At 50.7% G+C, this 125151-nt stretch overlaps 4 protein-coding genes across 21 annotated transcripts; 1 reads left to right on the forward strand and 3 right to left on the reverse strand.

Moving 5' to 3' along the window:
- Positions 1 to 2884: 2884 nt before the first annotated feature.
- TPI1 (triosephosphate isomerase 1) lies at positions 2885 to 9232 on the reverse strand. The gene is made up of 7 exons (XM_075612627.1): positions 9029 to 9232; positions 6983 to 7106; positions 6793 to 6877; positions 4917 to 5049; positions 4301 to 4386; positions 3862 to 3949; positions 2885 to 3183 (listed from the first exon to the last, which is right to left on the reverse strand). Exons 1-7 carry the CDS (start codon positions 9141 to 9143, stop codon positions 3065 to 3067), a joined length of 750 nt encoding a protein of 249 aa, XP_075468742.1. The 5' UTR covers positions 9144 to 9232; the 3' UTR covers positions 2885 to 3064.
- A 9591-nt stretch (positions 9233 to 18823) lies between these two features.
- USP5 (ubiquitin specific peptidase 5) lies at positions 18824 to 38664 on the reverse strand. 6 transcript variants are annotated; one of them, XM_075612624.1, is made up of 20 exons: positions 38415 to 38664; positions 29323 to 29448; positions 27872 to 27935; positions 27414 to 27547; positions 26978 to 27123; positions 26518 to 26702; positions 26207 to 26301; positions 25746 to 25939; positions 25331 to 25402; positions 25162 to 25249; positions 24300 to 24425; positions 23268 to 23421; positions 23016 to 23190; positions 22692 to 22780; positions 21830 to 22018; positions 20716 to 20859; positions 20256 to 20401; positions 19814 to 19967; positions 19560 to 19644; positions 18824 to 19299 (listed from the first exon to the last, which is right to left on the reverse strand). In XM_075612624.1, the coding sequence occupies exons 1-20, from the start codon at positions 38520 to 38522 to the stop codon at positions 19206 to 19208; spliced, it is 2568 nt and encodes an 855-aa protein (XP_075468739.1). In that variant the 5' UTR covers positions 38523 to 38664; the 3' UTR covers positions 18824 to 19205. The 6 variants fall into 6 exon arrangements, with proteins under 6 accessions (XP_075468739.1, XP_075468736.1, XP_075468735.1 ...); XM_075612621.1 differs by having other exon boundaries at positions 29284 to 29448; XM_075612620.1 differs by having other exon boundaries at positions 27872 to 27938; positions 29284 to 29448.
- An 8961-nt stretch (positions 38665 to 47625) lies between these two features.
- On the forward strand, positions 47626 to 52600 carry CDCA3 (cell division cycle associated 3). 7 transcript variants are annotated; one of them, XM_075612637.1, is made up of 6 exons: positions 47626 to 47776; positions 49073 to 49215; positions 50438 to 50564; positions 51438 to 51713; positions 51878 to 51996; positions 52122 to 52600. In XM_075612637.1, exons 2-6 carry the CDS (start codon positions 49096 to 49098, stop codon positions 52254 to 52256), a joined length of 777 nt encoding a protein of 258 aa, XP_075468752.1. In that variant the 5' UTR covers positions 47626 to 47776; positions 49073 to 49095; the 3' UTR covers positions 52257 to 52600. The 7 variants fall into 7 exon arrangements, with proteins under 7 accessions (XP_075468752.1, XP_075468753.1, XP_075468755.1 ...); XM_075612638.1 differs by having other exon boundaries at positions 47636 to 47776; positions 49076 to 49215; XM_075612640.1 differs by having other exon boundaries at positions 47652 to 47725.
- A 1750-nt stretch (positions 52601 to 54350) lies between these two features.
- On the reverse strand, positions 54351 to 112509 carry GNB3 (G protein subunit beta 3). Of its 7 annotated transcripts, none has more exons than XM_075612633.1 (11): positions 100863 to 100929; positions 100217 to 100770; positions 88340 to 88406; positions 87528 to 87566; positions 80021 to 80127; positions 79790 to 79853; positions 78105 to 78267; positions 73534 to 73600; positions 69001 to 69202; positions 55491 to 55707; positions 54351 to 55381 (listed from the first exon to the last, which is right to left on the reverse strand). In XM_075612633.1, the coding sequence occupies exons 3-11, from the start codon at positions 88394 to 88396 to the stop codon at positions 55275 to 55277; spliced, it is 1023 nt and encodes a 340-aa protein (XP_075468748.1). In that variant the 5' UTR covers positions 88397 to 88406; positions 100217 to 100770; positions 100863 to 100929; the 3' UTR covers positions 54351 to 55274. The 7 variants fall into 7 exon arrangements, with proteins under 7 accessions (XP_075468748.1, XP_075468745.1, XP_075468743.1 ...); XM_075612630.1 differs by having other exon boundaries at positions 100838 to 100920; XM_075612628.1 differs by lacking the exons at positions 100217 to 100770; positions 100863 to 100929 and adding an exon at positions 112475 to 112509.
- Positions 112510 to 125151: the final 12642 nt, after the last annotated feature.

The following is a 125151-nucleotide window of genomic DNA, read 5'->3' on the forward strand; positions in this document are numbered from 1 at the left end:
GACACATACATGTCCAGTATTACCTCTAATTTGTTTACTTAACAGTGTCCAAATACAGGACAGTCCAGTTCAATAATGGACATCTGGCCACCCTATCCACAAGCTGCCCATACCGGTGCCTCTTACAGGATCTGCAATCCCAAATATTATCTTCATCTGGGAACCAAAAAAAACCTCCCTGCGTGATTAAAACAATCCTATGCCAACCCCACGCAGCCGGTGGCCTAGCTCTACCATGCCTAATCTGGTATTATAGGGCAGCTCAATTTAGTCAAATCCTGTTTGGGCACTCCGACACCACTTCCAAAAGATAGGTGGAATTTGAGGCAGTTTGCTGGCCCCATTAGATATTGGCACACTACTATGGCAGCCAAGACCGGTCCGAAATGGGGTTCGGTCTCGCCTGCCCCCGATTTGTTACGCTTGGAATCTATGGGAACTGAATAAGTGGAGGTTTAACGTGTAAGATAGGCATTCCTCCATCACCGCTATATACTCAAACCCAGACTTCGCCCCAGGTCTGTCACTTTGGCTTTGGGGAGGAGCAGTCAAGAGGTATCCGTTGGGTAGGAGACACTGAAACATGCTAAACCTGTCTTTTGCATCATTAATGGACTCAAGATCTAAGATTGAGATATTTCAATATCTTCTGATTAAGGACTTTCTTCAACATATCTGCCCACCCCCATTCCAGTGAACCTGCATCTACGCTCCCGTTTAAAAAAAAAAAAAGGTATAATCTTATATCTTTACAGATTCCCAGAAAAAGCCCCTTTCATGTCACAATGGGAGGACTTCAACCAGACGTGGAAGATTGGGAGCCTATTTTCGAAGCAGTGACTACCACAAGCAGCTCCATATGATCCAAACCCCCTCCAAAAAAAACGCATATAAAAAGGTTCTATACAGGTGGTACCAGTACGACCATCAAGAATGTTCCCAGGGAGTTCTCCCCTCTGCCCCAAGGGACGTGGTCAGCACATTACCTTATAATCCAGCCCCCGGCTGGCTGCATTTCCCCCCAGAGTGTTCTGGATTTCTCCTGCATGCGTGGTCACGTCTCCTGAACAGGCCTTTGTGTGGCATTAACGAACATCGACAATCACGAACATCGACGCATACGAGACGCTTTTTAGCTGCTCTCTGGATGTGCCAGACCTCCCATTTCACTTAGAAATTAAAAAGGACCTGGAACGCCCTTTAAAATGGAGAAACCGTCAAGAATACGCCATGAACATGGTCAGTCTGTGGGATAACATCTAGTGGCCAAAGTAGTGTTAGCCAACAGTGACATCATAGCGCAGGTGCAAATTACCAGTTTGCAAAACGCAAAAACAAGAATCAAAATTAGGAGTTGGCCAGATGCAGACGCACGAGACCGGTTACGTGTGGTGGGGTGTCAGACCTCAGCCGGCAGAGGTGATCCTGTTCCTAATTTATTTAAAGTTACATTAACATGGGGGTATACACATTAAACAGCACTTATCTTGTTTTAGCATCCAATAAGCGTTGGATTAGTAGCTGTGGTTAATTTAAGACCCCTTAATTATGTGTCTATCAGGATCAGACCCTGGTAAAGCCTATACTATAAGAACTCGGCATTTACAACACACTGCCACAGCTCCACAGAAAGTAATTGCCACTCAGTGTGTAGCTGCTACCTGGCAATGCTCGAAATATAGGACTAGACCAAGAAATCATTTATAGGGTTAGAGCCAATGAGTTTGTAATGCCTGACAGTACTTCAGATGTACTGCCTAATACGACATGGACGTTGGCATTTTGAGGCTGATAAGAGAGCTTAAAATACACCTTAGAAAAGCTATCCATCCAGTGACCAGGCTACTGGCTGCACAGCTTCCTTCTGCCAGGCTCAGATGTTGCAGACTTGGGTTAGTGCCCTAAAAGTCACATTTAAAGGCAGGTGCAGATTCAATTAAGTGTGGACGTATTACAGACATGATTGCAAGAGATTTTAAAATGCATAGACAATCCAAGACCTCATTATATTTTCAGAGCAGCTGCCAACCACTGTAGCACCCAATGCTAAAAGTCAGATCACTTCCATAAACCTCAGCAATAAAATTAACTCCACAGAGATTTTTGCCTTTACAAAAAAACTCTAAAATAGGCCCCATGTATCATAATCTGTTGTAAGAGCATAGATCCGTATCTCAGTTCTGACCTGGATTTCTCCTGACCATCTGTTGTCGTGTGGGAATATTTGGCAATGGATGTATTGCTTCTGTTAAGGGATTCAGTGTATTCATAGTCTGTCTTCAGCTAAATGTACTAGGTATGGAGTCTGTCCCTCCCATCACTGACAGAAGGTATCTATGACCCATGACAGACCTGGAGTCTTCCTCCCACCAGTGACATCAAAATACAGACCGTGGTCCATGTTCTAGCAGTGCTTTGTATTACTGTCTATAACATGTCATCCTAGCTTGGGAGCCATGTGTCAAGAACAAATGTGTCTCCTGGTGTGTTTAGGGCAGAGGCTCAAACAGGGAGATCACTTTAGGTTTGGAGATCCCCATAAAATACCAGCCCATGCAGCAGCCAGAAACAGACAGAGCCTCTAACCTGCCCCCTTCCAGCAACATCCGAGCGGCCACTGCTCCATGGTAAGGAGACTCCACGGCGTGTTCAGGTTACACAAGTGTGAGGGCCTAAGAAAAGAAATCCCACCCTGTACATAAGAACTAGTTACAGCAAGGCAGGGAAGGCGGGAATGTGGCTTCCAGTCAGTTGAATGAGCATTTCCTTATCTGGCAATGAGAAATATGGAGGCAACCATTCTCATCAGATAGAGGTACCCTCACTATACCTGAGCAGCCTAAAGTATGAGGTGTGGACATCACTTACATTGAGACAAGCAACATTGTTTCAGGTTCATTTATTTGTTGTTTCTCCAGTGGATTCTGCCCAGAGTGCACAGGAGGTACCGGGCTCTGGCTACTTTACAGTATTGGGGTTACAACACTGGGAACCTGAGGGGAGCATCTCAGCCATCTTGTCCTAAACCGTTAGTGAAAGGAAGGGAGTTTGCGAGGGGGTGCAGTTAATGCTTGGCGTTGATGATGTCGATGAACTCTGCCTTCAGCGAAGCACCTCCCACCAGGAAACCGTCGATGTCTGCCTGTGACGCCAGCTCTTTACAGGTGCCGCCTGTGACTGAACCTACAAGGCGACGGGGAAGGGTCACTGGACAGTGATGGACCAGGCGAGTGTTACATCGTCTTACTCCTAATACGCACTTAAATTAGGCCGCAAAACAGATCCTCATTGTGAGCATACAGCAGCAACGTCACACAACCCTCATAGTACAGAACAGCTATATACGCACAGCAGCATCCAGCAAAGGAATACCTGCAGAACACGTGTACTCTGGGAAAAGCAGATGTTTGTTGCTTCATCTTTTTATTGCCAGAGGGGACAGCAAAGAATGCAGAGTAATACAATATGCTCTAATAAAAGGTGTTGTGTGACCCAGCCAGAGTATCGGACCGGTCTGATTCAGGGAGCCGACTTCAATTAGAGATGTAAAATCATGAGTCGTATCTGGACAGAGGGCACGGGGGGGGGGGGGGGGGGGGTGTTTACCCCTTTTAAACACTTGCAGGAGTACATATTCCCGCTTCTACGTTATTTAAAAAGGTTTACTTTGTAGGGAGAGCAGAAATCTTGCTGAGAGACTACACAGCCAGCGGCTCAGTGAAGATCACCCAGTGGGTGTATGGTGCTGGTATGCCTGTACTGCCAGTTTATAGATACAGGGCGCGGACACGCTCAGGGGGTGAACTCTGCCTGCCGCGTCAGTAAGCTACAGGATGGGGGAAGGGCAGGGTCAGACTTTACCTCCGTAGATGATGCGAGTTGATTTGGCAACTTCCTCAGACACGTGAGATTTGAGCCAGTCACGGAGTTTCACGTGCACCTCCTGAGCCTGAGCGAGAGGGGGAGACAGCGTGACAGAGTCAAGATACTGCATGAGGCCCTACAGCGGTGGTGCTCAACTCCGACCCTCGTCAGGCTGAATTATCCCAGCTTCAGCACAGGTGCCTCAATCTTCAACTGAGCCACCTGTGCTGGGATATCCTTAAAGCCGGTCCTGCTGGGGGCCTTGAGGACTGGAGATTAGTACCACTGCACAGGATGAGACAGCACAGGAGCATGCAAGGGGGAATAACAAAAGGGAGGCAATGTACAAGAGATGCAGAGGAGGAGGTGCTACCCGTGAGCCCGACCCGCTACCCGGCTCCCAGTACCGACCCGCTACCCGGCTCCCAGTACCAACCTGCAGGGGTGTGGCAGTTTTGCCAGTTCCAATGGCCCAAACAGGCTCATACGCCAAGACCACCTTGCTCCAATCCTTCACGTTATCTGTAGGGGGATAAGTGTTACGAGATATGGCTGCACTGTCAAGCACGGCCCAGAGTCTGGGAGAGCGGACTATGGTGTTTCACTGCGACCAAAATCACCACCAATTCTCCGCTGCAGGGACATTGACGTGGGACACTCCGCTGCAGGGACATTGACGTGGGACACTCCGCTGCAGGGACATTGACGTGGGACACTCCGCTGCGATGTCCACTCTGGCGTCCGAGCAGCAGGTCTGCCACGCCCAACAACTGCATGTTTAAATGTCCCACACGGGACCACTACACTGCCTTGATGGGCTGCTCCAACAGGCCATGAGTGGCTTGTCTGGGCAGTGTAGCAGTGCCGCGCAGGACATTTAAGCATGCAGCTGTTGGGCGCGTGACAAACCTGGCTTGGCAGGTGTACGACAGACCTGACATCACAGCGAAGTGTCCCGACAGCGGTGTTTGGCGCGGTGAGACACCGCATTCTGCCGAGGGGGCTTTTAGGGAACTGGGAGGGCACGGAGTCAGGGGAGAGACCATACCCACCTGCAATGGCCTTTGTCTGCTCAAATACAACTTTCTCTGTGATCCCAGCCTCGCGCTGGTCCAGCTTCTCCCCAATACAAGCGATGACCCCCAGCCCCTCGGACAGCGCGTGCGCCACCTTCTGACCAGTCAACTGAGGGGGAAAGGTGGAGTGAGTCACTCGGCAGTACAGGGTGGCTAATAGATTCTCATTAAAACCCCTGCTCTCGTTAAAGGATCTGAAGTCAGATTTCTTATCAGAGTCCCAAATTGTTACAAGGAATTTGCAAGTGAATTTACATGCCGACCATGTTTAAAGGGGGGGGATTGTGTAGGGGAAAGGGAAGTGGTAAAATAGGCTTTTAAACCCTCCAAGTGAGACAGGAGTTTTAGAAGCAACAGTCATGAAGCACCAATAATGCTGCAGGGCCCTTTAAACATGGTCAGCATGTGAATTCACTTGCAAATTCCTTGTAACAGTTTGGGATGGTCGAGCAGAACACAATCTCAGAAACAAAGGAGCACAGAGCCAGCAGTCAGACAAGATCTCGCCATTACAAGTAGTAAAGGAACATGCTCATCATTATATAGCGACTCTGCTCTGTCCGCTTCTACTAAACCCTGCAAGTGAGACAGGAGTTTTAGAAACGACAGTCAGGAAGCCTCTTCATTGGGAAGTCGTCGAGCAGAACACAATCTCAGAAACGAGGAGCGCAGAGCCAGAGCAGAGCGTCACAGGTCAGTTCTAATCAGAAGAGATCTCGCCCTCACTAGTGGTAAAGGAACATGCTCATTATTATATAGCGACTCTGCTCTGTCCGCTTCTACTAAACCCTACAGTCTCCCTGCCACGTTCCCCAGGGCCCAGCCACTCCAGCGCATCTTCTATTTTATTATACTATTGAACTAAAATGAATGTCATCACTTTACTATGAACCAATAAAGAGTCTCGAAACAGCGCTGGAAATCAGAGAGGCGCATGTCACAGGCGTCATGTCCCAGACAGTTGGTGAAAGGTCCATCTTGTGAGGGAGAGCACCCAACGCTTGGCGCTCAGGTCAATGAACTCCCAATGATCTTCCAGGTACAGAGATTGCCGTATGTATACACTGTCCAGTACCAGTCAAGGAGGAACAAGATTTTTTACTTCTTGTAAGGGCACGATCGGAGTAAAATGAATCCAGTGTAACCCTATAGGGCTCTGCGCACCGCCATTGTCACACGCACGGTGGGACATCAGTCTAACACCTTGATCATGAAATTTTAATTTGTGCCCAATAGTGAATTTATAGCGCCCAATAGTTTGAGACGAGCATTACACAGATTGGATTAGCCATTTCGTTCACTTGGGTTTTCAGTACTCATCTAGATGTCACGTTAACGTCATTTTTCAAGAGCCTAGTATGTTCAAAGAACCCAGTCTGTATACAGCGCCCACCCTGTACACCCAGTCTGTATACAGCGCCCACCCTGTACGCAGCACCCACCCTGTACACCCAGTCTGTATACAGCACACCCGCTGTACACCCAGTCTGTATACAGCGCACACCCTGTACACCCAGTCTGAATATAGCGCACACCCAGTCTGTATACAGCGCACACCCTGTACACGGATACATCACACCCACCACACAACAGTTTAGTAAAAACAAATGACCAATAGGACAGTTGTATATTCCATGTATACAATAGGACTCTTGTAGTCACCATGGTAAGTACCATGTATATATACACAACAGGGTTCCTGGGCATTAGTACAGAAGGTGGCGATTATATGAGGTATATAGGGTTGAATAGGAGTATTAGATGGGATGGTCCAGTGGATGTATGAAACTGCCTTTGCAGATAGGCTGGTGTGTAGTGTCATACACAGTATGGCTGCCCCGCTGCGCCTCACCTCATCCGACTCCCCGAAGACGTGACGTCTTTCAGAGTGTCCGAGAACAACCCAGGTGACTCCACAATCTTTAATCATGGCCGGGCTGAGAAAAGAAAAATATGGGAGGTGATTAGTATACACAGACGAGGGGGTAAGTATACACAGACGAGGGGGTAAGTGTACGCACGGGGGAGTGTTAGAAATGCACCTGATCTCTCCAGTAAAAGCTCCCTTTGCAACTTTGTAACAATTCTGAGCAGCGACTGCAAACTTGGCATCCAGCTTCTGTCGTGCAAAGTCCAGGTATATAGCGGGGGCAGCGCAGACCACATCTGGAAGGGGGAGCAGGGGGGGGGGGGGGAGAAGAGAAGGAAAGGGTTATATACGCACACACCACACGTCTCAGTGTAATACACAAGATACAAAACAGGAGATGCTCTGCAGAACGCCCTCCTTGCTCCATATCTGGAGCACTGCTATTTTCAGAGTAATGTTCCATCTATTCTGGGCCCATTTAAAAGGTCAGAGGTTTTGACCTTCACACACCAAGTACACAGAGCTGACGGAAAAGGTCATGCTATTTTTAGGATATCTGCAGGGGGTGGCTGTCAGCTGTGAAATAGTCAGGGTTAAAGGTCACCTCAAAGTCACTTCGCTCCATCCTTCCCCCTCCCCCCCCCCCCCCCCCGTGTGACCCAGTCAGACCCCAAATTGTATGTGATCCCACCCACCCCTTGGATGACCGGGACAAGGCACTGCAGGGTATGCCACCATTTGAGAGCCCCCCCGGCTTCAGGCCATTCCAGCACGTCATTTAGCAACTGCAACAGTGTTCTGGCATTAAGTCCCCTCTGCACATCCTCCCCGGGACCTACATGTGGTACCTATCCCTGCGAGGGGTCCACCCACGCGGTCCTAACAAATGTTAGGCCCCCACCTTGTATAATCTTTGCCTGGGTGGGCTCCCTCCGTTGTGCAAGTACAGGCTCCACTGGAAAGGCCCAGGGGCTTTTTTTTTACGTGCACCAGGGATTGTGGTGACTAGTTCAGCCCCTTCGTCAGTATTTAACGTGACATCCAGCAATTGCTATATTGTGCACAACCATCTGTCTCTTTAAGGCAATGGCACTGCAGTCTGTACGTGCGCCCAAGCACAGAGAGACAGCCAGAGACACGCCCTCCAAGAGGCAGAGACGCAGCAGAGAATGCCACCCTTATCCTTGTAGTATTGAGCTCTGGTTCTGCAATTGCAATGCATTCTGGGCCCTGTGGTTTTGATTGCAGGACTTCACCCCACAGCAGAAAGACAAATCATGGCGTGTTTAAGAGATAAAAAAAGTCAGCAAAGTACCAAAAAACAGGTTATTTTTATATACAGGGAGTCCTCGCTATCCAACGTTTCACTTTACAATGAATGGCATATCCAACGCTTTACAATGCAACCCTATTGGCCATTTTTCAACACTGGAATGCATTATCCGACGCCTGAATGCGTTTTCCAACGCTCACCGCCACCGATTAACATGGGACTCACTTTACAGCGGTTTCACTATCCAACGCTACTCCCAGAACGGATTCCGTTGGATAGCCTGTACATATAGAGATGGTGTGTGGAACCATCAGACTACATCATACACACAATAACCGCATTTAATAGCAGACAGGAAACGTAACCTCCCAGCAGTGATAGTGTTACAGGAAGAACCGACCCGACACTTGCGCCAATTAAGATTTACAGTAACGGTTTAATGTCACAAGATAATGTGATCCTCTATTAACCCCTCCCCTGCCAGAACTAGTGTCACTCCATTTACCCATCACCTGCCAGTGGCATGCAGTGTGTTAATCCCTCTTCTGCAGAAAGAAATATATATTTTCATACAGCCCTCCCTCCCCCCCATTGAAACAGTTATGAGATTTAGACTAATCTCTGTAGGGCAGGAAACATCCAAGTATCATTAACTTCCTGTTTAATGCACTGGACACCTGGTATATTATCTCCTGGGATCGTTTTGCCAATTCTGTCAAGCGCCGAGTACACTGGTGGGGTTAAAATAATCTCCACATATACACCTCTTCCCCATCACAGACATCTCCGCAGTGATCTCATCAATATATTGATCACCTCCCAACCCGTCTCTGCACGACCTGATCAGTTTATTGATCACCTCACTACCCGGCCCCGATCAGTTTATTGATCACCTCCCTACCCATCTCTACACGTCCCGGATCAGTTTATTGATCACCTCCCTACCTGTGTCTGAATGGACCTTGGCGCTGTTCATGGTATCGATCAGTTCCCCCAGACTCTTCTTGTCTCCATTCATCTTCCAGTTCCCCCCCACGAAGAATTTCCTGCTTGGAGACATGGCTGCGGATGGCTGCGGGCGGGTGACGGGCAGGGACAGTGTATAAGTGACTCCTCAGCACAGGCAGCGCGCACACTGACAAAGGCAGCGCTGCTCTGAGAGGCCCTTAAATACCCGCCGAGGACACGCCCACCGGCGCAGGCCAACGTTCCACTGTCTCCTCCCCTATGATGTCACGACCCACCTGACCAGCCCCAGTCTCTTTCCCTCCTCCCGACGCCATCTTTAGTGTGGGAATCAGCGATTAAGCCCCGGGGTGCAGAAGGGAAGTAAAGGGCAGTCTCGTCGGTGCCAGTGTCGGTATTATTCTTATTAGTAACTATATTAAGGGTGAGTCCGGTGACAGTGACAGCTCTGACACATGTGACATTATTAATGGCTTTTTTCTTTCAGACGTTTAATCACAGAGTCATTTGGGTATAAGGCTGCGTCCCTGCTGGTGCTGAGCGCGCGGTGCTTGCCACTTTTACTTACATAAATCTATATGTGTTAGGCTGCGGTCCCAGTAACTGCCTGTGCGCGCGGCGTGCGCTGTGCGTGTAAGCACCGCCCCTCAATGGGGCGGGGCCCAGTAGACACCGTCACGCTGAAGGTGCAGCCGCGCCGCGCTGCAGGGTTTTGTACAACTCAATCAAATTGAGTTCAAACCTTGCGACGGAGGCGTGGCCACGCCCCCACCGGCGGTTCACCCAATGAGGGCGAACCAGCCGCGTGACGTAATGGCCACGCCCCCACAAATCCCCGACCACGCCCCCTCCCGTCGCAAGCTTCCCTCTCTCCTGGAGATCGCGGTTAGCGCTGTGCACGCGCCGCCCCCCCCCGCCGGGCGCGCGTGTCACAGAACGCACTGGGGACTCAGCCTAATTCACCGCTCACGCGGTGTGCGCGTGCGGGTAAGCACGCTCAACCAAGCTTGGCGCTTGAGTAAACAAAAAAATGTAACTCGCAAGCGCGCTCAACTTGCCCGCAACGCCCCCTCCCCCCCCTGTTTGCGCACTTGCGAAATAGCCAGGACACCCGGCTTGGAGAGCTGGTGACGTCACCGCTCTCAAGCATGAGCACGGTGTCCTGAAAAGCTGATTATTAATATTTTTTGGGGGGGGGGGAGGGGGGGCGCTTGAGGATGGGTTGAGCAGCCCTGATCTATACTGCTAAAAAGGCAAAAGTCACTCACATGGAAGTTATCACGCGTATCCTTATACATCTGCCTTTATCATTACAGCATGTGATTGACGATCATTGATGTGCGAGATATTAATGCTTGAGTGACAATAAAAAAATATATATTTTTTAACTAGCTGAGAGACCCGGCGTTGCCCGTGAGTTACATTTCCTGCTCCCTCCTGTCCCCCCTATTTGTGTGCTCCCCCTCTCCCACCCCCCAGAGGGAGGGAGGGACAGTGGACAGGAGGGGGGGGGGGACAGTGGACAGGAGGGAGGGGGGACAGGAGGGAGGGGGGGGGACAGGAGGGAGGGGGGGGGACAGGAGGGAGGGGGGAGGACAGTGGACAGGAGGGGGGGGGGACAGTGGACAGGAGGGGGGGGGACAGTGGGAGGTGAGGTGAGTGAGCGCTGGGGAGTGAGGTGAGGCCTTTTTTATAAGGGGCTGGTAGCCATGAATGTTTATTATAGACAGAGGGTGGCCCTCACCCCACACAAAGCATGTCCGCCCACTCTGTCTGACATTGACACACCGACTGGCTTTGTCTGGATTGTGACTGACCCCGCAGCGCGGGTAAATCCTGTAGCCTCTCTGATAGAGGGAGCAACCGTCACGCGCCAAGGGCGGGAGGGGGGAGGGGGCCAGGGGGTGAGCGCGCGGACAGTGACGGGTCTTTGGGCGGGAAAACACGCACCTGACAGGAGCTGGGCGGGAACAGACCGCCTCAGTATTGGCAACGCCGCCATCTTGTGTGACATTACGCGAGTGCCCAGCAGAGGGAGTGAGCGTGCGGACAGTGGCGGGTCTTTGGGCGGGAAAACACGCACCTGACAGGAGCCGGGCGGGAACAGACCGCCTCAGTATTGCCAACGCCGCCATAGCCTGAGGAAAGAGAGAGCGACATCTGGTGGGAGCAGCTGCAGGAGGAAGGGGGTCCTTCCGGAGGCTGCCTGGCCACTGCCTGTCCCCCCGCCGGGAGGGAGGGAGTGCCGGGAGGGAGGGAAGTGAGCGCCGGGGAGGGAGGTGTGTGTGTATGTATGTGTGTGTGTGTGTGTGTGCGTGTGTGCGGCCATATTAATATGTAGGAAGGGGAATTTGAAAGTGGGCATATTAATATGTAAAGTGTGTGTGTGAAACAGGACATAGTGTGTGTGTGTGTGTGTGTGTGTGTGTGTGTGTGTGTGTGTGTGTGTGTGTGTGTGTGTGTGTGTGTGTGTGTGTGTGTGTGTGTGTGTGTGTGTGTGTGTACACACAGGGGTGAGAGTGTGAGATGAACTTACCAAGGACTCTGCAGGGGTCCTGTGGGGGTATGCTGTCAGTGCAAGTGTGTGACAGTGAAGTAGGTGTGTGTCAGTGATGTCAGTGTAAGTTTTGGCCAATGACAGTCGTGTGGGCGGTGTGTGTCACAGTGGGGCGTACAGTACCTCTTGGGCAATGACAGTCGGGCTGGCCACGGACCAATCACATTCACCGCAGCTAGTACCAACCTTTGATTTTATATAAGAATATATAAGATATAAGATGAATAACTTTTTTGCCTGAAAATGTTCAACCGACAAATGTCCTGTGATGTTTCTGATCTGCTGCTTAGCACCTTTCTGTGCTGCTCCGCTCATCCCATCCGCCTCCTGTTATCTCAGAACAGTCTCAGCTTTATTTGGTAAGAAAATAAGACACATTAAGGTCATGGTGGGTAAACCCAGACACCCCCCTCCCCACTCAACAGGGTCTCGGCACCTCTACCCCCTCTCACCCCAGTCTCTCCTAGGCCCTGGGAATGCAGGGGCTGGGCCTAAAGGAGAGGCAGAAGAGTGTATAGCCTTGAAAGAAAGGAGTTTTGTAAAATTAAGCCAAGAGAGGGGTCTCTGCAGGAGAGAGGCCGAGACATGTTTAGAAGAGGGTGAAGTGATTCTAGCTGCAGCGTTTAGGAGAGATTGTAGGGGGGAAAAGTGGGAGGCGGGAAGTCCAGAGTAGAAAGCTGCAGTAGTCTAGACAGGAGAGAGTGAGGGCATAGGTTAGGGCTTTAGCAGTAGAGCGACAGAGGAAAGGGTGTATCCTAGCAATGCTATGGAGGAAAAAACATCAGGTTTTAGCGACAGTGTGAATGTGAGAGGAAACTGCGAGGGAGGAGTCAAGCGTGACACCTAGGCAGCGTGCCTGAGTTACTGGGTGTATGATAATGCTATTGACAGTAATGGGGGGGGGGGCAAGGGCCAGACGTGGGATTTTTTTTATTTCAAATAGTTTTATTAGTTTTCCGCATAGTACAAATCACAGACATCGGAGCTCCAGCAATACTCCCGAGCGAACGTTCTTCTACAATGAGTATTAGAAATAATATCTATGAAGTACTGTAGAATAATCATACAAACACTCGTAGGTATGTACTTATATTCTTGTTATGCTTAAATTGCAGATGATTAGACACTAAGTCCACTTTAAATATGGTTACTGTTGGAGCCTCGGTTCTAACAAGGTGATTTATATACTATGTGTGGGGTAATAAGAACAAAGAGGAAGAATACAGAGAGAAAGAGGAGAGAGGACAACCAACAAGGACGGGGAGGAGGTGGAGGGAGAGGTGGGGGGGGAGAGGAGACCTCCTCCCCACAACCTTTTCAATTTTCTATTTGACTGCTTTATATTACATTTGGTATTACATTTAGCGCCCCAGTCAAGGATCCCATGTTTTATAAAATTCGTCTGTAGAATGTTTTAGGAACGCTGTAATTGTTTCCATCCGCATCACCTCGGTTATTCTATTTTCTACAGTCCGCCTAGAGGGGGCGATCTCCTTCCAGGAAGCTGCCACGGCACATCTAGCCGCCGTCAGTATAAATGATACCAGCCTCCTCATAGGCCGGCTTATATCTTCAACTGGTTTCGCCAGGAGAAAAGTCAATGGGTCTATGGGAAACGAAAGATCTACTGTATTACATCTTTAATAATAGTTTGGATAGTGGACCAGTACTTCTGAATCGCTGGACACGACCACCAAATGGGGTTGCCAGGTGGCTTCTCCAAAAATACTGGACTCAATGGTGAAAGGTGCGTCAGGTCACTATGTCCAGGGAGGTAATACCGGACACATACATGCCCAGTATTACAGAACCTCTCATTTTTCACTGGACAGAGTATCCAAATACAGGACAGTCCAGTTCAATACCGGACACCTGGCAACCCTACCACCAAATGTGAACCATATCACCTTTGTCCACCCCCCCTCCAGCACAGGTCTGATGTTGCCGGGTAGATCTGCTTCGGACGACTTGGGGCGAGATACCAGTGATATAGAATTTTGTAAATATTTTCTTTGATAGTTGTACAAATAGAGGTCTTTGCGGCAAACTCCCAGATATCTTCCCAGTCGTCTCCATCAATTTCCAGATTTAGATCGGCCGCCCATTTGAGCAAATAATTGTGATCAGGGGGGCCCCGCGGCCTCCATGCCCGCATATATTTTTGTGATCAGGCCTTTTTTGCAAGTGCCTCTTCTACATAATACTTCAAAATTAGAGAGGGGGGAATTTTAATTTTGGGGATTTTTTTGCAGAAAGTGCCGAATCTATAAATATTTAAACAGAGGTCTGGGGTCTCATTTCTGGTTCGTAGCTGCTGAAAACGAAGGAATTTACCGTTATGCAAGAAGTCGGCAATTGTCCTAATATTTGTAGCTTTGAATTGAACAAATTGTTTGGTACCACATCCTAGGGGGAAATTTGGATTGTTAAAAAGTGGAATAAGTTTTGAGGTGGTTGATATAAATTTACTGTTAGACTTGGTCCATACCTCCCATGTACATCTCATCGGTCCCAGCTGAAACTTTCACCTGTAGCTCCCTTTTTTCCAGGGCCCATAAGGACATCGGCAGAGAAGACGTTCTGGCGTACTGACATTCAATGGCTAACCAACATTATTGGGCTGGGTCGGCATTCAAGACCACCACATGCCTTAATTGGGCTGCCTGGTAGTACTTTGAGACATCCGGGAAGGCCATGCCCCCTCTTATTTTTGACATGAGCATAGCTGATCTGCCTGTCCTGGGCCTTTTGCCCTGCTAAATATAGTGGAAAATGTTATTATGTAGGTGTTTAAATTCAGATCCAGGTATGGGGAGGGTCTGAAAGTGATATAATAACCGTGGAAGTATATTCATTTTGACTGATATTATTCTCCTGATCCTCGACACCTGGAAACCTTCCCAGCTTCCTAAATCTTTTTTTGATCTTATTAAATAGGGGTGGGTAGTTGCTTTGATATAGAGTGTGGTAGTACCTAGTCATATCTACTCCCAAATATTTAATACGAGAGGAGCTCCATCTGTAATTGAAATTCATTTTTAACAGTTTAACCTCAGGTTCTGGGGAATTCAAGTTTAGGGCCTCTGACTTATTATTGATTTTATACCCTGAGATTTTCCCAAAATCCGACAAGACTTTTTAGAGATTGGGTAGAAAAGTCTTGGGGCTCATTAGTTTTACAATATCATCTACAAATAGAGAAACTTTGTCATTTGTATTTCCAATTACTATACCCCGTATATTTTCATTTGCTCGTATATTCGCAGCTAAGGGTTCAATCGTTAGGGCGAATAGGAGAGGGGACAATGGACATCCCTATCTTGTGCCATTCTTAATTTTTATTGGGTCCAAGCCATTCCATGGTAGCTTAACTAAAGCTGTTGTGTTTTGGTATAATGCTTGTATTCCTTCTAGGAACAGACGTGGGATTTTTAAGGAGTTCCGTCTTCAACATATTATGTTTGAGTCGACAGAGGCATCAAGGAAGATATTGCAGGGAGACATTCATAGACTGGTTTGGGCAGCAGGTGTAAAATCTGGGGTTAAAAAGTAAATGTGGGTGTCGTCAGCATAGTAGTGATATTTGAAATCAAAATATGGTAAGGTCACCAGGGAGAATGTGTAGATAGCAAAGAGTCCCAGTACAGACCCCTGGTGTATACCAACACAGGAAGGAGTGTTGGTAAAAGAGACATTGAAAGCACGATGGGAGGTAGGAATCCAAAAGCGCTCTGTTACTGATACCAAGAGTATGGAGATTGTGAAGAAGAGGATGGTCCACAGTGTCAAATACAACAGAGGTCAAGTAATATACGAAGTAATGACCTTGGTCTTTGGCAGTACGAAGGTCATTAGCTACTTTGGTGCACAGGTGAGCAGTACGAAAACCAGATTATAGAGGGTCTAGGAGACTGTCGGAGTTAAGAAAATCGAGGAAGCAAGATAATACAAGGCGATCAAGGCATTTGGAAGCAAAAGGCAGGACATAGCAATAGAGAAGCAGGGAGGGTCAATGGTGTTGTTTTGAGAAATGTAACTATTGCCTATTTAAAAGTAGGTGTGAAAGATACCAGACATAGTCTTAGCAAGCTCAAAACCCAGTGACACATACACACTTTGTGTCAACTAGAGTGCTACTGGAATAGAGACCATATGTATACAATAGACAAAGTCCCAATACTGCATACATCCTCTGGGCTTAAAGGTGCGAGAGCGCTAGCCTGAAGATCAAGATAGAGCAGAGATGTCTTTTTGAATAGGATTGTCAGGGTCAGTGGGGGAGCAGAGAGGGAGGCGTGCAAGGTGAAGTACAGCTGGTAGGGTAATGGGAAGCAGGTTACACAGAAATTAGGGGTAGATTGCCTCATCACATCATCAATGGTCAGAGAGAAAGAAGGGGGAAATAGAGCAATCGGCGGAGTGAAAACAAGGTCTAGATAGTGGCTTTCTTGGTGGGTGCTGTCTGCTGTCCATTGGTAAACACCAAAGGAAGAGGTTCAGTAGAGACAGCGGGAGGCTCAGTAAAGACAGGTCGTCAATATGCCAAATGAAGTCCACAAGAGGAGAGACAGAATTCAAAGTTAGAAAGGCAGAAGGGAATGGAGGTAGGTGGTCAAAAGATTACAGAAACACATAAATGAGAACTGGACAGTATGGAAGGAAATGAAAGCGAGGCCACATAGGAAAGGGACGGTAGCAGCAGTGGGGAGAAGAGGCCCAGACTTGTACACTTGCCTGCAGGATCGCTTGTGGAAAAAGGAAAGGCCACGTGACAGCAGCTTTCAGTGCAGAAATAAGAGTGCCAGGCTTCAGTTATAGCAAGAAGCGATCACACACAGGAACTAGTTAGAAAGTGAACAGGCATTGCAGAGGTCAACAGGAAATGGGGGTGAGGTTAGAAGGATTTGCACTATGTGGAGCAATTACAAGGTAGCTAGCAGGTGAGGGTGGGAATAGGTACAAATGAGACAGGGTCCAGGATTGCCAGGGAAGAGGGGGGGGGGGGGGGGGTGATGATATCCCAGAAGAAAAATGGAGAAGCATGGAAAGAAAAGTGAGGAGGGTTTGTAAGTGTTTTATTTTAGCACAGGGTGTATTGCCGAGTGTTGCGTGCGCAGGAAGGAAAGGAGTACACAAGCATAAAGAAAACAGACGACATGGAGATATACAAATGGAGTTAAGCAGGGTAAAGAAAAGTAAAGATTGGACAGAAATGAGGTGAGAACAAAGAGAAAAAATAGCAGAGACGGCATGGATGGGTCAGTAGTGCAAGGTACGTCGTGCTGACTGGGCGGGGGGAGGGGGGGGCAAGGCGCAGGTAATTGCAAACAGCAGGGTGTGAGGGTTTAAAAAGAGCGAGATGAAAATGTTGGCATTCTTAAACGTTGATTGAAGAGATGTTGTTGGCGAATGTGCAGAGCTGCATCATTGATAAGATAACTTCATCAACTCCAAGCCACAGAGCCTTGCCACCCTCCACATTGCCAGTCCCAATAATATAGGAATAGGTCGGTTTGAGATCACCGACAGGAAGCTAAACACCCAGCTTGTTTAAAACACCAGAAAGCCACATTTTAACGTACCAATTAAAACAAACAGGGTGCAGGTGATTGAGGTTACGCTGCACACGAGGATTCAGTATCTTGCAGTATAATTGCATACGCTGAGAATAGGGCATCGGACCGAAAAACAAAAGCAAAAATGACTTCAATTTGTGCTATCGCCGTCTCGCTGTATACCTACTGGACTAACATTCTGACTTATTTCTTCAAACAGGTATGTGTGAACTGGATTCTACTATCAATTTGCAAGATCATTAAGTGTGTCTATTGATTAGGCAGACCCCTCCCTTAATTATTAGTCAATGTGGCTGTGTTTTAGCATACTTAAGGCAGGATACTTTGGCTGTGTAACATTTAAGTGTGTAGCAGAGTTAATCTTGGAGTTGAAATTGGAGGTGAAGATTGAGGAGGATCTGAACTCTGAACAACAACTTTACAACTGTGAGAACTTTACTTTCTAAACGCTGTGATTCTTTGTACTCTTCCTATCCTCCAATAACTGGCCAGTCTCTCATCCTGAATCTCACTATGCCCTCCCTATTTCTTTTTCTGTTTACTGTATCCGCGCTCCTTTGTGAGCATTTCTGTTCTCTACAACATCCCCACTCCACCATTATTTATACACCTCTCTCCCAACAACTTCTTTACCCCTCAATAAAAAACACCCACACAAATCCTTTATTCACACCCTCTATCTACTCCTTTCTGCTGCTGGGGATCTCCCCTAAGCCTGAACCCAGTCATACACACTTGATCTTACTCGCGCCTCCCTGCCATCTCTTCCCCTGTAAATGGTGTTAACCATTTCATTTAACACTGACTAACCTTAAAACTTGCCCCACATATCAAGCATCCCAATAGCCTGCCCTCATGGCTACTGTCCCACAGTCACTTATACCACCCACTGTGGCCAAGCACACCCATCTACAGCACTTATTCCCTCACCTGCTGTCTCTGTAAGTTTCCCCACAAATTTCCTTAGATTGTAAGCTCTTCGGGGCAGGGATTTCCTTTCCTATTGTCTGATTTTGCTGCACTTATTGTATTATTATAATTCCCTGTACTGTATTCTTTGTGAAGCGCTGAGTACACTTTTGGCGCTATATAAATAAAGACATACAATATAATACAGCTTAATCAGGACATAATATGAATATCCGGATCAAAACGTCGATAGCACAAATAAAAGTACATATTATTACAGTTAAGCCTGGTGTGCCATTTCCCTGTTTGCAAGGACACTGTGCAGCTGCAGGATATGCACTGAACCCAGCAGCACAAGGACGGCACCCAACCTTTTCTCATATATGTTGCAGGCCAGCACTGTTTGACCTCAACAAGATCATTGACCCTATCATTTTTTTTGTCTCAAAAACATATTGTTTATTCAAATAAACAAGGGTTCCACTTACTTCCATACACATGTTGCACACCCAAACAGGACACAGCAGACATCATGCAATTAATGTTAAAATCCACCAGTGTTTTCTTTCAAATAAAGTGGCACCAATTATATTTTTGCAGCAGCCCCCCCCAGTCTGGAGAGATGAACTGCAACATGATACAGATCTGGTACATTTACATAGCGTACACTGCTCCTGGTATACGCATGTACCACTCCCTGCAATGTGTATACATAAGACAGCGTTTGAAGGGTCGGGCGGGGGGAAAACTTTATTCACACGGGTCAGTTTTGGGATTAAATGCAGAGACACAAACCTCCTTAATACAGAGACAGGCCCCGCCCCTATCGCAGACAGGCCCCGCCCCCTGGATTCAGTGACAGAATCTGATGCGCTGGCGCAGAGGGACAGCAAGAGGCAGAGTGAAGGATCCTGCTGGGATCAGCCACTCTACTGGGGGTTGGGAGAGGAGATCTTATAATGAAATCACTAATAAAGCCACCCCCCTAAGGGCTTCCCCAGCGTAGACACCGCAAAATGAACAAGATCTCCCAGGATCCCGTAGATCCCACTGCCCCGGCAGAGCCACATCCTCCCTGGGATCCCTGGGGCGGGCAGATTTTTACAGGGGAGAATTAGCTCTGCACACGTTGATAGAAGTAGATATAACCCAGGTCTTTGGGAGGCTTCTCTGATGCACAAACCTTCTGGTCATTATAGATCACCCACCTGCGAGGGGGAAGGAGAGAGAGTGAGTGACAGAGAGAAAAGGAAAGTGCACAAGTGAGAGGAGAGAGGGGAGAGAGGGAGAGAGGGAGAGAGGGAGAGAGGGAGAGAGGGAGAGAGGGAGAGAGGGAGAGAGGGAGAGAGGGAGAGAGGGAGAGAGGGAGAGAGGGAGAGAGGGAGAGAGGGAGAGAGGGAGAGAGGGAGAGAGGGAGAGAGGGAGAGAGGGAGAGAGGGAGAGTGGTGATGACAGACCGCTCTCTTACCGTCCCTCCTTTTTAATGTGACACACGTAGTGACCGCACATAGTGGAGGTGCCCATGTGACTGATAAACGCAAACAGCTGGTACCCTGGGAGAGAGGGAAAGAGATAAACCAGGAGAGGAAAACAAGAGTTAACATATGAGAGTGCAGAGAGCACTTGTATTAATGCAAACACCTCTCCCCATGCAACACTGGGTGCTGCGAGGTGGCTCCCCGACCCCTACCACTTTCACAGACTATCCAGTGCCACACTTACGGCCGGCTCCGTCGCTCACTCTGGGCCCCGCAGGAACGCTCTCGGCCACAGACTCGGCAGCAGATCGCCCCTCTGACACGTCCATCGCGGCCTCAGCGTCCAGATCATCGATGTGAGAGAAGATCCAATCTACAGCGCGTTCCAGATTGTTACTCTGTGGGGGAAAGGGGCACAGAGTGAGAGGCGGACATATGCTGTGCATGGTGGGGTTGGAGTGAGGGGACATGTAGAGATGCTGGCAGGGAGTTAAGGGGGTCAAAGAAAAGGGGAAACAGACCATGGTTAAGGCATGTTAGTGGGTGTATATATAGCTGGTTTGGGGGTGTGCAGTAAGTGGGCCAGGTTGTGCAGCTATCTGGGTAGGCGGCAGTAGACAGGCCAGAAGCAGCTAGCAGGGCAGGTGGCGGTGGCCGGGAGCAGTTAGGGGTCAGGTGAGACTCACTGTGGCGCCGAGCGCTCTCACTGCTTGCTCCTGAGAGAAGCCCATAGATATGATGGTCGCTATGTGCTCCTCTGAAGGGGGGTCCCCTCCTGTGCTGACCAAGGCTGGAACACTGACCCCTGACACCACCAGAGGGTGAGCGAAGTCTGAGGGGCAGGCGTAGAGGGGAGAGAGAGACGGGAGATAGGACAGTGATTTGGAAGACAGAAAATAAAGAAGATAGTAGGGGGTGCAGGAGAAAGACATTTTAGTACATTGCAATTTTCATGGGCAGTTTCACAGCGACATGCGAGTCTCCCATTTAGCTATATTGAGAGGACCGAAGAATCACGGTCATCCTTCATAGGGGAGGACACATTCACTGGGCGTGCTTAAAAAAAAAAACTTTTTTTATACAGACTCAATGAGCCATAGATCCCTTCTGTGTCACCCATAAGTCCTGTGTTCCCTTGTGTGTTACCTGGGTCATCCATGTGTGACATCACCCATGTCATGGCAGCCTCCGCTCCGCTATTCCCCGTGTAATAGACGGCTTTACGACACGCCTCCGCCGGAAACCCCATCTCTATAAGCTGCGTCACCACGGACTCATCCAGCATCGGAGCTGAGGGGACAGGGGCAGATCAGACACACTCCGGGTGCACAGGAGATATGTACTGGGGCACATCAGAGAAACTCTGGGGGCAGTTTAGACATACCCCAGGGGCGGGGGCTGATAAGAGATACACTGGGTGCAGATGTGAGATAACCCAGAGGCAGATAGGTTCAGATGTGAAATGGTCCGACACCAACAGGGTCAGTTCAGAGATACAAAAAGTACAGAATAATGCACACTATCAAAAGCAGCAAGGAAAGTAGTAAAGATACATCTATATAAAAGCGGTATTCGGGTGCCCTGACAGTGTGCCGAACTCACCACAGGCAAGATCAGCAAATCAAGTCACAAGACGTCAGGCACACCAAATGTATACAGTATATCCAGGACATCCGCTCTACAATAAAGCGGCCTCTCTCTGACTGGTGTACCCAATGATCAGAGACACTACACACAGGGCTTGTTACGTCTGCCTCATGTTAGTGGCATGAACAGAAGGTCACACACAGTATTACACACGTGGCTGATAGCAGAGAGCAGACAACACAATGCAGGCAGACCTGATTCCTGAGTCCACACGCAAGACAGACATGCATATAGTAACACGTCCCATTCATAAAAGGTTACACCCAGCGCGCACCACACACACACACGCACACGATGCAGGAAGTAACACACAGCGCGCACACATGGTGGCCAGGCAGGCAGTGCACACTTGATGTGGTCTCACAGTCACTCAGCGCACACTTGATGTGGTCACACAGTCACTCAGCGCACACTTGATGTGGTCACACAGTCACTCAGCGCACACTTGATGTGGTCACACAGTCACTCAGCGCACACTTGATGTGGTCACACAGTCACTCAGCGCACACTTGATGTGGTCACACAGTCACTCAGCGCACACTTGATGTGGTCACACAGTCACTCAGCGCACACTTGACACGGCCTCAGTCACACGAGAGGCAGAGACACTAACATGTCGGAGAGGAGAAGTGAGGGGAGCAGAAGGAGTCGTCATCGTCGCCATAGAAACCAAGGCTACCTTTGGGCTCGTCCGGGGTCACCAGCGGGGGGGCAACGTCAGGGAGCTCCTCCTCCCCCCCCTGCAGTCCCCCCCCCCGAAACTGTGACAGCTCCAGCTCGTCAGGGACATCAATGGAGACATCTAAAACAGGGGAGAGGGGGTGGGGGGGGGGAGAGAGGGGGCAGGGGGGGGGAGAGAGGGGGCAGCGGGGGGGGGAGAGAGGGGGCAGGGGGGGGGGAGAGAGAAGGGGTGGGGGGGAGAGAGGGGGTGGGGGGGGAGAGAGGGGGCAGGGGGGGGAGAGAGGGGGCAGGGGGGGGAGAGAGAAGGGTGGAGGGACAGAGAGGAGGAAGAGGGGAGGGAAAGGAGTGGGAGGCAGAGAAGGAAAGGGAGAGACACGGGGAGAAGAAAATAAGTGCCTGTGAATGACTCGGATGACGTGGAGCGCTGCCTAAGGCTGCGGCCGTATTGCGAGCGTCAGAGCGTGCGGCACAAGTAAAATACTGCTGCTCTATCTGGCCGGCCACAGTGCGCGCGAGCGAGGAAGAGACAGAATTAGGCCGCCAAAAAAGTTTGCTATATTGTGCGACGGCCGCGTCACATGAACGGTTCAGCCAAATGAGGGCGAACCAGCCTTGTGACGTCACGGCCACGCCTCCCCGTCGCTAGCGATCTGAGTCCACAGATCGGTCAGGCGAGAGGCGTGTGCGGCGCCATGCGCTCCGTCGCGCGCCTGCACTATATTCATGGCCTCTCTCTTCCCACTAGCCACCCACACACCCCGCTCCCCTCCCCCCCCCCCCCTCTCTCCTCTCACCCAGTTTCTTGGGAACCCAGTCGAGGCCAAACGTGAATTTCTTAATTTGGATGACCAGGTAATCGGGAAATGAGGCAAAACGCGAGGTCCTGAGGGGGAAATGACAGAAGAGGATGAAAACAGGGGGGGGGGGGGGGGAGACGACAAGGAAGGAGGGAACAGTAAGAGGGGAGAAAGAGAGCTCACCCTAAAAAAACAGCCTCCTTTCAGCCACTATCACATCACTTTACTTCTCTAGCTCATTCCTATCCTCCCCCTTTCTTACCCACCTTTACTATTCCCCCTCTCTCTTCCCTAACCCCCCCCCCCCCTTCCCTCACTTACTTGAGTGCGTTGGATTTGGCCTGCAGGGCTGTGCTCCAGAACTCATCCAGCTGTTCAGGGGCAGCGAAAGCCTCCAGGCAGGAGGTGAAGGGGACTCGAGCACGGACCAGGTCTGGGGGAGGGCGCTTCTCCTGCTCCGCCTGCAGCCGGCGCTGCTCGTACTCGCACAGCTCCTCTGTATAACACAACACCACCGCTATAAACACCGCCACACCGCACCACTAGAATGCAACACCGTGAACACGCACAGACCTTTGTTGAGTGCGGCCTCCATGGGCACAGGGAGCTGCAGCATGTACTCCACGCGCTGGGTGTATTTCACCTTCTGCGACGTCAGACATTTTATCTTCTCCTCCACCAGGAAGCGGAAAACTTCGTTAGGGTTGGCGGAGCTGCGGCAATTCCTCTGCGGAGGAGAGGGCGGTGAGCGCGGGGGACGGGCGGGATCAGTACAGCATAGCGAGAACCTCCAAAACTGAACAGACTGGCACAGAGCAGCACACGTAGCCCCCCAGTGCCGGGCACAGAGCAGCACACGTAGCCCCCCAGTGCCGGGCACAGAGCAGCACACGTAGCCCCCCAGTGCCGGGCACAGAGCAGCACACGTAGCCCCCCAGTGCCGGGCACAGAGCAGCACACGTAGCCCCCCAGTGCCGGGCACAGAGCAGCACACGTAGCCCCCCAGTGCCGGGCACAGGACTCACGCACAGGTAGCCCCCCAGTGCCGGGCACAGAGCAGCACACGTAGCCCCCCAGTGCCGGGCACAGGACTCACGCACAGGTAGCCCCCCAGTGCCGGGCACAGAGCAGCACACTTAGCCCCCCAGTCCCGGGCACAGAGCAGCACACGTAGCCCCCCAGTGCCGGGCACAGAGCAGCACACGTAGCCCCCCAGTGACGGGCACAGGACTCACGCACACGTAGCCCCCCAGTGACGGGCACAGGACTCACGCACACGTAGCCCCCCAGTGACGGGCACAGGACTCACGCACACGTAGCCCCCCAGTGACGGGCACAGGACTCACGCACAGGTAGCCCCCCAGTGACGGGCACAGGACTCACGCACAGGTAGCCCCCCAGTGACGGGCACAGGACTCACGCACAGGTAGCCCCCCAGTGACGGGCACAGGACTCACGCACACGTAGCCCCCCAGTGACGGGCACAGGACTCACGCACAGGTAGCCCCCCAGTGACGGGCACAGGACTCACGCACAGGTAGCCCCCCAGTGACGGGCACATGACTCACGCACAGGTAGCCCCCCAGTGACGGGCACAGGACTCACCTCCACCATATTTATGAAGTGCAGGAAGAATTCCTGGGCGTCCTGCTGCCGGTTAGTGGAGAACTCGGGGTGCCCCTTTCCAACCAAAGACTTAAACATACGCGGAGCAATCCCATCCTGCAGGCCCTGCAGAGACACACACGGGTGTATACTCAGACAGACAGACAGACGCGCATGGGTATACACACTAAGCAGAGACACACACCGGTGTATACTCAGACAGACAGACAGACGCGCATGGGTATACACACTAAGCAGAGGCACACACGGGTGTATACTCAGACAGACGCGCATGGGTATACACACTAAGCAGAGGCACACACCGGTGTATACTCAGACAGACAGACAGACAGACAGACGCGCATGGGTATACACACTAAGCAGAGGCACACACCGGTGTATACTCAGACAGACGCGCATGGGTATACACACTAAGCAGAGGCACACACGGGTGTATACTCAGACAGACGCGCATGGGTATACACACTAAGCAGAGGCACACACGGGTGTATACTCAGACAGACGCGCATGGGTATACACACTAAGCAGAGGCACACACCGGTGTATACTCAGACAGACAGACAGACGCGCATGGGTATACACACTAAGCAGAGGCACACACCGGTGTATACTCAGACAGACAGACAGACAGACGCGCATGGGTATACACACTAAGCAGAGACAGAGGGACAGAAAGGGACACACGGGTAGTCGGCACGCACACACACACACACACACACATGCAGGATATATACACTGCACGCACGATAGTCTGTGCACGGGTACAAACACTGCACACAGACACGCACGGAAAGGGGGTTTGGGGGGGGACCTTGACATGCCGGTAGGGCGCTGATCTCACCTTCTGCTCAGATGTGGGGTCGCTCTCTGCAGTCTCAAGAGCTGGCTTTGAGTATTCACCAGATAACAGACCATGTCCCAGCTTGGCTCTGTGAGGGACCACATCAGACATAAGTGTGACAAATACACACACACACACACACACACAATGCTGCCCCTCTCCCACTTACACCTGAGTGTTGAAATCCTGTGTTGGGTCAGACGGCGCCTTCAGGAATAGTTGCTCCAACCGCTCCACGTACCTACAGGAGCCGCAAACAGATCAGAACACACGAGAACCAGAATCTCAACCAGGAGCCAGACAGAGAAATTAATAACCAGGACACACCGATCCAGGACCAAAACAGATCAATAACTAGAACTAGGCCAGAATCTATAACCAAGATTCAGGCAGAGATATCCAGAACCTGAACCAGGGGCCAGAGAAATGTATCATTAGGATCCAGAGTCGTCCCCCCCCCCCCCCCCCCCCTGTGCAACTCATGCCTTCCCTGATCTACTCTCCCCCAGTCCTCACTATTACTAAGGTACACCCCTCCCCCCCCCCCCCCCCCCTGTATCCCTCCCTCCCCCCGGTGCTCTCACTTGCTCTGGAAGGCAGGGATGCTGAAGAGGACCTGCATGGTGGAGTTAAGGTAGCAGCTGTTCCCTAGATTTCGGATGCCTGTGTACCCCGCTCCATACAGAGGCTTCAGCTGCACCCCGGACTCCTGGATTAGCTCCCACTCCCCGATTCGCTGGTTCATATCGATCTCCAGCTCTGTCATCGTCTTGTCCGTCTGACGGGGGTGGAGGGAGTAAGAGAGGGCAGGGAGTAAGAGAGGGCAGGGAGTAAGAGAGGGCAGGGAGTAAGAGGGAAGACAGGCAAGAGAGGTGGGGGGGGAGGGAAGACAGGCAAGAGAGGAGGGGGGGGAGGGAAGACAGGCAAGAGGGGAGGGGGGGAGGGAAGACAGGCAAGAGGGGAGGTGGAGGGAAGAGAGAGAAGACACGCACGCCTACCGCTCCTCCCCCCCCACCCCCGACCCGCCACCCTTTCACTCCCTCACCTTCTGCATTTTCATCATGTCGATGCCAAAGTGGGACAGATGCTCAGCCAGACTGGGGTCCAGAACCATGTCATCCTCATCATAGGAGTACACATCTGAGGGGGAGGAGAGGAGTCAGGAGAAAGGGTGGAGGGGCTAGGAAGGGGGAGAAGAGGGTCAGGGAGAAGAGAGATAGAGGGGGAAGATTCAGGAGAGATAGAGGGGAGAGGGGGATAGAGAGAAGGCCGAGGAGATGAGGCAGCATGAACGGGGAAAAAGAAACAGGTTGAGAAGGCATTAGAAAGAGGGGGGGTGCAGAGGGCAGGACTGACCGCCCCCGTCGGGTGTGATGGTGCCCAGTTTGACCGCCAGAGGGTATCCGGTCTCTCGGTAATGCTGCACCGCGTGGTTGTTGCCGCCGCTACCATCGAAGTATCGTCTCCCGCAGAGGATGGTCCCGTCTGTCATATTGAGCCACAGGTTCTCACGCAGGTCACACACACTGCACTTCCAGCCGCTGGAGAGGGGGGAGTGCGCGCAAGGGAAGGAGGGAGAGAAATACAGAGAGAGACAAAGATATGGGGGTTAGAGGGGAAAGAGAAAAGGAAATGCTGAGAACGCTGTTCTGTGATCCCGCCACGCAGGACGTCCCCGTACTTAAGCATTACATAGAGCTTACTCTGCCTGTAAGCGCTGAGGGGCAGGGGCTCCTCTTACCTAATGTTACTGTAACGTCTCAAGCGCAATTACCAGGGGGGCGGCGGACGGGCCATCCACAAGAGGGGCACTTACCAGGGGGGTATGCGGGGGACTCCCTCCAGCTGCTGAAGGTTGAAGGCGTGTTTGGAGACCTGTCGCACCTCTCCGTCCCACGCCTGAATCTCCTGCTTACGGGAGGCGGAGTCGGCAGATAAGATGGCGTCAATGGCGGAGGAGACCTGATTGTGCAGAGACAGAATGAGACTCTGGAGAGGGGAGCACAGGGGAGTAACAGGCAGGCGGGGGAGTAACAGGCAGGCGGGGGAGTAACAGGCAGGCGGGGGAGTAACAGGAGGAACAGAGTCAGGAGCCATAATCCTACCTCTCCCTCTTCTCCACCTCCCTCCTTTCTCTCTTTGGACACCTCTATACCATGGTCCCTCTGGGACATGTGGTTCCCTGAACAGGACACAGGATTCCAATCACGCACACACACAGCTCACGCACGCACACAGCTCACGTTACACACCCGGTCACGGACCATCTCCGGAAGCCCCGTCAGTCCGTCCCGCAGGATCTCCAGGAACTCCGGCAGGATGACCAGCTTCACCTCCTCCTCATACTCACACTGCTCCTCACTCATGTCAAAGCCACCCTCCATCCCTGGAGAGAGAGAGAGAAAAGAGATAAGGAGAGGGGTGGGGAGGAGACCAGGGGTCAGAGAGGGTTGACAGAGGAACAGGGAGTGAGGGGAAAGACAGAAAGAAGGGAGTGTGAAAGCAAGGTGGGAGAGAGAGGGGGAAGTGACAGAGAAGCAGGATCTCAGCTCTCGGCCCTGCATCAATGCCACAGGGTTCCTGGACATTACAATATGTCAGCTTCACTCCCAGAATCCGGGCCTGATACGCCCCCGCCTCCTGTGACAATCACTTCATAGCCCAGTCTCGGGCACCACATAACATATTAGACTACAATCTCTGTGCCTACCTATAGCCAGACGTGTCGGCTTCTTACGAGGAGGGTCCCCGGTGCCGGAACAGCTATCATCTGACTTCTGGGGCGAAAAAACAGGTGTTATGTCACTCCACCGACTCTAAGTCCCTCTTGCTCTTCCTGAATTGAGCCCACGCACAGCCCCTCTACACACGCCATCATGCCTGCAGCCCGCTGTAATATTCCTGCACTGCACACACACCTCTGCTACTTCTGCACTGACCCCACACACATCCTTCTACTGTTCCAGGAGGGCACCACACACACACACACACACACACACACACCACTCTGCTCTGCCAGCAGGGAGCGCACGCACACACCACTCTGCTCTTCCAGCAGGGAGCGCACGCACACACCACTCTGCTCTTCCAGCAGGGAGCGCACGCACACACCACTCTGCTCTTCCAGCAGGGAGCTCACGCTCACCACTCTGCTCTTCCAGCAGGGAGCGCACGCTCACCACTCTGCTCTTCCAGCAGGGAGCGCACGCACACACCACTCTGCTCTTCCAGCAGGGAGCGCACGCTCACCACTCTGCTCTTCCAGCAGGGAGCGCACGCTCACCACTCTGCTCTTCCAGCAGGGAGCGCACGCTCACCACTCTGCTCCTACCAGCAGGGAGCGCACGCTCACCACTCTGCTCTTCCAGCAGGGAGCGCACGCTCACCACTCTGCTCTTCCAGCAGGGAGCGCACGCTCACCACTCTGCTCTTCCAGCAGGGAGCGCACGCTCACCACTCTGCTCTTCCAGCAGGGAGCGCACGCTCACCACTCTGCTCTTCCAGCAGGGAGCGCACGCTCACCACTCTGCTCTTCCAGCAGGGAACGCTCGCACACCACTCTGCTCTTCCAGCAGGGAACGCTCGTTCAGACACACACACACACACACACACACCTCTGGTCTTTCAACACACACACACACACACACACTTGCAGCTGGGAGCTGTTACACACACACCACTCTGCTGGAAGCTCAAATATACACACACACACACACACACACACACACACACCTCTGCTGTTCTACTAGGGAGCTCACACACCACTCTGCTGTTCCAGCACAGAACACATGCGCGCCGTCCTCTGTGTTGTTCCAACACGGAACACACACACCCCCGCACGGAACACACACCCCCGCACGGAACACACACACCCCCGCACGGAACACACACCCCCGCACGGAACACACACACCCCCCGCACGGAACACACACACCCCCGCACGGAACACACACACCCCCGCACGGAACACACACCCCCCCGCTGGGAACACACACACCCCCGCACGGAACACACACCCCCGCACGGAACACAACCCCGCCCCCCCCCCCTCTGCTGATCCCGCACAAAACACAACCCCCCTCCCTTCTGTTCCAGAACGGAGCTCTCCCCCCTCTCACGCACGCTGTCCCGTCTCTGCTGCTCTTCTGCGGTTGCCATTACCGGTTTGCGGCTCCTGGAGAGGTGCAGGTAGGCCCTCTGGCCCGTCTTTTGGTGGTACTGCTCCACGTAGTGCCGCCCGAAGCCCAGGAAGGTGTTCATGCAGATGTACAGCCCCCCCTCCGACTCCTGCAGAGGGGAATTACACAGCCCACGTAAGAAACGACACGAGGTGCAGTCCCGCCGAGCACCAAAAAAACGGCAGAGATTTCCTGGCCGGATACTCCTAGAGCTGGATAGATACAGCTCAGGAGATAACGTCATTATATCTGTATATATCACTCAGCGACTCACAGTGTTAGGAGATACAGGTATATAGCAAAGTAGGAGTACATACTGTTCTATATTTGGTGGTGTACGAGCATGTGAAAAAAAGATCAATCACTATCGATGTATATTGCTGTATATCCGCATATAGCACAGTATATAAATATATAGTACAGTATGTAGCTCAGCACTGGTGTATATTGCAGTACATGGCACAATCTAGCTCAGCACTGGCGCGTGGTAGCAGAGATCTGTCAGTATCTGTCAGTATCACTGTATACAACAGAGCATTGCCCTAGTTATCCTCATGCATAATAAAGAAGACCTCAAAATCCAACCCCACAAAATCCGCCCACTTCCAATCCCTCACAGGAGTGCCCTGAGGCGTCTGAGTCTCCCCACACATCAGCGGGTTTAAATGCATGAAGGAGAGCGCGCGGAAGGAGAGCGCGCAGAAGGAGAGCGCGCGGAAGGAGAGCGCGCGGAAGGAGAGCGCGCGGAAGGAGAGCGCGCGGAAGGAGAGCGCGCGGAAGGAGAGCGCGCGGAAGGAGAGCGCGCGGAAGGAGAGCGCGCGGAAGGAGAGCGTGCTGAAGGAGACCGCGCTGAAGGAGAGCGCGCTGAAGGAGAGCGCGCTGAAGGAGAGCGCGCTGAAGGAGAGCGCGCTGAAGGAGACCGTGCTGAAGGAGAGCGCGCTGAAGGAGAGCGCGCTGAAGGAGAGCGCGCTGAAGGAGAGCGCGCTGAAGGAGAGCGCGCTGAAGGAGAGCGCGCTGAAGGAGACCGCGCTGAAGGAGAGCGCGCTGAAGGATTCTGGCGACGGGGAGTCTTGTCGGGGGGCGCGGCTGTTATGTCACGCAGCTGGTTCGCCCTCATTGGGTGTACCGCTCACGTGACCTGGCCGTCGTGCGGCAAATTCAAGCAAGGTTGTCGCGCGAAGCACCGGTCGCCCCATCGCGCTTGTGCGCGCGCACTACACACACTGGCGTCCTAGTGTTTGTTTTCGGCACGAACGCAGTCGCTCGCGCCGTCTCCTGCACTGTGGACGCAGCCTTAGGCCGCGCTTACAGTGCCAGCGACGGCAACGCTGACGTCACACTGCGGTCGCTGAACAAATCAAATTGAATTCCAGCGATCGCAACCAAGCCGTCGCGCCGCTCCTACTATAAATGCACGCGACGGATTCCATGTATTTGTTTTGACGCAACGTCGCGTCGCCGTCACTATACGCGCGGCCCTAGATTACATGAAGACACCAGCAAGATAAGGATGGCCAGGGAGACACCATCTCACCACAGCTTCTCACGGCAGAAAGGGACGTCTGACCGCTATCAAACCGGTGCCGGTGCTCCGCAGGCACCTCGTAACAAATCGGCGGGATACTTGGCCGTCGGGAACGTCGCAGCGCCTTAAATGGCAATGTCCCACCGCCTGTGCTCCGACGCGCCATCTTTAAATCTCCCGCGCTGGACCACTACACGTCCTAGACCGCCCGATCAGATCCGCCATCTTTAAATATCTCGTACGGCGAAACATTGCCATTTAAAGATGGCGTCCGAGTGCGCACGGCGAAATGTGAAGCGGCAGGGTGCTCTGCGGCCACGTGGCCTGTCGGTGAGCTGTCCCGGCGGCGGCGGTTTGGTTGCGGCCAAACGTCCGTGACTGTTTCACAGCACCACGGGAATTGTTAAGGACATTAAATTGGGAAGAGGGGGAAGGAAAACCCAACGGTGACTCCGCGAATCAGCGGGGATGTGAAATCAGAACCAACCTCCAGCAACAAAATCAGGGAACTCGCTGAAGCAGGCGGGGCTTTATATCGGTATACAGCATGGTACTGAGCAGGCGGGGCTTTATATCGGTATACAGCATGGTACTGAGCAGGCGGGGCTTTATATCGGTATACAGCATGGTACTGAGCAGGCGGGGCTTTATATTGGTATACAGCATGGTATGAGCAGGCGGGGCTTTATATTGGTATACAGCATGGTACTGAGCAGGCGGGGCTTTATATAGGTATACAGCATGGTACCGAGCAGGCGGGGCTTTATATCGGTATACAGCATGGTACTGAGCAGGCGGGGCTTTATATCGGTATACAGCATGGTACTGAGCAGGCGGGGCTTTATATTGGTATACAGCATGGTACTGAGCAGGCGGGGCTTTATATCGGTATACAGCATGGTACTGAGCAGGCGGGGCTTTATATCGGTATACAGCATGGTACTGAGCAGGCGGGGCTTTATATCGGTATACAGCATGGTACTGAGCAGGCGGGGCTTTATATTGGTATACAGCATGGTACTGAGCAGGCGGGGCTTTATATCGGTATACAGCATGGTACTGAGCAGGCGGGGCTTTATATCGGTATACAGCATGGTACTGAGCAGGCGGGGCTTTATATCGGTATACAGCATGGTACTGAGCAGGCGGGGCTTTATATCGGTATACAGCACGGTACTGAGCAGGCGGGGCTTTATATCGGTATACAGCATGGTACTGAGCAGGCGGGGCTTTATATTGGAATACAGCATGGTACTGAGCAGGCGGGGCTTTATATCGGTATACAGCATGGCACTGAGCAGGCGGGGCTTTATATCGGTATACAGCATGGTACTGAGCAGGCGGGGCTTTATATCGGTATACAGCATGGTACTGAGCAGGCGGGGCTTTATATCGGTATACAGCATGGTACTGAGCAGGCGGGGCTTTATATCGGTATACAGCATGGTACTGAGCAGGCGGGGCTTTATATCGGTATACAGCATGGTATGAGCAGGCGGGGCTTTATATCGGTATACAGCACGGTACTGAGCAGGCGGGGCTTTATATCGGTATACAGCATGGTACTGAGCAGGCGGGGCTTTATATTGGTATACAGCATGGTACTGAGCAGGCGGGGCTTTATATTGGTATACAGCATGGTACTGAGCAGGCGGGGCTTTATATTGGTATACAGCATGGTACTGAGCAGGCGGGGCTTTATATTGGTATACAGCATGGTACTGAGCAGGCGGGGCTTTATATCGGTATACAGCATGGTACTGAGCAGGCGGGGCTTTATATCGGTATACAGCATGGTACTGAGCAGGCGGGGCTTTATATCGGTATACAGCATGGTACTGAGCAGGCGGGGCTTTATATCGGTATACAGCATGGTACTGAGCAGGCGGGGCTTTATATCGGTATACAGCATGGTACTGAGCAGGCGGGGCTTTATATCGGTATACAGCATGGTACTGAGCAGGCGGGGCTTTATATCGGTATACAGCATGGTACTGAGCAGGCGGGGCTTTATATCGGTATACAGCATGGTACCGAGCAGGCGGGGCTTTATATCGGTATACAGCATGGTACTGAGCAGGCGGGGCTTTATATCGGTATACAGCATGGTACTGAGCAGGCGGGGCTTTATATCGGTATACAGCATGGTACTGAGCAGGCGGGGCTTTATATCGGTATACAGCATGGTACCGAGCAGGCGGGGCTTTATATTGGTATACAGCATGGTACTGAGCAGGCGGGGCTTTATATTGGTATACAGCATGGTACTGAGCAGGCGGGGCTTTATATTGGAATACAGCATGGTACTGAGCAGGCGGGGCTTTATATCGGTATACAGCATGGTACTGAGCAGGCGGGGCTTTATATCGGTATACAGCATGGTACTGAGCAGGCGGGGCTTTATATCGGTATACAGCATGGTACTGAGCAGGCGGGGCTTTATATTGGTATACAGCATGGTACTGAGCAGGCGGGGCTTTATATCGGTATACAGCATGGTACTGAGCAGGCGGGGCTTTATATTGGTATACAGCATGGTACTGAGCAGGCGGGGCTTTATATCGGTATACAGCATGGTACTGAGCAGGCGGGGCTTTATATCGGTATACAGCATGGTACTGAGCAGGCGGGGCTTTATATCGGTATACAGCATGGTACTGAGCAGGCGGGGCTTTATATCGGTATACAGCATGGTACTGAGCAGGCGGGGCTTTATATCGGTATACAGCATGGTACTGAGCAGGCGGGGCTTTATATCGGTATACAGCATGGTACTGAGCAGGCGGGGCTTTATATCGGTATACAGCATGGTACTGAGCAGGCGGGGCTTTATATCGGTATACAGCATGGTACTGAGCAGGCGGTTTTCACAAAGTGTGTGTGTGTGTGTGTGTGTGTATATATATATATATATATATATATATATATAAAAGTGAAATGTATTGACTCAAATGTTTTGTTCGAAAGTGTATGTGGTGTGTGTACACACACACGCTTTCGAACAAAACATACATTTGAATGAAGGTTTTTTCCCTCTAATCTAGAAATAACTTATTTTCTATCTTTTAATTACGTAAGCAGGGGAACCTTCTGTTGGGGATCTTATACCTGTCACTATGAGCAGCCCTGGTGGCCGAGTGGTTAATATATGGAATTACATATTTAAAAAAAAATTGTAATAGTATTTGCCCTTCAAATAATAATTATATTTCTCTCGAGTCCAAATCTTTTCCTCTAGTCCATCCCATTACAGACTAGGTGCCTTTTGAATTTATTGGTAGTGTTACCTTGGAGTTTTTCATATATTTCATATACCAATGACGTTTTTTGGATAGCCCGTCTATTTCAAGTATGAATATTGTATAAGGGACAGACATCCGAGCTATATAGCCCCTGCTACAAATGTGTGTGTAAACTGCAAACAATGCAGAGTTGGTCTGCTCCACCAATCCGTGGTGCGATAGGAATGGGAGACGCCGTCCCTGGTCTGCCTGGCAACACATGACAGGAGATATGGGATTGGATGGAATGTTGGTCTGTTTGAAAGACATAAAAAAAAAGTCCAACTGCCATTCTGGGACAGAGAGAGCGCCCAGGGGACAGTGAGGGGGCTTATGAGAGCCTGACACTCACAGAGGATTGTATGTTAGCCAAAAACAGGGAAAGTGAGACAGCAGAAAAACACTACACAGAGAAAGAGAGGAGAAGAGAGATACTTGCCGGGTTATCAAAGCCCAACGGGATAACAGATATCCATGAGGCCTGTTACTGCTACTTGAGTATCCTCCGTAACACACACACACACACACACACACACACACACACACACACACACACACACACACACACACACACACACACACACACACACACACACACACACACACACTATTTTGATAACGTGAGCTCGCAATAAAATTAGCACTGGGACTAGTATAATGGGCTATAGTGCAGCATCCTTGTTTAAAATGGTTGCCCAGGGATCATAAATACCCAGTAAATATATACACAAGTCTCGTCTGGTTTAATTCAAGGGTCCAACGCTGGTGTTCTAAGGGAGGAAGGACTCGGCCCATAGACTGGCAATAGAGGGGTTACATATACCGTATATCCCCTCAAATCGATATCTCGCCTCACAGTTTCAGGAAGGGGGCAAGAGGCATTCAAATGAGATTAACAAAAGACACCTGTGGTTCAAGTAGGTTCAAGCATACTACGATAGCTTGAAGAATATACACAGCTAAAGTGGGAAAAGTACTTGCCAACATGCCAATGAGGACAGGTTGGTAAGTAAGGCCTTAATCCCCAAATAGGAAAGATCCAGAAAAGCAATGGCCCTCATTCTCCGGAAGCCGGATCATCCCTGGGCTTCCCAGCGCTCAGGAATAAGATATGCAGGCGCTAAGAAACCCTGAAGGAAACACGAGCTGTGATTTAAACCTTATTCAGGCTGCCTACAACTGACGGACTTTCTCCAGTGACACAGCACTGCAAGAATGGGAAGACGCGTTTGGAAAGATTAAATGGGATACTGTCAGCCTTAGTAGAGTAAGAAGGCGCCTATCATATTACAGATGTACAGAGCATGGAAGAGTCAGTGGAGTAGGCTGTACAGTAAGCTAGCGCACCCATCCTACCTTTTAAATTGCAGGTCTTGCTATGCATCTGTGAATGAGACATTTCTCCCTCCATTAGAGGCGAGGAGAACGTTTACAGGTAGTGTTAGGACCTGCAAAAAGGCTCACCCGGGACGTTGTTGCAAGCTTATAATGCTTTGGCAAAAAAAAAAAAAAAATGAACTAAATAACTTATGAGAAGAAAACAGATGAGTATTTAACTATATCATGTCATATTAGATGTAGCATTGAGGCTTTTTGTTGTATACATGAAGTCACAATCCCAGTAACACTACTTTTGACACAAATATATGTGGTGTGTTTGGGTTCTGAGCTTGCAGGGGTTGTGTGTTTATAGCAAACAAGATATGGAGAAACAACAGTGGAGTATGAAAGTTATACACTATAACAAGCAATTATGAAAAACACATGAAGATTATAGTTGCAAGTAAAGAAAAAACAAGGATAAGAAAATATCAGAGGAGTCAAAGCAGTTAGTGAAGAAAGAACCAGAAACGAAACAATCCTGAGACAAGAACTGAATATGCAGATCTGTGCAAGATGGAAGAATACTGAACGATAATATAGTGAAGAAGACAATGAAAGATAAAAGCCTAAAGATGAAGCAGGGACTTATGATTGGGAAGAAGCAAATTGTTGTACTTAAGATGAACGATAAACAATAAAAGACTGAGGACTTCTACATTAAATTGTGCAATAACTGTCTTCAGTATATAGATATACATCAGTATTTAATAGAGGGTGTGTACAGATCAGCATATAGCACTGTATATACCAAAATAAGCACTGTATAGGTCTGAGGTTCACAACCTGTTTTACATTGTGAACCCCATGCAAGTAAACATTTGTTCTGCAAGCCCCTAACAGAGTTTATTGCAACTGGTTGCCTAACCCCAGGCTGTAAGGTGTCCTGAGCTTAGAGGAAGGTCCCAAACCGCACCTCAGTGTGTGCACGCCGAGTGGGTGGTATAGCAGCCAATCACTGCAGGGGCTTCCAAAGGCACACCCCAGAATGCATCGCAGTGACAAAAGGCACTGTGGGGTGAGACTGAAATCTCCCTCGGTTATTGACAACCGCACCACTTATCTCAAGGTGTGATTTGGGACTTTATTTATCTCGTAGTCCCTCCGTGTTAGCACCCTACTGTACCGCCCGGGATCCACCATTCATTTTTTTTCTTTCTGCAAATTCCCTGGAGACACCTCACGAATCCCTAATGGTTTATGAACATCCTGCTGGTAATCACCTTTATATTCATATAACAATATATAGCATTATATGACATAGTATATAGCACTATATATAGGCATATATTATAAGAAAACAGTATATAGCACTCTATATAGGTATAACAGTATATTAATATATAGCACTATATAAAGGCATATATCCATATACAGCATTGCATATAATAATAATAACATGTTCTTGTATAACGCTGCTAGTTTTACGTAGCGCTTTACAGAGACATTTTTGCAGGCACAGGTCCCTGCCCCACAGGGAGATAAAGTGACTTGCCCAAGGTCACAAGGAGGCTCCCCTGCTTCAAACTCTCAGTGCCAATCAGTGTCTTTACTCACTGAGCCACTATATAGCATTATATATTAGTACAAAGGCCTATATCAGTATTATACAGCACTGTGTGTGCGTGTGCGTATATATATATATATATATATATATAATACAGCCCTGTATATAGCAGTATAATACAGCCCTGTATATAGCAGTATATACCAGTATAATACAGCCCTGTATATAGCAGTATATACCAGTATGATACAGCCCTGTATACTGTATAGCAGTATAAAGCAGAATGATACAGCCCTGTATATAGCAGAATGATACAGCCCTGTATATAGCAGAATGATACAGCCCTGTATATAGCAGAATGATACAGCCCTGTATATAGCAGAATGATACAGCCCTGTATATAGCAGTATATACCAGTATTATACAGCACTGTATATAGCAGTATATATCAGTATATATCAGTATGGTACAGTCCTGTATATAGCAATATATATCAGTATGATACAGCCCTGTATATAGCAGTATATATCAGTATGACACAGCGCTGTACATAGCAGTATATACCAGTATGATACAGCACTGTACATAGCAGTATATACCAGTATGATACAGCCCTGTATATATCAGTATGATACAGCCCTGTATATAGCAGTATATATCAGTATGACACAGCACTGTATATATCAGTATTATACAAGCACTGTATATAGCAGTACATATCAGTATGACACAGCCCTGTATATAGCAGTACATATCAGTATGACACAGCCCTGTATATAGCAGTATATATCAGTATGACACAGCGCTGTACATAGCAGTATATACCAGTATGATACAGCACTGTACATAGCAGTATATATCAGTATGATACAGCCCTTTATATAGCAGTATATATCAGTATGACACCGCGCTGTACATAGCAGTATATACCAGTATGATACAGCCCTGTATATATCAGTATTATACAAGCACTGTATATAGCAGTATATACCAGTATGATACAGCCCTGTATATATCCGTATGATACAGCCCTGTATATAGCAGTATATACCAGTATGATACAGCCCTGTATATATCAGTATTATACAAGCACTGTATATAGCAGTATACAGCCCTGTATATATCAGTATGATACAGCCCTGTATACAGCAGTATATATCAGTATGATACAGCCCTGTATACAGCAGTATATATCAGTATGATACAGCCCTGAATATAGCAGTATATATCAGTATGATACAGCCCTGTATATATCAGTATGATACAGCCCTGTATATATCAGTATGATACAGCCCTGTATATAGCAGTATATATCAGTATGATACAGCCCTGAATATAGCAGTATATATCAGTATGACACAGCGCTGTGTATTGCCCAGTACCGGAGTGTGGAAGGAGAAGGCGCACTCATCCTTGTGCACTCGGTCTCCTGCCCGCGGGAGCCGGATGGTCGGCAGTACGGACAGCAATGCCTCGTTTATCTCCGCCATGTCTCCGGTTCCTGGATGAGAGGATACAGGACGCCGCTTCCGCTTCCGGTGACGGTCTCTCCGCTGGTCCCCAGTCTCGGTGGTGACGGGAAAGACCGGGGGTACAGTACGCAAGCGCGGAGCACAATGACTGCGCGAAGACGTATTGCGCATGCGCGGCGCAGCTTGAATGACGCACATGAGCAGGGCTGGAGTTTCTCCTACTGACCCTGTCACGTGAGCTATTGGCGATGCCCCTGCGGCCATTTTGGATGTGGGCGTAATGCCCTTACATCCATTATAGTGACTGGGCTGGGGCCATGGTGCTGCAGACCATATGAACAGACTGCCTTGCAGTGTTCGCGTTCATGCCGCGTGCGCGCAGAAGCGGGAGGGGGCGTGCGTTTCGCAAGAAATCTGAACTGATTTCTTGGCGCGACTGGCCGGTCATGTGAGCGATGAGGGCGAACCAGCTCCGTGAAGTCACTGGCACGCCCACGGACGGCACTTCAATTAGGTGACGTCACGGCGGCGCGCGCCCCCACACGGGCGAAGGCACCATGTCCCCAGCCTAAGGCCTCGTTCAGGGTGCCAGAGGCAGGAGTTGGAGGGAGGGCGTTCGGGAGGGAGGGCGTTCGGGAGGGCGTTCGGGAGGGAGGGCGTTTAGTCTGCTGGGCGATGTGTGTTCATCCCCAGCAGACTTTTTCAGGAGTTGGGGAGGGGGCGGGGCTACAGACCTGAGCTTAGGGATCCAAGTTGCAGTCATGAAATTATTCTCAAGAATGATTTGATTGGCTGCCGAGGTCCCAGTGACGCTGCTGCAGCTTCAAAAAACGATTTTTTGTTTATTGAAACTGCAGCCAGCGTCAACTCCGGGCTTCGGAGACAGGGCAGCTGCCACCCTGACAACCAGTATTCAATTTGAATACTTTGTGTCCCACGGCAGCACGCACGGCAGCACGCCCTCCCTCTGAAGCCTGCACCCTGAACGAGGCCTAAAACAAGTGAATTAGACAAGTGAATTAGTGAGGGTACGGGGTGGCATCGCACATATATAGCAGGGGTAACAACCTTAACCCTGGGGCAGCAACCAGTTATCAGATGTCTGGGTAATAATGAGGCAAATCAGTACTGAGGGATTAGTTATGGAGTGTTCATAAAGTAAGATCATTGTGTATATAACATGACGCAAAATAAGTTATGGTGAATAAAAAAAAAAGTGACAAAAACCCTCCAGCGTACAGGGTACAGCAAATAATAATAGCACGTGTGATGTGCAGCAGTACTTTAATTTCCCCTTTTTTATTTTATTTGTATATGTAAAGCAAGTGACAATGTATCTATCATTCTACATTCTTACCTAAAATAGCAATCGTTTGGTGCTTCTGTTATACGTCTGTAAAAATCCTGATTGACTAACATAATGGCTGCTTCAGTCAGTGTAAGGCCTCGTCCAGGGTTGCGGCGTGCGTGCGGAGGCGCGCTGAGGCTCAGGGAAAGCGGGTGCTTTCCCTGGCCTTAGACAGCGCGCCGTCAGGGGGCGTGTCGGGGGCGGGCCGGTGACGTCACGGAGCTGGTTCTCCCTCATTGGGCGAACCGCTCATGTGACCGGCCCTGCGCTGATTTAAAAAATGACCTAAGACCTACGCTTCCGCGCGCTTGCGGAAGCGTAGGCGAGCCCCTACTTAAGCCGCTCTCATTGCGGCTGTAGGGGCTCACAGGTAAGTGCAAGCGCGCCTCAGCACGGCTCAGCGTGTAAGCGCTGACCATGGCCGAGGCCTAACTCAGAAGCTACAATGTATCCTTATATTACTAAAATAACAGTATCCGTTGTTACAATTTACAACTCAAACTGCTGGGAAATTTGGCAACAAATTATCCCAAACAGGAAAGTGTTGCAAATATCTTGCACTGCTGGGGAGGTGGCTAAACCTGCCGTAGAAATCAAAGAATGCTTGAAAACGCATAAAAATGGCAGTGACAAAGAAGAGAGAGCGAGTATGTGGAAATGGCATTAAGAGTTGAATAATAATAATAATAATAAAACAATGCAGTAAGTATTATATAATACTACAGAACTGATTTATTTTAAAATAAAGCATATACATAAGATTTCACGTTTTGCTGCTTTCACATCTCACACAGGTCTGTAAAGTTGTATATAACATGCATTAGAAACCTTCCATGTTTTTTATAAAGTGAAAATATAGATATAGGTATCAAATAATATTATAAGACTGAAATAAAATGGTAATGCTGCTAGCAGGCCCAGTGTATGGGATGTACCATGTAACACAAGCGATACGGATTTGGGAAGAACATCGAGCAGTTTGTAGAATGTAATAGTACAGGAATACCCCGGTTTAAGGGCACTCGGTTTAAGGGCACTCACTTTCAGTACACTCGCGAGTAAGGACATATTTTCTCTAGCCCCATGCGTCTGTACGCTCGCTTCGCGCATACAGAGCATACAGACAGTATGTGAATATACCAGAGACTATATATAATATGAACTTTATGTTTATTAACAGCACTAAATAAAGCTCCTGATTGTATGAATAAAGTTTCTGGCGCCCACATTTCACCTTTGCAATGGTCCCTCAGATTAATAATATCTCCCCTCAATCCGTCCCCATATAGCATCTGTCACGAACAGCACCACTTGTGAGCATGTGATTTAGATATGCGACCAGGGTTAATACACACGGCTACTCTAGCCAACTCACCTTTCTCTTGCGCAAGGTACTTTCAATGAGTTAATATTAACCCCTTACTCAATTTCACTCATATCTATCTACTGCCATCATCCAAGAAATATGCAAAATATGCCATTAATATATCTGCCAGGGTCTCAGGTCCCTGTTTATTATAGAAAAACTATGCACTTAACACACAAAAATTTGTTGTAGCAAAATGTGTCCGAAAATGTAAATACTCTACAAAGCGTGCAACAGCTCATTCAGAGCCCCAAATCATCACTTATTAAAGCATTGTTTAATATATATATAAAAGTACAGTGCTAAAGATTACAAGAACATACTGTAGAGGGAGAAAGGGGGTGGCCCGGTATTAAAAGGGTTGCACCCCATTTGGCCACCCCTGACCGCACCAGGGAGACAAGGGGTTAACTGGACTGAGGTCCAGAAATGTGATTTAACCCTTGTTATGACCTGTAAATGTATTTTCCCCTGTTCCCCTGTTCCATTGTAATGTCTGTGTTAATCAGTGTCTGCATCACACACACACTAGAATCCATCCGGGAGCACAAGGGTTAATAGTTCTTTAATGATTATAGCACTTTGTGTAGTTTTCCCGCCTTTTCAGGGACCATTTTGCAGGTCCCCATTGGCCGCCATTAGGGCTCAATGCATTCCAATGGCAGATTGTACTGTTTTAGTCCTGTTTCCTGTAAAGACCAGCAGGTGGCGTCCGAGAGGGAGAGCGGCGGTTTCCCATTGAAAGTCAATGGGCCCATTGGCTTCAATGGAGATGCCTCGAGGTAACCTTTCCAGGAAGAAGTTGGCTGCCGTCCAGACCGCAAACTGCAAAGCGGATACAATGTCTAAAAAAGAGTTACAATCACTTGAGTCAAGTTCAAAGTTAATTGATGTGGGAATAAACAGTTCTAGGGCACCTAGAAATAAAATTCTTTTTGCCCCTAGTTCCGAGGCTTCCCCCCACTCGACCACCACCGGGTCCCCGAATCCTGGACCCCCGATAAGGGTCGAACCAGATAGAGCGGGTCGCGCCATAGGCTTTGCCGGCGGCGGCACAAACGGCTCAGAAAAATGACTAAGTGTGAAATACTGAATTTTAGGAATCCATATCTCCGGTTCCGGAGGGTCCAGCGGATCAGGGTTTGGGGTATCTGTAGCCACTGCTCCGGCATCGCTGCAGAACCATCCTTGACCCGCTTGGACCAACCCGACGGAGTATGGACCCCCTTGAAGTTCGGGACTTTTCCCATAGACTTCAATGGCAGAAAAACCCCATCGACTTCAATGGCGGCGATTTACCATTGAAAGTCTATGGCGGAGCTGCCCGTTGTTTTCAATGGGGATTTAGTGAAAAGCTGAGATTTCTTTTTCAATGGAGATTTTTGTATTAAAATGATTTAATGTACATTTGTGTAACTCCGGTTCCTTAGATAGTAGCAAGTCGCTTTTTGGACCATATGGTGTCCCAGTTCTGGCAATGCGAACTGGGAAGTTTGGACCTGCTAGACCAAACGGAACCGGATATTTTAATACGTCTATGTTTTATGCTTAATACTGTATTCTAAGGTATGGATAAATTCCAGAGGAAATTTCTTTGGCCATAATGTAGCAGATGGCCGGAGAGGCGACCGAATGTCTAGGACTTAAGTATTGTTCAAAGAGTTTTGTCACCCTCACTGTTTATCCGAGGCCCAAACCAGAGCAGTTCTTAAGTGTTCCAGTTAACACCTTCCAACAAAGGTTTTCCTGCCATAAAGCCAAATGGGTAGAATGGCTGGCATTCCATTTGCATATGTGGGGCTACAGAAATGAGACCCCAGAGTTCTACTGCGCCTGTGCCAGCTAGCAGGGGGGCATGTGTTGAAATGTGTTCCCATGTTAAAGATTGGCTGGAGGTAATTGAAAACCAATCACTGGTGCTTAATGGTACAGATAGAGGGACAAAAGGTTTATAAACTGCTGTCCACCCATATATCCTTTGTCTTCGTTTGCTGATATGGTTACCTGATATCACCTGAATGATTTCCTGATTGCTGAGAGAAATGCTACATCTAACTTCTCATTCCCCAACCCCTAAGTAAGTGTACTTCTTGTTTGTTACTGTATTATCTGTTGTGTTCACCTTTATTCTAAGGAATAAATACAATTTATTATATCTTAAGCCTCGTTCAGTTCAAACCCAATTATTTTTGTGTAATATTAATAAGCCTGTGGAAGCTATCGTCACACATACAATTACAGTAAATGCAAAACAGTTTCTTAAAATAACAGGAGAAAACATAAAACAGAAATCCCTATACAGCACGTTACCATATATCATAGGTTTCCCCAGAGAGGTCAATGGCATAGAAAGATGAAAATTCACCTGTTTAATCCCAAAACACAACTCTGTTGTTGATTTCTGATTTCATAACTCCAGGGCAAGACCTACATACCATTCTTCTCTCATTGAAAACAATAAAGGACTACCCATGTCGTAAATCAACTGCTAGGTCGACAGTTTTACGAGTTTAAAAAAAACCTTGCTCTAAAGAGATGTTTTTAAATCTTGACTCAATATTTAAACACTCATAACTTAATTTCCCCATTACTTAGACAGACGCCATCTTCATGGCTATGTCCGGCTCTCCACACGTACACTTGCACCTAATTTGACTGCCTAACATCTATTTTTGAAGGAGAAACAGTTGCCTGTCTTTGGCACCTCTTAACCATGTAGTGTGTGTTATGATTTAATTTGTATTATTGCCACAATGCCACATATGCACCTGTTATTATGCGGAATAGAGGATGTCACATGATATATTGATTTTTAATACAGTCCTGCAACTAAGTGGTGACCTGTTTATCACCTCTCTCTGGGATGCACAAGTGGTCATTCATGCATGTTTAGTTTTCTTTGAGGCTGACAGCCTAGCATCTGGCTATCGGTTATAGCCTTTTAAACAACACATTTCAACACTTTCATTTCAGTGGGCCATCAATGGTAGCTCCCCCCCACCACTCCCAATTAAGCCCTCTTTGAAGATCTGCACAGACCCAGGAAGGGCCTTGACCTGTCATAAACCCTATATATTGCATTTTAAGACAAACAGTAACCACATTAACCCCTAAAGCACCAGATTGATTAAAATACCTAATATCTCATGATATTATCATGACACCCTTCTTCAGCACAGGTGGCTCAATCAGTGGCAGTCTTTAACTGAGCCACCTGTTCTGAAGCAGGGATATCCTGAAAAGCTGACCTGTTACTTGAGGACCGACGTTCGCAACCCCTGCTATAGGAGGTATGATAATACAATGTTTCAAGCATATTCACTTGTACATTTTTTTGCCTATTCTCGTGCATCTGCATACGCATGCACACAGCACAAAGCAGTGAAGTACGGAAGATTATAAAATACATTAGCAAATGAATAAATAAATGAAACGGTTCCTTAGTAAATGTACGCAGCCAGGGTTTACATTTTTTTTCTTTGTCGATACCTTTGCTAACAAATAATTAACAGGCGTGAGTTTAGACCTTTGTGTGGTACATGTTGTAATTCTATGTTGTCTTTACAATTACGCAAACGTTTAACTGACCTTTGACGTTTTAGGTACAGTACTTTAAGGTTTCTTTGCAACCCGTCCTTGTTTTGTTTCTTTTTTAATGCGCACTTATAATGGCGCACAATGCTTTTCCTGCTGTCTACTTGGGTTGTGTCAGAGAATCTTTCTCTCTCTGTTCTGGTCTGATTGAACAATTCTGCACTGACGGCTGGGTGACCAGATGTCCCGTTTTTTTTGCCCTCTGTCCCGGTGTCCCAAAATCTACCTAAATATCCCAGTTTTCTATCTACATAAGTGGCCGTCAGACACCGATCGCGCATGCGCAGCCGGCAAGTGGCCATCGTGCACTTGGTGGCCACGCATGCGCGATGGGTGCTCGCCATTCTTGCATGCGCAATGTTCGTCCTGGGAAAAATATGGTCACCCTAAGCTGAATCAGTCTGGTTTGCTTCTCTGCACTCTCTCTTTTACTTGTCTCTGTTCTCTCTCTCTCTGCAGGGGCAGTCTCCATGCAGCTGTCTCTTTCTCTCTCGGTCCTTTCTTTCTCTGTAGGGGGAGTCCCCTCTACCTCTGTCTCCTGTAGGGGGGATGTCTCTCTGCCACTGTCTCTTTCTTGCTCTCTCTATAGCTAGAAGTCTTATGTAAGCCCAGGACCCATTATCTCTCACGCTTGCTCCCCTCTCTCTCATTTCCCTCTTACTCCACTTCTCCCCATCCTTCTCTTACACCCCCTCTTTCGCTCACTCACTCTTTCAATGCCCCACTCCTCTCTCATCTCCTCACTTAATCCTACACCCCCCCCCCCCAAGAAACACATGCGTCACGTCACCTTACTTAAGGACATGCTTGTTGCATAGATTTTAGGTGTCCAAAGTTAGTGAGCTGCATGCGGTCTTTTTTAGATGTGGGAAAAGAAAAACAGGTATATAAAGGATAGAGCGAAAACATGGCCTAATGAGAGCTTAAATGAATGTGCCCTGCAGCAGCTGTGTCAAAATGTTGCAGTGGATTTCTGCCTAACAATTGTTGCATATACTCGATGATGGAACTAAACCTTTTAGTAACCAACCCTATAGGCTTGAAAATATGTTCGTGGAAATGGTATTTGAATGTTGGCAACTATGAAACTGTTTCGTTAATTCCCTCTGAATTTCCTCGTTTGATTTCATTGCAATATATTTGAACAGATTACATCAAATAATACAGTAAGGGCATTTGTAAAGAAACTGTACTTTTTTTTTTTTATTATTAAATACTAAGCTCCATTAACAATAAGAGACAGATTATTTGAACTATATTAACACACAGCAGGGTCAGAGCCAGGGGTTGCCACCTATTGAAGGCTAACCCGGAGACTTTTTGTAATCTCATTTTTTACATTTATTTATATATTTATTTGACTTTCAGCTGTGGCATCTCCCCCTGCGAGGTCCAATCAGTATGGCTCCGCAACGTCAAATGGTGCACGTTGCCATGACGTGACATCGTGGCGCCATGCAGTCAGGTTGCCATGAAAACGGTATGCCTTATGGCGCCGACGCGTCACCTGTTGTCATGGTAGCGTGACGTCTGATAGCCTCCCGTTGTCGTGGCAACGTGGCACCATTTGATGCCGCGGAGCCATGTTGGCAGGATTTACAGGGGGAGATGCAGATGCTGCTGATGCCACCGCTGTCCGAAGATTTTTCAGGTAAACCCATAGGCCTAAGATACGTGGCCGAAACCCATAGTCTCTGGGTCAAACCCGGAGTAGTGGCAACACTTGTCACAGCCCCCAGCCAGGCCATGTTTTAGGAATAAAAAAAAATGAATTACTAAGCACCTATATATGTCTTTCTCTTATACCAAGAAACTCACATACCTACCCCCCTCCATCAAGAAAAACACATAGGAGAAGATTTTACCTGGGGGGGGGGGCTCTGGTAAAGCAGATGGTTGCAGAAGTTGGGCCCGATTTCCGGGCGGGCCCAATATCCAGCACCGATGGTGGTGATAGTGAAAGCCGGGCCGCAGCTGGAGACACAAATGTCTCATTTGTACCGGTTTTGAAATTGCTGCTCTGTTTGGAATGCAATTTCAAATCCGGTACAAATGGGAAGATTTTTTCAGCCTATCCGGACACTCGGACAGGTGCTCTAAAACCGGTACGTCTGGTCACAGATATAAACTTGGACTGTCTGAGCCTGTCTCTGATCATCTGCAGTCACAGGGACAACCTACATTAGATATAAACCCAGGAATGTCTGAGCCTGTTCCTGATAAAATGGAATCCAGAGGTCAATCCTATATTGGATATTTAATAGACATTATTAAGTAATAATCCCTGAAGAATAGGATAAATAATCTCTGTCTGGAAGAGTCGATATGCTGCTAATAATCACTATGAGATCAGTAATCAATCTCCTAGGTACTTTAATTAACAGGTACAGTTGGAGGGTATGAGTTTATTAATTCACATGAATAATTGCAAAACCAATAGAACACATAATACAATTTCCAGATGTAGTAATCCCATTGTTTAACATGGGGACCACTGCGTTTCATAGTGGTGTTTTGCGTATCAAGCCTCGTTATAGATTGATTGACATCCTCCGTAATCCTATTGTTTCATGTCGTGTAACTCAGGGTATCCAATTAAAATGAAAGAGAGATGGTGTCTGTCCTTCGGGAAGTCTCCGTGGCGTCGCCAATCGGCTTTCAGGGGCGGGATTAGCAGAGCGAGAAGAGCCAATGAAATTACGAAGGGCTTGGTAACCGAGGTGTCTGGAAAGGAGATGGTGTGGACTTTGCCATTGGCGGATGGTGAAGAGGCGTGGCACGCAATTTAGACATCAGCCATTGGGCGGTGGTGCGGTGTGTGATTGGCTGTGGCGGGAGGTTTGAATGTTGCATTGCATGAACTGGCTGTTATTGTGCGCACGGGCGCTGCGGTGAGAGAAGTGTTTGCTACCGGTGCGTGCTGCTGTCCGAGGCGCAGTGTCCCGTCGCTGTACAACCGGGAAGGCACGTGCTGGGACACGCATGTATATTGTTTGCAGTTATGTCACTGCTGCGCCTTTATCGGTTACCTGTCTGCAGGTTGTTGGTCGCTTTATAAATGGCGGCCGCTTTCTGACGCATAGCACACACCACCCAGGTCTGTGTGTTAATGGAGGGGTGGCAGTGACTTCAATATATCTCGTTATACGCGGTCTGTGATTATGGCGGCTGTCATTCTCTCTCCCTCGTATTCGGGCAGCAAGTGCGGTGTATACAGAATATAGCGGCGTATACAGAATATAGCGGCGTGTACAAAGTATAGCGGTGTATAGTGTAGCGGGTGTGCTGAACGCAGCCCTGTGTGTGAAGTCTGAGCCAGCAGTGCTAAATTAGCGATGCCGGGCCCTTTAGTTCCGTAAAGGGGCCAGATCAAGTGACGTTTATGAGCAGAAAGGCCGCAGGCTTATTGCAATGGCTTTTATTTTATTTTTTAAGATACATACAGACTTAAAAATTAAAACAATTTGCAAGTATTTATAATATATATATTATAATATGTTCCCTTAACTTGCAAGTTAGTTTGTGTGAATAACATTACATTAACAGCAATAAGCCCAAGGCCCCCTGGGGGCTGCATTAGGCCTGCGGGCTGCCAGTCCCTGCTGAAAGGTGCGGTGTCTGGTTCATGGTTGGGGTGTGATTACATTAAAAGCTGCATGTATTGTATGTCTTTATTTATTTAGCGCCAAAAGTGTACTCAGCGCTTCACAAAGAATACAGTACAGGGAATTTTAAAAATACAATAAGTGCAGCAAAAATCAACAATGGGAAAGGAAATCCCTGCCCTGAAGAGCTTACAATCTAAGTAATTATGGACCCCGCTATGTGCTGCCCCAGCTCCCTCTAAGCGGCAGTGGAAAGTTCCCAGATTCTGACATCCTATCCTTCTCTCTGGTACTCTGGATCCCAGATCCCCCTTGGAAGCTTTAAAAACAGTGTCGTTTACCCAGACGTTTGATTAATGCACCACCAATGTTTTGTTTCTCTGTTTGGTCTCTATTACAGTTTGCAATGCCCATTTACTTTGTAACTGTGAAGCACTTTGTCCAGTTGGGAGAGAGGCTGTACATGTATATAAATGGCTATTTTATAGTATGTATATAGTGGTTATTTCCTGGTAATCGCAGTGCTGTAGTATGGACACTAACCTCTGCGCTCTTCTCTGCATATAGTACATCTACAACTTTTTTGCCTTTCTCGTGTGTACATTATATACAGCGAGACTGTGTAATATAGTCTCTTGTCTGTGTGCTCCCCCAGAAGGTTCCTTCCCCTTGGATATTATGGGATCAGCAGAGTCCAGAGAGCAAGTCACCCCATCTCGTCCATTGTGTAACCGGCACCTGTCCCATGTGACCGACCCCCGCTCCCCGACAGCCGGGATCCACAGGACTCCCATCGAGGTGGGTATAATGGGGGGTGGGGTGTGGGAAGGACAGAGGCACATACAGCCCCCTGTATCTGAAGTTCTCGCTGACTCCCCCCCGCCCCCCCCTGTAAATACAACTATATGTGTATGTATGAACTTTTAGTGGTATGAACCCTGCCTTTGAATTGGGTGACCCTGTGCCTCATGTACCCTTATTGGATCGTCGGCTCTGCTGGGGTTCATTTAAAAAAACAAAAAACAAATGTACAGTGCTGCATACGCAGTTGGCGATATAAAAGGAAATATAGTTATATTAGCAATCATTGTATCTCCTGGGTCTGTTACTCGCTCTGAGCGTCTGTTCAGCGACTATTGAATATTTTTTACCGAAGCGTACGCAGGATAAAAACTCCTTAACAATCAGAGCGTTCCCTTTATTCTGTGGCTCCTGCAGGGGCAAAACATTGGAGTTCTGCAAAATGAGGTGCCCTGCATCTGTGCAGCAGGGTCTTATCCTTCTCCCTAACTTGCCTGCATGTCCACAGCTGAACCACACGATTTTCAGAGACCCCGATTCCCGACATAATGGTGACATTGTCCGTATTACTTCCTGGGGTTTAAAGGGACACCCAATAGGTAGCCACAACCGATGTTGCTGCTTCCTATTGGCCCCAGAGTTGGCAGCCATTTTGTTTCCTTCTAGGCAGATGTAAACCTGGTAACTTCAGTGGTAAGTGTCTGGGGGGCCAGGGTCACCAGAGCTGAAAATAGTTATTTTGGCTCGGGTGCCTCCTGATACCCAGCCTGTTAAAAACAACCAACTGCTCCTTTAAACCAATGTAACCAGTCAGAGCAGATGGCTGCATTACTGCTGTGCTGTGGATTTATCCCCAGTATATGTTCTATTTAGATGTCTTATTGTGTAGCACAGGTTGTGTACTGAACACTGTAGCCACAATGAGTCCCTGTGGTGCAGAGCTCACAATCGAATTATTAGTGCTTCGGGTACAGGGAGATTTCCCCCAAGCTCACGGGGAGGTGACGCTGGGATCTGAACCAGGAGGTGACATTGTCTGCATTGTGGCTCCCATGTGAGTGTGCGGTGGCTCCTGGGCAGAGTTGTCATGTCTGGTTACAATGCTGAGAAGTTGGATTCCAGCCTCCCCCAGTGATCTGCTAAGGGGGGGGGGGGGTTTGGAGGAATGGATATCGGCTACAGGTCCCACAGGGTCACTCACCATCCCTTCCTTCTGCAGATCGGTGGCTCTGCCCGGATCACACCCCAATCCACTGAGGAGGAGGTACAAGAGCCGACCGTGACACCTGACCCACGCTCCCCCACCCACCAGATCGCACGCACCCCCTTGAGACCTTCAATACCTGGTGAGTATCACACAATGTGCTATTGGACTCCTGTTCTTGTTACAATGTATAGGGTCAGGCCTTCCTGGGAGCAAAGGGAACATGATCGGGGGCATGTTTAAGGGGTTAAATGCAGCTAAGTTGCACTTCATTAAAATATACACGATGGGTAATTAAATGATTAAAAATTCACTTTTCCTGGTAAAAGAAAGCTTTGGAATTTACAATCTTTATGTAATGTTTTTTTGGTGACCTTTGGGCTGGCGGGTCAGAATACTACCATATATATTTTTCTAGACCTACAGTACCTTTATTGGTACGGCCAATTTTTGTTGGGAGACAAATGTATTTATATTGGGATCCATTCTCCTTTCTAAGCGTGAATACATCAATTGTTCAAAAACATGATAACCCCCCCCCCCCGCTGGCAAAGTTATTTGCAGTATATTTTGAGCAACCTCAATCATAGCGTAAGGGCTGCGCCCGGTGGCGTGGGCGGCCGCGTGAGCGTTCCCCACCGGCAGGGGAATCCTTCTGAGCAGGTCCCAGTCCCCCCTCGCTGCACGGCTCACTACGTGCTGTGACGCGTCAGCCGCCAGGGGATCACAAGAAAATTGTGATCCCGAGCGGTGACGCGTCACGTGGTGCGCTGATGAGCCTATCAGTGGCGGGAGCTGTCAGACAGCTTCCTACTCAAGGTGTGTGTCTGTTTGTGTGTTTCATCATATTCATAAAATCAGATCCAGCTGACGTGATCAATTAAATCTGTCCCTCGAACAGGGTTACAAAACTCCCATTTGCCTCCCCGGGGATGTTGGAAAGTATAGTCCTAGTATTTCCCCTCCCCGTTCTTTTCCACCTCGCGTCCCTTCTCACCTCTCCCCTTCTCTACAGTTTCCATCGATCTTCTGGCCAAGCAACTGAGCGAAGTCTTTGTCGCAGAGGATTCTGGGATGGAGGGGAGCTCCGTGGTCGGCAGCGGTCCTGAAACTCCCCCCTCTGTGGAGCAGGGGGGAGAAGAGGCCCCAGCAGCCCCAGTGGAGGAAGATGATGGGGGAGCCCAGGGCGAGCAGGCGGAGGGTCCAGCAGCAGAGCCCACAGTGTCTGCAGAGCCTGCCTCGCACGTGGGGCAGAGTCAGAGGGCACGGGGCAAATCCCCTCGTGCAGCGGGTGAGTAGTGGTGCCCCTTCCAATCCGGCTCGTTCTTAATCCCTTCACGGACATGGGCGGTGAGGAGGTTAAGAACTGGTGAGAGCTCAGCTGCTCCTTACCCTTCTGTATCCTGGACTTGGGGAGTGGGTTTTGCCGTGACAGCTCAACTCTCCACCCCGCAGGTGGTAAGAACGCACGTCAACGGTCCAGGAAAGGGCTGGTCTCTGTGGCCCCCGGCCGTTCCCCTCTCAAAATCCTGCAGGAGGACAACTCTCCCAACACAGGCGTGCAGCAAAGACAGGTGGGGGGAGATTGGCTCTGAGGGGTGGGAGGGGGAGACCTGAATGCTGCTGGAGAATTGGGGGAGTGTAGCCCTGCTGAAGGGACTATCAGGGGCTCCTCTCACTTGCCTTTCTCTCCCCTCAGGGTAAGAAGCTGTCCTTCCTGCCGGAGGGCGGCCGTGAGCCAGTCTCCTCACTTCGCGCTCTGAAGATCTCGCACAGCAGCTGGGAGCGCTCCCACAACAAAGAGAACACGCTGTATGGCCAGACCGAGAGCTGAGGAGCTGAGAGGGGGCTGCTGCTGTTTGAGTCCAGTGGGCTGACTCTCTGGAACCCTGCACACACTGGCACTGTGCAGTGCTCTGATATATGTAAATAGACTTTCTTCCTGTCGCCTTGCTGTGGTCTCGTTAACCCCTGCACTGCCACGGGAGCAAGCGTCACTGCAGCGAGGAGGACACTGTATTCTGTCCCGTCATAGACCTGCTGCATTTCCGTGCTGTGTGGGACATCGCAGACTGCAGAGAGGTTCAATGAACACTAAGATTTCCCTCTCCCCCTCTCCTGTGTAAATGATTGTCTGTGGATTTCTTTGTCTTCTAAACAATAAATAGAATTTTATGAGCTCTGCCTCTGGGATTTATTTTGGGGAGGGGAGAGACACGAGGGGGATTGAGGGTGGATTTTTTTAACGTGCCTTCTGTGAGCCTCTATATATTCATATAATTATTATTATTATTTTTTTTTTAAACCTGGTTTTATTTTTCCTCCTCCTGGTCCTTTGCAGTTCTCATTTCTGCAGAGATCGTCTGGATGTTTTAGAGGGGGTAAATAAAATGGCTTTTTGTTTTTGTCAGGGAAGCTGGGGTTTTATGGCTCTACTAATCATGTTTTTCCCCTGCAATGTTCCAGGCTTTCTGGCAACAAGAGTTAGAAGGAAATTAATTTTTTTTTTTTTCAACTCTTGCAGCCAGAGGGCCTGGAACAGTGCAGAGCAGAGAACGTTAGTCTCGCAGTAAAACCCAGCTTCCCTCAGGAAACAAGCTGTGTATGCCAAAGCTAGATTTAAGGGGGGTTATCAAGAGTCACATTGTGCTGGGGGAGAAGGGACAGACCAACATCGTGGGTTAAAGTACTCCTTTAGTTGAAACGAAGGGGCAGATTCCCCCAAAGTGATTTGTTACCTTTGTGTCCTGCTGAACATGACTCCTTGTCAGGCGCCTCTGAATCTAGAAACCTGGCTACTAATGTTTTAACGGTAACGGCTTCATAATTTGCTTTGCAAACACAGGGCAGAGCCAAGAAGCACTTGCTAAATAAACAACTATCTCCTTTGATTAACTTAATTGAAAACTAATTGCCTAAGCGGCCAATTGATTAGTTCTCCTGTGATCGATCAGCAAAGTTCCTGCTTCCCTGGGTTCACGTAATGGCTGCATTTCAGTTTCAATCAATCCTTCAGTCGGTGTAACTCAGCAGCTACAATGTATCCTTTTATATTACTAATGTTATAATATCGTTAGCGAGTGCCAATACTGTACCTACTCTACAACTCAAAGGATGCTCAGTATGGTAAAACTCGTTAAAAATGGCATTGAGTTGGATAAAAAAAATGTACAGTAGGGTGTTGCATGGATTGCTCCTTAACGGACTGTCCTATGAACAAAATATATTGGATCACTATTGGAAACCCTGTCCCCAGTAAGATGTATGTTTAATATTTCCTGTAAAGGCAATTCCACCTCCCCTTTGTTTTTTAACGTGGGGAGAGCAGGGGGCCTGGGAGCTGAAACTGGCTATTTTCAGTATTGGGTTCCCATGGATCTTGAGATAAATACCTGTGAAGGTAGCCGCCGGGCGGGACAGTCTTCTACAGGGAAAACAACATGGAAGTTTAAATGTCATCTATTGCTGCTTCCTATTGGCCTGTGTAACGGAGGGGCATCCATGCTGCTCAGCTCCTGGGACCCCTGCATCTATCTCCGGCAGGGAGTGTATAGAACCTTAGAATTGAAGAAGGGGGTCTCTCGAGTCGAATCCCGTTAATTTCAGCTCCCGGGACCCCCTGCTTCCAGAGATACTTACTTCTTCCGCAGTAGGTGCCATGTAATGGCTGATTTTCAAAGCTCCCTGCGGGCCAATAGGAAGCCGTGATGTCATCCGGTGCGGCTTCCTATTGGCTCGCGTGATGAGGGGAGCTTTGAAAAGCAGATATACCTCGGTAGGGGGGGGGCTAGTATCCCTGGGGCAGGGGATACATTGTATCGTGGCGTGTGGCAGTCAGTGCTAAGAGTGGGGAGTGCGATCGAAGTGACGGTATAATGAAAGCGACGCGAGACGACCCTCCCAGGCTGCGCAGAGATAACTCGCCGTCTGCCGTGGCCTAAAATAGATTTTATTTCCTCGCTATAAAACACTCATTGAAAGAAGAAAAAGCGACAAAAAGGGAAAGCGTAAAACCAAATAAATAAATGTGTTTCATGGCGTGTCGGATTACCCCTGCAGGTGATGGAGTGACAGTCCAGGACATTCGGTCAGGGTCGTTTCTCCGCGACCCAGTGACCTCGCCGCACGGACACTCAGCCGCCAGTCGCTGCGCAGCCAAGGTAAGTCCCTTACCCTAAAACTAACGCTACCCCCTACCCAAAAATCCTTAACCCCATGCCAGGGTTGCCACCACTGTGGGTTTGACCTGGAGATTATGGATTTCGGACCACGTATGTCCGGGCAACGGGTTTACCTGGTAAATTTCTGGACGGCGGCGTCTCCCCCTGCAAATCCCGTCAGCGTGGCTGTGCGCCGTCAAATGGTGCCGTGTTGCCATGACAACGGGATGCTACATGATGTCGCAGCGTCAAAGCGTCCCGTTGTCATGGCAACTTGCCGCCTTAACGTCACACAGCGTCCTGTTATGGCGCCATTTGACTTTGCGCAGTCGACGGGATTTGAAGGGGAGGATGCCAGTAAGAGAAATAAATATATAAAGAAGATGTAAAAAAAATGTTCTCTCCGGGTTAGGCTTCAATATAAGGTGGCAACCCTGCCCCTTACCTTAACCGCTGAAACCCCAAACGCTAACCCGCTACCCTCAAAATTACCGTATCGTGGAAGCGGCTGGCGGTGGAGCGTCTCTGCGGCCAAACGCCGGCGGAGACTTGGTCGTGGCAGGAAGGCCGCGGCTAAACGTCCCATTCTGGCCTGCAGGTTTCTAGTCGGGGGAAACTCGTGGAAGGTGTGTGTGGCGGTCAGGTGTAGTCATGTCTGTGTGTAGCGTTGTGCGTCTGTGGCGCGCACTCCCTTAGTTCCAGATCTTCAGGAAGCTGTCCCACGATCCCGTTGCCACAGCCATCCCATCTGGAGTGACCCCGAGACAGCTGACCCTGTTATCGTGGCCCGACAGGACACCTGTGTAGACATTACATGACCTGTCACACGGCGCAGTGACACGGGAGGGTAGAGGTTTGCGTTTCTTTGCAGCATCCCACATTAAAGATGGCTGCCCTCGCACACTCACCCACGCGCTCGCACTTGAGTGAGTCCCAGATGTTGCAGTTGAAGTCATCGTAGCCGGCCAGCAGGAGGCGGCCGCTGCGGGAGAACGCCACCGAGGTGATGCCGCAAATGATGCTGTCCTGGGAGTACACGCTCAGCTCCTGGTCCGCACGCAGGTCAAACAGGCGGCACGTGGCATCGTCAGAACCCGTGCAGATCGCCTCACCGCTGGGGAAGAACTGCGCAGGAGGCGGGGTCAGGAAACGCAGAGAGTGCCCACAGACAAGAGCTGCGCATACACAAACACACTGCACACTACACCTACAGCGCTGCACTGACACACTCACTGCACATTATACACACCTACAGCACTGCACTGACACACTCACTGCACATTATACACACCTACAGCGCTGCACTGACACACACACTGCACATTATACACACCTACAGCGCTACACTGACACGCACACACTCACTGCACATTATACACACCTACAGCGCTGCACTGACACACGCACACACTCACTGCACATTATACACACCTACAGCACTGCACTGACACACTCACTGCACATTATACACACCTACAGCGCTGCACTGACACACGCACACACTCACTGCACATTATACACACCTACAGCACTGCACTGACACACTCACTGCACATTATACACACCTACAGCACTGCACTGACACACTCACTGCACATTATACACACCTACAGCGCTGCACTGACACACGCACGCACTTACTGCACATTATACACACCTACAGTACTACACACACACACACACACACACACACACACAGTTTACACTGATATAGACATCCAGCTATACCCTCACCCTGCACATATACACAGGGCCACAGGCAGCTTTCCCGGGGCCGTGTGAGACTGGTCTGGGACATTTGGTCGCTGCCGTTTTTCTCCAACCAAATGACCGCTGGCGCTTCGTCGCAACTCGACCGGCTGTTGCCGGCCACTTCGCCGGCTCGCCACTAAGGTAAGTGTCTTATCTTAAAATTAACTACCCTAAACGCCCTACCCCAACTGCTAAAATAACTTAAATTAACCCCTACCTTAACTAGTAGTAAAACTTACCACAGAAGCGGCCGATGCCGGGTTCCGAACGCCAGCGGTCATTTGGTCGCGGCGAAACGGCCTTGACCAAATGTCCCATTCCGTTGTGAGACCCCCCTCTATCTCTCCCCTCCCTCATCCTCTCCCCCACCTCTCACTCCATCTCTCCCCCACCTCTCACTCCATCTCTCCCCCACCTCTCACTCCATCTCTCCCCCACCTCTCACTCCATCTCTCCCCCACCTCTCACTCCATCTCTCCCCCACCTCTCACTCCATCTCTCCCCCACCTCTCACTCCATCTCTCCCCCACCTCTCACTCCATCTCTCCCCCACCTCTCACTCCATCTCTCCCCCACCTCTCACTCCATCTCTCCCCCACCTCTCACTCCATCTCTCCCCCACCTCTCACTCCATCTCTCCCCCACCTCTCACTCCATCTCTCCCCCACCTCTCACTCCATCTCTCCCCCACCTCTCACTCCATCTCTCCCCCACCTCTCACTCCATCTCTCCCCCACCTCTCACTCCATCTCTCCCCCACCTCTCACTCCATCTCTCTCCCACCTCTTACTCCATCTCTCCCCCACCTCTCACTCCATCTCTCCCCCACCTCTCACTCCATCTCTCCCCCACCTCTCACTCCATCTCTCTCCCACCTCTTACTCCATCTCTCCCCACCTCTTTCTATCTCCCACGCCCCCACCTCTATCCCTCGCCCACCTATCTCTTCACCCTCCCCACATCTCTCTCCCTCCCACCATTCCACCTCTCCCCCAAACCGACCTCTCCCACCTCTCTCCCCCACGACCCCACCGCTCTCCCTCCCCCACCTATCTCTTCCCCCTCCCCACATCTCTCCCGCCCACCATTCCACCTCTCCCGCACACCATTCCACCTCTCCCCCACACCGCCCTCCCACCTCTCTCCTCCACGTAACCACCTACCCCAATACACATAAACCCCTCTCCAATACACTACCCCGCCCCAAAGTACATAATAATTCGCCTCCTAATACACATGATAACCACATAACCAACTGCCGACGTACACGGCCAACATGGGAGGCAGCCAGACAGCAGGAAAGGGGGGGGGGGGATGTTGGGCCTGACCTCTGGCAGCCACCAGACCTGGAGTACATGTGTGTATGTATGTATGTATGTATGTATGTGTACATACATACATACATACATACATACATACATACATGTATGTGTACATACACACACACACATATATATACAGCTGGTCCTCGCTTATGCGACGTAATGCATCCCGCAAACCGCCGACGGAAAGTGGACCGTCGGATTGCGGGTCCATGTTAATCAGCGGCGGTGACCGTCAGATAAGCGGGTCCGTGTCAGATAGTGAGTCCAGCGGACTGCATTATACAGCATTGGATAAGGCATTTGATGGAAAGCGGGATGTCGGATACCGAGGACCACCTGTACATACAAATCCATTGACCAGAACAGAACATTTGGATGCGTTTGGCTGCAGAGGGACCCTCTGCCTCTGCTGCTCCACTGTTGGATGCTCAGCCACCGGCCGCTTCACCAAGGTAATTTAATGTTTCATTTAGCGGTTAGGGTAGGGTGTTAAGGATAGGAGTTTTACGGTAGAGGGTTAGGTTTTTAGGGTAGGGGGTAGCGTTAGTATATCATCATACACCCTGGATTACTCAAAAGCCTGGCACTAGCTACTGAATGTTGGTGGAGAACTCTGAAAACCAGCACACCAACCACCGCTTACTGTAATGACAAACACCATAAATTTACAACTTGCAAACAACTACTCAAATTTCTACTCATACTATTACTCTCATTAGCAGGTGATGTTGAACCTAACCCAGGCCCTCCCTTTTCAACTCTGTCCCATACAAGTGAGAATACCCCCTTCAAATTCCAAAAAGGTCTATCTAGCGCCAGTATAAATATCCGGAGCCTGCTGCCCAAACTGGACGAACTAAGAGCATGGTGCTTTATGCATAAACCCAAAGCCATCGTTCTCACAGAAACATGGCTATCCCCTAAATCCCACGGTGCAACTATCTCTATTCAGGGATACTCCATTTCTAGGAAAGATAGGTCAAAGAGAGGAGAGGTGTTATTTTATATTGCAGACACTTTACCATTTACGTTGCTAAATTACCCTCCAAGTCCACCCACTTTTGAAATCCTAGTTGGCAGAATCTGCCTCCCCTTTTCTAAGCATGTCTTTATTGCTGGCATCTACCGTCCCCCTAAAGCCCCTCTACAGTCCCTGACTGATATCACCCAGTTTCTTGGCTCAATTTCCTCTCTGAATGAGAAGAGTGAGCTGCTAGTTCTTGGGGATTTCAACTACAATTGGCTCGGACCTAAACACAACAAAATCCAGATACAACTTAACCCAACACAACTAATTTCCCAACCCACATGGACAAACCTGAAATCGCATAACCATTCCTTGCTAAACTGGATTCTCTCCTCTAATCCCAGAAGAATCCAATCCTCTGGCATCCTTCCTGACATTTTCAGTGACCATGCAATAGGACCACCCTCTTCTCCTTCACATTCTCCATACTCTTGGTATTCGGAACAAAGCTTTATCCTGGATCTCCTCTTACCTCTCCCATCGTACCTTCAGTGTCTCTTTTGCTAACACCTCCTCCTCCTCTATTGATCTCTCTGTGGGGGTACCCCAGGGCTCTGTCCTGGGACCCCTTCTCTTTTCTCTCTACACACTCTCTCTAGGTGACCTAATCACATCTTTTGGGTTTAAATATCACCTCTATGCTGACGACACACAAATTTACCTTTCAACCCCTGACCTTACACCTGCTATACAGACCAAAGTTTCTGAATGCCTCTCTGGAATATCATCCTGGATGGCCATCCGCCGACTGAAACTTAACATGGCAAAAACAGAGCTCCTTATACTACCTCCCAAACCTGGCCCTACTACATCCTTCCACATTGCTATTGGAAATACGATCATTCACCCAGTAGCCCAAGCACGCTGCCTAGGGGTCACACTTGATTCCTCTCTCTCATTCTCCTCTCATATTCAAAACATTTCTAAAACTTGTCGCTTTTTCCTCCGCAATATCACAAAGATACGCCCTTTCCTCTGTTACTCAACTGCTAAAACTCTGACTCAGGCCCTCATTCTCTCACGTCTCGATTACTGCAACCTCCTGCTGTCCGGCCTTCCTACCTCTCACCTGTCTCCCCTACAATCTATCCTAAACACTGCTGCCAGAATCACTCTACTCTTTCCTAAATCTGTCTCAGCGTCTCCCCTGCTGAAATCCCTCTCCTGGCTTCCGATTAAATCGCGTATCTCACACTCAATTCTACTGCTCACTTTTAAAGCTTTACATTCTTCTGCCCCTCATTACATCTCAGCCCTAATTTCTCGCTATGCACCATCACGACTCTTGCGTTCTTCTCAAGGATGTCTTCTTTCTACCCCCTTTGTATCTAAAGCTCTCTCCCGCCTTAAACCTTTCTCACTTTCTGTCCCACACCTCTGGAATGCCCTTCCCCTCAATACCCGACTAGCCCTCTCGCTATCCACCTTTAAGACCCACCTTAAGACATATCTGCTTAAAGAAGCATATGAGTAGCACTGGATAATCATGGACACATGACACAAAGCTTGGCCCCCTGCAGACGCACTTACTAGTATTCCCTCCTACTGTCTCTGTACGTTCTCCCTACCTACCAATTAGATTGTAAGCTCCTCGGAGCAGGGACTCCTTCCTTAATGTTACTTTTACAGTATGTCTGAAGCACTTATTCCCATGATCTGTTATTTATATTTGTTATTTATATGACATGTATTACTACTGTGAAGCGCTATGTACATTTTATGGCGCTATACAAATAAAGACATACATACATACATACATAGTGTACTGTGTAAGGAAAATCAAAACACCCCAATCAAGCCCTAAAGTTCTCCTCACTAGAACATTTAGAAACTTTAACCCACAACAGTTTCTGGCAGACCGCACCAGCTGCCCATGGCACAGAATCGACTTAATTCCAGACTCGACTGCACTCGACTATTTTCAATCCGAGTTCTTAAAAGTCTATATCAATGGTACTTAATCCCGAGTAGGCTGAGCCGGATCTTCCCTGGCCTGTCTGACCTCTGTTGGAGGGGGTGCGGCCAGAGAGGAGATATGGTGCATATATGGTGGACATGCCCAAAGATCCAGACTTTCTGGAATATGATATGCTCATTGGTTGAGGAGACGGTAGGAGTTGAGATACGGATGGACCCGCTGATATGCCTACTCGCGAAACCCATCGAAGATATCTCTGTCCCTCTTAAAAAATTGGCTTCGTTCATCCTGACTGCGGCTCGCTGCTCAATAGCAGCTAATTGGAAAAAGATTAAACCCCCTTCGAAGCAAATGGTCCTTCGCAAGGTAAGCGAGGTCAAGCTTATGGAATACCTATCGGCGCTCCTGAAACAGAATATAGTACAATATGAGAAAGTTTGGGCACAGTGGCCTTATAATTAAAGAGATTAAAAATGAGATATGGTTTCCCCGTTCCTATCCCGTCTCTCCCCTCTTCTTCTGTTTTTCTCTCTTTTCCCCCTCTTTCTCTCTGTCTATCCTTTACAGTACTAATATAAGGGGTTTGATCTAAGATCCTCCTATAACTGTTAATTCTCCCGGACGGGGATCTACATAATAGAATCTAAATGCATAGGAGGTTACAAAATACTAGGAGCAGATCGACTCTTCTTGATCAATCAACTTTGAGATGCTTCGGGTTGTTCACTTTTAAATGTATATGTTAATTAAGTTTAATGTCTATAAACAACCATGTGATGTGAATGTACCCCTGTCAGAAAACAATAAAAATGTTTGAAATAAAAAAGTCTATGAGGCCCATGCTCCACTACGCAGAATAAGAGTACGGGGGGGTAGGGGGGGCACCTTCCATGGGTTACAACCGACCTTATAGCACTCTACCATCTTTGGGATGCATTGTGGAAAAGCTGCAAAGTAACTGGCACTACCAAGAATCTTAATAACTACAGATGCCTGCGGAATATGTGCATAAGGCAAACAAGACACGCAAGAGCACAATATTAATCTGACAATCTTCGCCAGAATACATCAAATCCAACTAACTTCTGGAAAGTCATCAACAATATACTCCAGCCTTCTAGCCATCAACAACCAAGTAATATCATTATGGAGGATATTACTCTAGACAAATCCCACTGACATTGCAAAAGCATTCAATTTATACTTTGTGGGGTGTGCTACTAACTTATTAACAAAACGCAACCCGAACTACATACATGAACCTCATTCTGGGAGTACCCCTATAGCCCCATCCTCTCCTAACACTGCCCACAATTTTCAATTTGTCCCAGTATCTGAAGAGGAGTGAGGATTACACAAGTGCTCCTCAAATTAAAACTAAGCAGCCAATGTGGACCTGATATACTGCAATCCAAATTCCTACGACTTGGTGCCCCAGCCATTGCTCAACTCTATCCTATCTGCAGGCCATATCCCTAAGACCTGGAAAACTGCCAGAGTTGTCCCAATCTTCAAAAGTGGGGACAAAAACACTGTCTCAAACTACAGGCCAATCTCTCTTCTCCCAATACTATCCAAAGTCATGCAAAAATGTGTTCACTCCCAATTAAGCGATTATTATACCAAGACAAATTTCCCTAGCCAATTCCAATCTGGCTTTCGCCCCAAACACTCCACAGTAACTACCCTGCTAAAAGTTTGCAATGTAATCCAGTGGGGAATAGAACTGGGTCAACTTAATTGTGCAATATTCTTAGACTTTGCAAAGGCTTTTAATACTGTTGATCATGTTATCTTGCTAAACAAACTCCAGTGCCCTGGAATAGGGAAGCATGCTTTAAACTGGTTTCATTCCTACCTATCAGGTAGATCCCAACATGTGTCCATCTCAGGTGCTAACTCCAACCCCTTGGATATCACCTGCGGTGTCCCGCAAGGCTCTGTTTTGGAGAAGAAATGTCCAGAGAATATTCCTCTATCTTCACCAGGCATTGGGGTTATCCTAATTTAGGACTGTCTCGGACACAATGACCCCCGAGCCCACAGTACAGGCACAGCCCCCAGGTTCGTCTCCTAGTTTTCTCCTGCTCAGGTAATTTGGCATCCCCTAATTGCATCGGTTCGAGGTGCAGTAAGAGGAGGGTTGAAATGGGGAGCTAGCCGAATTGTTGGGGTTTTGGGAGACTGAGTTCGCTTGGTCTGTCGTTCTTGTATCCGGAGGTCCAGTCTGATACAGAGGGAAATTAGTTTCTCCAGATCTTTGGGAATACCCCGGCAAGTCAGTTCATCCTTTAAATGCCCAGAAAGCCCCTGCCAAAATGCTGCCCCCCCGAGCTTCATTATTCCAGCCCATCTCCGCAGCAAGGGTTCAGAACTCTTTGCATACTGGCCTGCGGTACGGGTTCCTTGTCGGATTCGAAGGACTGAAGCAAGCATAAAGTATAAACTCTCAAAACCTGAGATCTCTGTTCTCTCCGGGGGACTAACATTCCGTCCCACCACCAAACTGGACCAAATCCAATTATTCTCAGACCTAGAAGAATTCTTCAGGAGACTACGACTGAGAGAATATTTCCACAAAAAAAGAGAGCACCCCCATAATGACGGAGAACAACAACAACAACAAGAACACCTACTTTACACCACCAACAGGACGCAACATCAAACTAGACGTCTACATACAGAGCTTCAGATCGCAAGTTTCCTCACTAGCATCAGCACAGCAGAAAAAAAACTATGTACAACTTATCCCCCATGGAGAGATCTGTTATCAAGGAACTGCGAAACAACCACAACATCACCATCAGATAAAGCAGATAAAGGAGGCGCAGTGGTGCTTATGAACACAAATAAATACATAGAAGAAGGCAATAGACAACTCACAGACAACACCTACTACAAGAAACTCAAGCATGATCCAACCCAGGAATATACAAAGCAACTCATGAATCTCATTCAAACATTCCCTAACCACCTGCAAACACAATTGAAGCAACTAATACCTGACAACCCAGGAGTTAGGATCTTCTACATTCTTCCCAAAATCCACAAACCAGGAATCCCGGCAGACCTATTATAACAGGATTGGATACACTCACTGAAAAAAATATCAGGCTTAGTGGAGAATATCTTCAAACCTTTAGTCACAAGCACCAACAGCTACATATAAGATAACACAGATTTTCTCAATAACCTTAACAACATCAACCAACTACCATCCAAGACACTGATAGTTACCATGGATGTAGAATCCCTTTACAGCAACATCCCCCACAAGGATGGTATTGAGGCATGCCTGCAATTCCTTACAACATCTCCCCTGGATCAGAAATACAGCGCTGATGTAATTACCAAACTGATAGAATACATCCTCACACACAACTACTTCCGCTTCCACAAGGAAATGTACCTACAACTAATGGGTACTGCAATGGGTACCAAGATGGCACCGCAATATGCCAATCTTTTCATGGCAAATCTTGAACAAAGATTCCTAACTGTATGTCCCCACAAACCCTACAAATACTACAGATACATTGATGACCTGTTTATAATATGGACAGAGGGTGAAGGAAACCTAAAACAATTCCACGAGTCCTTGAACTCATTCCATCCATCAATTAAACGAAAAATTGATTATTCGGCAAACCCAGTAAACTTTTTTAGATACAACAGTAACACTGAAAGATGGCAAACTACACACATCTGTATACAAGAAACCAACTGACAGATGCAGTTACCTTCACAATTCCAGCTTCCATCCCACTCATACAAAACAAGGTATCATACACAGCCAGGCTGTAAGATACCACTGCATATGCTCTGACACTGAAGACAGAAACAGGCATCTCACAACCCTGACCAAATCGTTCAGACAGAAGGGATACAAACCAAAGACCATTGCCAAAACTATTACATCTGCAATAAAAGCCCCACGAGAACACCTGCTACAATACAGACAGAAAGAACCTACCACACGCACACCACTAGTGGCCACATACAACCCTACCCTAGAGGGTATACGAAAAATAATCAAATATCTGCAACCCATGCTGGCAGAGGATGCGACATTAAAATAAATCTTTCCCAAACCTCCCAGTCTTGTGTTCCGGCAACCACCAAACCTCAAACAGAAATGAGTCATCAGAAAACTTCACAACGAACTTAAAGACACTGATAATGGCACAAAACCATTCAACAAAACTCTCTGCAAACTCTGCAAACATATATGCCAAGATCCCCCCACCAGTCACAACCATGGAACACGCAATGTTAAAGGATCATACAGCTGCACATCCAGGAACGTGGTTTATATGATTCAATGCAACAAATGTGACCAAGGATGCTACATTGGGGAAACCAGCCAAAAACATAAAGGCAGAATGAATATGCACAGACACTCTATACAACACCATGAAGAAGGAAGATACTACTCACCTGTGGGGCATCATTTCTCACTACCAGTTCGTTCCATAAATTATTTAAAAATCTAAATCCTCATTGGACTGTTTAAACGCACCCAAGAACGGAAAACATTTGAGCTCAGAATGATAAGTCTCTTTGACACCAAAACAAGTGGACTTAATGCAGACATGGGGTTTCTCACACACTATCATAGTTTGTTGTAATAGTCCTGCCTGCCATTGTGCCATCCTAATACTGAAGAACTCATATATATATATACTCCTTATTTTTCCATCCATATACACCAATAGGGACCACATAGTATCCACACACACTTTTAGTTGTGCTACAAACTCTCACATTTCCACACCCACCCACACCATTTATATCCCTCTCACTCCACACACACCTTGTGTAGAGCACTGTTTATACTGTGGGCTCTCCATTAATTTTTATTCACACTGTTACACATACACACTCTTTCTTCACTTGCTTTCAGTTACCCTTTGACACCTCTAGCCATAAAACACATCCACACCGGGGGAAGGACAAGCACAGATAACATTCCAAGAGACACCGTTTTTAAGTTATCCTTGCTTCATTCATTGTAACATCGCCGGAAGAAGAGATCAGTGTATCTCGAAAGCTCGCACAAATAAAAGCATTTCGTTAGCCACAGAACGGTATCATCTATTTATTTTTTGATTATTGAAGCTCGGCTAACACGGTACTGAAACCTCTACATGTATCAGTACCGTGTTAGCCGAGCTTCAATAATCAAAAAATAAATAGATGATACCGTTCTGTGGCTAACGAAATGCTTTTATTTGTGCGAGCTTTCGAGATACACTGATCTCTTCTTCCGGCGATGTTACAATGAATGAAGCAAGGATAACTTAAAAACAGTGTCTCTTGGAATGTTATCTGTGCTTGTCCTTCCCCCGGTGTGGATGTGTTTTATGGCTAAAGGTGTCAAAGGGTAACTGAAAGCAAGTGAAGAAAGAGTGTGTATGTGTAACAGTGTGAATAAAAATGAATGGAGAGCCCACAGTATAAACAGTGCTCTACACAAGGTGTGTGTGGAGTGAGAGGGATATAAATGGTGTGGGTGGGTGTGGAAATGTGAGAGTTTGTAGCACAACTAAAAGTGTGTGTGGATACTATGTGGTCCCTATTGGTGTATATGGATGAAAAAATAAGGAGTATTAGTATGTGTGAGAGACAGCTGTGTGTGCATACATATAGCACAGTATGTACAGACATGGCCTTTAGCGCTCATGGGAAGAGAGTTCGCTAGTGTCAGTAATGACTCATAAAATTTCGATCTCTGTTTAGGCCACTGCTAAGTGGCCCGAACAGTTGCATAAATTTGTATTCATGCAACCTTCTCTCTTTCGGGGTTTTAAGATTACCTTTGAGTATGGCAACCCTCAGATCGTTCATCTTATGGCCAGAGTCAGAGAAATGTTCGCCAACAGGACTGTCTCTTGTTCCGCGTGTGATGCTGTGGCGATGCAGGTTCATTCTCTTGTTTAGCCTCTGTCCTGTCTCACCTATGTAGTAGCAGCCCCCTGGGCATTTCATGCACATGATGATGTACACGACATTGCTGGAGGAACAGGTGAACCCTCCTCTGATTTTGTATTCCCGATTCTTGTGTGGTATTTGTATTGTGTCCGCTGTGTAGAGCATTGCGCAGGTTTTGCATCTTGGGTCCTGGCATGGTTTTGTCCCGCATTCAGTTGTACTGCTGAATACTTTACTCCTCACCATAATATTCTTGAGATTATGGGGTTGTCTGTATGATAATAAGGGTGCTTCAGGGAAGACCTGTTGCAGTCTTGTATCTTCCTGGAGGATGGGTTGTAGTTTCCTGGCGATCTTGCGTAGGGCTCCTAGGTGTGGGTTATATGTGACCACCAAAGGAAACCTTCGCTACATCGATGACATCCTCCTGATTTGGACCTCTGGCGAACAGGACCTCCTACAGTTCTATGACAACTTCAATACTTTCCACCCGACCATCAACCTCAAACTCACCCATTCCCCGGATGAAGTACATTTTCTAGACACCACCATTACTATAAAGAACAACCAACTACAGACTTCTGTATACCGCAAACCTACAGACAGAGCCAGCTATTTGAGGGACAACAGCTTCCACCCGACACACACCAAACATGCAACCATCTACAGTCAAGCCATACGATACAACCGGATATGCTCCGACACAGCAGACAGAGACCAGCGGATTAAAGCCTTGAGATCAGACTTTATAAACCGTGGATATAACCACAGAATTGTAGACCAGCAAATTCACAAAGCCACCAGAATACCAAGAAGTGATCTCCTTGAATACAAACAGAAGGAGACAAGCGACAGGGTTCCTTTGGTGGTCACATATAACCCACACCTAGGAGCCCTACGCAAGATCGCCAGGAAACTACAACCCATCCTCCAGGAAGATACAAGACTGCAACAGGTCTTCCCTGAAGCACCCTTATTATCATACAGACAACCCCATAATCTCAAGAATATTATGGTGAGGAGTAAAGTATTCAGCAGTACAACTGAATGCGGGACAAAACCATGCCAGGACCCAAGATGCAAAACCTGCGCAATGCTCTACACAGCGGACACAATACAAATACCACACAAGAATCGGGAATACAAAATCAGAGGAGGGTTCACCTGTTCCTCCAGCAATGTCGTGTACATCATCATGTGCATGAAATGCCCAGGGGGCTGCTACTACATAGGTGAGACAGGACAGGGGCTAAACAAGAGAATGAACCTGCATCGCCACAGCATCACACGCGGAACAAGAGACAGTCCTGTTGGCGAACATTTCTCTGACTCTGGCCATAAGATGAACGATCTGAGGGTTGCCATACTCAAAGGTAATCTTAAAACCCCGAAAGAGAGACGGTTGCATGAATACAAATTTATGCAACTGTTCGGGACACTTAGCAGTGGCCTAAACAGAGATCGAAATTTTATGAGTCATTACTGACACTAGCGAACTCTCTTCCCATGAGCGCTAAAGGCCATGTCTGTACATACTGTGCTATATGTATGCACACACAGCTGTCTCTCACACATACTAATACTTCTTATTTTTCCATCCATATACACCAATAGGGACCACATAGTATCCACACACACTTTTAGTTGTGCTACAAACTCTCACATTTCCACACCCACCCAAACCATTTATATCCCTCTCACTCCACACACACCTTGTGTAGAGCACTGTTTATACTGTGGGCTCTCCATTCATTTTTATTCACACTGTTACACATACACACGCTTTCTTCACTTGCTTTCAGTTACCCTTTGACACCTCTAGCCATAAAACACATCCACACCGGGGGAAGGACAAGCACAGATAACATTCCAAGAGACACTGTTTTTAAGTTATCCTTGCTTCATTCATTGTAACATCGCCGGAAGAAGAGATCAGTGTATCTCGAAAGCTCGCACAAATAAAAGCATTTCGTTAGCCACAGAACGGTATCATCTATTTATTTTTTGATTATATATATATATATACACACACACACACACACACACACACACACACACACACACACACACACACACACACACACACACACACACACACACACACACACACACACACACCTCTAGACTGACTGACACATACACACACCTCTACAGTGAGTGACATACACACACACACCTCTACAGTGAGTGATACACACACACACCTCTATAATGAGTGACACACACACCTCTACAGTGAGTGACACAAACACACACCTCTACAGTGAGTGACACACACACACACACACACACCTCTACAGTGAGTGACACACACACCTCTACAGTGAGTGACACACACACACACCTGTACAGTGAGTGACACACACACACCTCTACAGTGAGTGACACACACACACCTCTACAGTGAGTGACACACACACACACACACACACACACAGAGCTCTCCCTCTCCCCCCGGTACGTACACAGATGGCGTTGATGTCAGACTCGTGCCCGGTGAATGTCTGCCTGCACTCTCCCTCACGTACGTCCCACAGTTTGGCGCTAGCGTCACACGCCCCGGAGACGAAGAGGTTAAAGTCGGGTGACACGGCCAGGCTCATACAATCACCTGTGTGACCCACGAACACCGTCTTCTGCTGCCCCGTCTCAATGTCCCACAGAGCGCTGGGGGGAGAGGACAGACAGGGGACGGACACATGTTACATACAGTAGTATAGTGACACCACCCTCTGATACAGCTTATATCAGGGGTCCAACTCCAATCCTCAAGGGCCACCAACAGGTCAGGTTTTAAGGATATCCCTGCTTCAGCACAGGTGGCTCGATTAGTGGCTCAATCAACGACTAATATATATATACTAGCTGAGAGACCCGGCGTTGCCCATGAGTTACATTTAGCGCTAGGAAAAGGGGGGGGGAGAGGGGGGGAAAAGGAGGGGAGGGGGGGGACAGTGGACAGGAGGGGGGGATAGTGGACAGGAGGGGGGCAGTGGCCAGGGGGAGGGGGGGACAGTGGCCGGGGGGGGGGGACAGTGGAAAGGACAGTGGACAGGAGGGGATGGGAGGGGGGGAGAGTAGACAGCAGGGGGGGAGAGTGGACAGGAGGGGGGTGACAGTGGACAGGAGGGGGGGGCATTGGACAGGAGGGGGGTTGGTTTGCTTTAAATTGACGGGTCCCTCCTCTCCACTCCCCCTGTATCTTTCTCCGCTCCTGACCCCCCCACCCCCCCATGTGTAGCTCCGGTCCCCACTCTACAGTGTCTGAGACACAGTGTAACACACGCACACACACACACACAGACACACACACAGTGTCCCACACACACACAGTCACGCTGTGACACACACACACACACACACTCACTCACCTCTCCTTCTGGCCGCCGCCATCTTAGTTAGTCCGCGAGGGAGGAAGGGGGTCCTTCCGTCCACCGCCATCTTAGGTGCTGCGTGGCAGCGGTAGGCTGCCCTGGCCAATGCCTGTCCCCGCACCAGGGAGGTGAGCGGGAGGTGAGTGGAGGGAGCGGGAGGTGAGTGGAGGCAGCGGCAGGCTGCCCTGCCCACTGCCTGTCCCCGCGCCGGGGAGGTGAGTGGAGGGAGCGGGAGGTGAGTGGAGGGAGCGGGAGGTGAGTGGAGGCAGCGGCAGGCTGCCCTGCCCACTGCCTGTCCCCGTGCCGGGGAGGTGAGTGGAGCGGGAGGTGAGTGGAGGGAGCGGGAGGTGAGTGGAGGGAGCGGGAGGTGAGTGGAGGCAGCAGCAGGCTGCCCTGCCCACTGCCTGTCCCCGCGCCGGGGAGGGAGTTGAGCGGGAGGGAGGTGAGTGGAGAGGGAGGTGAGTGGAGCGGGAGGTGGAGGGAGGTGAGTGGAGAGGGAGGTGAGTGTGATGGGGGGGGAGAGGACAGAGAGAGAGGTGTGTGTGTCCCCCTGTGTGTCCTTTGGCCCGTCACTCCGCCTCAGGCCAATGAGAGGTGTGCGGGGGCGGCCCAAGGGACCAATGAGATTTCCCCTTGGGACACCGGACATCCAGACATCCAGACATCCAGACATCCAGACAGGCATACAGTGCTTTCAATTTTATATAGTAAGATATACACATACACACACGGCCGCAGACAGATTTCCCGGGGCCCAGGACTATAGTTCTGACCGTGGTCCCCGTCCCCCCCGTCGGCAGTGTTGCGAGACCCCTCTATTTCCCTCTTCCATGTATTTCTCTCCCCTCCATCAATTATCCCACTCTCGCTCAATCCCTTCCCCCCCCCACATGTATTTCTCTCCCCTGCGTCTCATTCTTACTCCCTCTTATCCTCACTCACCCCCTCTCTCCTATCACTCTCCCCCCCCCCCAGGGTCAATTACCCCACTCTCACTCAACCCCCCCTCCTCACACAATTCCCCCCACAAAATATATATATAAAAAAAACACCCCCAATACAAAAACTTCCCACCCCCAAATACATATACCCCACAAATATATACACCCCACAAATATATACACCCCACAAATATATACACCTCCCCAAATATATACACCCCACAAATATATACAAACCCCCAAATACATTTTTTTTAAAAACCACCTCCCCAATACATAAAAAAACAATACATTTAAAATCCACCCAAATACATATAAAAAAGACCCCAATGCATTAAAAAAAAAACAATACATAGAAAATCCCCAATACATATAAAAAAATACATAGACAATCCCCCAATATATATATAAAAAAAAACAATACATATAAAAAATATGTATATTAAAAAAAAACCATGACATATAAAAAAAAGCCCCAATACATAGAAAAAAACCCCAATGCATATTAAAAAAACAAAACATATGAAAAAGCCCTGATGCATATAAAACCCCCAGTACATATAAAACCCCCAATACATATAAAACCCCCCAATACATATAAAAAAACCCAATACATATAAAACCCCCAATACATATAAAAACCCCCAATACATATAAAACCCCCAATATATATAAAACCCCCAATACATATAAAAAAAACAATACATATAAAAACCCCAATACATATAAAAAACCCCAATACATATAAAACCCCCAATACATATAAAACCCCCCAATACATATAAAACCCCCCAATACATATAAAACCCCCAATACATATAAAACCCCCAATACATATAAAACCCCCCAATACATATAAAACCCCCAATACATATAAAACCCCCAATACATATAAAAACCCCCAATACATATAAAACCCCCAATACATATAAAACCCCCCAATACATATAAAACCCCCCAATACATATAAAACCCCCCAATACATATAAAACCCCCAATACATATAAAAACCCCAATACATATAAAACCCCCAATACATATAAAAAACCCCAATACATATAAAACCCCCAATACATATAAAAAACCCCAATACATATAAAACCCCCCAATACATATAAAACCCCCCAATACATATAAAACCCCCAATACATATAAAACCCCCAATACATATAAAACCCCCCAATACATATAAAACCCCCCAATACATATAAAACCCCCCAATACATATAAAACCCCCAATACATATAAAACCCCCAATACATATAAAAAAAACCAATACATATAAAAAAAAACAATACATATAAATCCCCAATACATATATAAAAAAAACAATATATATATATATAAAAAGCTTTGATGCATATAAACCCCCCACCCTAATACACATAAAAAAATACCCCCGCCTCATACTTAAAAAACAGACTTACCGTGTGGATATTTAGGCCCGGCCCGGTGTCTGCGGGTGGCCCCGCTGGCCAGCGCTGCAAGTTGGCCTGACCTTTGGCCAGGCCCGGCTGCCGGTCCTCTGGTGACCGACCCCCGGCTCTCCCTCAGCTGCAGGCCTCTTCCTTCTTGGTACGCGTGCCGGGCCTCCCTCTGCTGCCGCACACCAGAAGCTGGGCCAAGCTTACTTCCGGCGCGCTGACGTCACAGAGGCCCATCGCGCACCGGCGTTGGAAGCTCAGCGTGGGACAGAGAAGGAATAGGCCTGCAGCTGAGGGTTTGCTGGGGCCTGGGCACAAGAGGACCGGCAGCCAGGCCTGGCCAGAGGTCAAGCCCAACTTGCAGTGCCGGCTGCCCCCAACTGACACCGGGACACCTGTCCGGACTGTCCACTCCGGTATATATATATATGAGACAGACAGGCACACAGAGACATATATATATATATGAGACAGACAGGCACACAGAGACATATATACATATATACATACACACACACACACGTATGGCGGTCCAGTCTGCGAAGGTCCATACATGGAATAGACCAAGGACCTGGTGAACCGGATCTCCGGACCAAACACTCGCAGCAATGGGTTACACAGGAGCGTCAGAACGTGATGACGTACGATACGTTATGATGGATACCTCAACGCGTTTTCCCTGATGAAGCACGTTCACATGCGAAACGCATTGAGGTATCGTCCCAGCGTATCGTACGTCATTATGTTCTGATTTTTACAATATACCATTTAGTACTTACCCCATGTGCGCTGTGTCTTGTTGATATATATATATATATAGTGCAGAATAAATGAGTACTTCACTATTAGGTGATAACTTTTTTATTTGGACTAACAATTTATGTCAGGACAAGCTTTTGAGAGTTCTCCTCTATCCCTGGGGTCAGGTCTCACCTAATACTGAAGTACTAATTTATTCTGCGCTATCGCAATTGGACTGACACGTCCATTTCCGTTATATATATATATGAGAGGCTTCTAACCGCAGTACCTGGAATATCATTGGGGAGACCTCCATCCAGCAGTGGATGGACCAGAGCTGAAGATGATGATCATACATATATATATATATCTATTACACCGACACCCACAGATTATAGGGACAGGCTTATGCAGTCCTAGGTTTATATGTAACGTAGGATGAGCTCCTGGCTGCAGATTATCTGGGACAGGCTCAGACAGTTGTGGAATATATAGGGAGACCCTTCTCTCTTCCTCACCAGGTGGTATCTCCTGAGCTGGTCACAATTTGATTGTCATCAAGGAACCTGCAGCAGGAGAGATAACCTGGGGGAGGTAGAAGGAGAGTTATTATAATATCATATCGCTCTGCTCTGTATATTATATCGCCCTGCTCTGTATATTATATCATACTGCTCTGTATATTATATCGATATGCTCTGTATATTATATCTTACTGCTCTGTATATTATATCGCTCTGCTCTGTATATTATATCACACTGCTCTGTATATTATATCACACTGCTCTGTATATTATATCACTCTGCGTATTAATATATTGCTCTGCATGTTATTTGATCACTTTGCTGTATATGTTATATTGCACTGCACTGTGTTATATCTATATCTGCTATTATATCGCTCTGCATGTTATATCACTGTGCTTGTTATTGTATCGCTCTGCATGTTATATCACTGTGCTTGTTATTGTATCGCTCTGCATGTTATATCACTGTGCTTGTTATTGTATCGCTCTGCATGTTATATCACTGTGCTTGTTATTGTATCGCTCTGCATGTTATATCACTGTGCTTGTTATTGTATCGCTCTGCATGTTATATCACTGTGCTTGTTATTGTATCGCTCTGCATGTTATATCACTGTGCTTGTTATTGTATCGCTCTGCATGTTATATCACTGTGCTTGTTATTGTATCGCTCTGCATGTTATATCACTGTGCTTGTTATTGTATCGCTCTGCATGTTATATCACTGTGCTTGTTATTGTATCGCTCTGCATGTTATATCACTGTGCTTGTTATTGTATCGCTCTGCATGTTATATCACTGTGCTTGTTATTGTATCGCTCTGCATGTTATATCACTGTGCTTGTTATTGTATCGCTCTGCATGTTATATCACTGTGCTTGTTATTGTATCGCTCTGCGTGTTATATCACTGTGCTTGTTATTGTATCGCTCTGCATGTTATATCACGGTGCTTGTTATTGTATCGCTCTGCGTGTTATATCACTGTGCTTGTTATTGTATCGCTCTGCGTGTTATATCACTGTGCTTGTTATTGTATCGCTCTGCATGTTATATCACTGTGCTTGTTATTGTATCACTCTGCATGTTATATCACTGTGCTTGTTATTATATTGCTCTGCGTGTTATATCACTGCTTGTTATTGTATCACTCTGCATGTTATATCACTGTGCTTGTTATATCACTGTGCTTGTTATTATATCGCTCTGCGTGTTATATCACTGTGCTTGTTATTGTATCGCTCTGCATGTTATATCACTGTGCTTGTTATTGTATCGCTCTGCGTGTTATATCACTGTGCTTGTTATTGTATCGCTCTGCGTGTTATATCACTGTGCTTGTTATTATATCGCTCTGCATGTTATATCACTGTGCTTGTTATTGTATCGCTCTGCGTGTTATATCACTGTGCTTGTTATTATATCGCTCTGCATGTTATATCACTGTGCTTGTTATTGTATCGCTCTGCGTGTTATATCACTGTGCTTGTTATTATATCGCTCTGCGTGTTATATCACTGTGCTTGTTATTATATCGCTCTGCATGTTATATCACTGTGCTTGTTATTGTATCGCTCTGCATGTTATATCACTGTGCTTGTTATTGTATCGCTCTGCGTGTTATATCACTGTGCTTGTTATTATATCGCTCTGCGTGTTATATCACTGTGCTTGTTATTATATCGCTCTGCGTGTTATATCACTGTGCTTGTTATTGTATCGCTCTGCGTGTTATATCACTGTGCTTGTTATTATATCGCTCTGCGTGTTATATCACTGTGCTTGTTATTGTATCGCTCGGCATGTTATATCACTGTGCTTGTTATTATATCGCTCTGCGTGTTATATCACTGTGCTTGTTATTGTATCGCTCTGCGTGTTATATCACTGTGCTTGTTATTATATCGCTCTGCGTGTTATATCACTGTGCTTGTTATTGTATCGCTCGGCATGTTATATCACTGTGCTTGTTATTATATCGCTCTGCGTGTTATATCACTGTGCTTGTTATTATATCGCTCTGCATGTTATATCACTGTGCTGGTTATTGTATCACTCTGCGTGTTATATCACTGTGCTTGTTATATCGCTCTGCGTGTTATATAACTGTGCTTGTTATTATATCGCTCTCCGTGTTATATCACTGTGCTTGTTATTGTATCGCTCTGCATGTTATATCACTGTGCTTGTTATTATATCGCTCTGCGTGTTATATCACTGTGCTTGTTATTATATCGCTCTGCGTGTTATATCACTGTGCTTGTTATTGTATCGCTCTGCATGTTATATCACTGTGCTTGTTATTATATCGCTCTGCGTGTTATATCACTGTGCTTGTTATTGTATCGCTCTGCGTGTTATATCACTGTGCTTGTTATTGTATCGCTCTGCGTGTTATATCACTGTGCTTGTTATTATATCGCTCTGCGTGTTATATCACTGTGCTTGTTATTGTATCGCTCGGCATGTTATATCACTGTGCTTGTTATTATATCGCTCTGCGTGTTATATCACTGTGCTTGTTATTATATCGCTCTGCATGTTATATCACTGTGCTTGTTATTGTATCACTCTGCATGTTATATCACTGTGCTTGTTATATCGCTCTGCGTGTTATATCACTGTGCTTGTTATTATATCGCTCTCCGTGTTATATCACTGTGCTTGTTATTGTATCGCTCTGCATGTTATATCACTGTGCTTGTTATTATATCGCTCTGCGTGTTATATCACTGTGCTTGTTATTATATCGCTCTGCGTGTTATATCACTGTGCTTGTTATTGTATCGCTCTGCATGTTATATCACTGTGCTTGTTATTATATCGCTCTGCGTGTTATATCACTGTGCTTGTTATTGTATCGCTCTGCATGTTATATTGTACTGCTCTGTATGTTATATCTCTGCTATTATATCGCTCTGCGTGTTATATCACTGTGCTTGTTATATCGCTCTGCGTGTTATATCACTGTGCTTGTTATTATATCGCTCTGCATGTTATATCACTGTGCTTGTTATTGTATCACTCTGCATGTTATATCACTGCGCTTGTTATTGTATCGCTCTGCGTGTTATATCACTGTGCTTGTTATATCGCTCTGCGTGTTATATCACTGTGCTTGTTATTGTATCACTCTGCATGTTATATCACTGTGCTTGTTATTATATCGCTCTGCGTGTTATATCACTGTGCTTGTTATATCGCTCTGCGTGTTATATCACTGTGCTTGTTATTGTATCACTCTGCATGTTATATCACTGTGCTTGTTATTGTATCGCTCTGCATGTTATATCACTGTGCTTATTATATCGCTCTGCGTGTTATATCACTGTGCTTGTTATTGTATCGCTCTGCATGTTATATCACTGTGCTTGTTATTATATCGCTCTGCATGTTATATCACTGTGCTTGTTATTGTATCACTCTGCATGTTATATCACTGTGCTTGTTATTGTATCGCTCTGCATGTTATATCACTGTGCTTATTATATCGCTCTGCATGTTATATCACTGTGCTTGTTATTGTATCGCTCTGCGTGTTATATCACTGTGCTTGTTATTATATCGCTCTGCATGTTATATCACTGTGCTTGTTATTGTATCGCTCTGCGTGTTATATCACTGTGCTTGTTATTATATCGCTCTGCATGTTATATCACTGTGCTTGTTATTGTATCGCTCTGCGTGTTATATCACTGTGCTTGTTATTGTATCGCTCTGCGTGTTATATCACTGTGCTTGTTATTATATCGCTCTGCATGTTATATCACTGTGCTTGTTATTGTATCGCTCTGCGTGTTATATCACTGTGCTTGTTATTGTATCACTCTGCATGTTATATCACTGTGCTTGTTATTGTATCGCTCTGCGTGTTATATCACTGTGCTTGTTATTGTATCGCTCTGCATGTTATATCACTGTGCTTGTTATTATATCGCTCTGCATGTTATATCACTGTGCTTGTTATTGTATCGCTCTGCGTGTTATATCACTGTGCTTGTTATTGTATCACTCTGCATGTTATATCACTGTGCTAGTTATTGTATCACTGTGCTTGTTATATCACTGTGCTTGTTATTGTATCGCTCTGCATGTTATATCACTGTGCTTGTTATTGTATCGCTCTGCATGTTATATCACTGTGCTTGTTATTATATCGCTCTGCGTGTTATATCACTGTGCTTGTTATTGTATCGCTCTGCATGTTATATCACTGTGCTTGTTATTGTATCGCTCTGCGTGTTATATTGTACTGCTCTGTATGTTATATCTCTGCTATTATATCGCTCTGCATGTTCTTATACGGTTCTGTGTTATTATATCACTGCGTGTTATTATATCTTTAGCATATTATTATATTGCTCTGGAGGTAAGGGGCTTACCAGCATTAAAGACACCAGGCGACACGTTAGTCCTATATACAGGACAGTCACATGACCCATCATTAAATTACAACAATGCAAATTGGTGCAAAGGGTCATGTGACCTCTCAGTCCTTACTATACATAACAGTGTAGTGCGTGCGGCCATGTTGGGGTGATGGCGCGGTGGGCGGTGCCTGACCTGTGTGGCCAGCAAGCTCTCTGCTCACTCTCACGTTCCCCTCGCGTGTCTTCAGGTTGTAGATGGAGCACATGTTATCCAGACCACCACACGCAACAAAGTTACCCGACGGGGCGTAGGAGCAGGTCATGACCCACGAGGAGCGCAGGGGAATGGCGTGGACCTGTGGAGAAAGGGAGGAGGCTGAGGGTGTTGGGTGTGCAGGGGGGGAGCACCATTAGAGCGCTGAGCTCGAGGGGGAGCACTGAAAAAGAACTGTTTTCTAAGGGGTTGTGCAACAGTGCTGTGCGCGGGGGGAGTAGTATAAGAGTGCTGGGTAGGGGGGAGCATGTAAGAGTGCTGGGTGGGAGGGGGGAGAAGAACATGTAAGAGTGCTGGGTGGGGAGGAGAGCATGTAAGAGTGCTGGGTGGGGGGGAGAAGAACATGTAAGAGTGCTGGGTGTGGGGGGGGGGAGAGCATGTGAGTGCTGGTGGGGGGAGGGCATGTAAGAGTGCTGTGTGTGTGGGGGGCATGTAAAACTGCTGGGTATGTGGGGGGGGGGGGGATGTAAGAGCGCCGGGTGGGGGAGAAGCAGTTTAAGTATGCAGTGTGTGAGGTAACAATGTAAGACCACTGGGTTCTGGAGGGAGGGCAGTGTAAGAGTGTTTTTTTTGGGGGGTGGGAGGGAGCAGTTTTAGAGCACTGTATGTGTGGAGAAAGAGCAATATAAGAGTGCTGGGTGTGGCGGGAGCAGTGTAGGAGTGCTGGGTGCGGGAGGAAGCTGTGTGCGAGTGCTGTGTGTTGGGGAGCAGAGTGCAATGCTGGATATTGGAGGGGCAGTACTGAATATAAGGGGGGGGGGGGGCATTGTGTATTGGGTGTAGCCATGATGGATATTGGCAGGGGCAGTGCTGGGTGTAAGGAGGGCGGTATTGGGTGTAGTCATGCGAGGCATTGGGTGGGCACTGCCAGGTGGGTGAAGGGGCAGTGCTGGGTTTGTAAGGGACAGTGCTTAGCATAGGGGGGGCAGAGCTGGGCGTTGGGGAGCAGTGCCGGATGTTGGGAGGTCAGTGTTGTGTGTGGTGCAGTGCTGGGTGTAAGGGAGGGGGCAAGGGGGAGGGCAGTGGGCAAGGGGGAGGGCAGTGGGCAAGGGGGAGGGCAGGGGGCAAGGGGGAGGGCAGGGGGCAAGGGGGAGGGCAGGGGGAAAGGGGGAGGGCAGGGGAAAAGGGGGAGGACAGGGGGAAAGGGGGAGGGCAAGGGGGCAAGGGGGAGGGCAGGGCAAGGGCAGGGCAAGGGGGGGAGGACAGGGGGCAAAGGGGGGAGGGCAGGGGGCAAGGAGGAGGGCAGGGGGCAGTGCTGTTTATTGGGAGGGCAGTGCTGAGTCCTGGGGGGCGGGGGGGTGCTGAGTATGGCCCTGCTAGATGTTGGGGTGGCAGTGCTGTGTAATGGGGCAGGGGGTCAGTTTTGGGTATTGGGGGCAGTGCATGGTGTTGGGGGGGCACTGGTAGGTGTGGGGTATTTAGTGCAGTGCTGGGTATTGGGGGGCGGTGTGGGGGGGCAGTGCAGAGTATTGAGTGCAGTGCTGGGTATTGGGGGGCGGTGTGGGGGGGTAGTGCAGAGTATTGAGTGCAGTGCTGGGTATTGGGGGGCGGTGTGGGGGGGTAGTGCAGGGTATTGGGGGCAGAGCTGAGTGTCAAGGTGTTACCTTGTTTGTTGAGTATGTGTCCCACACAATGAGTTTTCCATCCTGAGAGGCGCTGACCAGGAGCCTGCGAGAGATGAGAGCGTCCCCACGCTTGTGAGTGCCCTTGTGAAAGCAGCAGCACTGAGGCTGAATGGAGTGTCCTTGTACCTGCCCCTGTTCCCCGCCCCTAGGTTTATGTCACACCCCTAACTGTATCACCTCTGCCTCTGTATGAGCCCTGCCCCATGGTACCTGCAGTCAGTGGACCAGTGCATGGCGTAGATTTTGGCCAAGTGACCACGCAGAGTCCGTCTTGTGCGAAGCTGAATGCGGCCAATGACCTCCATCTCCCCGGTCACCTGAGGAGCGGAGACAGAGCTGACCACTGACTATATATATATATATATATATATATACACTGTAAATACACACACTGACAACATACATACACATATATAGGGAGAGGGAGAGCTGACCACTTTATGTTATATATAGATATATACAGAGAGAGAGAGCGCATTTATCATCATCGTCAGCTCTGATCAATCCACTGCGGGATTTTCTAGGTACTATGGTTGCAAGCCTCTCCTCGATGCTCCAAAACATTTTTTAATCCTCTATCTTACTTCTGGTTATCATCTCGGTCTTTTGATATCCCTTGTAAGGCCTCGTCCAGGGTTGCGGCGTGCGTGCGGAGGCGCGCTGAGGCTCAGGGAAAGCGGGTGCTTTCCCTGGCATTAGACAGCGCGCCGTCAGGGGGGCGTGTCGGGGACGGGCCGGTGACGTCACTGAGCTGGTTTGCCCTCATTGGGCGAACCGCTCACGTGACCGGCCCTGCGCTCCGGCAAGCGCGTGATTTAAAAAATGACCTAAGACCTGCGCTTCCGCGCGCTTGCGGAAGCGTAGGCGAGCGCCTACTAAAGCCGCTCTCATTGCGGCTGTATGGGCTCACAGGTAAGTACAAGCGCGCCTCAGCACGGCTCAGCGCTGACCATGGCCGAGGCCTAACCCAGTCGAGTACCATCTGTGTCCAAAAACAGCCATTTCTTCTTGGGACATGCCCGCCCCAATGGCATTTAAATTTTTTTCACCCTTCTGAAGACGTCAGACTTGTATTTGCTTTTGAACCCATTGATTATTTTCCCCGTCTCATCAGGTAATCCCCAGCATGTCTAAACACTTCGTTTAGTTGTCTTAAATCCTGAATTATCTTTGCATTTAGGATCCAGGTTTCACATCCGTACTATTGATTTAATTAGAAAAGTTCCCAACCATTGAAACTTGCTGGTCCAGGTAGACATAGTTTCCACCTTCTTGTGCTTCTATTTCATTTATTAATATTTATGTAAAGTTGATTCATTTGTTGACTTTGGTCTTCCTGAGATGTATCTGGAGGCTCTCCTTCTTCCTTGGTTTGGGGAGATATGGTGCTGCAGGTCTTCTGGCAAAAGTAATGTCTGCAAAGTAAGAGTAAGTAGCTCGAGTATTCACTGTTGCTTTTTAATTTTATTCCCCCTAATTTAATGTTTTGAAAAATCCTCAAAGTGTTGCTGTGAAATGCGTGGGGGACCTGGTGTGTTCCAATCGCAGCATTTTTGTAATCCATATGTTGGTAATCCATATCTTGTTTGGATTTCATGTAATCCAGTGATTAATGTGGCATTTTCATAAATGTTCCTTATAGTATCAATGTATGATTCTTCATCGTTTTGACTTCCTAATGTATGAAAAATGGCTGAGGTGTACAGTAGACATGAGGGGCTAAACTCCAGTCCTCAAGACCCCCCAAAAGATCAGGTTTTAAGGATATCATAGCTTCAGCACAGGAGGCTCAATCTGTGTCTCACTGAGACACTGATTGAGCCACCTGTGCTGAAGCAGGGATATCGTGAAAACCTGGTCTGTTGGGGGTCTTGAGGACTGGAGTTGAACACCCCTGGTGTAGATAGAATGAAAGGTTTTTTAGTAATATACGAATCCTAAGCTGAGTGGTAGATCAAATTCATTACTTTGAGAAATCACTTCTTGTACAACTTGGGCGTGGCACATTGTGCGGCATCGCCTGATAAATCCTGCTTGTTCAATCTTTAGACGTTTTTGATATTTATTAATCACAGTATCCCCACGCGTCTGGAGCACGCTGACGTGACTTTACAGCTCTTGTTGAAATTCTCTGCTGCTATTTATATGGTTCTTGGTGTTGATTTGTTCTTGTCTTCTTTATAATCAGTTTTCTTCTTTCTATCTTCCTATTATGATGTAATGTGCAGCAAACCAATCAGTGATCGCGTCTCGTGTTAAAACGGTTAAGAACGGAACAGCCGTCAATCACGTGTTTCTTGTTAACCAGGATATCGTCAATTTCATTCTCGGTGCTAACGGGTCAACCCCGCGTCCATTTTCTATTTCGATTCGTCTTGAAAAATAAATCCATGATATAAAAGTTTGCAAATTCTGCAAATTCTACCAATGTGTCCCCACATTCATTCCTGTTACCGTAACCGTGCTTACCAACTGATGCTTCGGATTTCTGCCGAGCACCAATCTTTGCATTAAAGTGGGTTGATTTCATAGTAGAGGTCTTCCACTTCATGGTCTGTGCGACTTGGTGTTGGAGAGACACTTGGATAGTCTGACGTTTGTATTTCTTTGTCCACTGAATGACGATTGTGACTGCTCTTTCTGATGAGCTTTCATACTCCACTATGTTGTTTTTCCACTTCTTGTTGATGATGAAGTCTACTCCACGGATTCTTCCGTTTTCTGTACCTCTGTGATATAATAGGTGTCAGACACCAATGAGGCCTTCTTCTTACTTCACTAAGGCTAGCAGCATCCCATTGAATCTTTTCCAGTTCATCTTCCAGTTCTTGCAATGCTGCGTCACCGGCAGAGTAAGGCAGTTGTAGCTAGCCAGGTTAAGGCTTCAATGACAGCTGGTGTTTAACCTCTGGAAATTCTTAGCGCGCTCTGTCTTGAAGCCTTCTTCCTGAGTGCTGTCAATCCCCGAGACAATCCAGCCCGCGGAGAATGATGGACATCGCTTTTCTGTATCGTCTATCCATGATGGGATTCAAACTAAAAAAAAGTCTGTGGCATCATCACATGGATGAAGAAATTAAAACGGCGGTGGGCCGGACACATCGCAAGAAGAAATGACCATCGTTGGAGAGAGAGATGGGACTCGACTGGATTCCATGGGAGGTTAAAAGACCACGACGACGACCAAAAATAAGATGGGAGGATGAAATCAGACTATGTGTTGGAGCAATGTGGAGAAGAGAAGCTGCCAACAGCAGTAACTGGGAGATCACTGAGGAGGCCTTCATCCAACAATAGATCGACAAGGGTTAAAGAAGATGATATCAATCTATCTATCTATCTATCTATATATATATATATATACATACACACCTGACGAAGGGGACCAACCCCGAAATGTTTGTGCAAGCTTTTCATGAAATCTTAAAGTGATTCCTAACTAATAAGTCTGTGTGCAGAGGAGAAATATTGTGTGTGTGTGTGTGTGTGTGTATATACGTCGCTCCATTTTTTCTGTTACTACCCCTGATGCTGTTATGTTGGGTTTCTGTCATGTATATATGTGTGTATATATATATATACATATATATATATATATATATATATATATATACAGTGCTTGACAAATCACCCACAAATCTACTCGCCGAACCAAAAAATCTACTCGCCACCTAGTCCCGCCCCAACCCCGCCTCTAGTCCTGCCCCTAGTCCCGCCCCCAACCCCGCCTCTAATCCCGCCCCCAGCCCCGCATTTAAAAAAAAACATAAATGAAATAAATTGAATAAATTCCTAGTAAGAACATTCGTTTTTGACATAAGTTTATTTATTGTATTACATTATACTACAATTAGTCCTTGGTGTGTGTGTGTGTCTGTATGTGTGTATGTGTGTGTATGTGTGTGTGTGTGTGTGCGTGCGTGCGTGCGTGCGTATAAAAATGTAAAATCAAGAAAAAAAGCCAGATGTGAATGACTAGTTTCCTGCACCCCTTAACTAGTGCCTGGACGTCCCCGCTTCACAATATTTAAAGCAGCAATCCCGCCTGGAATCTTACCTGATCCGCAGTCCCTCAATGTCCAGGTACCTCATTCCCGCAATGTTATACATTGAAGTGGATGTGTTCCCTACCTGTCTTCTGGGTTAGGGGGGGGGGGGAGTTCCGATGTCTCCTGTGTGAAGCTTGAGTCAGATCTGGAAGAAAGCAGTATAGGTTATTTCGGTGTAGTATAGGGCAGTTAAGATATACAGGGTAAATAAGATATCCAGATCCAGATTGTGAGACGGAGAGAGAGGGTGAGAGAGACGGAGAGAGAGGGTGAGAGAGACGGAGAGAAAGGGTGAGATGGAGAGAGAGGGTGAGAGAGACGGAGAGAGAGGGCGAGAGAGACGGAGGGAGGGCGAGAGAGACGGAGGGAGGGCGAGAGAGACGGAGGGAGGGCGAGAGAGACAGAGGGAGGGCGAGAGAGAGGGTGAGAGACAGAGAGAGGGTGACTGTGGGGGGATGGGGTGACTGGGTGGGATGATTGGGGGTGTGGGGTGACTGGGTGGGGTGATTGGGGGTGTGGGGTGACTGGGTGGGGTGATTGGGGGTGTGGGGTGACTGGGTGGGGTGATTGGGGGTGTGGGGTGATGGGGGTGTGGGGTGACTGGGTGGGGTGATTGGGGGTGTGGGGTGACTGGGTGGGGTGATTGGGGGTGTGGGGTGACTGGGTGGGGTGATGGGGGTGTGGGGTGATTGGGGGTGTGGGGTGACTGGGTGTGGTGATTGGGGGTGTGGGGTGACTGGGTGGGGTGACTGGGTGGGGTGATTGGGGGTGTGGGGTGACTGGGTGGGGTGATTGGGGGTGTGGGGTGACTGGGTGGGGTGACTGGGTGGGGTGATTGGGGGTGTGGGGTGACTGGGTGGGGTGATTGGGGGTGTGGGGTGACTGGGTGGGGTGATGGGGGTGTGGGGTGACTGGGTGGGTGGGGTGACTGGGTGGGGTGATTGGGGTGTGGGGTGACTGGGTGGGGTGATTGGGGGTGTGGGGTGACTGGGGGGGTGGGGTGATGGGGTGTCTGACTGGGTGGGGGTTACTGACTATGACTGACTATGACTGACTGGATGGGGGGGTGACTGACTGGGTGGGAGGGGGGGGGGGTGACTGACTGGGTGGGAGGGGGGGTGACTGACTGGGTGGGAGGGGGGGTGACTGACTGGGTGGGAGGGGGGGTGACTGACTGGGTGGGGGGGGGGGGTGACTGACTGGGTGGGGGGGGGGGTGACTGACTGGGTGGGGGGGGGGGGTGACTGACTGGGTGGGGGGGGGGGGTGACTGACTGGGTGGGAGGGTACCTCTGGTGTCCTACACATTCTCTCTCTCTCATATACACACACACACACACACACACACACACACACACACACACACACACACACACACACACTCTCTCTCTCTCTCTCTCTCTCTCTCTCTCTCTCTCTCTCTCTCTCTCTCTCTCTCTCTCTCTCTCTCTATATCTCTCTCATATACCCCTCTCTCTTTCTCCCATATACCCCTCTCTCTCCCATACCTCTCTCTCTCTCCCATACACACACACACAATGTGACAGAGAAACACCCCGCTACTACCTCCCGCCCTGCGTGGGCAGCAGGAGCACCGGAGGGAGGGGGGGAGTGACACACAAGCCGCGCGGGCACCGGAGGGAGGGGGGGGGAGAGCCGCACGAGCCGCGCAGGCACCGGAGGGAGGGGGGAGAGACACCCGAGCTGCGTGGGCAGCGGAGGGAGGGGGGAGTGACACACAAGCCACGCGGGCACCGGAGGGAGGGGGGGGAGAGCCGCACAAGCCGCGCTAGCACCGGAGGGAGGGGGGAGTGACACACAAGCCGCGCGGGCACCGGAGGGAGGGGGGGGAGAGCCGCACGAGCCGCGCGGGCACCGGAGGGAGGGGGGGGGAGAGCCGCACGAGCCGCGCAGGCACCGGAGGGAGGGGGGAGATACACCCGAGCTGCGTGGGCAGCGGAGGGAGGGGGGAGTGACACACAAGCCGCGCGGGCACCGGAGGGAGGGGGGAGTGACACACAAGCCGCGCGGGCACCGGAGGGAGGGGGGGGGGAGAGCCGCACGAGCCGCGCAGGCACCGGAGGGAGGGGGGAGAGACACCCGAGCTGCGTGGGCAGCGGAGGGAGGGGGGAGTGACACACAAGCCACGCGGGCACCGGAGGGAGGGGGGGGGGAGCCGCACAAGCCGCGCTAGCACCGGAGGGAGGGGGGAGTGACACACAAGCCGCGCGGGCACCGGAGGGAGGGGGGGGGGGGGAGAGCCGCACAAGCCGCGCTAGCACCGGAGGGAGGGGGGAGTGACACACAAGCCGCGTGGGCACCGGAGTGAGGGGGGTGAAGCACCCGACCCACGCGGGCAGCGGGAGCACCGGAGGGAGGGGGGAGAAACACCAGAACAGTACAGTATATATAAATATTTATTACAGTGCATTAAATTCCCCCCCACCTCAAGCATCTGTCCACATCCTCTCCATGACCGGATCAGTGCAGGTCTTGTAAGCAGGAGGTGACACAATTATACAGGAGGATATATAGGAAGAGGAGGAGGAGCAGCAGCAGACACACGCGCGCGCACCCCCAACCCCCCCCCCCCCCCATTACTTACCCGTGCAGAGAAGGAAGGGCGGTTTGAAGTCCTGGCAACTCCAAGCCGCGTCACAGCCAGAGGGTTTTTTTTTTTTTTTGCGAGCAGGGGATTTTGTTTTTGCAGAGCAGGAGAAAAGCTACTGGCCACGAGCCAATATCCGATCGCAGCTGGCGAGTTGGCGACCGGGTTTGTCGAGCACTGTATATATATATATAACACGGTACTGATACCTCTACATATATATATACACACAGTGGTCGACAAATCACCAAAAAATCTACTCGCCACACAAAAAAATCTACGGGGCAAGCAAATGTATAGGTTTGTCGAACACTGTATATATATATATATATATATATATATATATATATATATATATATATATATATATATATATATATATATATATATATATATATATATATATATATATATATATATATATATATATATATATATATATATATATATATATGTATGTATGTATGTATGTATTACTGGATATATATATATATATATATATATATATATATATATACACAGTGTTCGACAAACCTATACATTTGCACGCCCCGGGCGAGTGGATTTAACATCGTGGCGAGCGCCTATTGGCCCAAGCAGCATACGTGTGGTACTAGGTGGCGAGTATATTTTTTTGTGTGGCGAGTAGATTTTTTGGTGATTTGTCAACCACTGTATATATATATATATATATATATATATATATATATATATATATATATATATATATATATTACTGGATATATATAATATATACATACACACACACACACACACACACACACACAGTGATATGCACACACTGTGTCCTGGTTTGGTGGGAGATCAAGGCAAATTTGGGGCAAAACTGGCACACACAGCATCATGTCAGCTTGTGTCACTGTGTCAGTTATCAGATTGTTTGCTCCAATATTACTGTGCGTCAGTCTGCGGTTTGGGGCATGTGAATAGGAGGGAATATTCTCTCTCTCTCACTCTCTCACTCTCTCTCTCTCTCTCTCTCTCTCTCACTCACTCTCATACACACTTCATTTATCTCCCTCTCTCACTTCCTATCTCACCTGTTCCAGGGTTGTATCTGCACACAGTTTTCTTGCATCCTGCAAAGATAGTGAGAAAGATTCAGGGGCAGAGCTTGGCCATGCTCAAGGTCACATACAGTATATAGTCAGTGGCAGAGCCTTAACATGCCTAAAGTCCAGCATAATGTCAGTGGCAGAGTCGGGTTAAGACAATAGCCGAGACTTTGTAATCCTCTTTCTGAAGTCTCTTCACCTCCCAAGGAACTTTACATGCCAGGGGCATATCTAGAACTGTACAAGCCAGGGGCAGCTCTAGAACTGGACATGTCAGGGGCATATCTAGAACTGGACATGTCAGAGGCATATCTAGAACTGGACATGTCAGGGGCATATCTAGAACTGTACAAGCCAGGGGCATATCTAGAACTGGACATGTCAGGGGCATATCTAGAACTGGACATGTCAGGGGCATATCTACAACTGGACATGTCAGGGGCATATCTAGAACTGTACAAGCCAGGGGCAGCTCTAGAACTGGACATGTCAGGGGCATATCTAGAACTGGACATGTCAGGGGCATATCTAGAACTGTACAAGCCAGGGGCAGCTCTAGAACTGGACATGTCAGGGGCATATCTAGAACTGTACAAGCCAGGGCAGCTCTAGAACTGGACATGTCAGGGGCATATCTAGAACTGGACATGTCAGGGGCATATCTAGAACTGGACATGTCAGGGGCAGCTCTAGAGCTGAACATGTCAGGGGCAGCTCTAGAACTGAACAAGTCAAACGATATAGAGCCTGGCACCTCTAGGACAGTGTATTACTTGGGGAGAGGGGGTTTATTTTACCGTAATTTGCTTCTTCAGCTGTTCAGCCTCTTGACGTAACTGATCGAGCTCCCCCATCCTGAGAGCACTGCAGAGGAGGAGAGTGGGGGAGAGGGAATGAAGCAGCAAACTGATACTATCTGCTATGTTATACCCTTCCTATACACCCCAACACCCTGCTCCCCTCCTCACTGCCTTGTTATACCCCTTCCTATACACCCCAACATCCTGCTCCCCTCCTCACTGCCCTGTTATACCCCTTCCTATACACCCCAACACCCTGCTCCCCTCCTTACTGCCTTGTTATACCCCTTCCTATACACCCCAACACCCTGCTCCCCTCCTTACTGCCTTGTTATACCCCTTCCTATACACCCCAACATCCTGCTCCCCTCCTCACTGCCCTGTTATACCCCTTCCTATACACGCCAACATCCTGCTCCCCACCTCACTGCAATGTTATACCCCTTCCCATACACCCCAACATCCTGCTCCCCTCCTTACTGCCTGTTATACCCCTCCCTATACACCCCAACATCCTGCTCACCTCCTCACTGCCCTGTTATACCCCTTCCCATACACCCCAACATCCTGCTCCCCACCTCACTGCAATGTTATACCCCTTCCCATACACCCCAACATCCTGCTCCCCTCCTTACTGCCTGTTATACCCCTCCCTATACACCCCAACATCCTGCTCCCCACCTCACTGCAATGTTATACCCCTTCCCATACACCCCAACATCCTGCTCCCCTCCTCACTGCCCTGTTATACCCCTTCCTATACACCCCAACACCCTGCTCCCCACCTCACTGCCCTGTTATACCCCTTCCTATACACGCCAACACCCTGCTCCCCTCCTCACTGCCTTGTTATACACCCCAACACCCTGCTCCCCTCCTTACTGCCCTGTTATACCCCTCCCTATACACCCAACACCCTGCTCCCCTCCTCACTGCCCTGTTATACCCCTTCCTATACACCCAACACCCTGCTCCCCTCCTCACTGCCCTGTTATACCCCTTCCTATACACCCCAACACCCTGCTCCCCTCCTCACTGCCCTGTTATACCCCTTCCTATACACCCCAACATCCTGCTCCCCTCCTCACTGCTATGTTATACCCCTTCCTATACACCCCAACACCCTGCTCCCCTCCTTACTGCCTGTTATACCCCTTCCTATACACCCCAACATCCTGCTCCCCTCCTCACTGCCCTGTTATACCCCTTCCTATACACCCAACACCCTGCTCCCCTCCTCACTGCTATGTTATACCCCTTCCTATACACCCCAACATCCTGCTCCCCTCCTCACTGCCCTGTTATACCCCTTCCTATACACACCAACACCCTGCTCCCCTCCTCACTGCCCTGTTATACCCCTTCCTATACACCCAACACCCTGCTCCCCTCCTCACTGCTATGTTATACCCCTTCCTATACACCCAACCCCCTGCTCCCCTCCTTACTGCCTGTTATACCCCTTCCTATACACCCCAACATCCTGCTCCCCTCCTCACTGCCCTGTTATACCCCTTCCTATACACCCAACACCCTGCTCCCCTCCTCACTGCCCTGTTATACCCCTTCCTATACACCTCAACACCCTGCTCCCCTCCTTACTGCCCTGTTATACCCCTTCCTATACACCCCAACACCCTGCTCCCCTCCTTACTGCCTTGTTATACCCCTTCCTATACACCCCAACAACCTGCTCCCCTCCTCACTGCCTGTTATACCCCTTCCTATACACCCCAACATCCTGCTCCCCTCCTCACTGCCCTGTTATACCCCTTCCTATACACCCCAACATCCTGCTCCCCACCTCACTGCAATGTTATACCCCTTCCCATACACCCCAACATCCTGCTCCCCTCCTTACTGCCTGTTATACCCCTTCCTATACACCCAACACCCTGCTCCCCTCCTCACTGCTATGTTATACCCCTTCCTATACACCCCAACACCCTGCTCCCCTCCTCACTGCCCTGTTATAACCATTCCCATACACCCCAACATCCTGCTCCCCACCTCACTGCAATGTTATACCCCTTCCCATACACCCCAACATCCTGCTCCCCTCCTTACTGCCTGTTATACCCCTCCCTATACACCCCAACATCCTGCTCCCCTCCTCACTGCCCTGTTATACCCCTTCCTATACACCCCAACATCCTGCTCCCCTCCTCACTGCCCTGTTATACCCCTTCCTATACACCCCAACACCCTGCTCCCCTCCTCACTGCCTTGTTATACCCCTTCCTATACACCCCAACACCCTGCTCCCCTCCTCACTGCCTTGTTATACCCCTTCCTATACACCCCAACACCCTGCTCCCCTCCTCACTGCCCTGTTATACCCCTTCCCATACACCCCAACATCCTGCTCCCCTCCTCACTGCCCTGTTATAACCCTTCCTATACACCCCAACACCCTGCTCCCCTCCTCACTGCCCTGTTATACCCCTCCCTATACACCCCAACACCCTGCTCCCCTCCTCACTGCCTTGTTATACCCCTTCCTATACACCCCAACACCCTGCTCCCCTCCTTACTGCCCTGTTATACCCCTCCCTATACACCCAACACCCTGCTCCCCTCCTCACTGCCCTGTTATACCCCTTCCTATACACCCCAACATCCTGCTCCCCTCCTCACTGCCTTGTTATACCCCTCCCTATACACCCAACACCCTGCTCCCCTCCTCACTGCCCTGTTATACCCCTTCCTATACACCCAACACCCTGCTCCCCTCCTCACTGCCCTGTTATACCCCTTCCTATACACCCCAACACCCTGCTCCCCTCCTTACTGCCTGTTATACCCCTTCCTATACACCCCAACATCCTGCTCCCCACCTCACTGCAATGTTATACCCCTTCCCATACACCCCAACATCCTGCTCCCCTCCTTACTGCCTGTTATACCCCTCCCTATACACCCCAACATCCTGCTCCCCTCCTCACTGCCCTGTTATACCCCTTCCTATACACCCCAACACCCTGCTCCCCTCCTCACTGCTATGTTATACCCCTTCCTATACACCCCAACATCCTGCTCCCCACCTCACTGCTATGTTATACCCCTTCCTATGCACCCCAACACCCTGCTCCCCTCCTCACTGCCTTGTTATACCCCTTCCTATACACCCCAACACCCTGCTCCCCTCCTTACTGCCCTGTTATACCCCTTCCTATACACCCCAACATCCTGCTCCCCTCCTCACTGCCCTGTTATACCCCTTCCTATACACCCCAACATCCTGCTCCCCTCCTCACTGCCCTGTTATACCCCTTCCTATACACCCCAACATCCTGCTCCCCTCCTCACTGCCCTGTTATACCCCTTCCTATACACCCCAACACCCTGCTCCCCTCCTTACTGCCTGTTATACCCCTTCCTATACACCCCAACATCCTGCTCCCCACCTCACTGCCCTGTTATACCCCTTCCTATACACCCAACACCCTGCTCCCCTCCTTACTGCCTGTTATACCCCTCCCTATACACCCAACACCCTGCTCCCCTCCTTACTGCCTGTTATACCCCTCCCTATACACCCAACACCCTGCTCCCCTCCTCACTGCCCTGTTATACCCCTCCCTATACACCCAACACCCTGCTCCCCTCCTTACTGCCTGTTATACCCCTCCCTATACACCCAACACCCTGCTCCCCTCCTTACTGCCTGTTATACCCCTTCCTATACACGCCAACATCCTGCTCCCCTCCTTACTGCCCTGTTATACCCCTTCCTATACACACCAACACCCTGCTCCCCTCCTTACTGCCCTGTTATACCCCTCCCTATACACCCAACACCCTGCTCCCCTCCTCACTGCCCTGTTATACCCCTTCCTATACACCCAACATCCTGCTCCCCTCCTCACTGCCTTGTTATACCCCTTCCTATACACCCCAACACCCTGCTCCCCTCCTCACTGCTATGTTATACCCCTTCCTATACACCCCAACATCCTGCTCCCCTCCTCACTGCCCTGTTATACCCCTTCCTATACACCCAACACCCTGCTCCCCTCCTCACTGCCCTGTTATACCCCTTCCTATACACCCCAACATCCTGCTCCCCTCCTCACTGCCCTGTTATACCCCTTCCTATACACCCCAACATCCTGCTCCCCTCCTCACTGCCCTGTTATACCCCTTCCTATACACCCCAACATCCTGCTCCCCTCCTCACTGCTATGTTATACCCCTTCCTATACACCCCAACACCCTGCTCCCCTCCTTACTGCCTGTTATACCCCTTCCTATACACCCCAACATCCTGCTCCCCACCTCACTGCTATGTTATACCCCTTCCTATACACCCCAACATCCTGCTCCCCTCCTTACTGCCTGTTATACCCCTCCCTATACACCCCAACATCCTGCTCCCCTCCTCACTGCCCTGTTATACCCCTTCCTATACACCCCAACACCCTGCTCCCCACCTCACTGCCCTGTTATACCCCTTCCTATACACGCCAACACCCTGCTCCCCTCCTCACTGCCTTGTTATACACCCCAACACCCTGCTCCCCTCCTTACTGCCCTGTTATACCCCTCCCTATACACCCAACACCCTGCTCCCCTCCTCACTGCCCTGTTATACCCCTTCCTATACACCCAACACCCTGCTCCCCTCCTCACTGCCCTGTTATACCCCTTCCTATACACCCCAACACCCTGCTCCCCTCCTCACTGCCCTGTTATACCCCTTCCTATACACCCCAACATCCTGCTCCCCTCCTCACTGCTATGTTATACCCCTTCCTATACACCCCAACACCCTGCTCCCCTCCTTACTGCCTGTTATACCCCTTCCTATACACCCCAACATCCTGCTCCCCTCCTCACTGCCCTGTTATACCCCTTCCTATACACCCAACACCCTGCTCCCCTCCTCACTGCTATGTTATACCCCTTCCTATACACCCCAACATCCTGCTCCCCTCCTCACTGCCCTGTTATACCCCTTCCTATACACACCAACACCCTGCTCCCCTCCTCACTGCCCTGTTATACCCCTTCCTATACACCCAACACCCTGCTCCCCTCCTCACTGCTATGTTATACCCCTTCCTATACACCCAACCCCCTGCTCCCCTCCTTACTGCCTGTTATACCCCTTCCTATACACCCCAACATCCTGCTCCCCTCCTCACTGCCCTGTTATACCCCTTCCTATACACCCAACACCCTGCTCCCCTCCTCACTGCCCTGTTATACCCCTTCCTATACACCTCAACACCCTGCTCCCCTCCTTACTGCCCTGTTATACCCCTTCCTATACACCCCAACACCCTGCTCCCCTCCTTACTGCCTTGTTATACCCCTTCCTATACACCCCAACAACCTGCTCCCCTCCTCACTGCCTGTTATACCCCTTCCTATACACCCCAACATCCTGCTCCCCTCCTCACTGCCCTGTTATACCCCTTCCTATACACCCCAACATCCTGCTCCCCACCTCACTGCAATGTTATACCCCTTCCCATACACCCCAACATCCTGCTCCCCTCCTTACTGCCTGTTATACCCCTTCCTATACACCCAACACCCTGCTCCCCTCCTCACTGCTATGTTATACCCCTTCCTATACACCCCAACACCCTGCTCCCCTCCTCACTGCCCTGTTATAACCATTCCCATACACCCCAACATCCTGCTCCCCACCTCACTGCAATGTTATACCCCTTCCCATACACCCCAACATCCTGCTCCCCTCCTTACTGCCTGTTATACCCCTCCCTATACACCCCAACATCCTGCTCCCCTCCTCACTGCCCTGTTATACCCCTTCCTATACACCCCAACATCCTGCTCCCCTCCTCACTGCCCTGTTATACCCCTTCCTATACACCCCAACACCCTGCTCCCCTCCTCACTGCCTTGTTATACCCCTTCCTATACACCCCAACACCCTGCTCCCCTCCTCACTGCCTTGTTATACCCCTTCCTATACACCCCAACACCCTGCTCCCCTCCTCACTGCCCTGTTATACCCCTTCCCATACACCCCAACATCCTGCTCCCCTCCTCACTGCCCTGTTATAACCCTTCCTATACACCCCAACACCCTGCTCCCCTCCTCACTGCCCTGTTATACCCCTCCCTATACACCCCAACACCCTGCTCCCCTCCTCACTGCCTTGTTATACCCCTTCCTATACACCCCAACACCCTGCTCCCCTCCTTACTGCCCTGTTATACCCCTCCCTATACACCCAACACCCTGCTCCCCTCCTCACTGCCCTGTTATACCCCTTCCTATACACCCCAACATCCTGCTCCCCTCCTCACTGCCTTGTTATACCCCTCCCTATACACCCAACACCCTGCTCCCCTCCTCACTGCCCTGTTATACCCCTTCCTATACACCCAACACCCTGCTCCCCTCCTCACTGCCCTGTTATACCCCTTCCTATACACCCCAACACCCTGCTCCCCTCCTTACTGCCTGTTATACCCCTTCCTATACACCCCAACATCCTGCTCCCCACCTCACTGCAATGTTATACCCCTTCCCATACACCCCAACATCCTGCTCCCCTCCTTACTGCCTGTTATACCCCTCCCTATACACCCCAACATCCTGCTCCCCTCCTCACTGCCCTGTTATACCCCTTCCTATACACCCCAACACCCTGCTCCCCTCCTCACTGCTATGTTATACCCCTTCCTATACACCCCAACATCCTGCTCCCCACCTCACTGCTATGTTATACCCCTTCCTATGCACCCCAACACCCTGCTCCCCTCCTCACTGCCTTGTTATACCCCTTCCTATACACCCCAACACCCTGCTCCCCTCCTTACTGCCCTGTTATACCCCTTCCTATACACCCCAACATCCTGCTCCCCTCCTCACTGCCCTGTTATACCCCTTCCTATACACCCCAACATCCTGCTCCCCTCCTCACTGCCCTGTTATACCCCTTCCTATACACCCCAACATCCTGCTCCCCTCCTCACTGCCCTGTTATACCCCTTCCTATACACCCCAACACCCTGCTCCCCTCCTTACTGCCTGTTATACCCCTTCCTATACACCCCAACATCCTGCTCCCCACCTCACTGCCCTGTTATACCCCTTCCTATACACCCAACACCCTGCTCCCCTCCTTACTGCCTGTTATACCCCTCCCTATACACCCAACACCCTGCTCCCCTCCTTACTGCCTGTTATACCCCTCCCTATACACCCAACACCCTGCTCCCCTCCTCACTGCCCTGTTATACCCCTCCCTATACACCCAACACCCTGCTCCCCTCCTTACTGCCTGTTATACCCCTCCCTATACACCCAACACCCTGCTCCCCTCCTTACTGCCTGTTATACCCCTTCCTATACACGCCAACATCCTGCTCCCCTCCTTACTGCCCTGTTATACCCCTTCCTATACACACCAACACCCTGCTCCCCTCCTTACTGCCCTGTTATACCCCTCCCTATACACCCAACACCCTGCTCCCCTCCTCACTGCCCTGTTATACCCCTTCCTATACACCCAACATCCTGCTCCCCTCCTCACTGCCTTGTTATACCCCTTCCTATACACCCCAACACCCTGCTCCCCTCCTCACTGCTATGTTATACCCCTTCCTATACACCCCAACATCCTGCTCCCCTCCTCACTGCCCTGTTATACCCCTTCCTATACACCCAACACCCTGCTCCCCTCCTCACTGCCCTGTTATACCCCTTCCTATACACCCCAACATCCTGCTCCCCTCCTCACTGCCCTGTTATACCCCTTCCTATACACCCCAACATCCTGCTCCCCTCCTCACTGCCCTGTTATACCCCTTCCTATACACCCCAACATCCTGCTCCCCTCCTCACTGCTATGTTATACCCCTTCCTATACACCCCAACACCCTGCTCCCCTCCTTACTGCCTGTTATACCCCTTCCTATACACCCCAACATCCTGCTCCCCACCTCACTGCTATGTTATACCCCTTCCTATACACCCCAACATCCTGCTCCCCTCCTTACTGCCTGTTATACCCCTCCCTATACACCCCAACATCCTGCTCCCCTCCTCACTGCTGTTATACCCCTACCTATACACCCCAACACCCTGCTCCCCTCCTTACTGCCTGTTATACCCCTTCCTATACACCCCAACACCCTGCTCCCCTCCTCACTGCCCTGTTATACCCCTTCCCATACACCCCAACACCCTGCTCCCCTCCTCACTGCCTGTTATACCCCTTCCTATACACCCCAACATCCTGCTCCCCTCCTCACTGCCCTGTTATACCCCTTCCTATACACCCCAACATCCTGCTCCCCTCCTCACTGCCCTGTTATACCCCTTCCTATACACCCCAACATCCTGCTCCCCTCCTCACTGCTATGTTATACCCCTTCCTATACACCCCAACACCCTGCTCCCCTCCTTACTGCCTGTTATACCCCTTCCTATACACCCCAACATCCTGCTCCCCACCTCACTGCTATGTTATACCCCTTCCTATACACCCCAACATCCTGCTCCCCTCCTTACTGCCTGTTATACCCCTCCCTATACACCCCAACATCCTGCTCCCCTCCTCACTGCTGTTATACCCCTACCTATACACCCCAACACCCTGCTCCCCTCCTTACTGCCTGTTATACCCCTTCCTATACACCCAACACCCTGCTCCCCTCCTCACTGCCCTGTTATACCCCTTCCCATACACCCCAACACCCTGCTCCCCTCCTCACTGCCTGTTATACCCCTTCCCATACACCCCAACATCCTGCTCCCCTCCTCACTGCCCTGTTATACCCCTCCCTATACACCCCAACATCCTGCTCCCCACCTCACTGCTATGTTATACCCCTTCCTATACACCCCAACATCCTGCTCCCCTCCTTACTGCCTGTTATACCCCTCCCTATACACCCCAACATCCTGCTCCCCTCCTCACTGCTGTTATACCCCTACCTATACACCCAACATCCTGCTCCCCTCCTCACTGCCCTGTTATACCCCTCCCTATACACCCCAACATCCTGCTCCCCTCCTCACTGCCCTGTTATACCCCTTCCTATACACCCAACATCCTGCTCCCCTCCTCACTGCCCTGTTATACCCCTTCCTATACACCCCAACACCCTGCTCCCCTCCTCACTGCTATGTTATACCCCTTCCTATACACCCCAACACCCTGCTCCCCTCCTCACTGCTTTGTTATACACCCCAACATCCTGCTCCCCACCTCACTGCTATGTTATACCCCTTCACCCCAACACCCTGCTCCCCTCCTTACTGCCTGTTATACCCCTCCCTATACACCCAACACCCTGCTCCCCTCCTCACTGCCCTGTTATACCCCTTCCTATACACCCCAACATCCTGCTCCCCTCCTCACTGCCCTGTTATACCCCTTCCTATACACCCCAACACCCTGCTCCCCTCCTTACTGCCTGTTATACCCCTTCCTATACACCCCAACATCCTGCTCCCCACCTCACTGCTATGTTATACCCCTTCCTATACACCCCAACATCCTGCTCCCCTCCTTACTGCCTGTTATACCCCTCCCTATACACCCCAACATCCTGCTCCCCTCCTCACTGCTGTTATACCCCTACCTATACACCCCAACATCCTGCTCCCCTCCTCACTCCCTTGTTATACCCCTCCCTATACATCCCAACACCCTGCAGCCCACCTCACTGCTATGTTATACCCCTTCCTTTACACCCCAACATCCTGCTCCCCTCCTCATTGCTATATTATGCCCCTTCCTATACACCCCAACACCCTGCAGCCCACCTCACTGCCCTGTTATACCCCTTCCTATACACCCCAACACCCTGCTCCCCTCCTCACTGCTATGTTATACCCCTCTCTATACACCCCAACACCCTGCTCCCCTCCTCACTCCCTTGTTATACCCCTCTCTATACACCCCAACACCCTGCAGCCCACCTCACTGCCCTGTTATACCCTTCCCTATACAGTCAAACATACAGCTGTTCTCTTCACTGCCTTGTTATACACTCATTTTGCCCCCCAACATCCTGCTACCCTCCTCACTGCCTGGTTATACCTCTCCCTATACACCCCAACATCCTGCTCCCCTCCTCACTGCCTGGTTATACCTCTCCCTATACACCCCAACATCCTGCTCCCCTCCTCACTGCTATGTTATACCTCTCCCTATACACCCCAACATCCTGCTCCCCTCCTCACTGCCTTGTTATACCCCTTCCTATACACCCCAACACCCTGCTCCCCTCCTCACTGCCCTGTTATACCCCTTCCTATACACCCCAACACCCTGCTCCCCTCCTCACTACCTTGTTATACCCCTTCGTATAAACCCCAATATCCTGCTGCCCTCCTCATCGCCTTGTTATACCCCTCGGTATACACGCCAACACCCTGCTCTCCTCCTCACTGCCTTGTTATACCCCTAGTATACACTCCAATATCCTGCTGCCCCCTCACTGCCATGTTATACCCCTCCTGATGCAACCAAACATTCTGCTGCCCCCTCACTGTCTTATTATTATATGCTACATGTCAGAAGTTCCACTTCTTTGCCCCCCATGGAAGTCAGACTCACTGCCCACCTGCAGTCACCAGGATAAATGTCCTACACCCCCCCTCCCCCCACGCCTCTAACTTGGAGTAGTGTTACTGCCCTGGCCCGGTTCCCATCTGCCCCTCACAGAGACCCAGGTTTGGTGGCCCCAGGTGGGCAGTAAAACAAGTGGCCCTAAGTTTTCTGATGAGGGGGACTGGCTCCCGGTTTGCTGCAGGAGGATGAGGGGAAGGGGGGGATGTAAGGTACTCTGGAGGTGGGACAGAGAGATAAGAGGGAAGCGGTGACAGGGATGGGCTGGAGAGGAGATATAGGCACAGGGGAGAGGGCTGAGAAGGGGCACACAAAACACACTACTCTATACAGACACTGCTTATATACACACACAGGTTACACACACACACTGTGCTCATATACACACAGGTTACACACACACACTGTGCTCATATACACACAGGTTACACACACACACTGTGCTCATATACACACAGGTTACACACACACACTGTGCTCATATACACACAGGTTACACACATACACTGTGCTCATATACACACAGGTTACACACACTGCTCATATACACACACACTGTGCTCATATACACACAGGTTACACACACTGCTCATATACACACACTGTGCTCATATACACACAGGTTACACACACACTGTGCTCATATACACACAGGTTACACACACTGCTCATATACACACACACTGTGCTCATATACACACAGGTTACACACACTGCTCATATACACACACACTGTGCTCATATACACACAGGTTACACACACTGCTCATATACACACACTGTGCTCATATACACACAGGTTACACACACACTGTGCTCATATACACACAGGTTACACACACTGCTCATATACACACACACTGTGCTCATATACACACAGGTTACACACACTGCTCATATACACACTCTGTGCTCATATACACACAGGTTACACACACTGTGCTCATATACACACAGGTTACACACACACTGAGCTCATGTACACACAGGTTACACACACTGTGCTCATATACACACACAGGTTACACACACACAGTGCTCATAGACACACAGGTTACACACACACTGTGCTCATATACACACAGGTTACACACACTGCTCATATACACACACAGGTTACACACACAGTGCTTATACAGTATACAAACACAGGTTACACACACAGTGCTCACATACACACAGGTTACCACACACAGTGATCATATACACACACAGATCAGATCCCCCCTCCCCCTTTCTGTCCCGAGAATGACATATTGAGACTGAAATAAAGGAGAAATGGTAGAGAATTTGAGAAAAGTTTCCTTACCGTCTCTGTTACTCTCTCCTCCCGTCTCCCTGCTGCCTTCTCCTCCTGTTACTCTGTTACTCTCTCCTCCCGTCTCCCTGCTGCCTTCTCCTCCTGTCACTCTGTTACTCTCTCCTCCCGTCTCCCTGCTGCCTTCTCCTCCTGTTACTCTGTTACTCTCTCCTCCCGTCTCCCTGCTGCCTTCTCCTCCTGTTACTCTGTTACTCTCTCCTCCCGTCTCCCTGCTGCCTTCTCCTCCTGTTACTCTGTTACTCTCTCCTCCCGTCTCCCTGCTGCCTTCTCCTCCTGTTACTCTGTTACTATCTCCTCCTGCCTCTCCGCTGGCTTCTGCCCGTTCCTCTCTCCTCCTCTCACCTCTGCTACTCTCTGTTCCTATCTCTGTTCCTATCTCCCCAATTGTCTTTCTTTATTTTCTCTGCCTTGTTCACTTTTCCTATCTGTTACTCTCTTCCACGCTCTGTTCTGTACCTGTCTCTATAATTACTCTATTGTTCTATCCTGTTCTTGTATTTCTCTCTATCCTGTGTGTGTACCTGTCTGTCCTGTGCCTGTACCTGTCTGTCCTGTGCCTGCACCTCCCTGTCCTGTGCCTGCACCTCCCTGTCTGTCCTGTGCCTGCACCTCTCTGTCTGTCCTGTGCCTGCACCTCCCTGTCTGTCCTGTGCCTGCACCTCTCTGTCTGCCCTGTGCCTGCACCTCTCTCTTCTCTCTCTATTTCCCTCTTTCTGTTGCCAGAGAGGTAAAGGGAGAGACGTCAGAGAGAGGTATGTGACAGCTCTGGGAGAGGGGGAGAGACAGAGGGAGGGGTGGGGGGGATGAGAATAAAAGCCGATTTGGAGTTAAATGCTTAAATGCAAAGCAGTTTGCAAATGGGAGAAGAAAGGCCAGGAAACCAGAGGAGGGGGATCAGGTTAGGCAGATTCGGGAGGGAGAGAGGAGTGTGTGTGTGGGGGTTATAATATGTCACCTGCAGATAGTGACACACCTTCCTATATACAACCTGTGTATAACAATGCCACTGACTTTGAAGCAGGGGAGTCTGGTTTAAACCCGGTGTCAGCTCCCTGTGACCTGAGAATCACTTTGTCTCCCTGTGCCTCAGCCACGAAACATAGATTGTAAGCTTCATGGGGCAGGGGCTGTGTCTATACATTTCTATGCACAGCGCTGCATACAACTCACTATATTGTAACTATGAAGTGCTCTGAGTTCTATTCAGAGAAAAGCACTAGAGGAAATACAGTTTTATTCATACATTGATATATATATATATATATATTATATATATATATATATATATATATATATATATATATATATATATATACATACATACATACACACACACACACACACACACACACACACATACATACACACATGTGCTTAGCAGAATTACATCAACTCCAAGCAAAATAAACTGGATCATGAACAAGCCAAGGCATTGGTCCAAAGGAGGACCTACAACATGAGGAGCATATGGAGGGACCACAAGGCATAGGAGATCCAGCATCTCACTGACATCTATGCTATGTGCATTTTATTCAGTGCCACTAAAGCCATCTGTGGTCTGAGCAACTATGGGTGGAGGAGATCTGATCAAGGAGAGATAGGCCATCAACGCTCATTGGAAGGAGCATTCCGAAGACCTTCTCAACCGAGACTCTGATGTTGATGACAGTGTTCTCAATTCCATCCCTCAACACCCAGCCAGAGATGAGCTTGGAATCCCCCTTGACAAGGGGAGGAAAGCCACAAGGCAGTGGAAGAACAACAAGACTTGTGGAGCCGAGGAATCCCTGTTGAAATATTTAAGAAGGCGGAGAGGAGTTTGCATCACAGCTCGCATACCCTTATCTCGAAGACTTTGAATGTTGAGGAAACCCCAGGTGACCTCAGGGGTGCCATGATTGTGCCAATCATCAGGAAAGGAGACTGTGAAACCTCAGGAAAGATCATTGTGAAACTCCTACTGAACGGTTTCCTTCCACTAAATGAATAGATCTTCCCGGAATTTTTGTGGGTTTAGGCCCCACTTATATGATCTTCACTGCTCACCAGCTGCAGGAAAAATGTCAGGATCAACATAAACATCTCTACATGGCCTTCTTTGACCTCATGAGCACCTTCAACTCTGTCAACCAAGATACGCTATGAAAGCTCCTTTTGAAGTACGGGTACCCAACAAAATACATCACCATTCTTTGCTTGCTCCTTGACGATATGTGAGCAGTGATTCTCAGTAATGTACCCATCACAGACCTCTTTGAGCTAAAGACAGAAGTGAAGCAAGGCTGTGTCATTGTCCCAACATAATATTCCTTAATGTGATGCTACAGTACATCTGACCACTGAAAAGCTTCCAGTGAAGCTAAACTAATGAATGGATGGTAAGCTGTTTAATCTCAGCAAACGCTGTTCCAGAACCAAGGCCATCCAGACCTCAAGTCATTGAGCTGCAGTACACTGACAATACTATTAGTTTTTGCCCACTTGGGAGGGGACATGCAGGCAATTGTCTATGTCTTTACCAAGGCATATGAGAAAATGGGACTAGTGCTTAACAGAGAAGATTAACGTCCTCCATCAACAAGTTCTCAATGAGCTGTCCCCGGCTCCGGGAAATTCAGATTTATGGTGAGACGCTGGAGAAGGCTGAATATTTCACGGATCTCGGAAGCCATCTCTCATAGAAGGCCGACATTGCCAAAGAAAACCAACACCAAGTACAATGTGCAAGTGCAGATTTCAGTCGCCTGAGGATACGGGTGTTAGAAGATCATGAAATCAGATCCAGAACCACGTTCGTGGCTTATTAAGCAGTTATGATCTCCGCCCTACTACACAGAGCTGAGACATGGACAATGTACAGGAGACACCTCAAGAAGCTGTCTTCAATGCTGCCCCCCAGAAGGTCCCTCTACTGAAGTCGAAAGACAAACGCACCCACATTAGCGTTCTCTCACAAGCAAACACCGTGAGCAGCCGGCATCAACTTCGCTGGGCCAGCCGCTGTTATCCGCACGCCGGACTCCAAAAGTTTTATTCTCGCAGCTCAGTCATGGCGTACACTAAGGAGGAGGGCAGAGAAAAGGATACCCTCACAGCTAACATGAAGGCATTCAACATGGACATCGACTTTTTGGAAACTATTACCCAGGCCGCCCCACACGAAGAAAAAGTCTGCTGCAAGGATCTCAGCATTTCGTGACCCTACGACAACCGGAGGTGGAGAAACGGACGCTGCAGAAAGTGCGTGTCGCAGATCGGATCGACATGGCCAGAGCAGGGACAGTCTGGGGATCCCGAATTGGCCTGGTTAGCCATCTTCGAACCCACAGATAAGACAATCATGGAAACTATTAATAGCGAGAGATTGCCAAAGAAATATATACACATATATACACACGTACATACTGTGTGTGTGTATATGTATATGTGTGTGTGTGTGTGTGTGTGTGTGTGTGTGTGTGTGTGTGTGTGTGTGTGTGTGTGTGTGTGTGTATATATATATATATACATGCTCCCAATTAATGTGTTTTCTTTGCAGATATTCGTCTGAGGAGTTCATTATGATTAGTATGACAATCACGTTTCTGATAAAGGAGGTTCTAATTAATGAGAGGTTCTGATTCATTACAGGTTCTGATTAGGGAGGTTCTGATAAATAGAACAGCTCAGTGTTTCCCTGCTTTCTGATTTCAGCTTTTGTTAAATCCTCTTGAGCTGCATCTGCTGAACCTGCTGTTATCTCACAAAGCAGATAATACCCCGTAACCCCTCGAGACTGCCCCGTCATAACCTCCCTCCTGTGACTGCCCCCCCTCCCCCTCTTGTGACTGCCCTGTCCTAACACCCCCCCCCATATCATCATTGAGGCTGAATTACCTCCCAAATCTCAAAACTATCTCCCGTCTCCCCCCACACCCGCCTCTCAATTACCCCTTAACCTTATAAACACAGACAACTGCCCCTGGTACTGTGTTTAGTGTGTAATATGCATATGACCGTGTGTGCTATGCATGTTTGCATATTGTAATATGTGTATGCCATGCGTGTTACAGTATGTGTGTGATGTGTGTAGGTCTGTGTGTTATACATGTGTGATGTGTGTATGTCTGAGTGTGCTATACAGGCGTGATTTGTGTATGTCTCAGTGTTATACATCTGATGTGTATATGCCTGTATGTGTTACACAGGTGTGATGCGTGTTTGTCTGGATGTGTTACGTGTGTTGTGTTTGTCAGTGTGTGATGCGTGTATGCCTGCATGTGCTATACATGTATGTCTGCGTGTTTATACATGTGTGTGTCTGTGTACTGTATGTGTGTGATGTATGGACGTCTTTGTGGTTCGTGTGTGTTTTATATCTGCGTGCTATATGTGTGTGAGTGTTTTGTACGTGTGTGGTGTATGTGTGTCCGTGTTATACATGTGTGATGTATGTGTGTCTGTGATGTATGTGTATTATGTTGGGTGGGGGGGCTGGATAAGAGCAGCAAACGCCACAAGATTATACTAAAGAGATTAAAAGAGAGCAGCAGAGAGAGAGGTGGAGAGGGACACACAGAAGGGGTGAGGTGAGACAGTCAGAGAGAAGTGAGACAGTCAGGGAGGGGACAGGGAGAGCACCCAGGTAATTTGGTTACACAAACACAAGAAATTTTATTAGCAAATAAGTTGGGAGAAAGCGTTTAACCCTCTCACAGACTGCCAGCACTCAAACCCTCTCTCTCACAGCGCTCTCACAGACTGCCAGCACTCAAACCCTCTCTCACAGCGCTCTCACAGACTGCCAGCACTCAAACCCTCTCTCTCACAGCGCTCTCACAGACTGCCAGCACTCAAACACTCTCTCTCACAGCGCTCTCACAGACTGCCAGCACTCAAACACTCTCTCACAGCGCTCTCACAGACTGCCAGCACTCAAACACGCTCTCTCACAGCGCTCTCACAGACTGCCAGCACTCAAACACTCTCTCACACAGCCAGCACTCAAACACTCTCTCACACTGCGCTCTCACAGACTGCCAGCACTCAGTCACTCTCTCACAGCACTCTCACAGACTGCCAGCACTCAAACACTCTCTCACACAGCGCTCTCACAGACTGCCAGCACTCAAACACTCTCTCTCACAGCGCTCTCACAGACTGCCAGCACTCACTCTCTCTCACAGTGCTCTCACAGACTACCAGCACTGTCCCACAGCGCTCTCACAGACTACCAGCACTGTCAGTCACTCTCATACAGCTCTCTCACAGACTACCAGCACTGTCAGTCACTCTCACACAGCTCTCTCACAGAGAACCAGCGATCCGTCACTCTCTAAACATCAGCACTCTCACAGACAACCAACACTCTTGTCACTCACACAGCACTCTCACAGACTACCAGCACTCTGTTACTGTCACACAGCGCTCTCACAGACTACCAGCACTGCCAGTCACTCTCTCACAGCACTCTCACAGACTACCAGCACTGTCACACAGCGCTCTCACAGACTACCAGCACTCAGTCACTCTCTTACAGCGCTCTCACAGACTACTAGCGCTCTGTTACTCTCACACACAGCGCTCTCACAGAATACTAGGGCTCTGTTACTCTCACACACAGCGCTCTCACAGACTACTAGCGCTCTGTTACTCTCACACACAGCGCTCTCACAGAATACTAGGGCTCTGTTACTCTCACACACAGCGCTCTCACAGACTACTAGCGCTCTGTTACTCTCACACACAGCGCTCTCACATGCCTGAGAGAATTGTGGAGGAATTATTCAGGATTCTGAGGGATGTTAGATGAGCGAATCCTGCCCCCTAAATGGGTGAGACTGCCCCCGCCATCCCCTCAGTGGGCAAGACTACCCCCACCATCCCCTCAGTGGGTGAGACTGCCCCCCCGCCATCCCCTCGGTGGGTGAGACTGCCCCCCCGCCATCCCCTCGGTGGGTGAGACTACCCCCCACCATCCCCTTGGTGGGTGAGACTGCCCCCCGCCATCCCCTCGGTGGGTGAGACTGCCCTTGCTTTCCCTCACGCTCTCTAAGACACTCTGATCCAGCACTAAGGCCGAGTCCATAGAAGGACAGGCCGTGCTGAGCCGTGCGGACGCTCCGCGCTGAGCCCCTGCATCCTCAATGAGGATGCCTTGAGAGGGGGCTCACGCGAGCGTCCGCAGGCGTGCTGAGGTGTTGGAGGGTTCAGCCGAGCGCCAAGCTGTTTTTCAGCGCGCTGTCGGCTGAAAACCTCCAATCACAGCACAGCAGCGTCAACGTCACGGCGTCGTGACGTCGGCGCCGTGACATTGACGTCAGTGCGTCGCGGGCGATTGGCCCAGCGACGTCACTGCCCCGCCTCCAACCACCTCCCCCCCGGCTCCCTTCGCGCACGCTGGCTCGCCTGCAAGTCCGTGCAATCGCGCTGACTGAAGCAGGCGAGCCTCAGCGTTAGCGCGCCTCCGCTCTCCCCACACCTCTATGGCCCGGGCCTAAGGCCTCGTTCAGGCTGCTGGCTTCGGAGGGAGGGTGCGCTTACGTGCTGGCGGCCATCGGAAACAATGTATTAAAGTGACTTGCGGTTGTCAGGGTGGCAGCTGCCCTGTCTCCGAAGCCCGGAGTTGACGCTGGCTGCAGTTTCAATAAACAGCCCAAGTTGTTTTTTGAACCTGCAGCAGCGTCAACTGGGACCTCGGCAGCCAATCAAATCATTCTTGAGAATGATTTCAAGACAGCAACACCGATCCCTAAGCTGCCGTCTGTAGCCCCGCCCCCTCCCCTCCTGAAAAAGTCTGCATGGAGCATGTGCATGCTCAGTATGGGCGACAAAACTACAACTCCCAGCATGCCTGGCAGCCCGTGTCTCTCTCTCTGGCACTCTGCGCCCCCGTGTCTCTCTCTCTGGCACTCTGTGCCCCCGTGTCTCTCTCTCTGGCACTCTGCGCCCCCGTGTCTCTCTCTGGCACTCTGTGCCCGTGTGTATCTCTCTCTGGCACTCTGTGCCCCCGTGTCTCTCTCTGGCACTCTGCGCCCTGTGTGTCTCTCTCTGGCACTCTGCGCCCCCGTGTCTCTCTCTGGCACTCTGTGCCCCCGTGTCTCTCTCTGGCACTCTGCGCCCCCGTGTCTCTCTGGCACTCTGTGCCCCGTGTCTCTCTCTGGCACTCTGTGCCTGTGTCTCTCTCTCTTGCACTCTGCGCCCCCGTGTCTCTCTCTGGCACTCTGTGCCTGTGTCTCTCTCTGGCACTCTGCGCCCCCGTGTCTCTCTCTGGCACTCTGCGCCCCGTGTCTCTCTCTGGCACTCTGTGCCTGTGTCTCTCTCTCTGGCACTCTGCGCCCCCGTGTGTCTCTCTCTGGCACTCTGCGCCCCCGTGTCTCTCTCTCTGGCACACTGCGCCCCCCGTGTCTCTCTCTGGCACTCTGCGCCCCCATGTCTCTCTCTGGCACTCTGCGCCCCCGTGTCGCTCTCTGGCACTCTGCGCCCCCATGTCGCTCTCTGGCACTCTGCGCCCCCATGTCTCTCTCTGGCACTCTGCGCCCCCGTGTCTCTCTCTGGCACTCTGCGCGCCGTGTGTCTCTCTCTCTGACACTCTGCGCCCCCGTGTCTCTCTCTGGCACTCTGCGCCCGTCTCTCTCTCTGGCACTCTGCTCCCCCGTGTCTCTCTCTGGCACTCTGTGCCCCCGTGTCTCTCTCTCAGGCACTCTGCTCCCCCGTGTCTCTCTCTGGCACTCTGTGCCCCCGTGTCTCTCTCTCTGGCACTCTGCGCCCCCGTGTCTCTCTCTCTGGCACTCTGCGCCCCCGTGTCTCTCTCTCTGGCACTCTGTGCCCCCGTGTCTCTCTCTCTGGCACTCTGCGCCCCCGTGTGTCTCTCTCTGGCACTCTGCGCCCCCGTGTCTCTCTCTGGCACTCTGCGCCCCGTCTCTCTCTGACACTCTGCGCCCCGTGTGTCTCTCTCTGGCACTCTGCGCCCCCGTGTGTCTCTCTGCGCCCCCGTCTCTCTCTCTGGCACTCTGTGCCCCCGTATCTCTCTCTCTGGCACTCTGCGCCCCCGTTTGTTTCTTTGGCACTCGGTGGGTGAGACTGCCCCCCGCCATCCCCTCGGTGGGTGAGACTGCCCCTAGTGGGTGAGACTGGCCTTGCTTTCCCTCACGCCCTCTAAGACACTCTGATCCAGCACTAAGGCCTCGTTCAGGCTGCTGGCTTCGGAGGGAGGGTGCGCTTACGTGCTGGCGGCCATCGGAAACAATGTATTAAAGTGACTTGCGGTTGTCAGGGTAGCAGCTGCCCTGTCTCCGAAGCCCGGAGTTGACGCTGGCTGCAGGTTCAATAAACAGCCCAAGTTGTTTTTTGAACCTGCCGCAGCGTCACTGGGACCTCGGCAGCCAATCAAATCATTCTTGAGAATGATTTCAAGACAGCAACACCGATCCCTAAGCTGCTGTCTGTAGCCCCGCCCCCTCCCCTCCTGAAAAAGTCTGCATGGAGCATGTGCATGCTCAGTATGGGCGACAAAACTACAACTCCCAGCATGCCTGGCAGCCCGTGTCTCTCTCTCTCTGTGCCCCCGTGTCTCTCTCTCTCTGGCACTCTGCGCCCCCGTGTCTCTCTCTGGCACTCTGCGCCCCCGTGTCTCTCTCTCTGGTACTCTGCGCCCCCGTGTCTCTCTCTCTGGCACTCTGTGCCCCCGTGTCTCTCTCTCTGGCACTCTGTGCCCCCGTGTCTCTCTCTGGCACTCTGCGCCCCCGTGTCTCTCTCTCTGGCACTCTGTGCCCCCGTGTCTTTCTCTCTGGCACTCTGCGCCCCCGTGTGTCTCTCTGGCACTCTGTGCCCCTGTGTCTTTCTCTCTGGCACTCTGCGCCCCCGTGTCTCTCTCTCTGGTACTCTGCGCCCCCGTGTCTCTCTCTCTGGCACTCTGTGCCCCCGTGTCTCTCTCTCTGGCACTCTGTGCCCCCGTGTCTCTCTCTGGCACTCTGCGCCCCCGTGTCTCTCTCTCTGGCACTCTGTGCCCCCGTGTCTTTCTCTCTGGCACTCTGCGCCCCCGTGTGTCTCTCTGGCACTCTGTGCCCCTGTGTCTTTCTCTCTGGCACTCTGCGCCCCCGTGTCTCTCTCTCTGGCACTCTGTGCCCCCGTGTCTCTCTCTGGCACTCTGCGCCCCCGTGTCTCTCTCTCTGGCACTCTGTGCCCCCGTGTCTCTCTCTCTGGCACTCTGTGCCCGTGTGTCCCTCTCTCTGGCACTCTGTGCCCGTGTGTCCCTCTCTCTGGCACCGTGCCCCGTGTCTCTCTCTGGCACACTGCGCCCTCTGTCTCTCTCTCTGGCACACTGCGCCCCAGTGTCTCTCTCTGGCACTCTGCGCCCCCGTGTCTCTCTCAGGCACTCTGCGCCCCCGTGTCTTTCTCTCGGGCACTCTGTGTCTGTGTGTCCCTCTCTCTGGCACTCTGTGCCCGCGTGTCTCTCTCTCTGGCACACTGCGCCCCGTGTCTCTCTCTCTGGCACACTGCGCCCCGTGTCTCTCTCTCTGGCACACTGCGCCCCCGTGTCTCTCTCAGGCACTCTGCGCCCTCGTGTCTCTCTCAGGCACTCTGCGCCCCCGTGTCTCTCTCTGGCACTCTGCGCCCCCGTGTCTCTCTCTGGCACTCTGCGCCCCCGTGTGTCTCTCTCTGGCACTCTGCGCCCCCGTGTGTCTCTCTCTGGCACTCTGCGCCCCTGTGTGTCTCTCTCTGGCACTCTGCGCGCCGTGTCTCTCTCTGACACTCTGCGCCCCCGTGTGTCTCTCTGCGCCCCCGTCTCTCTCTCTGGCACTCTTTGCCCCCGTGTGTCTCTCTCTGGCACTCTGCGCCCCCGTCTCTCTCTCTGGCAGTCTTTGCCCCCGTGTGTCTCTCTCTGGCACTCTGCGCCCCGTGTGTCTCTCTGCGCCCCCGTCTCTCTCTCTGGCACTCTGTGCCCCCGTATCTCTCTCTCTGGCACACTGCGCCCCCGTGTCTCTCTCTCTGGCACTCTGTGCCCCCGTGTCTCTCTCTCAGGCACTCTGCGCCCCCGTGTGTCTCTCTCTGGCACTCTGCGCCCCCGTGTCTCTCTCTGGCACTCTGCGCCCCGTGTCTCTCTCTGGCACTCTGCGCCCCGTCTCTCTCTGACACTCTGCGCCCCTGTGTGTCTCTCTCTGGCACTCTGCGCCCCCGTGTGTCTCTCTGCGCCCCCGTCTCTCTCTCTGACACTCTGCGCCCCCGTGTCTCTCTCTGGCACTCTGCGCCCCGTCTCTCTCTGACACTCTGCGCCCCCGTGTGTCTCTCTGCGCCCCGTCTCTCTCTCTGGCACTCTGTGCCCCCGTATCTCTCTCTCTGGCACTCTGCGCCCCCGTCTCTCTCTCTGGCACTCTGCGCCCCCGTGTCTCTCTCTGGCACTCTGTGCCCCCGTATCTCTCTCTCTGGCACTCTGTGCCCCCGTATCTCTCTCTCTGGCACTCTGCGCCCCCGTGTCTCTCTCTGGCACTCTGTGCCCCCGTATCTCTCTCTCTGGCACTCTGCGCCCCCGTCTCTCTCTCTGGCACTCTGTGCCCCCGTATCTCTCTCTCTGGCACTCTGCGCCCCCGTGTGTTTCTTTGGCACTCGGTGGGTGAGACTGCCCCCCGCCATCCCCTCGGTGGGTGAGACTGCCCCTAGTGGGTGAGACTGCCCTTGCTTTCCCTCACGCTCTCTAAGACACTCTGATCCAGCACTAAGGCCTCGTTCAGGCTGCTGGCTTCGGAGGGAGGGTGCGCTTACGTGCTGGCGGTTGTCAGGGTGGCAGCTGCCCTGTCTCCGAAGCCCGGAGTTGACGCTGGCTACAGTTTCAATAAACAGCCCAAGTCGTTTTTTGAACCTGCCGCAGCGTCACTGGGACCTCGGCAGCCAATCAAATCATTCTTGAGAATGATTTCAAGACAGCAACACCGATCCCTAAGCTGCTGTCTGTAGCCCCGCCCCCTCCCCTCCTGAAAAAGTCTGCATGGAGCATGTGCATGCTCAGTATGTGCCCCCGTGTCTCTCTCTCTGGCACTCTGTGCCCCCGTGTCTCTCTCTGGCACTCTGTGCCCCCGTGTCTCTCTCTCTGGCACTCTGTGCCCCCGTGTCTCTCTCTGGCACTCTGTGCCCCCGTGTCTCTCTCTGGCACTCTGTGCCCCCGTGTCTCTCTCAGGCACTCTGTGCCCCCGTGTCCCTCTCTCTGGCACACTGCGCCCTGTGTCTCTCTCTCTGGCACACTGCGCCCCAGTGTCTCTCTCTGGCACTCTGCGCCCCCGTGTCTCTCTCAGGCACTCTGCGCCCCCGTGTCTTTCTCTCGGGCACGCTGTGCCCGTGTGTCCCTCTCTCTGGCACTCTGTGCCCGCGTGTCTCTCTCTCTGGCACACTGCGCCCCGTGTCTCTCTCTCTGGCACACTGCGCCCCGTGTCTCTCTCTCTGGCACACTGCGCCCCCGTGTCTCTCTCAGGCACTCTGCGCCCTCGTGTCTCTCTCAGGCACTCTGCGCCCCCGTGTCTCTCTCTGGCACTCTGCGCCCCCGTGTCTCTCTCTGGCACTCTGCACCCCCGTGTGTCTCTCTCTGGCACTCTGCGCCCCCGTGTGTCTCTCTCTGGCACTCTGCGCGCCGTGTCTCTCTCTGACACTCTGCGCCCCCGTGTGTCTCTCTGCGCCCCCGTCTCTCTCTCTGGCACTCTTTGCCCCGTGTGTCTCTCTCTGGCACTCTGCGCCCCGTGTGTCTCTCTGCGCCCCCGTCTCTCTCTCTGGCACTCTGTGCCCCCGTATCTCTCTCTCTGGCACTCTGCGCCCCCGTCTCTCTCTCTGGCACTCTGTGCCCCCGTATCTCTCTCTCTGGCACTCTGCGCCCCCGTGTCTCTCTCTGGCACTCTGTGCCCCCGTATCTCTCTCTCTGGCACTCTGCGCCCCCGTCTCTCTCTCTGGCACTCTGTGCCCCCGTATCTCTCTCTCTGGCACTCTGCGCCCTCGTCTCTCTCTCTGGCACTCTGTGCCCCCGTATCTCTCTCTCTGGCACTCTGCGCCCCCGTCTCTCTCTCTGGCACTCTGTGCCCCCGTATCTCTCTCTCTGGCACTCTGCGCCCCCGTGTGTCTCTTTGGCACTCGGTGGGTGAGACTGCCCCCCGCCATCCCCTCGGTGGGTGAGACTGCCCCTAGTGGGTGAGACTGCCCTTGCTTTCCCTCACGCTCTCTAAGACACTCTGATCCAGCACTAAGGCCTCGTTCAGGCTGCTGGCTTCGGAGGGAGGGTGCGCTTACGTGCTGGCGGCCATCGGAAATAATGTATTAAAGTGACTTGCGGTTGTCAGGGTGGCAGCTGCCCTGTCTCCGAAGCCCGGAGTTGACGCTGGCTGCAGTTTCAATAAACAGCCCAAGTTGTTTTTTGAACCTGCAGCAGCGTCACTGGGACCTCGGCAGCCAATCAAATCATTCTTGAGAATGATTTCAAGACAGCAACACCGATCCCTAAGCTGCTGTCTGTAGCCCCGCCCCCTCCCCTCCTGAAAAAGTCTGCATGGAGCATGTGCATGCTCAGTATGGGCGACAAAACTACAACTCCCAGCATGCCTGGCAGCCCGTGTCTCTCTCTCTCTGGCACTCTGCGCCCCGTGTCTCTCTCTGGCACTCTGCGCCCCCATGTCTCTCTCTCTGGCACTCTGTGCCCCCGTGTCTCTCTCTCTGGCACTCTGCGCCCCCGTGTCTCTCTCTCTGGCACTCTGTGCCCCCGTGTCTCTCTCTCTGGCACTCTGTGCCCCCGTGTCTCTCTCTGGCACTCTGCGCCCCCGTGTCTCTCTCTGGCACTCTGCGCCCCCGTGTCTCTCTCTGGCACTCTGTGCCCCCGTGTCTTTCTATCTGGCACTCTGTGCTCGTGTGTCCCTCTCTCTGGCACTCTGTGCCCCCGTGTCTTTCTCTCTGGCACTCTGTGCTCGTGTGTCCCTCTCTCTGGCACTCTGTGCCCGCGTGTCTCTCTCAGGCACTCTGTGCCCCCGTGTCTCTCTCTCTGGCACACTGCGCCCTGTGTCTCTCTCTCTGGCACACTGCGCCCCCGTGTCTCTCTCTGGCACTCTGCGCCCCCGTGTCTTTCTCTCTGGCACTCTGTGCCCGTGTGTCCCTGTCTCTGGCACTCTGTGCCCGCGTGTCTCTCTCTCTGGCACACTGCGCCCCGTGTCTCTCTCTCTGGCACTCTGTGCCCGCGTGTCTCTCTCTCTGGCACACTGCGCCCCGTGTCTCTCTCTCAGGCACACTGCGCCCTGTGTCTCTCTCTCTGGCACACTGCGCCCCCGTGTCTCTCTCAGGTACTCTGCGCCCTCGTGTCTCTCTCAGGCACTCTGCGCCCCCGTGTCTCTCTCTGGCACTCTGCGCCCCCGTGTCTCTCTCTGGCACTCTGCGCCCCCGTGTGTCTCTCTCTGGCACTCTGCGCCCCTGTGTGTCTCTCTCTGGCACTCTGCGCGCCGTGTCTCTCTCTGACACTCTGCGCCCCCGTGTGTCTCTCTGCGCCCCCGTCTCTCTCTCTGGCACTCTTTGCCCCGTGTGTCTCTCTCTGGCACTCTGCGCCCCCGTCTCTCTCTCTGGCAGTCTTTGCCCCCGTGTGTCTCTCTGTGCCCCCGTGTCTCTCTCTCTGGCACTTTGCGCCCCCGTCTCTCTCTGGCACTCTGTGCCCCCGTATCTCTCTCTCTGGCACTCTGCGCCCCCGTGTGTCTCTTTGGCACTCGGTGGGTGAGACTGCCCCCCGCCATCCCCTCGGTGGGTGAGACTGCCCCTAGTGGGTGAGACTGCCCTTGCTTTCCCTCACGCTCTCTAAGACACTCTGATCCAGCACTAAGGCCTCGTTCAGGCTGCTGGCTTCGGAGGGAGGGTGCGCTTACGTGCTGGCGGCCATCGGAAACAATGTATTAAAGTGACTTGCGGTTGTCAGGGTGGCAGCTGCCCTGTCTCCGAAGCCCGGAGTTGACGCTGGCTGCAGGTTCAATAAACAGCCCAAGTCGTTTTTTGAACCTGCCGCAGCGTCACTGGGACCTCGGCAGCCAATCAAATCATTCTTGAGAATGATTTCAAGACAGCAACACCGATCCCTAAGCTGCCGTCTGTAGCCCCGCCCCCTCCCCTCCTGAAAAAGTCTGCATGGAGCATGTGCATGCTCAGTATGGGCGACAAAACTACAACTCCCAGCATGCCTGGCAGCCCGTGTCTCTCTCTCTGTGCCCCCGTGTCTCTCTCTCTCTGGCACTCTGCGCCCCCGTGTCTCTCTCTGGCACTCTGCACCCCCGTGTCTCTCTCTCTGGCACTCTGTGCCCCCGTGTCTCTCTCTCTGGCACTCTGTGCCCCCGTGTCTCTCTGGCACTCTGTGCCCCCGTGTCTCTCTCTGGCACTCTGCGCCCCAGTGTCTCTCTCTGGCACTCTGCACCCCCGTGTCTCTCTCTCTGGCACTCTGTGCCCCCGTGTCTCTCTCTGGCACTCTGCACCCCCGTGTCTCTCTCTCTGGCACTCTGCGCCCCCGTGTCTCTCTCTGGCACTCTGTGCCCCAGTGTCTCTCTCTGGCACTCTGCACCCCCATGTCTCTCTCTCTGGCACTCTGTGCCCCCGTGTCTCTCTCTGGCACTCTGTGCCCCCGTGTCTCTCTCTGGCACTCTGTGCCCCGTGTCTCTCTCTGGCACTCTGCGCCCCGTGTCTCTCTCTGGCACTCTGTGCCCCCGTGTCTCTCTCTCTGGTACTCTGTGCCCCCGTGTCTCTCTCTCTGGTACTCTGTGCCCCCGTGTCTCTCTCTGGCACTCTGCTCCCCCGTGTCTCTCTCTCTGGCACTCTGTGCCCCCGTGTCTTTCTCTCTGGTACTCTGTGCCCCCGTGTCTCTCTCTCTGGTACTCTGTGCCCCCGTGTCTCTCTCTGGCACTCTGTGCCCCCGTGTCTCTCTCTCTGGCACTCTGTGCCCCCGTGTCTCTCTCTCTGGCACTCTGTGCCCCCGTGTCTCTCTCTCTGGCACTCTGCGCCCCCGTTTCTCTCTCTGGCACTCTGCGCCCCCGTGTCTCTCTCTCTGGCACTCTGTGCCCCGTGTCTCTCTCTGGCACTCTGTGCCCCCGTGTCTCTCTCTGGCACTCTGTGCCCCCGTGTCTCTCTCTCTGGTACTCTGTGCCCCCGTGTCTCTCTCTCTGGTACTCTGTGCCCCCGTGTCTCTCTCTGGCACGCTGTGCCCCCGTGTCTCTCTCTCTGGCACTCTATGCCCCCGTGTCTCTCTCTAGCACTCTGTGCCCCCGTGTCTCTCTCTGGCACTCTGTGCCCCCGTGTCTCTCTCTGGCACTCTGTGCCCCCGTGTCTCTCTCTGGCACTGTGCCCCGTGTCTCTCTCTGGCACTCTGCGCCCCCGTGTCTCTCTCTGGCACTCTGCGCCCCCCGTGTCTCTCTCTCTGGCACTCTGTGCCCCCGTGTCTCTCTCTCTGGCACTCTGCGCCCCCGTGTCTCTCTCTCTGGCACTCTGTGCCCCCATGTCTCTCTCTCTGGCACTCTGTGCCCCCGTGTCTCTCTCTGGCACTCTGCGCCCCCGTGTCTCTCTCTGGCACTCTGCGCCCCCGTGTCTCTCTCTCTCTGGCACTCTGTGGCCCCGTGTCTCTCTCTCTGGCACTCTGTGCCCCCGTGTCTCTCTCTGGCACTCTGTGCTCGTGTGTCCCTCTCTCTGGCACTCTGTGCCCGTGTGTCCCTCTCTCTGGCACCGTGCCCCGTGTCTCTCTCTGGCACACTGCGCCATGTGTCTCTCTCTCTGGCACACTGCGCCCCCGTGTCTCTCTCAGGCACTCTGCGCCCCCGTGTCTTTCTCTCTGGCACTCTGTGCCCGTGTGTCCCTCTCTCTGGCACTCTGTGCCCGCGTGTCTCTCTCTCTGGCACTCTGTGCCCGCGTGTCTCTCTCTCTGGCACTCTGCGCCCCAGTGTCTCTCTCTCTGGCACTCTGTGCCCCCGTGTCTCTCTCTCTGGCACTCTGTGCCCCCGTGTCTCTCTCTGGCACTCTGTGCCCCCGTGTCTCTCTCTGGCACTCTGCGCCCCCGTTTCTCTCTCTGGCACTCTGCGCCCCAGTGTCTCTCTCTCTGGCACTCTGTGCCCCCATGTCTCTCTCTCTGGCACTCTGTGCCCCCGTGTCTCTCTCTGGCACTCTGTGCCCCCGTGTCTCTCTCTGGCACTCTGTGCCCCCGTGTCTCTCTCTGGCACTCTGTGCCCCCGTGTCTCTCTCTCTGGCACTCTGCGCCCCCGTGTCTCTCTCTGGCACTCTGCGCCCCCGTGTCTCTCTCTCTGGCACTCTGTGCCCCCGTGTCTCTCTCTCTGGCACTCTGCGCCCCCGTGTCTCTCTCTCTGGCACTCTGTGCCCCCATGTCTCTCTCTCTGGCACTCTGTGCCCCCGTGTCTCTCTCTGGCACTCTGCGCCCCCGTGTCTCTCTCTGGCACTCTGCGCCCCCGTGTCTCTCTGTGGCACTCTGCGCCCCCGTGTCTCTCTCTCTGGCACTCTGTGCCCCCGTGTCTCTCTCTCTGGCACTCTGTGCCCCCGTGTCTCTCTCTGGCACTCTGTGCTCGTGTGTCACTCTCTCTGGCACTCTGTGCCCGTGTGTCCCTCTCTCTGGCACTCTGTGCCCCCGTGTCTCTCTCTGGCACTCTGTGCCCCCGTGTCTCTCTCTGGCACTCTGTGCCCCGTGTCTCTCTCTGGCACACTGCGCCCTGTGTCTCTCTCTCTGGTACACTGCGCCCCCGTGTCTCTCTCAGGCACTCTGCGCCCCCGTGTCTTTCTCTCTGGCACTCTGTGCCCGTGTGTCCCTCTCTCTGGCACTCTGTGCCCGTGTGTCCCTCTCTCTGGCACTCTGTGCCCGCGTGTCTCTCTCTCTGGCACACTGCGCCCCGTGTCTCTCTCTCTGGCACTCTGTGCCCGCGTGTCTCTCTCTCTGGCACACTGCGCCCCGTGTCTCTCTCTCTGGCACACTGCGCCCCGTGTCTCTCTCTCTGGCACACTGCGCCCCCGTGTCTCTCTCAGGCACTCTGCGCCCTCGTGTCTCTCTCAGGCACTCTGCGCCCCCGTGTCTCTCTCTCTGGCACTCTGCGCCCCCGTGTCTCTCTCTGGCACTCTGCGCCCCCGTGTGTCTCTCTCTGGCACTCTGCGCCCCGTGTGTCTCTCTCTGGCACTCTGCGCGCCGTGTCTCTCTCTGACACTCTGCGCCCCGTGTGTCTCTCTGCGCCCCCGTCTCTCTCTCTGGCACTCTTTGCCCCCGTGTGTCTCTCTCTGGCACTCTGCGCCCCCGTCTCTCTCTCTGGCAGCCTTTGCCCCCGTGTGTCTCTCTCTGGCACTCTGCGCCCCCGTGTGTCTCTCTGCGCCCCCGTCTCTCTCTCTGGCACTCTGTGCCCCCGTATCTCTCTCTCTGGCACTCTGCGCCCCCGTGTCTCTCTCTCTGGCACTCTGTGCCCCCGTGTCTCTCTCTCTGGCACTCTGCGCCCCCGTGTCTCTCTCTCTGGCACTCTGTGCCCCCGTGTCTCTCTCTCTGGCACTCTGCGCCCCCGTGTGTCTCTCTCAGGCACTCTGCGCCCCGTGTCTCTCTCTGGCACTCTGCGCCCCGTCTCTCTCTGACACTCTGCGCCCCCGTGTGTCTCTCTCTGGCACTCTGCGCCCCGTGTGTCTCTCTGCGCCCCCGTCTCTCTCTCTGGCACTCTGTGCCCCCGTATCTCTCTCTCTGGCACTCTGCGCCCCCGTGTGTCTCTCTCTGGCACTCTGCGCCCCGTGTGTCTCTCTGCGCCCCCGTCTCTCTCTCTGGCACTCTGTGCCCCCGTATCTCTCTCTCTGGCACTCTGTGCCCCCGTGTGTCTCTCTCTGGCACTTTGCGCCCCCGTCTCTCTCTCTGGCACTCTGTGCCCCCGTATCTTTCTCTCTGGCACTCTGCGCCCCCGTGTGTTTCTTTGGCACTCGGTGGGTGAGACTGCCCCCCGCCATCCCCTCGGTGGGTGAGACTGCCCCTAGTGGGTGAGACTGCCCTTGCTTTCCCTCACGCTCTCTAAGACACTCTGATCCAGCACTAAGGCCTCGTTCAGGCTGCTGGCTTCGGAGGGAGGGTGCGCTTACGTGCTGGCGGCCATCGGAAACAATGTATTAAAGTGACTTGCGGTTGTCAGGGTAGCAGCTGCCCTGTCTCCGAAGCCCGGAGTTGACGCTGGCTGCAGTTTCAATAAACAGCCCAAGTTGTTTTTTGAACCTGCCGCAGAGTCACTGGGACCTCGGCAGCCAATCAAATCATTCTTGAGAATGATTTCAAGACAGCAACACCGATCCCTAAGCTGCCGTCTATAATCCCGCCCCCTCCCCTCCTGAAAAAGTCTGCATGGAGCATGTGCATGCTCAGTATGGGCGACAAAACTACAACTCCCAGCATGCCTGGCAGCCCGTGTCTCTCTCTCTCTGTGCCCCCGTGTCTCTCTCTCTCTGGCACTCTGCGCCCCGTGTCTCTCTCTGGCACTCTGCGCCCCCGTGTCTCTCTCTCTGGCACTCTGTGCCCCCGTGTCTCTCTCTCTGGCACTCTGCGCCCCCGTGTCTCTCTCTCTGGCACTCTGTGCCCCCGTGTCTCTCTCTCTGGCACTCTGTGCCCCCGTGTCTCTCTCTGGCACTCTGCGCCCCGTGTCTCTCTCTGGCACTCTGCGCCCCCGTGTCTTTCTCTCTGGCACTCTGTGCCCGTGTGTCCCTCTCTCTGGCACACTGCGCCCTGTGTCTCTCTCTCTGGCACTCTATGCCCCCGTGTCTCTCTCAGGCACTCTGCGCCCCCGTGTCTTTCTCTCTGGCACTCTGTGCCCGTGTGTCCCTGTCTCTGGCACTCTGTGCCCGCGTGTCTCTCTCTCTGGCACACTGCGCCCCGTGTCTCTCTCTCTGGCACTCTGTGCCCGCGTGTCTCTCTCTCTGGCACACTGCGCCCCGTGTCTCTCTCTCTGGCACACTGCGCCCCGTGTCTCTCTCTCTGGCACTCTGTGCCCGCGTGTCTCTCTCTCTGGCACACTGCGCCCCGTGTGTCTCTCTCTGGCACTTTGCGCCCCCGTCTCTCTCTCTGGCACTCTGTGCCCCCGTATCTCTCTCTCTGGAACTCTGCGCCCCCGTGTGTCTCTTTGGCACTCGGTGGGTGAGACTGCCCCCCGCCATCCCCTCGGTGGGTGAGACTGCCCCTAGTGGGTGAGACTGCCCTTGCTTTCCCTCACGCCCTCTAAGACACTCTGATCCAGCACTAAGGCCTCGTTCAGGCTGCTGGCTTCGGAGGGAGGGTGCGCTTACGTGCTGGCGGCCATCGGAAACAATGTATTAAAGTGACTTGCGGTTGTCAGGGTGGCAGCTGCCCTGTCTCCGAAGCCCGGAGTTGACGCTGGCTGCAGTTTCAATAAACAGCCCAAGTCGTTTTTTGAACCTGCAGCAGCGTCACTGGGACCTCGGCAGCCAATCAAATCATTCTTGAGAATGATTTCAAGACAGCAACACCGATCCCTAAGCTGCCGTCTGTAGCCCCGCCCCCTCCCCTCCTGAAAAAGTCTGCATGGAGCATGTGCATGCTCAGTATGGGCGACAAAACTACAACTCCCAGCATGCCTGGCAGCCCGTGTCTCTCTCTCTCTGTGCCCCCGTGTCTCTCTCTCTCTGGCACTCTGTGCCCCCGTGTCTCTCTCTGGCACTCTGTGCCCCCGTGTCTCTCTCTCTCTGTGCCCCCGTGTCTCTCTCTCTCTGGCACTCTGCGCCCCCGTGTCTCTCTCTGGCACTCTGCGCCCCCGTGTCTCTCTCTCTGGCACTCTGTGCCCCCCTGTCTCTCTCTCTGGCACTCTGCGCCCCCGTGTCTCTCTCTCTGGCACTCTGTGCCCCCGTGTCTCTCTCTCTGGCACTCTGTGCCCCCGTGTCTCTCTCTGGCACTCTGCGCCCCCGTGTCTCTCTCTGGCACTCTTTGCCCCGTGTGTCTCTCTCTGGCACTTTGCGCCCCCGTCTCTCTCTCTGGCACTCTGCGCCCCCGTGTGTTTCTTTGGCACTCGGTGGGTGAGACTGCCCCCCGCCATCCCCTCGGTGGGTGAGACTGCCCCTAGTGGGTGAGACTGGCCTTGCTTTCCCTCACGCCCTCTAAGACACTCTGATCCAGCACTAAGGCCTCGTTCAGGCTGCTGGCTTCGGAGGGAGGGTGCGCTTACGTGCTGGCGGCCATCGGAAACAATGTATTAAAGTGACTTGCGGTTGTCAGGGTGGCAGCTGCCCTGTCTCCGAAGCCCGGAGTTGACGCTGGCTACAGTTTCAATAAACAGCCCAAGTCGTTTTTTGAACCTGCCGCAGAGTCACTGGGACCTCGGCAGCCAATCAAATCATTCTTGAGAATGATTTCAAGACAGCAACACCGATCCCTAAGCTGCCGTCTGTAATCCCGCCCCCTCCCCTCCTGAAAAAGTCTGCATGGAGCATGTGCATGCTCAGTATGGTCGACAAAACTACAACTCCCAGCATGCCTGGCAGCCCGTGTCTCTCTCTCTGTGCCCCCGTGTCTCTCTCTCTCTGGCACTCTGTGCCGCCGTGTCTCTCTCTGGCACTCTGTGCCCCCGTGTCTCTCTCTCTGGCACTCTGTGTCCCCTGTGTCTCCCTCTGGCACTCTGCGCCCCAGTGTCTCTCTCTCTGGCACTCTGTGCCCCCGTGTCTCTCTCTGGCACTCTGTGCCCCCGTGTCTCTCTCTCTGGCACTCTGTGCCCCCGTGTCTCTCTCTCTGGCACTCTGTGCCCCGTGTCTCTCTCTCTGGCACTCTGTGCCCCCGTGTCTCTCTCTCTGGCACTCTGTGCCCCCGTTTCTCTCTCTGACACTCTGCGCCCCCGTGTCTCTCTCTCTGGCACTCTGTGCCCCCGTGTCTCTCTCCTGCACTCTGCGCCCCAGTGTCTCTCTCTCTGGCACTCTGTGCCCCCATGTCTCTCTCTCTGGCACTCTGTGCCCCCGTGTCTCTCTCTGGCACTCTGTGCCCCCGTGTCTCTCTCTGGCACTCTGTGCCCCTTGTCTCTCTCTCTGGCACTCTGTGCCCCCGTGTCTCTCTCTCTGGCACTCTGTGCCCCCGTGTCTCTCTGTGCCCCCGTGTCTCTCTCTGGCACTCTGTGCCCCCGTGTCTCTCTCTCTGGCACTCTGTGCCCCCGTGTCTCTCTCTGGCACTCTGCGCCCCAGTGTCTCTCTCTCTGGCACTCTGTGCCCCCGTGTCTCTCTCTCTGGCACTCTGTGCCCCCGTGTCTCTCTCTCAGGCACTCTGCGCCCCGTGTCTCTCTCTGGCACTCTGCGCCCCGTCTCTCTCTGACACTCTGCGCCCCCGTGTGTCTCTCTCTGGCACTCTGCGCCCCGTGTGTCTCTCTGCGCCCCCGTCTCTCTCTCTGGCACTCTGTGCCCCCGTATCTCTCTCTCTGGCACTCTGCGCCCCCGTGTGTCTCTCTCTGGCACTCTGCGCCCCCGTGTGTCTCTCTGCGCCCCCGTCTCTCTCTCTGGCACTCTGTGCCCCCGTATCTCTCTCTCTGGCACTTTGTGCCCCCGTGTGTCTCTCTCTGGCACTTTGCGCCCCCGTCTCTCTCTCTGGCACTCTGTGCCCCCATATCTCTCTCTCTGGAACTCTGCGCCCCCGTGTGTTTCTTTGGCACTCGGTGGGTGAGACTGCCCCCCGCCATCCCCTCGGTGGGTGAGACTGCCCCTAGTGGGTGAGACTGCCCTTGCTTTCCCTCACGCTCTCTAAGACACTCTGATCCAGCACTAAGGCCTCGTTCAGGCTGCTGGCTTCGGAGGGAGGGTGCGCGTACGTGCTGGCGGCCATCGGAAACAATGTATTAAAGTGACTTGCGGTTGTCAGGGTAGCAGCTGCCCTGTCTCCGATGCCCGGAGTTGACGCTGGCTGCAGGTTCAATAAACAGCCCAAGTTGTTTTTTGAACCTGCAGCAGCGTCACTGGGACCTCGGCAGCCAATCAAATCATTCTTGAGAATGCATTTAAAGTGAGGTTTTTAAGTGATACAGTTAGACTACAGTTTGACTAGAGGTGACTGGGGACTGCTTCTTTCTGCAAACTCTTTAACTCAAGACAACAAATGGTAAGCTATTCAGATCACACTATGATCCCATGCTTGTTAGCCTGCATAGTTTAACCCCCCACCCCTTTACAACTTCTTTCACTGCAGCCTCTCCCAAAACTGACTGCACAAAACACTGAAACCCTGAATTGACCCTAGCATTGCAATGCAGCAAAACACATGACAAGGTACAGGTTCACCCCTGCTGTTTAGTCTGCACACACTCACTCTGCTCATAACAGCTCCATGCAACACTGCCTACCTCTGGCATCATGAACCTGCTATGTCTTCTAACTTTTTTCTTTCTCCTGGCCTCATGGAGATGTTACTCCCTCTATCCACTACAAACTCCTCCATCCTGGCCCGCACCCAACATCACCATACACCCTGGACTACTCAAAAGCCTTGCACTATCTACTGAATGTTGGTGGAGAACTCTAAAAACCAGCACACCAACCACTGCTCACTCTAATGGAAAACACCACAAATTTACAACTTGCAAACAACTAACCAAATTTCTACTCATACTATTACTCTCTCTAGCAGGTGATATTGAAACTAACCCAGGTCCTCCCATTTCAGCTCTGTCCCATGCCCCTGAGAATTCCACCTTTAAATTCCAAAAAGGGCTATCTGTCGCCCATATAAACATCCAGAGCCTGCTGCCCAAACTAGACGAACTAAGGGCATGGTGCCTTATGCATAAACCCAAAGCCATCGTTCTTACAGAAACATGGCTATCCTCTAAAACCCCAGATGCAAATATCGCCATTCAGGGATACTCCATTTTTAGGAGAGATAGGTCAAAGAGAGGAGGAGGGGTGTTATTTTATATTGCAGACACCTTACAATTTACACTGCTACATTGCCCACCAAGTCCACCCTCTTTTGAAACTCTAGTTGGCAAAATCTGCCTCCCCTTTTCTAAGCCCATCTTGCTTGCTGCCATCTACCGCCCCCCTAAAGCCCTTCCACAATCCTTGACTGATATCACCCAATTTCTTGCCTCCATTTCCTCTCTGAATGAGAAGAGTGAGCTGCTAGTTCTTGGGGATTTCAACTTCAATTGGCTTGACCCTAAAAACCACAAAATCCAGATACAACTCAAGTCACTTAACCTATCGCAACTCATTTCCCAACCCACACGAATAAACCTGAAGTCGCATAACCATTCCTTGCTAGACTGGATTCTCTCCTCAAACCCCAGCAGAATCCAATCCTCTGGCATCCTTCCTGACATTTTCAGTGACCATGCAATAGTGTACTGTGTAAGGAAAATTAAACCGCCCCATTCAAGCCCCAAAGTTCTCCTAACTAGAACATTTAAAAACTTTAACCCACAACAGTTTCTGGATGACCTTACCAACTGCCCATGGCACAGAATCGATTTAATTCCCGACCCCGATTCTGCGCTCGACTATTTCCAATCCGAGTTCTTAAAACTCTGCGATACCCATGCTCCACTACGCAAAATAAGGGTACGGGGGGCCCACCTTCCATGGGTTACACCTGACCTTATAGCACTCTACCAGTTCAGGGATGCCTTGTGGAAAAGCTACAAAGTAACTGGCACTACCAAGGATCTCAATCACTACAGATGCCTGCGGAACGTGTGCACAAGGCAAACAAGGCATGCAAAAGCACAATATTACTCTGACAATCTCCTCCAGAATACATCAAACCCAGCTAATTTCTGGAAGGTTATCAACAATATATTCCAGCCTCCTAACCATCAACAACCAAGTAATATCACTAAGGGGGATATTACTCTGACAAACCCCACTGACATTGCAAATGCATTCAATGATTACTTTGTGGGGTGTGCCACTAACCTATTAGCGAAACGCAGCACAAACCCCAAACCTGAATCTCATCCTGGGAGTACCCCTATAGTCCCACCCCCTCCCAACACTGCCCACAATTTTCAATTTAGCCCAGTATCTGAAGAGGAGATTACACAAGCGCTCCTCAAACTAAAACTAAGCAGCCAATGTGGACCCGACTTACTACAATCTAGGTTCCTACGACTTGGTGCCCCAGCCATTGCCAAACCAATTGCGTCGATAGTCAACTCTATCCTGTCTGCAGGCCATATCCCTAAGACCTGGAAAACTGCCAGAGTTGTCCCAATCTTCAAAAGTGGGGACAAAAACACTGTCTCAAACTACAGGCCAATCTCACTTCTCCCAATTCTATCCAAAGTTATGGAAAAATGTGTCCACTCCCAATTAAGCGAGTTCTACACCAAGACAAATTTCCCTAGCCAATTCCAGTCTGGGTTTCGTCCCAAACACTCCACCGTAACTACCCTGCTAAAAGTTTGCAATGAAATCCAGTGTGGAATGGAACGGGGACAACTCACTGGTGCAGTATTCCTAGATTTTGCAAAGGCTTTTGACACAGTTGATCATGCTATCCTGCTTAACAAACTCCAGAGCTCTGGAATAGGGAAACATGCTTTAAACTGGTTTCAGTCCTACCTATCAGGAAGATCCCAACATGTGTCCATCTCAGGCTCTAACTCCAACCCCCTGGATATCACCTGTGGTGTCCCGCAAGGCTCTGTTCTGGGGCCCCTACTCTTCTCAGTGTTCATTAATGATCTTCCCACAGCTTGTAAGGAAGCCTCAATACACATGTATGCAGATGACACAATCCTGTATGCACACAGCCATAGCCTCTCTGACCTTCAACACATACTTCAGTCTGACTTTTTGAGACTCGAAAACTGGATTTCCCAAAACAAACTGTTTTTAAACACTGACAAGACTGTAACAATGGTATTTGGGACCAAGACTAAATTTGTAAAGCTTCCAGTGACTGAGCTCCTGATTAGAACCAACGCTAAAACCACCCTAACCTCTGTCACTAGTTTTAAATACCTGGG

Source organism: Ascaphus truei, chromosome 8, assembly GCF_040206685.1.
Source record: "Ascaphus truei isolate aAscTru1 chromosome 8, aAscTru1.hap1, whole genome shotgun sequence".
Lineage (NCBI taxonomy): Eukaryota > Metazoa > Chordata > Amphibia > Anura > Ascaphidae > Ascaphus > Ascaphus truei.

Coding starts and splice junctions, on each gene's coding strand:
- GNB3 (XM_075612628.1), bottom strand. Junction 80,128..87,527: donor CAGATACAACCCTGGAACAG/GTGAGATAGGAA, acceptor TCCGCTCCTCAG/GTGACCGGGGAGATGGAGGT. Junction 79,854..80,020: donor CACTGGTCCACTGACTGCAG/GTACCATGGGGC, acceptor CATCTCTCGCAG/GCTCCTGGTCAGCGCCTCTC.
- USP5 (XM_075612620.1), bottom strand. CDS start 38,522: ATGGCGGAGATAAACGAGGCATTGCTGTCCGTACTGCCGACCATCCGG. Junction 27,548..27,871: donor GCCGACACGTCTGGCTATAG/GTAGGCACAGAG, acceptor CTCTCTCTCCAG/GGATGGAGGGTGGCTTTGAC. Junction 23,191..23,267: donor GGAGGCCGCACTCAACAAAG/GTCTGTGCGTGT, acceptor TGTGTTATACAG/AGGAGCTGTGCGAGTACGAG.
- CDCA3 (XM_075612636.1), top strand. Junction 50,565..51,437: donor CTTGAGACCTTCAATACCTG/GTGAGTATCACA, acceptor CCTTCTCTACAG/TTTCCATCGATCTTCTGGCC. Junction 51,997..52,121: donor CAGGCGTGCAGCAAAGACAG/GTGGGGGGAGAT, acceptor CTCTCCCCTCAG/GGTAAGAAGCTGTCCTTCCT.
- TPI1 (XM_075612627.1), bottom strand. CDS start 9,143: ATGTCTCCAAGCAGGAAATTCTTCGTGGGGGGGAACTGGAAGATGAAT. Junction 4,387..4,916: donor GCAGACAAAGGCCATTGCAG/GTGGGTATGGTC, acceptor ATCCCCCTACAG/ATAACGTGAAGGATTGGAGC. Junction 3,184..3,861: donor AACTCGCATCATCTACGGAG/GTAAAGTCTGAC, acceptor GTCGCCTTGTAG/GTTCAGTCACAGGCGGCACC.